The 133,298-nt window shown below is 39.6% G+C and overlaps 1 protein-coding gene across 2 annotated transcripts; it reads left to right on the top strand.

The window, feature by feature from the left end:
* The first annotated feature begins 11,998 nt into the window (after positions 1-11,998).
* ZNF608 (zinc finger protein 608) lies at positions 11,999-113,507 on the top strand. 2 transcript variants are annotated; one of them, XM_074953042.1, is made up of 10 exons: positions 11,999-12,480; positions 13,367-14,427; positions 56,299-56,554; positions 103,262-103,349; positions 103,834-106,285; positions 108,000-108,417; positions 108,957-109,129; positions 110,047-110,200; positions 111,463-111,544; positions 112,621-113,507. In XM_074953042.1, the coding sequence occupies exons 2-10, from the start codon at positions 13,537-13,539 to the stop codon at positions 112,625-112,627; spliced, it is 4,521 nt and encodes a 1,506-aa protein (XP_074809143.1). In that variant the 5' UTR covers positions 11,999-12,480; positions 13,367-13,536; the 3' UTR covers positions 112,628-113,507. The 2 variants fall into 2 exon arrangements, with proteins under 2 accessions (XP_074809143.1, XP_074809144.1); XM_074953043.1 differs by lacking the exon at positions 112,621-113,507 and having other exon boundaries at positions 111,463-111,548.
* The last annotated feature ends 19,791 nt before the right edge of the window (positions 113,508-133,298 follow it).

Genomic DNA, 133,298 nt, shown 5'->3' with positions numbered 1-133,298 from the left:
CCAAACCAAAACAAAAACACAACAATGTTTAGGGGTCACAAAACTTTGCTCCAGGCTAAAACTTGGCATAAGAAGTTTAAGCTAGAGCTGTCACCAGTGATAGGGATCTTTGTTCCCCGCCTGCATCCTTTCAGCTGCTGGGAAAACACAGGTGGCTGTCCCTGAGATCCTGCCCCGTGAAAGAGTTCCACAGGACAGAGGGGTTTCACACAAAAGGTAATTCAGCCTGGGCTTGTGCAGATTTCCCATGGGAATGATTCTCCTGGCTACATCCCTCTCACTTCCTTAATGCAACTTTAGAGGTGGTGCTGTTGAAGCAGCTGAATCTCTCTTCCATGTGGAAGGCAGCAGATCCAGCTGCAGAAGTTGCCTTCCATACCTGAGGGAATGGTCTATTCTTTATATTATTATTTAAAACACAATTTTTATGGCACTTTCCCTGTAGTAGCTGGGTATTCATAACTACATTACACTTGGACTCAACATGCTTTATAAACTGTAACCTCAAACCATCCCTATAAGGTAGGTAATCATTATTACCCCAATTTACAGAAGAGGACAGCACTTGAGATGGTGAGACCCACATTTTTCAAACTATGTCTGTAAAGATGCACACACACACACCCCCAACGCTCCTGATCATGCATGCACAATGGCAGAAATGTGCACGCAAGTCTGGAATATGTGTATGCAAATCAAATTGTAAATAGACCAGGTGTTCTGTTTATGCAAATTGTGCAAACACAATTGATCATATACAATAGTGCATACAGTTTTAAAATGAGGGCCTAAATAACTTACCCAAGGTTAACTCAAGACTATCCTTCTTCCCTCATAAAAATGATAATTAATTATGATGATTGATTATTTATACGGTGGTAGAGTATAAAGGCTCAAACTAAGGATTGGGGCTGTATTGTGCTAGGTGCCATATATATATACATAATGAAAAGACAATCCCTGCCCCAAAGAATTTACAGTCTAAAAACATTAACAGAGATAGAATAAGACAAAGAGAGCCATCACCACTGCTACCTTGATCACTGGGAAGAATTTGCTGGGGTCTTAGACACCACCTTATTCTAATTTTCATAGAATCCATAAAATTGAGGTCTGTAGGGACCTCAAGTAATCATCTAGTCCATTTCCTTGCACTGAGGCAGGACCATGTATACCTAGACCATGCCTGACAGGTGTTTGTCTAACCTGTCCTTTACAACCTCCAGTGACTGATATTCCACAATTACTCCCTTGGTAATCTATTCCAGTACATAACTATTGTTATAGTTAGAACATTTTTCCTAATATCTGACCGAAAACTGCCGTGCTGTACATCAGTGGTTCTCAAACTTTTTCTTTCACGGACCACTTGAAAATTGCTGAGGGTTTCAGCGGACCACTTAATGATCTTTCCGAATGTTGTTTGTACCGTTAGCTAACTATTGTAAAGCACTTTGGATAAAAGTGCATTATAAAAAACCCTTAATAATAATTAAAGTTTTTTGTTCTACAGATAAAAGCACACAACTCATATTTTAATATCAGTAGTCTTACCTTTCTAATGCAATGGATGTGTCCTCTCTCCCCCACCGTAACAGCCCCCAAGCTGGGGCTGGGAAGGAGGGGGGTCTCTCCCCCTCTCCCCCACCGCAGCAGCCCTCTGGGAAGGGGGGGGGTGTCTCTCCATCACCGCAGCAGTCCCCGAGCTGAGGCTGGGAAGGAGCGGGGGGGGGGGGGTGTCTCTCCCTGGCAGCCGCAGCCCTGGAGCTGGGGAAAGTCACCTCTTTCTTCTGCCACTGCAGCCCTGCAAGTCCCAAATTCCCCCCACCCCCTCTTTTCACTCCACTGCCCCCTCCCACCTATTTCCTATTCCCCCCAAGGCTACCACCTCACCCTATATGTGCATCTTCTCCAGGGTTCAGGCACCTAATTAATGGAGCCATGCCTGTGCGGCTCCACTAATTAGGTGGGTGGCCCTTCATTCTCTCGTGTGCAGCCACCCAGGCGTGTACCTTATAGGGAACTATCCGCAGACCACCTGAATGGAGCTCACAGACCACTGGTGGTCCACGGACCACAGTTTGAGAACCTCTGCTGTAGATTAAGCTGATTACCACTTGTCCTACCTTCAGCAGACACGGAGAACAACTGATCACCATCCTCCTTAATCACCATTAACGTCTTTGGAAACTATTATCAGGACCCCTTCAGTCTTTTCTCAAGGTTAAGCATACCGAGTTTTGTTAACCTTTCCTCATAGGTCAGGTTTTCTAAACCTTTTTGTGAAGATCTGAGGGTGCAGGTCTAGAACCTGGGGCCTACGTTTTTCTGACACTCCCTTGTCACCACCCATGGAGATGGGCAAAGCAGCATCTTGCCAGTCCTGTAAGGTCAGGCTTATCAGAGCACCCAAGCCCTGCAGCCACATTATTGGCTTGCAGCCACTACTAACACGGTAGGCCATCTAAGCAACTGTGTAGACTGCGTGCCACTGCATCTGACCCTGGTCTTGCCTGCCTTCTGCAATCCACATCTGACCCTATTCCTGCTCTGCTTCTGCCCTTGCTGCTCCTTGCTCCTAATCCTTGCCTCTTCTCCAGTTCCTGCCCTTTTGCCTCACTCCTCACCATTCGCTACCAGTCCTGGGTCTGACCACTGGCTCTGGCATTTGGTAGCTAACCCCAGCCCCATCATCAGTTTCGATTCCTGTTTCTGACTCTGGCTCAACCCCTGGCTCTGGTATTTGGCAGCTGACTCTGGATCTGACCACCACTTGCAGTCCCTGACCTGGATGCGTGTTCTGCATACTATACTTGACTCCTCTTCTGCCTACTAGGCCAGACTGCGTATGTCCTGCTTCTTGACACTTTATTATTTTTGTTGTTCTCCTCTGGACTCTCTCCAATTTCTCCACATCTTTCTTAAAATTTGGTGCCCAGAACTGGACACAATATTCCAGGCTCGGTTTTCCCCCCAGCTTTATCAATGCATAGCTGCAAAACTCTAAGGCCTGGTCTACACTGGGGAGGAGGCGAGCTAAGTCGGTCTAAGTTACGCAACTTCAGCTATGAAAATAGTGTAGCTGAAGTCAATGTACTTAAAGCTACTTACCGCGGTGTCTTCACTGCGGTAGGTCAACTGCTGATGCTCCCCCGTCGACTCCACCTAAACTTCTCGCTCCGATGGAGTACCGGAGTCGAAAGGGGAGCGCTCAGCGGTTGATTTATCACATCTTCACTAGACGCGATGAATCAACCCCCGCTGGATCGATCGCTCCGGAGGTAAGTGTAGACATGCCCTTAGTGGCATAAGGAGTGTATGGAGTGAACAAGCTTTTTTCAGATTCAGCCTTTCTTCCCCTAACTAAGGCCTGGTATATACTTACAATTTATACCGGCATAGCTATGTCAGTCAGATGTGTGGGGGGAAAAAAAGCACATTCCCTAGAGACATAGCTATGCTGGCAAAACCCCCAGAGAAGACATAGCACTGCTGACAGAAGAGGGCTTCTCAGAGGGTTTCTTGATGTTTCTACACCAGTAGAAAAACTCCTTCTGTTGCCATGTGCTGCATCTACACTTGGGGACTATGCCATCAGAGGCTCTGCAGTGTAGACATAACAAATTAACGCTAATACTCTCAAGTGAGGATCTTAAGGTACTTTTACCTATCTGAGCTATAGGTCAGTATTATTGTCTTGTCCCCATTTTAAAAACAGGGAGGCATGGGGAGATGACAGGATGTTCCCAAAACCATACAGCAAATCAGTTGGAGAAATAGGAAAGTAACTCCCTGGAGTTCTGACTCCCAGTGCTGTGCATTAACCACAAGATCATTCTTCCTCTTTTTGTACCTGTGCTATTTCTTTCCTCCCTTTCCATCTCTAGGTTCCAATCTCTCCTATCTCTTGTTGTGTTTTTCCCCTCTGCATTGTCTGCCATATTATCTTTTCTCCCTCACCTTTTCAGACAGTTCTCTTCTTGCAATGGTCCAGTCTCCCTTCTCTCATTTCTCTCCCACAGTCCTCTGTCACCGTGTCTCTCACTCTCCACTTATGAGGCTTGTCAGGCTGCCAGTTGTTACTTTCCAAACACATTCTGATAACTTCTTTGCTGAAATTCCAGTGTCACAACTCTCCAAATTTTGTTCTGTCTAAAATATAGCAGCTTGTCTTGTCCTGCCTATTCAGTGGTAGGAACCTATTACCCTCATACTCAGAAACTTTCACCAATTCACTCTTCATTTCAAATTTTAGTAGACACTCTCCCTCCTAGTCACCATGATCTTATTCCGAATATGTACTATCTGATTGTGTTTCTTTCCATTGCCTGTCCCATTCCTTCTGTTCACTCAGTGTCAGATTTCTGTTTGCCCTCTTTTCACATTGCACAACACATCCCTCTCTCCCTCATTTTCTAGTATAGACTCCCTATGCCTAATTGACCACCACTCTGCAAATTCCAATTCAAGACTCATCTCCTCTCTCCCTGGCCTATGACTTCTAGCCTTCCCTCTAATAAAACAATCTAATCCTATTCCTTAAGCCTTAGTTTCATTTCCCCATGCTCATTTGTTCTCCCTGAAAATCTAAAGTGTGGCACTCAGCCACTGGCCTTTGTATGCTCCTTCACCTTAGCACTATAATAACTATGAATACTACCTGTATAAAATATTGTACCTTCATACATCACATGTATTACAGACTTTAATTCACTATGAAGCATTGTGATGTTTTGTATGAAAGACGCTATACAACAATTGCGTACATAATATGTTAGATCTATAAGAAAAGTAATGTATATTTTAAAATTTTTATTTATCATGCACAATCTACTTATAAATAGAATGTATTCTTAAAATTAGCTGAATACTTACACAATACACTAAGTACTATAGTTTTGAAATTATTTGAAAAAAGGAGTATCTGTACCGCTGGGTCACTCATGTCTGGGTCAAAAGGTCAGTAGCTCAAATTCTACTGCAGGATTTCATAGAATCACAGAAGTTAGAAATGAGAAAGACTTATTCGATCATTCAGTCCATTTCATTGCCAGCATGGGATTGCTCCCTACAGTATATTTGTCTAGTGTTTTGTCCAACCTAGTTTTAAAGTCCCAAGCAATGGGATTTAACAACTTCCTTTGAGACATTATTCCATAGATTAATACATCTCACTGGCAGAATTCTTTTCCTGATCTTCAGCTGAATTTTTCTCTATTATTTTCAGCCCCTGACTCTTAACTGTACTCTTGTCTAACACAGATGCATAGCCCCTGATAATTTTTGTTGCCCTTCTCTAAACACCATTGAGGTGACTTGTGGTCATATACAATGCACAGCAATACCTACCTGCATCCTGCACAATTAGAGAGACTGACTTTCAGATGAAACATTAAATTGAGGTACCTTGTGATTATTCAGGTGAAATTTAAAGACTGTTCTAAAGGAATAGGGGATAACCTCACTAATATTCTCTTTCAGTAAAATACACTCTGTGTAAGTCTGTTTATGAACTATTTGCTAAGTGTATAATGGCTAACTCTATTTGTCTATACAATCATTGCCCCACAAATATCTAATGTATTGCTTTCAAAAGTACTATGGTGTGCCTTGTATATAAAAGGTGCTATATACAACAACATTTCATTCTACTTTTACTTAATTAACCGAGTAAAATAATTAATAGGAAACTAGATATTGTCTCCTTTTGGATGCCGGGTTAAAAGAAGAAATGCTGGTTTAGTTACTGCTGCTATGGTACTTTTAGCATTGATACTGTCACCTCTCAGCTTCCATATACACCTCTCAGCTCCCTTAGTTAAAAAAAATCCCACACAGTCCTTTTACAAATCAGAAACAAAGAGCAACAGTCAGGGACTCTTATTTTTAAACAATAAAATAAGACAATAAAAACCCAGCTGAAAATTAAGATTTTATTCAAACATTTAAAAAATACTTTTTAAAAATACAATTTTAAAATCAGATATGTCAGAGGGACTAGTGTTAACAAAAACACTAACATCTTCCCAGTGGGAATATATTTGCACACAGCTAATATGTTTCTCCATGGTTAACTGCTTGTTTACAAAGAATGCTTTGTGGAGCAGGGAATGTGAAAAATAAGATGACCTGACTCTCTCCTCCACAAAAGGCATAAACCAGGCCGAGGTCGGTGTGCAGACTCTGCTGTATTGCTGCTAACTGAATATACTGGCCTGTGTATCAGCCAATGAGAAGGCTTAAAAGCATATTTCCATAATGATGATTGGCTGCCGGACTCCAGGCTCACTTCAGCCTTTAAAAGAAAGAAAAAGAGGAGCTTTGCTGAGAAGATAGGAACACAACTTTCTGTTGCTTGTTAAATATTCTCGGTACCAATTCATCTTCTTAAAAAGCTGTTTTGGGGGAAAAAAGGAAACATTTGTTCACAAGAAATAGGTTTCAAACAGCCAAAGGGTTTCATATAATAGCCTATCATTCTTTTTGCTAAAAATAGATTTTTGCTGGTAAATTTGCTTAGCAAATTTGATGCACATGCCTGGCTAGTTAAATAGAGTGAGGTTTTCTTCAAGATTCATAACAGTCTACAATTGCTTTAATTAAACAAGGTTGTGCTATTTCTGACAAACATCACAAGTTTATTGGCCTTGTGCGGGTCTTTTAAAATGTGCACGAATACAAAATTGTAATTCAGTTTGGAGAGCAGGCAGAAATTAATGAAGGTGGAAAAGCCTCTGGATGCTCATTCATACAGAGGGTGTTAGATTCTTTTAGGATGAAGGACATTTTCCCCTTCACAAAGGAGTTCTTTTGAGAAATCTTTCTGCAACCACTCATGGTGACGTTTGAGCGCTGAAGATACAGCAGCCCCTGGCAATGGGCTCGCTGTAATCGTTCCTTTCGAAAAAGCTTCTTAATAATCAGTCAATAAACGACACAAAACATGTAGCTATATGTATTGGGGTCCTTCCCCCCCCCCCCCGAGTTATATGAACTGCGGGGTAAGGTGACGCTATTTCATCTACATAATGCCCGCTTCAGTTGCACAAACATCTGTTCAATAGGCCGTCCTTTCAAAAAATTTAGAAAGGTTGACTAATTCAGATAAAGCAGTGGGCGCATTTTTGCAATCTTTCCCAGTGACCATTCCTTGGCTACCTAACAGACCAGCCATTCAGAAGCAATTTTCTTCAGGATGAAATTATGTGCTGACGGTAGCAGATCACTTCCCATAATAACCCTTCCCCCACCCAATGCTAAATACAATCTGTTTCCTACTCACTGTAATAATAACGTGCAAATGACTGTAATTTTGCAGACAAGAAACAGCCCAAAGTGAAACGTGTCTAAACAGAGGTCGATTTTGAAAAATCAGGGCTATTACCTAAATCTGTAAAACACATATTGTAAAAAACCCAGCAACAATGATCTGCGTTAAGTGGTGGGGGAGGGAGGAGTAGCCTCGATGTTGCTGATTTTAAAAGCTTCACTAGCACAAAGTTAAATCATTAAAATAAAGTTTCATTTCACACTCTTTTTTTCACAACCATGTCACAGTATCCATACCAGTTATTATGTGCATAGCAATTTAAAGAACATAGAAGGTAGGAGTAGCCGTGTATTCTTCAGTGTTTACACTGATTTGCATTGCACTGCTGCTTTGGAAGTAGGCACTTTGCAAGCACTTACTTTGTTGGCATAGTGTTGTGTATTGTGAGATTGCCTGTGTAAGAGTCCACACAGCAAACCCTGCTTACATAACAATCATGCTCAAGAATTCCCCTTCTCACCCACCCCTAAGAAGTATTCTCGATTGATTCTTTCACACTATCGTTAAATGCCTTTTCCTACTTATAGTGTACGCAAACTGGTATTTTTAAAAACAATTTCAAATGTTTAATGTCATCAAGGGCCTTCTTGGCAATTACTTTATCTGAGCGAATTAGACCCTTCTCTAGCAGCACCAAAAGGTGATATGTTTTAAAAGAAAGGGAAGGGGAGCATACATCGTTCCTTCCATGCAACTATCCAAACAACATATGGCGTGATGTGTACTCTTTACTCTCAACAAATTTCAGTATAGCTGGGGAAAGGAGAACAGGAGAAGGGACCCATTATTGTAGTTTACGGTCATTAAAATATAGTTTTCATTACGTTTAAAGACGATCTCAGTTATATGATACATTAGCAATAATTCAGACGTGTTGTGATTCACTATGCGGCCAGAGGGGAAAGAAGTATGCACTCGCCACAGAGAAGAATGGAAAATGTTGTTTATTGCAGCATCAACTCCAGTTTGGTTTTAAAGAACAGACAGAGGCTGTCTAGTGTTTTGGTAAGACAACTAAATCAGAAGTGATTTTTATTCAACCAAATGTTTCTTTAACTGTTACTTCTGAAATGAGAAGGATCTAAAATGTTTACTCATCCGAAAATACTCTACTAAACATCATTTGGATGTTAAGTGTCGACCGTATAAGCACTAATGCACATAATTTGCTCAGTTGGACAAAATCCAAAAGCGTATCTTGTCACATTGTCATCTGTATGCAGTTTTACAAATGTCGTGCTTTAACGTCTTCCCGGAAACTATGATTTGGACAAAATTTTCAATTAGCTATTCAAAGATAAGAAAAGTCCAATATTGATTTTCAGAGTGAGATACTTTACACACACAAATACACACACAGAGGATTTGAAATGAGACATAAATGAAAAATAAAAGCGCACAGTTAGCCAGACTCCAGGGTAGTTAATAGACTTTAATATTAAATTACCCATACAAACTATTATTTTCATGCTAGACCCCATCAACCTCATGATATGTGACCGCAGAGACACATTATCTGGGTTATCAGCCTTTCGTCCTACAGTTAATTCAATTCTCGACAAGACATTCATGTTTGTTGGGTCCCTTCAATGTAGAAATTGTTCTCTGCAGAGTGGGTGGGGGAGGGGCTGTGCCTGGCAAACTGATCAATTTAAGCTGCATAAGGAACGTATTCACGTTTTTTAATCAATTCAAATGCATTTTAAAGAGCATTTGGATCTAAGGCTAAACAAAAGAACTGATTAAGATCCCCCCCCCCTTTTTTGGCGCAAGACAAAGCCTGCTAGAAAAGATTTGTGTTACTGATTCTTGTGAAAGGGTGTTGTTCACGTGGTAGTTATATGGTCGCTTGCATTCACAGTTCAGTGCTTGCAGCAGTAAATGAGGAAACTGGAAACAAAAGGGTTACGTGTTTTTTCAACAACAGAGAAACCGCACTGTCTCCTGTAAGTCTTATTGTAAAAATGAACATGAAATAAACTCTGAGAAAGGGACAAGCGTTAGGCTGAGGAATAAGGACAAACCGAACACGCTGCAGTACCTTGAGTGTCTCTCTAACGCTGGGGTGGGTGAGGGGGAGGAATGGAATCCAGTTCTGTTCTTTGCTGAGCCTCCCCTTCTTAAGACATTGTTTGCTTTTCTCCTTCACTAAACATGAAAATGATCGCACTCATGTAACAGCCTCTCTCTCTCGGTTTCGTGTCAAACTGTTACAATTCTGAATGAGGGGGCATTTAAAAACGAAGAGTGAGATTTTAATTTGCCTCTTTGAAACAGAAAAATCATCCATCATTGCTTTGAAAACTGCCTTGAAATTAAATTAAAAAGAAAATGAGGAAGTCCTCCTCCCACTGTGTGAGGCTTGGCTGGGCTGCTCGCCTCCCTATTTGGTTGTCTTGACATAAAATGTTATATAGGATAATGCTGTAATTGAAATGGGAAACATGATTTGTATCTTGCTGCAGCAGGAGGCTGCCTGCTGTAGCACTAAATGTAGTTTGAGGATTGCAAAATACAAGGCTTCTATGTATGTATGCGTGTGTGTGTGTTTCTCCCTTTCACCCCCTTCAGCAGCCGAGAGGAGCAGCTAGCCAATCGGAGAGCCCGGTTTCATAAAAGCTGGTCTCTGATTGGGCAGATGGGAAAGGGCATTGGGAACAAAGAAAAGTCCCTTTCAGGTACAGAGTCTGTGCTTGCTTCACACTCTCCCTTCTCCAGTTCTGATTTCTGCAGCTCACTATTGCAGTAAAGCCAGTTTGTTGTGTAGTGTGTATGTGTGTATATGTGTGTAGGGGGATTTTTATTTTTTTAATTTTGTTTTAAAAAAGAAGGTTCACGAAATCGGGTGCTCTTTTCTTCCAAACACAATAAATCTGTTGAAGAAATTAGATTTTTTTTCCAAAAATAAAAAGCGGCTGCAACAAAAACACACTCAATGCAGTTAGAAGGAAAAGGTCAACTCGATCCAATACAGATCGTAAGTACGGTTGCGTGGTGTGTCTCTAGCACTTAGAGGGGATTTTTTTTCATGCGAAGGGGAGTATTATGAGTTTTGTGCATTGAAATAAGGAACTAGTTATTTGTGTTTTAAAACAACAAACAAAAAACCACGAGTAGGCTGAGTTATCTAAGGGATATGAAGGTGAGGAGGGTGAAAGCATTGTAGCTTCTCACACAAATCATACTTGACGGTGCACTCGGCGGGGGGGGGGGGCTTTTTACCTTTTTGGGTTTTTTTTTAAACTAACCAAGAGGGGAAAATCAAAGTGACACAACTACAAGCCTGCCAGCATATTTTTTCTCTCTCTCCACCCAATCCCCCCTAAAAATGAGCAAGCAACTTGTTAATAGGACCTTAGGGGTACAAAATAGCGTAGTGGAGCAGGAGGTTTTTTTTCTTCTTCTGTCACATGTTAATACCAATAATGTAATGCTAAATTAGGGGATAGTGACGCCCATACGTTGTGGTGCAGTGAGCGTTTTTCACCCCCCCCCCCAAAGCCAGCCATCCCCCAACGAGAATCTACCCTGGGTTTAGAATGGAGACTAACTTGGAAGCTATCAAATGTTTAGTCATGTTTTATATACGAAGATATTAAAACCTTGAAATAACCTCCCCATCCCGTGTCTCTAAACTACTACAAATTGCAGATAACTCGAGGAAAGATTTTATAAGGTGTTTCTCTAAAACATATGCTTTGCCATGGTGTTCAGTACATTTTACTCATTCCTAACTTCAGAGACCCAGTTCGCAGAGAAAAATGTTTCACATTCATAACTTGTAGCTGTGCCAGCAGCAGAAGGGGGAGGGAGAGAAACAGACCTTAAGTTTTTTTTCCCCCTAAAGACCAGATCAGTATTTTCTTGATACGCTTGTCACCCATTTTTGTTCTCACGACAACCAATTGAGCCCTTGATCGTCACGTGATGAGAAAGGCTTGAACTGTAACAAAATCGCTCCTTTTAGATGGTTGGTTGTTGGTAACTCGCCCATCCCCCCTCCTGCCCTAACATTTCCAGCAAACCAGCTCTCCTTTCCAATCCATCAACAATTCATTACAGCTTTTAGCTTCCAAACGCCAGCTAATTAAAAATACTAAGCCAAGCTCCGAGACTATCTGACTTAAAGGCAAAAAGGGGAGGAAGTCATGAGGGGTAATAAATAAAAAGACGATGCAACGTTTGCTGAAACGATAAGGAAAAAATGTGTCCTGCAAAAACCCAAAGTCTATTTTATCTCTTTGGTCTCTAATTACTGAATTACTTGCAACATGACTGATTAGCCTGAGCTCCCGGATTTCCCCCGCTCCCCCGGGTAGTTTGGATGCTATTTTTTTTTTTTTTACAATATACAAAAGAGAAAAAAAGGGGGGGGGAGGGGGAATCCCCAGATCATACCCTTGGGAAGATTTACTTAATTTAAAAACACACTCTTTCCTCCACTCCCACGAAATGTTCTGATAACTGGTTTATCAGAACACTGATTTCCCCCTCCCTCTTCTCCGCCCCCCCTTTCCCTCCTCATCCTCCCCCCTTCCTTAAGTTAGTTCAAGAAATCAGATCTGTCAGGACCGGCGGAAAAAATGCCACTTCCCGACTAACAGGCGGAATCCAGCCCAGATTTTCAGTCCTTTCTTCTTTTTTTCCTTCCTCCCTTTCACTAATTTATCCTGATGTTAGCACATTCTGTCTTGTAACAACCGGACGCCTGTAGGTTTGTTTCATGGGATCATTACTTACTGATCAGGATGGCTCTGAAGTCTGGAGTTGAAGACGGAATGTGAAGTTGGAAAACGTTTTAAAATTGTTATTATTATATCTCGGTGCCTGTTAAGAAAAAAACAAACAAAAAACCCTGGTCCTTGATGCTCCTGTTCTGAATGTGAAATATTATCTTCCAGCTTGTAAAGTTGAGGAACAACATTTTTAAGAAAGGAGGAAAACCAACACAAATAAAGGACTCCTGATCCGTGTGCCAAAATGGGGGGAGATATCTTTTTGAGCGATTATACTGGCTGAGATGTTATTTTGTTTTCTACTTCTTGATCACTTTGCTCTTTAAGTAAAATGAGGCACAGAGTTGTTGCTGAGTCGAGTGGGGACAGCATTTTGATTTGCTGGCTTAATTAAAAAATGATAAAGGATTAAAGGTAAGCAATATGCCTATATATGTATAAATATTGAGACAGTCAACTGTAAAAGGGATAGATCCCTTTAAAAATCGTTTTAACTAAGCTTTGTCAAACACACACTCATTTGCGGTCATTGAGGCCACCTTGGTGCAGATCACTTAAAGTGTATGTCTTAATCAGTTTCCTGTACAGTCAGTAATACTATATTTAACAGAGTGAGCAATTGTGTAACCTAGGAGTGCATTAAAACTGATTTTAGAATTCTTGGGTATATTTTAAAAAGAAAAGACACTTTTACCCATGAAGATGGATATTTCTCAAGTAAATGCACCATTTAAAGTATAGGTTGTTGATTTTTTTAATGGAAGCTATCTTGTGTTAATGAAAAACAGGCTTCATGCCCCCCCGCCCCCCCAAGGTTAAGTAAAATTGGGGTAAAAAATAGTATAGAAAAGTCACAAAACTTCAAGGGTCTGGTTTAAAGCCACAAAATCCAAGGAATGCAGTGAGGGCTGAAGCTGTGTCCTTCCTTTCTGGCTTTTGTGTCTAAGTGGTGGTCCAGGAGCTTATATTACACATGTGCTCCAACAGCTAGTCACCAGCCCTAACTCCGTATGTCCCTGACTTTGTGGATTTAAATCATGTAGTTAGGCTGTTTTTTGTTTTGTTTTTTTATAGATGACTATTTTAAGAGTGATTATGGATGTTGGGGTACAACTGGATTCAAGCTGTTCACTATAAAATAATCACAAGCAATTGCCTCCTATTTAACAACTTTTAAAACAAAATTAAACGTGGAAACATTGAATGATCTTGCTCCCCCTCTCCTTTGCCCCCTATATTAATCGTATTATATTCTGGTAATATCCAGACAAGAAATATTCGACTTTTCCCCTCCTCACAGGAAAAGGTGGACCTGGACTTCAGGGTATAAACCTAGACATACCAGGGGGAGGAAGATAAGAAGAGTTAAATAATAATTTAAAAAGAAAAGCCCAACGGAGATAAACGAATGTCCCCTCATCTCCAAAGGAAAGTTCATCGGATTTTTATTCTAGAGATCTCATCTTCAGGATGTCAGTGAACACTTCCACTGCAGGCAAAGGTGTGGATCCAAACGCGGTTGATACTTATGACAGTGGCGATGATTGGGAAATCGGTGTTGGAAATTTAATAATCGATTTGGACGCCGATTTGGAGAAGGACAGACAGAAATTTGAGATGAATAATTCCACTAATACCACCACCACCACCAGCAGCAGCACCAGCTCCAAGGATTGTGGGGGTCTGGCTTCCAGTGGGGCTAATGCTACCTCAGCCTTAGCTGATGGCCTAAAATTTGCTTCTGTTCAGCCCCCTGCCCCCCAGGGGAATTCCTCTCACAAAGAGACTAGCAAATCAAAAGTGAAAAGGAGTAAAACTTCTAAGGATGCTAATAAATCTCTGCCTTCTGCTGCCTTGTATGGGATTCCTGAGATCAGCAGTGCTGGCAAGAGGCAGGAAGTCCAAGGGCGCCCTGGAGAGGCAACTGGCATGAATTCAGCACTGGGTCAAAGTGTGAGCAGCAACCCAAACGGCAATAATAACAACACCAGCAACAACAACTCTATTGCCTCTTGCGGGAAAAACAAAGAGGAGAAACCAGGTAAAACCCAGGGCAGCAGAGGCTCCAAGCGGGATAAGGATGCGGGGAAATCCAGGAAGGACAAGCAGCATGACCTGCAGCAGGGCCACCCCAACGGTGGGGGTGGCAGCAGTCAAGCTCCCTCTGGGCACCTGTATGGCTTCGGGGCCAAGGGAGGCGGTGGTGGGAGCAACAGCCCCTTCCACTGCGCCTCCTCCACGGTGGGGGAGGTGAGCAAAAGCGCCCCGGATTCAGGGTTAATGGGGAACTCTATTTTGGTAAAGAAGGAAGAGGAGGAGGAGGAGAACCACAGGCGAATCAAGAAATTGAAAACAGAAAAGGTAGGACAAGCTCTTCTTTCCCTAGCTATCTCCCCCCTGTGTCTATTACAAACTTCCCGCAGCTGTGTTCCTAGCTCCTGTTATTGATGTTATGCGTTTGTGATATACATATAATCTGTGTGTACAAACCCCACTCCCGGACAGAAAATGCTACGTTGGAGTCTTATTTTCGTCCTGTCTTTAATTTCTCTTTCCCCCTCTCCCCATCCCCAGTATCTTCCCAAATGTGGCCAAACGTGTGTTTCGTGTTGTTGTGTCTCCTCCTTTGTTTATTTTAAAGGAGAATTCGAAGTGACCCTCCCTGATGGGGCTGTTATTAGTGTAACATTCCGAAGTGATGTTTGCAACCCCCGAGGACACGTGTTTGCAGACCGGAGGCTGGTGTGTGTGTGTGTGTGGCTCAGACCTAGCTGCCTGGGTTTTGTTTACTATCCTTTTTATTGTGCACGCTAGTATAAAAGCGGATGTTCCTTCTGCCAAGGTGGAAAGGAAATTCACATCCTTTCTTCCCACCCTTCTCTTTGGAGTTTAGATTGTGATAGGGAGGAGAGATGCATCTGCAGATACTTTGGCTCTTTCATCCACCCTAGTCTGGGGTCTTTTTGGTATTGGGGGGCTCTTGTGTTTACAACAGCCAGGAGGCCTCGGAAGCTGGCGTGGGGAAAGGGGAGCACTGAGCCAGAAGACACTCAGTGCCTGTAATAATCGGCCTGGAGGAAGGGAGTTGGGGGAGGGGAGTGCACCTTGTACTCTGATATATGTACAAAATATCTTTCTCTCAAATGTGGGGGAACAGTTTTCTCCTGTCAGGGCAGTCTTTCTTATCTGAGCCCTATAGGTTCTTGGCTGTGAACTTCTTGTTTGTTGAGTGGTTGAAATGTGTGAAAGAAATCAAGTGGTGTGTGTGTGTGTTTTCCTTTCTGTGTTAATGCATAAAGGATGCTCTCTGTAAGAATAAATGGCCTTGTATTGTTAAGGGAGGGCGGGGAGAGAGCTGGTTTTCTTGGCTATTGTTATTGCTCATTCAGGCAGGTTCTAGTGTCAGCAGCAATTGTTCTATCCAGAGGGCAGAAGGTTTCTTCTCTAGGATCTAGGGTGCTATTGTTGGCCCATAATTAAGAGTCAAATGAATTCTACAGGTTGGGTTAAACAAAGACACCTTCCCCCCCCCCCCCCCAAAAAAAAAAAACCTTAAGGGTATTAACCTGTGGCATGATTGTCTGGAATTGTTCTTAAATTACCTGCTTTTACAACTTCCCTGACTAACTTCTAAGTGATGGGAAAACTTTCTGGCTAGTGTTAAGTGTACAGAGTTGTTTACCAGAGTCCAGCTGGATTGAAGTCCTTGGGAAAATTTATGCTATTTACAACATATTATGAGCCTCTTTTTATGTGTCATTGCTGATGTTTAAGATTGTGTAACGTTTCAACAAACTCTTGGGCTATTGATAGGATTAGATTTTGGGGGTTGTGACATTAAATATGTTAGATTCAAAAGTCTTGTATGAGGAGAAAATTTGAATTTCGCATTTGTAGGTATTTTGCCACTTTTAGGATAATATATCTACAGGTCAATTTGAATGATCTGTTTGATTTTTCTAAATACAGATGAGAGAAACTAGGTTGCTTTAATTAATTCACAGGTGTAAATTGCACTCTGATTTACTAAAGGTCTGCTGTCACTCAGAAAGGTGTCTAAAATCCTATGGTCTTTTTACTAATTTAGTACATACAGTAGACATTTACTTTTGTTACCAGTAGTCTTCAAATTGCAGTTCTCTAATCTGCTTTAACTATCTAGATAAATTGCTCTAATCCAGTCTTCACAATGGTTCTGGTTAAAGAGTCAGAGCCATTTGATTGGATTCAGTGGCTGCCTGGAATGTGGGAGGTACTGCCCTTTTGCAACCCCCTTAGCCTTTTAATCTTTCAGCCAAATGTTCACATTCAACAATTTTGTTTAGCTGGCAATCTGAACATTTCAGTATCTCAAAGGCTTGCTGTCATGGCAACAGAGATTAGAGAGTAGTGTGGTTTCTCAGTTTTTGTGTTCTTTTCACTCTAGTCACACAGGAAATTGTATGAAGAATGAATTCATATACATGCAAGTAATCTTCAGTCAGTGTAATGTAAATGGGATAATAGGTAAATTAAGAACAAACATGTTAGGAGTAGTTTTGAGCCAAAGGTACACCTTATTTTCCAGCTCTTGGCTTTATAGAATTCTCAGAGCTTGCAATTCCACTAACACCCACTGCTGTTGGCACACAGTGACTTTAATATAGGCTTCACACGTTAGAGTCCTGCAGTGCTGGCCATTGTCTATCACGCTGGTGTACTGGCTTACTGTTTTAAACAACATCCCTTAGTGTTTCACTCCAGAGAGCAATTTTCTTTAAAGAACGTCTCCTACTTGGCATATGAAAGTAGAACTCACTGCAGACTTTGGTTGCAATTTTAGATCCAGCCTGTAATGCGATCAATGAAACTTCAGTTTTAAAAAAGACTTACAAATCATTCAAGAGAATTATTTTAGGGATTTAAGATTGAATCTTTTTTTTTTTCTGCTTTGGCTATACACACGTGTATCTATAGATGTGACATGACCAAAAAGCACTGTTGTGACCGTAGATGACTATATAATTTTCAAGCCTGGCTGTTAAAATCAATTTCAAGTTGTTTTAATCTTTTATGAATGAGTTGCTTGGTAAATTTGAATAATATCTTGTTAGATACAAATTAGTTAATGCCCACAAATTTTAAACCTGAGTTTCTTTGTATGGTATTGGAGGATATTTTATTGTTTGTTTACTCTTTGTTAAAAGCTTGGAGTAGATTCCCAAGAGTTGCAGTCACTGTTTAATTTTCACAGTATGCTCAAATGTCTATTTTTGGTCTGTTTATTCTGTTTCCTTACTGCAGAAAGTCATGTAAAACATGATAAATTGGATTTCATGAAGTCTAATTAAATCAATGACTGTGTCCTGCTGGCTCTTTTATGCAAAAACCACAAGTACGTTGTAAAAGTCACCACTCCCCTAATATGTGGATAAAGTCAAAGTATGTTATAATTCTAAGATGTTTGAGCTATATTCATGAAGCTCATTTTGTGGTTAAGACACCAGTGCCATGTCTGAATAGGTAGATTTGACAGGTAGGCTAACCATTCCTAAGATTTTTGGTGTTAAAACCAGTCCCCTTTCTCCACCCTTTAGGTTTTTTTTAAGGACAATTACTCAGTAAATATTGGTCAACATATACTCTTCACCCATGTTATACTGTTGTAATTTTAATTGCTCTTACACTGAGAAATGTTCAGATTATAAGTAGTAGTATGTCCTAGATTTTGTTTATTGTGTGTGGGGGCTCACAACAGACACTAAAAATAGGAATACTAAGCATAGGCTATGAAAACTTTGTTTAGGGAGGGGGGAAGAAGTTCAGAAAGTCTATATCAACAGTTTTTTATATACATATATATAAAGTCTAGCTGTCTTCCATCTTTAAAATTAATAAATCTGGTAATATTCCAGAATGGAATTTATTTTTCCTGTATTGGTTTATTGGCTTTCATTAAGACGGCATTTCACATCTGAAAGTTGTCTTCAGTGAATTAACTCACATGTGACTGGCATCATTTATTTTATTCTTCTTGTATAGCTGTTGTTTTTACACTTAATCAGGGAATTCTTGTAAATCACTGAAGAACATGTTCTGATTAATGAGTTTATAGAGATATGCTTTCCATATATTTTGCGCCTTACAAACACTACTTCTTGGGTGTAGTTTATTCACTGTGAAATAAAAGGGCAAAAAGGTCACTTGCTGTAATTAAAGAACAAAGTCCATTGTTGTTTGATAGCAAACTGTTTTGAAAGCTACATAAGGGATTTAGCTGTTAAAATCATTGATAACTATGGGTGTCTAACAATAAGCACAGCTCAAGGTCCTAATGTGCTGTAGTGCTGTCTAGTAGTGTGACAGTGCTTTCTGAGCTGGGTGAAGAGGTGTTGCCCTTTGGCTGAGGAAAGCTTTCTGTGTGAACTTGCTGACCTCTTAGAATATGTATGACCAGCTTTGCTATTGAATTCCTGTGCAAGGCTAAAGTAGCATTAAAACAATTGAAGGTGGTCTAGAATGTTTATATCACAAAGTATTGAAGGTGATGAGGTTATTCTGAACTTCAGGCAAATTATATTTCACTTAGGACATCAGTAATTTTACAATTTTAATAACTTCATAAATACCCATTAAAAAGGAAAGGATTGATTGTCCAGATGTCATGAGGTTAAGCATGTTCTCGACGTTAAATGGTTTCACTGCAAGATTGTTTTAATTAGAGTTATATAAAGACTTGTTTTTCCAAAGTAGCATTTTATAGTCCAATAAATGAAATGTATGTTAAAAGTGCTAACCAAAATTCTCCCATAACCACAAAGGTGTTCAATAACCAGAGTCAAGTAACATGGAAAGTACCATCTGTTCCTCGTTTTCAACATAAAGACAAGAATTGAATAGCTGAGATTTACTCATATTTTGACTCCTGCTTTTTTTTAATTACTTAAAAAAGTTCACCTGGAACTTTTTTTTTTGAAACTTTCTGAATTGCAATAATACAAGCAAGACTGTGAAAACACATGTTTGTATGCATATTTTAACCAGTTCCACTTTTATTTAAAGACATTTCCAGAAGTTCAGTCACTGAAGAATTTATTATACTGAATCAGCTCCTGCAGGCAAACACAATGATGGCCATTTCTTCAAAGATCTTATTGTTTAGCTAGAACCTGAATTATTCTGTCAATTTTCCCCAATGAGGGAAAAATCTTTCGAAGGGTAAATTTAGTAAGCTCCTATCAGTTACCAAATTGCATGTGATAAAACCATTAACTAAAAATATCCATGGAGAGACTTTGCTGTTCAAACAAGTGTCCTAAAATTGTTGATAGCTGGACATTTTTTTTTTTTTAAAAGATACCTTTTAAGTTCTGAATTGTTAGGCAATAAGATTCTTGACTGCAGACTATGAGCCCCGGATAAAACATCATCCGGCTTTTGTTTGAGGTCTTTTATTGAAGCTAATGACTGGTCTTGTGCCGCCCTGAGATAAATGACATTATCTCTGAGTGGGCTGACAGGAAACAGACATGTTAATGGTGAAGCTGCAGGGAGGATCTGCTATAGTTCTGACAAAAGAGTAAAGCATGGACCCCTGGTTGTGATCATTAACACATAATGCATTCCTGCTTTTCCTATGGAGGCCATGATAATTGGAAAGCTATTTTATCAACAAGCACTTAAATCATAATCTGAAACTCCTAGTTTCTTTGCATACTAAAACTTGTGTGTTTTTTGTTAAGAAGTGTGTGCTCTAGTTTTTAAAAGATGCCAGCTCTAGGCTGTATAATATTGACATCTATATGAGAATTTGTGGCCTGCTTTCCATTAATTGAACATGTCTTTTGGATGTTAAGTGTTATGTTCTGCATTTGGACTGTGTTATCCTGGTGATTTGTATTTGTAAAAGTAGATATGAGGCCAAATGCTGCTTGTTTTATTCAAGCAAAAAGTTACATTGACTTCAATGGGAGCAGGATTTATTCTGTGTTTTGTAAAACCTATATATTTATTAGGTTGGTATAAACTGCATTTCTCTATGGAAAAAGGAAAAGTCTTGAAAGGTGTTGTGGGGTGATGGAACTTAATAGTACATATTAGAAAGCTGCGAGCTTGATGTCACTCAAGGATGGATAGGTCTGCTCCTTATCTCTAGGAGCAGGCCTCTTGCTCACCATTTCCAGTGAGAAGGTAAGTGTGTTCCGTGAAGCAAAGGCAAATCTATTCTATTTGAAAGTTTACAGTGCCTGGCTGGTTCTAATGCATCTCCTGTGCACTTCCAACTTGCTTCAGTTTCTGAGACCAAAACGAGGGCATGCTGCAGGTTGGCAGGTCACAGAATGTATACTATACTTCTTTAAATTGTTACACAGAAACCTCAGTCAGCTGGAGATTGAGTTGAGAGATAAAGTATGCACTGTGATCCAGGAGCACTTGGCAAAATCCTATGAGAAGTAGAGGTGGGAAATCAGGAGACAAAAGCCATAATTTTTCTGGTGCCCATGCTTGAGCAAGGATGGAAGTGATCCAAATATAGTGCTCTATCATGAAACCTTTATTTCCCTTGAAGCCACTGAGACTATGACTACAAGTAGGGACTACATGTGTGAGTAAAAGTTGCAGATTTTGACCCAGGAAGGGTTACATCAGAAGATTAGAGTCAATACTATAAAGAAATATGGAGATAAGAGGCTACAGTCAAATATGAAATTAGGCAGAGTGCAGCTAAAAAGATGCGAATTATGTAAGTAATGCCTAAATACACCATGCATGTATGTTCTTTGCAACTCAAGCCCTGTGTATAATTTTTCATCTTGCATACTGTGTTTGGCGTGGTGTTACTGGTGCATATGGCATCTAAGCATGCACTATACTGGTGCTTGTCAGACCTTACTCAAGATTCCTACCAGACTCTTACCCAAGCCACCAAGGCTCACCTGTGGACAAATGATTGGTTTGAGCAAAATAACGTGCAGGAGTTAGACAAAGCGGGGGAGGTAATATCTTTTATTGGACCAAGTTCTGTTGGTGAGGGAGACAAGCTTTCGAGTTTAAACAGAGCTCTTCTTCAGGTCCTGGGACCGAAATGACAATGCTGTATACGTGCAGGAGTTTCCACTATCCCACAGGCAGGCTAGACTTTTTTCACAGCTATAGTATTTAGGCAGCTGCATACCTGCCCTCTAGATACAGTTACTGAATAATCTCTATTACTCTGTTTTACTCCCTTGCATAACTCAAGCAGTAGGCAATGATGCATCTTCTTGACTTGTTCCATGGTACTCAGTTAGTCTCCATGACTATAATCAAGTTTTTGTAGTACTTCAGATTATCTCTTGCCCTCTAGCTGGGATAATTCCTGTTGGACAAAGTCTGTAGAGAGATTTATCAGATGGGGGTGTCAGGTTATTCTGTACTTAATTCATTAAGCACAATACAAGCTTTACCCAATACTTATATAATATCATAACATACAGTTATGCTAGCCAGAATCCTCAACACATCACTGCATTTCTGTGAATGGTTGATGAGCTTGTCCAGGTTCTTATTTGTGCCTTTCCCCCTTAAATTAGAACATCAGGCTAGATCCTTAGATAGATAGTTAGCTCTATTGATTCCCTTACACTACTTGAGGATTTGGCCTATTTATAGTGAAATCTCAGGTCAGCATTGTTATATTGTTAAGGTTTTTAAATAATAAGCATAATTTAGAAATTGTATTTATACACAGATAGGAAAAACAGAGAATATTTCTGTATAGCTGAGGATTGCAAACTCGTGTTTGTTTCCTCTTCATTACTTTTAGAGGATTATCTGAATAAATGGCTGTTTAGAATTGAGAAATGGCCACTCTGGTTTTTATCACAGAAGCCATAGGTTCTTTTTTCAGGGCTTGTCAAACTTCTAAGCCATTTTCACTACATTGAAAAATACATTTAGAACAGAATAGTTGATAAATGTGTCCTATTGGTAGTTTCAGAACATGCCAGTGTAAATCATCTGAAGCTGGGTTTAGAATCAAAAGCATTCAAATTTTAAATCAGATGTATTCTTCAATCTTACCCATGAAAAATCAGCAGCTGAGTGCAAGCAATGAATTGCTACTTGAACTATAAAGACTAGTCTAGAAATGCACTGTGCTGTAGCTGAGGTTGCACTAATCACTGTGTTGCAGTTTCTCTTTAATTCAGAGTAAATGGTCTTGGCAATTGGAACAAAGCGTTTACACTTGAAAGAAAGGTAAAACTATTCAGAATGGTGTGACTGACAATTGAGTTGTTTGTATTTTTTATTTTGTGTTTGTGGAAGAGAAAGTTGAAAGAAAAATCAAGAGGAGAGATTGGCACTTTTTTCCTATGGCTGTTGAATTTTGATTAAAATACATTTGGGAATAGATCAGTTAATTTATGGACGCATGTGGTGAATTCTGATGTCTGTCTTGCTTGGATTTACACTTCAGGCTGCACAGTCTTGGTGTCTGTGTCCCTTATAAGTGCTAAAATCCTGGGTCAACACTGTGATTCAAAATACATTATGCTTTAGTGTGAGAGAAGTTTAATAATATTAGTATTCTTATTTAATCTAGGTAGGCAAATACTACTAAACTTGAAAAGAAAGATGTCACCTTTTCCAGCACTTCGCATACACAATGTCTTCAGAGACTCTACAAAGCTAGTGTCCGTTTAAATTTGAAGTTATTTTTCCCAGTAAATTTAAAAAACAAAAAAAGCAGTTCCTTAGGTGAATTTTGAATCCTTTACATGAAATCCTTTCTGGCTCATGGCTACAGACAGTTGTGTGGAAAAAATAATTATTGTGAACACTGAAATTGTTCTTGATTTTTGATTTAACTTTTTTCTCATTTTTATGTCTGAATATTATTCACAGGGACTATCCCTGCTTGACAACTGCGTTTTCTGCCTCCTGGGAACCTTCACTGTCAACTAGTAACATAAGAAATATGTGTCCACATGGACATTTTAGGCATATTCCAATCACATCATGTGAATGCAGCTTTTACAGTTAAAAGAACAGATGAAAATATATTGATATTTTTTATTTTGCTTAGCAATTTTAAAAAGCTGATGTTCAGGTTGTGGTATTGTCTTATTATGTTAACCAGGAAGCAGATGGCATTGTGCCACAGAAGTATAATTTTACTTAAAGGAACTTTAAAGGTTTTGATGTGTTTTCTTTTCTCTTATTTCCCTGATGGCTTCTTTTTATTGAAGGGTAACTTGAGGAGAGCTGGTAGCAATTTTATAGCCTTCCCATGACAGTTTGAAATAATAGCTTGGTCTTTGGTTGCCAGTCAACTTTCTACTAGTTAGCTTGATTCTGGTTTTTATCATGTGGCAATGGAATATAAAACGTAGATGTTTGTAGTTGGTTCTAAGAAACTGACTCTTTTTTATGCTTCAATTAGCAATAGAAGACTAAGCTCCAATTGGTCACACTTTTGTAAACTCCTAGAAGTCACCTTCTTTCATCCTTTTGATTAAAGAAAGCTCCCAAGTTTAGGCTCAGTTTCCCAGGAAAGCTTGATGCACATCTGGCCTCTGTTCACACTATACAGTTTAATTTTGCACACTGTTAGTCTTTCACATTAGCCATTGACTTAATTCAGAGGTTTTGTTAAAGTTCTTTCCTACCCAAAAGCACAATCCACTCAAAAAAACACCTTCAGTGATATTTCAGCTATGCTACAATAACCTATGCTAGAAAATGTTCTGACTCTGTCAGAGCAGTACTACGATAGGTGTTTGTTAAATAAACTTAGATTTTATAGTTTTTTGCTGTTTCTTCCACCTCAACCATTTGGAAGAGTCAAAAGCAACTTGTAAGCTCCTTTCACGCAGTGTAGAGGGCCAGACCAAATTATTTTTGGATTTCCTGTCAACTCCTTGGCTGATTTTTATGGATGGCTCATGTTAAAAGTAACAATAATGTTTGAATTGGAAGGGTTTGGTCTTTAGGTTTTTATTCTTCATGGAGAACTGTTTATTTGTGTGTGGTTTGCCACAGTACATGGATAATACTATCAAATCTGGGCTTTATTATAAGCTTATAACTGTAGAGCATCAGCAGTAGTTGTATGTTTCTGGGTTTCATGTCGTTGCCTGTTTTTCTTTTGGGGGGAGGGAAATGAAATTAGATCTATATCTTAGCAACAAAGCGTGAAAATTAGACACACAAACAAATCAGAAATTGACCCCTTTTCTCAATGGGAGTCGGTGGTGATGTTGGAAGTTTTACATAAGATTGGCCAAATAGCTAAGAAGTTGTTAGTTTATTTTTTTTCCCTGAAGATATATGAAAGATACACCTGGAGTATATTTGAGTATTAATTCTCCCTTGACCGAATGTTATGTGATGTACGTATGAAGGTTAAATTGTACTGAGATCTGGACTTTGAGAAAAATCATTTTGGTCATAATTTGAGCATATCGTATGTTGTTGCTTCATATCATCAATTACTGCGGAAAAAGAAAAAGATATTCAGATTCCCTACTCTTTTAGCTGGTATGAAGGTATAATTTGATATAACTCGGATAATATTGCTTGTTGCTGTAAAAAATAAAACAAAATATAAAAACAGGCTATTGTTTAAAAAAATACAGCAACTAAGCTTTTCAGAATCCAACTACTTTTGGCCAGTTGTGTACATTTACATTCCTTGTCCAAATCCTTCATCAGCCTTTCCCATGATGCTTCAGCAGATGCCAGACACTGAAGAAGAAGGCAGGCAGCTGTTTCCATTACACCATTGCTATACTCTCCACCATAACTGGTGTATCTTTTTTTTTTTTTCTTCCCCTGTATCCCCCTCTCTTTTAAATACATTTTCCCCACTGACATTTGGGAACTCTGATTTATCTGTCCCCAGGTTATCTTGTCATTGCTAGTATTTTTTGAAAAAAATCTGCTTTTATTTTTTTCCATGAAGAGCCTGATTCTGCAACTCTTGATCATGTTGAGTCTGCAATCCTTACTCGCGTTGAGTAGCAGTTTCCCGCGTTAGTTGTCCCTGGGATTAGTTGCATTAGTAAATACTACTCAACGTGCACATAAATTGCAGAATAGGATCTTAAGTTAATAATTTGATTTATGTCTCTGACAACTGTTGTGTGATTTTTACATTCAGTCTGAATATATACTTTGAACTCTTACACTTTGCTTTTCTACCCGCTCCACTGAAAATAATAGTTTCATAGCTGTAAGCTGCTGTTGCTGAGATATGACCGAGAGAACTGCATGCAGTACAGTGAAGCACATTCATTTTCATCTAGTACCCGTTTATTGCCTTGAGCACTGTAAATCTGTCAGCTCTTCACGATTCTTTCACCTCTTTCTTCATTTGCTCCAGCTTCTAGTTTGACAATGTTCCCCTGAGGCAGAATTCTAATCTGCTTCCAATTAGTTGCAAAATGTGACTGAAATTTCCACATTATGACTGCTGTTTTACTTGCATGCACACATCTAGAAACAAATTAATGCTCTTGAATATTTATTTTTTGAGCCCTTGGATTTACTTTCAGAGGAAAAGTTGCCAACTGTTTTCAAGTGACTTGCAAGGTTTACATTTTCCCTCAAACTCTAATATTTAGCATAGATTTAAAGATGTCCTCTGAATTTAAAAAAAACCCCACCCATAAACCTTCCCAGCTTTCTGAGATTATTGAAAATGTAATACATATAGAGAAGTTAAAACTACAGCAATTTCTTTTTATATTTCCTCATTTATAATTATCTTGGCAATTCAAAATATAAGAACACTGATCCTGTGCATAATCAACAACACAGAAATCTTTTTTTCTGATGATTTAAGATATTGTGCAGGAGAAAGAAAATGCTTATTTTCTATTCTTCTTCCGTCAGCTAAGAGTAATATTATTTGATTGGTCGAGGAAGAGTCTTAGATTCATCTTATTTCCTGGTGTTGGCAAGATTAAAATAGATATGGCTAATTAAAATCTCCCCACCGTATTTTCCACTGAATGCATCCGATGAAGTGAGCTGTAGCTCACGAAAGCTTATGCTCAAATAAATTGGTTAGTTTCTAAGGTGCCGCAAGTACTCCTTTTCTTTTTGTGGATACAGACTAACATGGCTGCTACTCTGAAACCTGTTAAAATGTGAGTGTTTCCCTTTTAAATGTATATTGTAATGGATAGGATGTGATCCTGCAAACTTCTCTGGCAACAGTACTTATACTCACATGAGTAGTTCAATTAGGACTTCTGCCCTTATAATAGGGCCACTTGGATGAGTAGGAAATAGTGCCATAAAGACTTTCAGAACTAGACCTTAATTTGTGTGGCATTTAGGATTGGGGGAAGCACAGGAACCTAAAACTCCAAAGGACCCCAATGTTCAGACCTTGTTTAGGCAAAACTCCCATTGACATTCCCACCATATTGCATTTCCACCTCCCTGTATTATATCTCTAATAGCATATCTGGAGAAATGCTGTGTATTTAACTCAAGTACACCGGTAGCTAAATTTATAGGTGCAAATGTTTAGTAGAGCTTAGCACTCTACAGCTTGGCAGATTGATGTCAGCAGCTGTAATAGACTTTAAATAGGCTTGCAGAATTTCATTGAAAGTAAATTGCTGAAGTTGATATTGCTAAGTACCTGTCATTTCTAAATGAGATTTGCACCTGTAAATTGAGCTATTGGTACACTATCAACAATTCTATTATTTATGGACATGAAAATGTAAAAAATAATTAAATTTCATTAGCTACCCTACGCTTATGTAGTTGCATATCACCATCACACTCTCTTTTCTGTCAGTTCATATAAACATGAATGTAGATACCCACATATACACAATATCTTTGGGCTCATGAAAAATCTTTGGAGAAACTGATTTTCATTCAGCAGGAAATGGTTAAAATAGAGGCAAAGGAAGATGACCTTGATATTACTCAGTTTCTCTTGGATCATAAAGCTCTGATATGAGACTCCTGATATAAAGATTGGAAACCTATTTTTTTTTTTTATTTTGCTTACTCCAGTAACCTCCAATGATGCACATCACCTTTTTATGAGGAAACAATATTGGCACACATTGTGAAATGCTCCAGCAACATTTTTTAAAAATGAAACATCAGAAGTCTCTGAGCTTCAATACTAATTCCAGGATAAATTGCATTTGCTATGATTTGTCAATTGTTAAGAAGAAAGTGCACAGACAATTAAAATTCAAGTGGAATGCATGTATTTGCAATATACAATAACTGACTTAAAGAAATCCAAAGTGCATAACCAGGGTCAGCACATTTAAAAGTATTATTAATTTTGCAGGCAAAAGCCACGGTGCTTCTGAGAAGCATTAAATGCTTTTGTTGATGGCTTATAGTTTTATAAACTCTAAATGAGCTTATTGCCTTTTAACCATCATGAGCACTAAATAACAGAAGAACCTATGAGCCTCCACATTGGACAGCAGCCAAGCAGCCACAGAAAGGGAAAAAGAAATGAATGGTTTAATTGTAGAGCAAATCATTTGTTTACAGATTAAGACCTATTTGGTAGCCAAGTTCTATGGACCAGGAGGTGAAAGAATGAGACCCTGAGGTACAGGAAATGAATGTCTGGCTTTATATTTTGTGACCATGTTCTGCTGTTTTTACCCCCTCCTAAACCAGAGAAGGCAAGGAAAAAATGAATTGTTTAATGGTGAGGACTGCTGAGCAAAGTGCACATATTTAAAAACAACAAAAGGGTGGGGGAAGGGAAGTGTCGGTATGCCTTTGCAGTCTGACAGGAACCTGACAACTCGAGCTACTTCCAGCTAAGGGGCACCAGTTGTTGGCAAGAAGAGCTTGCCTCTTTTGTTCGCCTGAATTTAAAAAGAGAGAGGGAGAGAGGAGAAATACCTCTGCTAATCTGAACAAACATAATACAGTCTCTTGAACCTGTCTCCCTGAAATGCAATTTGGCCTGCTCACAGAACCTTTTTAAAAAAAAAAAAAAGTTGTGTAAATGGGTCTTTGTTTCAATATCGTAATTCATTAGTGGCCAGTGCTAATGGTCAGCAAGGCTGTGGTTACTGCTTTATTGCTATACCTTTTTTTTTTTTTTTTTAAAGACCAGTTGACTGGTGGCTTGTGAATTTCAGGACATCATTTTCATGACTCACTGGGAGTTGCCCTACCAAGCCCCACCCTACCAAATGGGGGTCTTGATAGGGCAACTCCCATCTTTTCATATGCTGTGTATTTATACCTCTCTACTGTATTTTCCACTCCATGCATCTAATGAAGTGGGTTTTAGCCCACAAAAGCTTATACCCAAATAAATTTGTTGGTCTCTAGGGTGCCACAAGGACTCCTCATTGTTTTTGCTGATACAGACTAACACGGCTACCACTCTGAAACCTGTTAGCATGTGGTGAGCTATCCTGAGGTAAAAACACAGTGAAGATAAGACAGTTTTAGTTTTACCATGCAGTAAACTAGGCAAAGTCATCGCTATACACCTTGCCTACCCTCACAGTAAAACTCAAGTGCTTTTTCTTCATTGTGTTTTTACTTCAAAGATAGCTGACATTCTGCAGCCTTCTGACACCCAGGGAAGCTTAAAACACCGAGGACAAAGGGGTGGATTCCTTCACAGTAGTCTGGTGACCTGCTGGCAGGGAGATAGTTAAGCTGAAGTAAATAATACATCTTCTTTAACAGTGAAGATGTTGCCTGAGATAGGCATTGAATTAGGGAGGTAGTAAACTAATTTGCTTCCATGTGTACGTACCCAGAGCGCATAGTTCCTTGGCTACAATTTGGAGGATGGAACAATTGACTTTTCCGATAATTTAAGCCCCAGTCCAGCAATCGGATCTGCATGGGCATGATCCTTGCATCCAGACAGAGCTCTTCATTAAGGCTCTGTTCAGGCCTACCTCCAGGTTTAGGGCCTTAGTTGATTCAAATATTTCAGCAAATTTTGACTGGTACTCTCAGCTGTTATTCTTAATCTGTAGCATGTTGTGTAAATACATTTTACTGTGTACTCTTAGGGTGGATTTTCAAAGCCACCTCAAAGGGAATTGAATTGGGCATTCAGATCTCTCAGACAGCTTTGAAAATTTCAACCATAAAAAAGCTGTTCTGCATCCTTCGCTGCTGTCACTGTTCCATAAAAATCAGTCTGATGGGTCCGGTTTGCCCACCGGACTCTGAGTGGTATTCAGTACTAGAGGATGTTACACATAAGGGCTTGTTTACATGCAAGGTTGAACTGGTTTAACTTAAGGGGCGATTTTAAACCAGTTGACTTTAACTGGCGCAAAAGGTTGTGTGGGAACTCTTACTTCCGTTTAAACCTGATTCCAATTGATCTTAAGTTGATTTTAAATACAGCCTTTTAAACTGAAATAGTGTCCATGTAGGGGTTTGCATGTGTTTAGTTAAACTGTGTTAATTAAACTAGTGCAAGTTTGTGTGTTGACAAGGTCTAAGATACATTTTTTCTGTATCACATTCTGTTGCATTTGAGATATAATTGAAATATTTATTGTAATGTATACTTGCAAGGAGAAAAGGTTGTACATGTGACCTTAATTGTGGCATTTCCTGACTTTTGAGTGCTTAGCTGTGCAACCTTAACTTTCACTTAACATACTCTTCTTAATGGAATACTGTCTACTGTTATAATTTTAAATATTTTCCCTCTCAATTCTGTTACAAATAAACACATAAGGGAAATAGTCAGTGATGTGTGTTATTAAAGAAGTACTTGTACTTAACAGAATTATAGTCTACTTATGAACAAGAGGCTTCCTATTAAGATGGTGTTTTCAATATTAGCTTCCACCTATGTATATAATTAAGAGACGACATACCCTAAAAGACATAAAGTTATACTCCAGATCACAGGCCATTTCTCAAATTGCATTTAGGGATTGATCTTGCTCCCTTTGGAAGCATTCGCAACACAAGCACTGACTCACTGGGAGCAGAACTGAGCCCTAAATATAATCTGAGAAATGGTCTGTTATGCGCGGCATAATTATATGCATATTTGTGTATGGGTATAAATCCTAGGTTTTTTTCCTTGGCAATGAAAGGGATATTTTCTTCTGGAACATTAAAACTACAGTCTGTTACCGGATATGTACTTGGTACAAGGAGCTTTGACTTCATGTGTTAAATGATTGAAAGCAATGTTCTAAGTGACCCTTAAGGAACCTTTCCTTACTTTATGTTCTGGTATTGTGATCTTGTTCACATTGTACTTTGAAATGTGTATGATATTACTGGCAAGTTATCATGATAGCCAGTGATTGAATGGGTTTTTTTTTCAGTTTATTTTTGCAAGCATGTCCTCAAAGTGGTGATATTTTTTGCAGCCAGTTACATATTTTTAATACCATTTGTTGTTACTGATGCTTCCAACAATATGCAAATGGGCTTTCATCATGCTACATGGTAAAATACTATTACTGAAGATATAAGGCATAGTTTCTTAAGCTCAGAGGGCAAAGTTCACAAGGCTTTCATTAACTTCTAATGGCCCAAATTCATCCCAGGCTTATGTTTAATTTCCAACAAAACAATAAAGTATGTACAAAGGTATGTTTGTTTTATTAATAATACCATGTGGCTAAGTGATACATAAAAGTTAGTCTATCTTGTATATTTCTGTCTGGAAGAGACAAAGAGGAAAAATAAAAAATATTCCCTTGGATATAGGGCCCAGTGAAGTCAAAGGAAGTTTTGCTCTTGATTTCAATGGGAGCAGGTTTTTGCCCTTTTAAGTTACTTGACCTAGGGATTTTTGGAAATTCATTATGCTCTCAACTTTGGTTTGCTTTGGGAGCCAAAGGGCTGGTAAAATAGCTGAGAAAAACAGAGGAAGTTGCGGACATAGATCCAACTCATTAAGATAAAAATGGATGATGATGATGATGATTATGGCAGCTTTAAAGCTTTTTTGGGGGAGGTAGGGGGGTCTTGAAACTGTGTTTAACAAATTTTAATCCTTCCAAGAAAACCCTTGTGAATATAGTGATACCTCCAGAAGTTGAAAGGAGTGATTTGAACTACCAAAATAACCCACATGGTAAATATCACACAGGAGATGAAGCTTTGGTGATTTTGAATTGCTGAGTTTAAGGTACGACTACAGCAAAAGTGTATGAGAGAGCTCTGTGTGTGTGAGAGTGAAAGAGAGAGTTGCCCACACACAAGTAATGACACTGAGGTCACTGGTGTTACTCATATGAGTTGGGACTACTTCTGTGAATAAGGTTGCAGCGCCAAATTTATTCATTCTCATATTTTCCCTTTTTGTCCTTGAGAAAGTCCGCTGAAGCGTAAAACTGAGTGCCAACAGTTTCTTGTACAGAAATCCTTTTTTGCATAAATAGGCTATTTTATTTTAGTCATGGCTAAATGCCTAATGGTGTTTCTCTGAGAAGTCAAGTTATGAACAGGAGAGGAGACCTTTGTTGTTTTGAGATTAATTGAATCTCACTCATCTAAATTACAGGTTTACAAATGTTTAATTTAAATATATCCCTAGCCCACATTAACTACTGGGGTTGGATCAGTCTGAGCTTGGGTGGCTAGCCTGAGCCTCCACCAATGCAGCAGTGACCATGCTAATATCTTTAGTATGCTAGCTCAAGCACCGCAAGTGTGAGTCTGTCTTCTCAGGCTGGGAGGCTCACATCCAGGTTCAGTGTAAGTGTACCCTGAGTTAACAATAAGGAGAGGAAGGTTGGTTTGTCCGATAGTTAGGGTGCTAGTCCGGATCTCAGAATGTCCATTTTAATCCCCGCTCTGCCACAAACTTCCTGTGTGATCTCAAGCAAGTCTGAGTGTGACTCCGTTTACTATCTTTAAAATGGAGATAATAGTACTTCCCTACTTCACAGGTGTGTTGTGAGGATAGATCTATTAAAGGTTGTGAGCCACTCACATAGGATGATATTGGGGACCATATAAGTACCAACAGTGGAAAGCAATCCATTATGTGACTGATTAATCTGGCACAGGCTGTGTTCTTCCGAGAGTCAAGGAGAGTACGTTCCCTGACATCATCCATCTATAGCAGACTTTCATGAGATGAGGATTTGGGTGGGACACAACTGTCAAACTAGTTGTGGGGCCATGTGGAAGGAAAAGGGAGATAATATGAAATACTCTCTTTTCTCTTTCCATACAGCTTTCTCTGTCCTTTCCACAATGGGCCGTATGGAGAAAGGGGTACTGTCAGGGGGAGGAATGAGCCACTTAAAGCAGCTTGTTTCCTTTCTTCACAAACTAAAATCTGTATGAAATATGAATGAATACTGCTTAGAGCAGCATTAACTCCTCCTCTGGGCGCCTTCAGAGCAGCCATAGGCTAGGTCTTCACTGTGTGCCTTAAAAAGAAAAAAGAAAAGGAGTACTTGTGGCACCTTAGAGACTAACCAGTTTATTTGAGCATGAGCTTTCGTGAGCTACAGCTCACTTCATCGGATGCATAGCATATCGTGGAAACTGCAGAAGACATTATATACACACAGAGACCATGAAACAAAACTTCCTCCCACCCCACTGTCCTGCTGCTAACAGCTTATCTAAAGTGATCATCAAGGAAGGCCATTTCCAGCACAAATCCAGGTTTTCTCACCTCCCCCCCCCCCCCCCCACACACAGACACACATACAAACTCACTCTCCTGCTGGTAATAGCCCATCCCTCTTTGAAACCTCTCTTTATAATGCGCATGATAATCAAGGTGGGTCATTTCCAGCACTAATCCAGGTTTTCTCACCCCCCCCCCCCACACCCCTCCAAAAACCACACACACAAACTCACTCTCCTGCTGGCAATAGCTCATCTTACAATGTGCACAGCAATAATCCAAGTTTAACCAGAACGTCTTGGGGGGGGGGGGGGGTTGTAGGAAAAAAACAAGGGGAGATAGGCTACCTTGCATAATGACTTAGCCACTCCCAGTCTCTATTCAAGCCCAAATTAATAGTATCCAATTTGCAAATGAATTCCAATTCAGCAGTTTCTCGCTGGAGTCTGGATTTGAAGTTTTTTTGCTTTAAGATAGCGACCCTCATGTCTGTGATTGCGTGACCAGAGAGATTGAAGTGTTCTCCGACTGGTTTATGAATGTTATAATTCTTAACATCTGATTTGTGTCCATTTATTCTTTTACGTAGAGACTGTGCCTTGTCTCCACTAGGATTTTACAGCACTGTAGCTAACACTCTTTAGATATTCCAAAGTAGGAACACACCCTTTGGGAATGAAGACCATTTAAGACATAGATTGCAGACAGTGGCTAATTGCTGGGGGCAGGGCAGGGGACACTGTACAATGGTCCTCCTTGTGACTGTCTAATTCTGTGGCTTTTTCTGGCCGTACCCCAACATGCTGTTGCCACTCCTGCAGATCAGGGATGCAGTATCACAGCTGCCCTTTCAAGCCCAGGGACACTTTGAATTAATTTGTTTCCCTCAGTGTGTTTTCACACTGGAGAGGAACATATGGTATGAACTAATTACAGAAGAGTTCGTTTCTCTTCAGTACTTCAACACTTTCATATAGATGCTTGTGCCTCTAGTAACCTGGACTCCAAGCTGCTTTCATCTCACTGGGGTTTACAAGAAGCATTATCTATGTATATCACCAGTGACTCTCTTTTTAGAACTATGAGCCAAAAGCAAAACACATTCTTTCCCTGGTTATAGTTAACCTCCAGCTGAACTCTGACAGTTTAAACTGGCACCAGCCCATCTCTCTATTCTAGAACTTCCTCTTCCAAATGTATACAGAAAGGTATCCTGAAAGTTACCACAGTGACGACTGATGTCACTTTTTGGACTGTGGAAACCACAGCTAATTTAAGTGATCTGACATGGGATCTTTCCTGTAGTCCTTCACCTGGAGAGTAAATGTTGAAAGAACTGCCAGGCTGTTTTATTGTCTTAACCCAGTTCAAGAACTAAAGAAATGTAATAATAAGGCATAGAAATCTGGTGTGCGGTGACCTATAGTTTCCTCCATTTTACTTGGGCTTGAATGTGTGTACATAATTGAGATTATTTTGCTGTGGTGGGTGTGGCTGTAACTCTCAGCACTGAATATAGCAGTTACTTTTTCAGCTTGCCCACAAAGTCTGTGACTGATTTTAGTGAATGTTAAGATTTTTGCCCATATGTTTGGCTTTGATTGTGGAACGGTTTCAAAGTACAATGAAATAATGTTCCATTTCCAAAATTTTAACCTCTGAAAAAGTCACTGTATATCCGTTAATAAATGGCATCATTTTAGATAGATAAACGTGATTAAATCAAAATCATGACATTAATTAAAATGTGTGTATTATATTTTAATATAACTGTCTGACCTCACACAATTAATACACTACTCTGTGTTTGTGCTATACTTAACTAGAAATTAAAACCTAATAAAGGAGTATATTAGTGAAGCTAACTATAGGGGAGTCCTTTCACTGCCTTTCATTTGGTCCTGCTATCTGTTGTTTTGTAATAACATTTAAATATTTCCTCCCCAATCATTTCTATTAAAATAGACTTGGTATTGACTGGGAACTTTAGTTCACAGTTTAGCAGTTCTTTACTGCCCATATTGTTCTTTAAAGCACAAGGATAGCCTAAAATGGCTGCAGATTATGATGTATGGCTGCTCTTGTGAAACTGCAGCTGTGACTCTAAAAGAGGATGTAACCATGCAGAATCGCTCTTTTAGATGGTCATTAGCACTGCATAAGTACAAGCCTCTTTTTCAGATAGCATTTACTCTTCACGGTTCCTCTGCTGGTATTTGATGGCAATGTCATTTGCCAAGCACTGAATAACAATGAAGGTTTTGCTGAAGTACAGTATTCTGAACTAGTCCTTTTAAAGCTGTTTAAGTGCTTAATTTTTTGTTTGACTGCTTCTTTTCATGGAAATATGGCGTCGAAAAAGCCAATACATTCTGCTCTGTTGTGATGTATGTAACTGAGCTGAGTTCTTGTTCTGGAGGAGAAGGAAACATAGCTTAATTTGCCCCACTTTATGCAGTGACATCCATCTCCAGCTCTGTTTTTATTTTCATTTGAGAACCAAGAGAACAGTGAGAGATTTACCTTTGTTGACAGGGAAGGGAAGAGGCAAGCCAAGAAATGGTCTCTGTGCAAAGTGGGAGGAATTTACTGAAATACAAATGAAGGGCTAAATTCCAGATTCCTTTGTCTGTCCTTATTCGAGCAAAACTTTCATTGAAGTCAACAGGTTTTTGTCTGAATTAGGACTGTAGCGCTCAGCCATAAAAAAAATTATTTTAAAATAACTGTTCACTTGGTTAGTTCATTTCTTCCAATAATCCCAAAGCACTTTATAAACATAAAGGAGTAGATTTGCAGAAGAGCTCAGGGCTGGACTTTTAAGTCTTTAACACACACAATGGCAAGCAGATTTATGGGCAGATTTGCAAAAGACCCTAGCAGTAAATAGGCTTTGCTCTTTTGAAAATCTGGCTACTTGAGTTGGTACTTAAATAGGAACTGAGGAATATTTTGAAATTCTGGCCTCAGTTGTGGTTGTTGAGCTCTTTTGAAAGTCTGTTTTAAACCACACACCACCCATTTTACAGACAGAAAAATTAAGGTAGAGAGTGGTTAAAGGAGGTCCAAAATTCAGACCAACAGATATGATTCCAGGACACAGAAGAAACATTTCCACAGTGCTTGACATCCACAAATCAAACTAATTGTTTTTCAGAAATACTAATGCAGCAAGACTAATTGTTGTAAAAAGTATAGCTAACTGGACTCTCTCAACTTAGTATATTTGAAACAAAATGAAAACTTTGTGTAGTAGAGAGTAGCTGGCTGTTTATCATCTCTGCCGTTCAGTATCCCAGCATGGTTTGTGTATCCAGATCCAAAAGGTCTCTGTAAACCAGAGTTTTCCAGAGCTTTTTTTTGTTATAGGAAAACTAGGTTACTGTATAAGAGCTAAGTATTGTTGTTAGGTTCCTTTTGTTTATGAAAAGCCCCATCACCCCCACCACCATATTCCAGAAGTCCATTTACCCATCTCCCACAATCATTTGGATCTGCCTTACCCATTTTCACAGTCCTCAATAGGCATGGACAGTAAGCATTATGCTTTGTAGAGGTTCCCCTTCCAGTCTTGTCTGCACAGCCATTAATTGTAATGATTCTCGATTAACATTTTTAAGAAGGGCCCAATACAGCTATGGCAGTACACATAAGGTCATGTTAGATAAACCTTGTCTGCACCTAGGATATGTTTCAGTATTTTTCCAATATTAACACTGATTCAGTCCCACTGGTGTTAGCAACACTGACCCCTAACATACTTGCTCCAAGTGGGATTATATGACATGGTGCTTAAAACACTGGCAGCAGCAAGTAGCCCACCTCTGTTAGGGCTCCTAAAATGGATAAGACTGGTGGATATGAACCAACGTTAGCAACAGTGGTGAAAAAAAAATGGGGGAAAAAAGAAGTAGGTAAAGCTTATGTTTTCTGCCAAAAGCACTAGCAGGATTTATTCATGTGGAAATTACATTAAGTAATTGAGTAGAATCGTATAAAATTATATATGAAGTACTAGCTACAGTTAAAGATCACACTCTCTCTCTCTCTCTCTCTCACACACACACACACACACACACACACACACATATATTAAATGGACTAGTCTATTTTTAGAGTCCAAATTGAATAAAATACAAAAAGTAAATAAAAATAAATAATAAAAAGGAAATTCAACTTTAAAAATCAGGGTGGATTTGATTTAAATCACTAGTCAGGAAGACTCGATTTAATCATGGATTTCTACATAAAAGTGCATTCTTGTTGGTTGTTATAACCTTAATACATATTCCTCATAGCTCAGAGATAAATGTAGATTTCATTTTTAGAAGGTACACACTATACATTTTTAAAGTGATTTATTTTGAAAACTTTTCAGATTAGTTTTACAGCTATATCAGAAAATGAACGATTGGTTATTTCATTTACCAAAGGTAATTGAAGCCGATAGTTCCTCCCAATGACTTCATAAATATCTCCAATTCAACAGGTTAATCATTAATATTTGGAGGATTTCTTGTCATGCTGTATTAGGAGGAGAACATCACCAGACAGGCATTTAAATTGTTTTATTTAACTAAAAAATAAAGTTACGTATTCTGGATTTTTTTTTCTTTGACAGAAAACCTAATATTTTAACAAAACAAGCATATGAATTTTTGAATTTAGTTAAACATTCAAGTTTTTTAAAATCAAGTTCATTTTTTAAAAATAGTTTTTAATTAAAACAGTTATGAAATATTCAACAACAACAAAAAATTAAATCGACTATGTCAGCCAGCTCAATATGAGAAACTTAAAATATTGGCTTCTGCAGCTAACTCAGTCGTCTTCACCTTCATTTTCCTGTTTGTTCATAATCCGGAAAAGAAAAACAAGTTTTCCTGCTTTTTCAGGTCCCAAACGATTTCTCCATTTGGAATGAATTAGTCCAAAGGAAGAAAATATTCTTTCTACACCGGCAGAAGAAGCTACTGCTCTTAAAAGTGAGATTATCACTTCAACAGTCTCTGAATCTAAGTGCTTAAATGGCTTCCACCACTTCACTGGTGTGACTTTTTTGAAAACCTCATCAGCAAACATATATTTCTTGAATGGTTCACTCTTAGCTCTGAAGTTTATTATAGTTGGCATTATGGAGGGATGATTGCTGGAAGTCCATGTCATAGCCAGCTCCTCTTCTTCAGCAGTTAAGGTTTGACCCTGGTACTGAATTTTGAGAATATTTGCAAGAAAATGAGCTGGAGATAGTGCTTGTCCCATTCGTTTTTTTAATACTTGTAATTTACCTCTGTCGTTGAATATTTCTCTTTTTAAGATCTCACTCAGTTCCTTCCAAATTTCAACAGCATCAGCAATAGAAGAGCTATTTCCCTGCATTTTGTTCAAGGCTACAGAAATAGGTTTCCGGGTACTCAGCATGTGTTCAACATTTCTCTTAAGCCCAATGCTAAGAACTTTGGCTATGACCGTGCCATCTATTTTTTCATGATTTTGTTCACAAACTGTCATCAGATTAGGCCAGTTCTTGATCTGGTGCTCAAAACAGTCCACTACTGAGTTCCATCGCATGTCTTGTGGGAGCTTGGTTCCTCCCACTTTTTTCAGAGCAGCTGCTGCAAAGTGGTTGTTATGGAAATATTTTGCAATTTCAACATCATTAGCCTTTATTTCTGGAATACTGAAGTCTTTGGCTAGGAGGTGCATCAAATGAGCACTGCAACCGTATGTTGTTAGTTTGGGAGTCTCTTCACTCTCTTCTAAATAATTTCTTCTCATCTTGGATACATTTGCAGCGTTGTGTGTGACCAAGTTGTGTACTAGACATTTGAATTTTTTTCCACAGTTTGTTATACCTTTTACTGCTGCTACTTGTAAGTATTCTGCTGTGTGTGCATTTCCTGATGTATCAATTGTTTCTGTAAGGAAGACATTCCCTTCTTCTGTTGTCACACAAGCACATACAACAGGATCATTGTGGACATTGCTCCACCCATGAAGACTCAGGTGAACAGTTTCACCCTCTAGACCTTTTGCACACTGCTCAATTTCTTTTTCATACACTTTATCCAGCAATTTGCCTGCAACATCTGCTCTATTGGGTGGACTGTATCCTGGTCTTAATGACTGAACCATGTTAATGAAATGTGGGTTCTCAATCATACGGAAAGGAGAGTTTGTTGCATAAACAAACCAGGCAATTTTTTCATCAATTACCTCTTTTTGTAATCTGTTGGTTCTTGGCACAAACTTATTTATGGCTCTTTCTGGATGATGGAGTGTTTTTTTTTCTTTTTGCTACAGGTGATATACTGTGGCTATGTTGACATACATGATGTGACTGAAACACTATCATTGGCAGATGACTCTGAAACTATAGAAAATGATGGTGATCTTGAAGGTGGATAGTCTTCAGAATCCTGTATGTTGAGGATGGATTCTCCTAAACAAAATAAGTCAATGCAGTTAATTAATTATTATTAACATACTGCTCATTTAGTATTTGTCACTGCATTCACTGACACTCAGTTCTACTTTAAAGGTGAAATTGTAAAAGGAAGATCTGCCTATTTCAGCTATTTATTTTTTATCACAAGTGCATCAAAAATAATAGTACCATAGAGTAACAACTATATTTTTTGCTCAAACATGAAAATTCAATAATAGTCCAGAACGAAGACAGGCAGTCCTTAAGAAAGAAGTATGAAATAAAAAAGTTTACCAACCTGAAGATCTTGCATGTTCAGACATGTTCCTTTCATCATCTTCAACGCAGCTTCTTCCTGAGAAGGAACACTTCTCATGATGTTGTTTTATTCGGGCAACCAGACCTTGCATTTCTTTGTTGCACTGTTTGCATTTTGCACACATTCCTGTCTTACCCACAGGTAGAGGAACTTCATTAAAATATTCCCAAACTGGGTCTCTTTTACGGGCTGCTGCCATTATAGGTTTTCCCTTATAGTAAGAGAATGGTATGGTAGATCTCAAATCAATGAAGGCTATACTCACAAAGACCTCAAGACTTCTGGAATATGCTGCTCAACAGTTTCACTTTTGTTTCTACTACCTGTCCCTCCCTTCTCACATTTATCTCCAGATTTCTTCTCCTTGTCCAGATCTATTCCACCCCTAACAATCTTCTTATTCATTGAACTTTTTGAAACTGTGCACTTTTAGAGCGAGGTAAGGGATTGACTCTATGTACACAAATTTGCAGAGGGACAATAGGGTTGAGGTCTGTTATTTCTTACCTCATTTATTTATTTTATTTTATTTAAAAACATTTTTGCTGTTAACAAGCATGTTATCACTGGAGACACAAATCCACCGTTTGAGAACTGCAAAACTAAGCATCTTTGATGGTATCTTCTAGACTGAACACTGTCCCATTGGGTAGGTAGAAAGATTAACCTAAATAAGCCCCATAAGATTGGGTCCCTAATCCATGAACTGTTGGAACTCATTTACAAAACTTTTTTTTAAACATTACAGGAATATATTGTCACATACTATAGAATTAGAATTTATAATCCCTATTCCATGATGAGATATCTTTGAGCTATAAAGTATCTTAATTAAAACTATCTTTAAATAGTTTTTTCCTCAAAAAGCATTTTATCCAAAAAATCCAATTTAAATTAAAAAAAAATTTTTTTATTTAAAAAAAATTTGATTTTTATCCACCCTCTTAAAAATTCTTCCAGTTTAAATAATCTAAGATGCTAATAATAATACAAGCAAGGGTGTTTAATTTTAAGCTTGACAGTATCCAGGTCTTATACCTAATTACTGCCCCTCCCCCAAATAGAATAATAATTGTATCATTCTTTTTATTATCTGAAAACAGCACAGCTGTTTATGAAATAAAATACTTTCTGCCTTACCTCTTCAGAAGTGCTGTCAGACCCAATGTACGTTTGTTTATGCTTTATTGTAGTACAGTATTTGCTTTAACTAATTTAAGAGTTCATGCAATAAGTAGGAAAGTATAAGGCAGCAGAGGTATAATAAACAGCAGTTTAATTCTTACAGCACAGTATTTTGTAGAACTATAAAAAAGTGTGATTGGCAAAGGCATTAACACTGTCTTAAATCAAATAAGTGTTAAATGCCTGGCACACTTGGTGCTGAAAACCTACGTATCAGCTACTTGCTAATAGAGAATTTGAAAAGGAGTAACTGGGATTGTCGGAGACAAGGATTCTGAAACTATGCACATCATGGTCTCTGTATCTTGGAACCATATCATTTCATTAGCTTCTCATTGTGATTTTACATTTGATTTTAAATGCACTTCAGTTTTACAGTACAGGGAATTTTTACATACATTTGATTCTTCATTATACATAAAATGTATTTACCTCTAAAAGAGTTATACATACATACACACACCCTATGAAGAATTGATTGAAATGACTGATTTTAGTCCTTTTCCACCCCTAGTTACTTTGATAAAGACTTCATTTTTATTGGTTGGTATGAGAGCCTAAACTTGTTAAAGAATGGATTTGGTGGAGCATAAAAGGGCTTGATCCAAAGCCTACTGAAGTCAATTATCAGGGGATAGCCATGTTAGTCTGTATCCACAAAAACAACAAGGAGTCTGGTGGCACTTTAAAGACTAACAGATTTATTTAATCATAAGCTTTCGTGGGTAAAACCCCCACTTCTTCAGATGCATGGAGTGAAAATTACAGATGCAGACATAAATATACTGACACTTGAAGAGAAGGGAGTTACCTCACAAGTGGAGAACCAGTGTTGACGGGGCCAGTTCAATCAGGGTGGATGTAGTCCACTCCCAACAATAGATGAGGAAGTATCAATTCCAGGAGAGACAAAGCTGCTTTTGTAATGAGCCAGCCACTCCCGGTCCCCGTTTCAAGCCCAAATTAATGGTGTTAAATTTGCAAATGAATTTTAGTTCTGCTGTTTCTCTTTGAAGTCTGTTTCTGAAGTTTTTTTGTTCAAGTATAGCTACTTTCAAATCTGTTATAGAATGTCCAGGAAGATTGAACTGTTCTCTCACTGGCTTTGGTATGTTCCCATTCCTGATGTCCGATTTGTGTCCATTTATTCTTTTACAGTAGGGACTGTCCGGTTTGGCCAATGTACATGACAGAGGGGCATTGCTGGCATATATAACATTAGTAGACGTGCAGGTGAATGAGCCTCTGATGGTGTGGCTGATGTGGTTGGGTCCTCCGATGGTATCACTAGAGTAGATATGGGGACAGAGTAGGCAACGAGGTGTGCTACAGGGGTCAGTTCCTAGGTTAGTGTGTGGTGTGGTGTGTAGTTGCTGGTGAGTATTTGCTTCAGGTTGGGGGCTGTCTGTAAGCGAAGACTGGCCTGTCTCCCAAGGTCTGGGAGAGTGAGGGATCGTTTTCCAGGATCGGTTGTAGATCGTTGATGATGTGCTGGAGAGGTTTTAGCTGGGGGGTGTACATGATGGCCAGTGGTGTTCTGTTATTTTCCTTGTGGGGCCTGTCCTGTAGTAGGTGATTTCTGGGTACCTGTCTCGCTCTGTCAATCTGTTTCCTCACTTCCCCAGGTGGGTATTGTAGTTTTAAGAATGCTTGATAAAGATCTTGTAGGTGTTTGTCTCTGTCTGAGGGATTGGAGCAAATTCAGTTGTATCTTAGGGCTTGGCTGTAGATAATGGATCATGTGATGTGTCCTGGATGAAAGCTGGAGGCATGTACGTAAGTATAGCGGTCAGTAGTAGGTTTCTGATATAGGGTGTTGGTTATGTGACCATCACTTATTTGCACTGTAGTGTCCAGGAAGTGGATCTCTTGCGTGGACTGGTCCAGGCTGAGGTTGATGGTGGGGTGGAAATTGTTGAAATCCATGTGGAATTCTTCAAGGGCCTCCTTCCTGTGGGTCCATGTGATGAAGATGTCATCAATGTAGCGTAAGTAGAGGAGGGGCGCTAGGGGACGAGAGCTGAGGAAGGGTTGTTCTAAGTCAGCCATGAGAGGCTTTCCATTGACTCCAAAGGACTAGGTCCTAAATTCATTTTTCATGTTCTTAGGGCAAGTTTTTCAGGAGTGGTTAGTGATTTAAGGGACTTCAACTTTTGGTTGCCCATCTTGAGACACGAGACCATGAGTGCTCAACACTTTCTAAATATCAGAAGGCTGGGCACACAAAAATTGAAGAACCGAAAATCATTAGTCACTATTGAAAATCTCCTCCCTAATTTTAACATTATTGTAAAAATGGATAAATATTCTATTTCTGATTTGCTAGACATTGAGAACTCAATCCTGCAAAACTAATTCATATGAATACACCCACTGAGATCAATTTTTAAATATTCAGTATTTTTTTCTTCATTTGGATTAGTTCATTCACACTGGAAAACAGTTATCGTTAGAGAAAGTAAAGAAGTTGGTTTTCTTGTCCCAAGCAACTAAACAAATACCAGATGCCAGATGAATGTATCCTGTTCTTGAAACCACCTTGGACACAATGAGTGACAGAGTTCTGGGTAGTATTAACAGTTTATCAGTTCAATCAGTTTGTTTTAGGGTCATCATTACCCTGTGTTCGGGGTGTTGTGAAGCTGCATTGCCCAGCTTGAGGTCAGGAACTCTCCCTGTTGCTCAGGAGTGGCATGGGCCCTGTGCTACCCCTTAGAAATACATGGCATGTACTTCCCTCTGCAGCCACTCAGCTCTCCTGCTCAGGAGAGGGAGTTATGAGGCAATACCATCTTCCCATCCCTTTTGCATCCAAAGTAATACCAGCCCTGCACCCCAGCTGGTACTGGCTGAGGAGATCGCAGGGATTGTAACTGTGGCTGTACTGGGCTCACCATATGAGGGAGGGAAAGCTTCTTGTACTCTCCCAAATCCATGCAAGGGCCAGCTATTATCTGGCTCTTAACGTGTAACTTGTTTTGGTTGTAGCAGAGTATCTGCTAAACAGAGGTGAATTCACGGAGATTTGGAGAAAACCAGCAGGCATTCTATAGTTTGGCTATTGTATCCTTGACCCAATTTTGCTTGTTAATTGGTAAAATAAGATCTAATACAGTATAATTTAAGTGTCATGGATCCTAATATGATGTAATGATGACAATTACATAGCCACACCAGCTATATAGGATGCTTTATTGGTTCAATATTAAGGGTTTTTTTTTCCCATTTATTAAGAATTATTTTCAGATTTCTGGTGACTTTATCCTTTGAGGCAGATTGTTGTTAAATTACAAGTTTGAAACAAGCATACGTTTTTAAAAAAAATATTTCTGACCACTATGAGAAGGCATTTTTGTAATGAGCAGGTGCATGATGCTTGAACCACTTCTGATTTTTATCAGAGCAGAAGTAACACAAGCGGACATGCCACTCTAAATATAACTGACTTAATGAAAGATATTCTCTTTAAAATAAACAGCTAAATATTAAAATGGGTGGCTTTTATAGAAAACAAAGGAAATAATAAACTTTCTGAAGTAAAAGTGTAGTATTTTTTGGAGGGGTCCTTTACTTTTTGGAGGGGTCTTGATGACTTTTGGAAGGGATTGTAAGAGAACTCTTAGCACTAGAGCCCAATCCAGTGCCCATGGAAATATTCCCACGCATTGTCTAGACCAGGCTAACAGGTATTAAAAAACCAAAAAAGTTGGTTAGCACATTTTAACTAACAGACTATAAAATCTTAGTGTAATCTTAGTGGGCAAATTGTATTTTGAGGTCTTGGCCTCACTGCGAAAAAATAGCGAACGCAAATAAGATTTATTTAACTCAGATTAATTAAATTGGGTTAAACTTCTAGTATAAAGCCAGTTTGTAGTTTTACACATGAGTTAGCAGGTTGAGTTTTAGTTGACCCGCTAACTCGTGTAAATCTAGCTAGCTTGAGTTAAGAATACACCTATTTTCATAGTGAAGACAAAACCTAAAATGGATTAGCTGGTTGAAGAGAACCTTAGGGTTTAGCTAACACATTTTATTTAAAACAACACCGTTTATCCTAACCTAGATAAGGTCCGACTGACTTCAGTGGATCAAGTTGTAAGAGTGTGCCTATTACAGTATTATTGTTGCTATTATTTTATTTAAGTGCCAGTAATGTGCTGTTGAAACTTGTCTCACAGGGAATGTTTACGTTTTTGTGAAAGAATAAATATTGCATTACTTCTCCCTTTTGGAGGTGTATTCTTGTCTCCATGCACCTCCCTTACATGATAATGAGAATAGACGTCTAGTTGGGCTTCCTCAGCCACCCCTGGATAAGAGAAAATTCAGTAAGAAAGGAACAATCATGGGATTTTTCCACAAGTAGGCAAATGTTTTCATTTAGTTTCGTTTGAAGAAAAAAAAAATGAATATGGAGATGACTATTTATTAGCACTTGTAGTTATTTTAATTCACTTGTCAGGTGTATTAGATGGATGTCTTGGAGACTGGCTAATTTGTTTATGATTACAGATTACAGAGTAGCAGCTGTGTTAGTCTGTATTCGCAAAAAGAAGAGGAGTACTTGTGGCTTAGTCTCTAAGGTGCCACAAGTACTCCTTTTCTTTTTATGATTACAAATATCTCTGAGGGAAGGGAAAAGCCAGTGAGTGCTGCTGTGTATGGATGTTAATTTGCAAATATTTGAATGATGATTGCTCCTGTATAACTGATGCCTTAAAGATAGAGACTCAGAAGTTGTAGCCATTATACACCAAACAGAGCTTTTGTGGGCATTTACAACTTCTCATATGTTAATGGCAAAACATTTTCTGAGAAATTGGCAGCTCCATGTTTTATAGCTTATGCCAGCTTCTTTCATGGACCTGTTCAAGGCAGAGCAAAAAAGAAAAAAAAAAAAAAGCCTTGTTTCAGTGGCTGAATTACTCTGACAAGCTTTCACATTGCCCCTCCTCTTATTAATATTCTTTTTGATGTGAGCTTGTAAAACAGAGGATTGGCTGTTAATCTCCAGGATCTCAAGGGCTTTTGGCAGTGGCCCATAATTGATGTGTTCACATGGCTGTTGTCTGACTACTAATGATTAGAAAGCAGTGTTATCTCCTAGCTAAATCAGTGTTGCTTATAAATCACACTTGATAAACTGCAGTTTCATTTCTTCAAAGGGTCTGGAGGTCTACATACTTTGATAGAACTGCCAGAGGCATTTCGTGATTTTATGACAGTTAAGATTATGTTTATTTTTCATTTCACTTGGACAAAGTATTTGAATTTCTTCCAAGTGTAAATAAGTGTGTTTGTTGTTGTTCTTGTAATGGATTAATCACAGAGTGATCTAAATAGAAAAAGGGAGAGAAGGAAATAAAAGGTGCGTGGAATGATGGCGTATTGTACAAGAAATTTACAACATACAGTAATTAGGACTTTTCTTTTGTTTTCTGATGTGGGGAAGATGGGTGTTACAGTTCCATCAGTTTTTATCACATTGTTGTTTGATAAAAATAATCCATGAAGTAATGCAAGAAAGGAGGAAGGAGTGGTTTTGAGTGGTTAAATTACTGGATTGAGCTTCAGGAGATCTGGGTTAAATTCCTGGCTCTACCACGGGCTTGCTGTGTCTCAGTTCTGCATCTGTAAAATGGAGATAATAATGCCCTAACAGGAATGTTGCAAGCATAAACTCCAGAACTATTTGGATGCTTAGATTTTAGAGGGATGGGGTTGTATAAGCACCTTGACAGTATCAGTGAAAAAGCAAAACATTAGAAATGTGGAACATGCTTGAGAAAGAGATTGGGTGGCATGGGTTAATGCAGTGGGTCTCAACCTAATTACCATTGTGGGCCACATACGCAGCTCTCTGTGTGTTATGTGGGCAACGTCCACCCAATATATATACTACCCATATGGCCATGAGGCAGTCACATGATTGGGCCGCAGCTATTTGCTGACTGGGCTGCAGGTTGAGAACCACTGAGTTAATAGGTTCCAATGCCAAGGCCACTGCTTTGAATTCAGCACAGTGAGGAAAAGCTCTGGTGATCAGATATCTGTTCAGTGGCCTATAAACAAATTATCTGATGATCTTAGTTACTAGTGGACAGATGGTCTTCATATAAACTATAATTAATTACACTTGGCATTAATTGACAGCCTTATTAGTATTTACATCAGAGAGAAAAAGAATTAAAAGGTCCTGTTCCCTCCCCGGCCCACATTTAAAGATCTGCTAGCTCAGAGTTGAGGCACACTGATAGGTAAATGTGGGGAAAGCTTTCACTGCTAGCTCCTATGCTGTGTGTATCTATCTTTGTGGGTTAGGGCTATTGGTCTGGCACTTTTCATAGCACAAAATTCAATTTTAAAAGAGGGAGAAAATAAACATCTTGGAGAGGAATGGTTATTAGCAGTTTCTTTCTCACATGGATTATTTTCCAGTTCAAAATCTTCACTGCACTTGGATTATTTTCAAAAGGTTTTTATGCCCCTTAAAAATCTCTTGAAAAGCTAACTTCCTCCCTGCCAATTAAAACAAACACCCTCGGCCAAATTCTGCTTTCTGTTGCATATCAGTGGAGTTACTGTGGATTTACACCAGTGTAACTGAAAGCAGAATTTGTTCATTAGGATAATTTGAGATTCCTTAAATACTGCAAACTATATCAGGGGAAAAATATTTTGTTAGCTATGTGTTTTCAACTATGGTTATTCAAGTTGATAGTTGAATACTAATTATATAAATACCTTTTCAGGATTAGAACTACCAGATTGCGAAAGAAAACAGAGGACATTTTTTGTTGTACTTTATTTGGTCATGTAGTGGTTATGAGTGTGTGTCATAATTTACATAATGACAATAATAATATCTAGCATTTATAAGTAATTAGGACGCTGCCAATGGGCATGGAAAGAAAGTAAGTGATCCATAAATACACCAGACAAAAAGACATTGCATTTTCAGAACATATTGAAAGTCTCATCTGTAAGGATCCAATCAGACAATGCCAAGTTTGTGGCACACATCGGGGGAGCACATGGTGTCATGAAATGTCCAAGGATATAGACCCTCGTTTTGGCAGTCCACATTACAGGAAATAAAAATAACACAATGGACTGACTCAGGACGATGCACCTGAATTGATGACATATCTGAGTTGAGGAGACTGGGAGCTAAATCACAGTGCTTGACTGAATGTAGAAAAAAGTGGGGTGCAGACCACAAGTTGACCTGATGATGCCCAGAAAGAACAGAAAAGTACAGAAGTATTTAGTGAATTCTAAGGAGGCCAGAGCAGATAAAATAGATTCTGTAGCTCTCCCATGAGGCTTCACCCTCACTTACAGATCCTGCAGAGGGATGGTATGATGAGACTGGCTACATGCCATTGTAGGCAATCTGCTACTGCTAGCAGAAAATATCTCCATCAGCTGCTGACGGGATACTAGATGCGAAGGGCTCTGAGTGACTACAGAGAATTCTTTCCCAGGTGTCTGGCAGGTGGGTCTTGCCCACATGCCCAGGGTCTAACTGATTGCCATATTTGGAGTTGGGAAGGAATTTTCCCCTAGATCAGATTGGCAGAGACCCAGGGTAGAGGGGATTGCCTTCCTCTGTGGCATTGGCATGGGTCACTGCAAGTTTAAATAAACTATTGTAAATTGTGGCTTTTCTGTAACTTGAAGTCTTTTTAAATCACGATTTGAGGACTTCAGTAACTCAGCCAGAGGTTAGGGGTCTATTATAGGAGTGTGTGGGTGAGGTTCTGTGGCCTGCAATATTCAGGAGGTCCCTAGATGATCATATTGGTCCCTTATGGCCTTAAAGTCTATGAATCTATGAGAGATTACTGAGTCATACAGAGTCTTCAATGGCTCTAGACTGGCTGAAGAGACCTCTGTCCCAGGATACAGCAATCATGTCAGTGACTAGCTGGATTTGACTTCCAGTAAGAGAACTAGTGTGCCAAGGGCCTATTTGCCTTGAAGATCTCTGGTGATTTGCTCTGAAACCCTGGATATTGAGAGTGAAAACCTGAAGAAGACAAGCTTATCAGGTAAGGTTATTACAATCATGGTGCAAGCAATGAAGTCATTAACTTCACATATGTACCTGAGATTGGAAAACCTTATCTTGGTGGTGTGATAGAGCAAGGATGTATTCACTCCATGTCAGTGCCAGCGATCTGGAGTTTCTACAAGCTAGGCTGGACATGGAGTTAAGTACCAGCTGCTTCAAGGTTCAATCATCAGCTTTCAGTGCTTGGACAGCAGCATTTCCATAGGTAGGGACCCTGATTTATTCCAGCTTTCTGAAGGCTTTTCATAAACTGAATCTAGTAGTGCATTGCCTGTTCCCTGAATGGCATTTGAACTTGATCAGCATCCTGAAGGCTCCTCCTTCAGACATCTGAGGAAAATATCTATGTACATTTATTTTCCTTGTTGTGGAATGCTTATCTGGAAGGGTTACAGAACTCCAGGCACCTTCAGGCAAAGAACCATAACTGATCCTTCACTGGGACAAGCTTGTGCTTAGAACTCTTTATAATTCAGACTCAAGATATCATCAGACTTCCATATGAAACGGGAGTTAATTTTATATACATTCTGCCCAAACCCAAACAGTAAAAAGAAAGGTAGGCTCATTGTCTTGCTGTCCCGAGAGTGCTGTGAATTTACAGAGACCTTGTCTACACAGACGCTTTACAGCGCTGAAACTTTCTTGCTCAGGGGTGTGAACCCTCCACCCCACCCCCGAGCGATATAAGTTTCAGCGCTGTAAAGTGCCCATGTAAACAGTACACCGGTGCTGGGAGCCACTCCCCTCGTGGGGGTGGGTTTTTTTTACAGTGCTGGGAGAGCTCTCTCCCAGCGCTGGTGCCGCAACTACAGACATGTTAAAGTCCTGCCGCGGCAGCGCTTTGACGTTGGTAGTGAAGACCTACCCTTAGATTTAGGGAGTTTCAGAGACTGTTTATTTTGCACTAAAGAAGGCAGCCTGAGGTGACCATTTTGAAGTGGATCAGGAAAGCTTATGTTACTGTGGAGAGAGGTCGTGACAGAGATTTTTAAGGGATACTCGTCCCAATCAATGGGATTTTCTTTGGTTGGGACAGGAGAAGTATCTTTATTAGAAATTGGCAAGGTGGCCATCTGGCCATCATCCCATGCCTCTGCCAAACATTGGAGTTGACAAACAGTCTTCTGCAGATGCAGTCTTTGGCAGCAGAATATTGCAGGCAGCTGTCAAATGCTAATCTGTCCCATTCTAAAAAGGGATGAGCTGCTTTGGGAAGTCCAAGCATCTGGACTTGTATAGAAGATCAAAGGAAAAAGAGGATTTTTTTTACCATTGCCTGTTAATCTTCTTTTTTTAAGATCTTCTCTTCTGGTCTTGAAGTGCTATCTGTGTAGTTTAGCATCTATTATTCAAGTTCATTTCTGCATGAGAATGTATTGAAAGGTTTTAGTTCGTGTTGTGAATTATCATTAACATAGTTGGTTTCCTATGTTTTCAGTCCAGTTTTTTGGAACAACTTTTGAAGTGTTCATCTCAAATCTGAGAGATGGGTAGAGCCTTATATGCATATGAGGATATGTGATCATCAAAATACTTCTGTGTATTGTATGTATTTGCCAGTTGGGAGGAACTATAACCCAGCTGTTGGACTGTTACAGTAAATCTTGAAGATAGGGGAAATTGACCCTTTTTGTACAATATCAAACTTGTACAGCACTGAGGATTTTAAGCAACATATGTAGCTTACAAAAGATTTCTTGATATTTCCCATACATATTTCATGACATTTTTCCCAATTAATGTTGAGAAGAATATTGATTTGTTTTACATTGTCTTTAGAGAGCACTGCAGTTGAGTAGTGACCAAAGCTTTCAAAATGATTGATTGAAAAAGCAGCTGCACTTTACATTTGGTTATTTGGTACCCGAATCTGTTGAGCTACTGTATCAGACTGGTTAGGTTGGGTGGATTGTTGAGAGTTACAAGGCTGATAGTTATTTAAATATGAGATATGTGAACTGAGATTAAATTGAGATTTTTCAGATGAGCCTGAGATTATTCTTCTGTGGTGATGATGAAGGAATTATTTCATATGGTCAGTTTCGTTAAGTGGGAGAATTAGTAGGGAGAGCAGTGGTTTTTAGATCTGTATCTATACATTCTTGGTCAGTTTTTCTCCTCTCACACTTGTTTTCCCATTATTTAATTCCATTAATTTCAACAGAATAGCTCCTGCTATTTATACACACCGTAAATGGGATTAGAATCAGGCCTTCTGGGGCCATTGTTTTTTCAGTGCTCCGTTGAGGAAGGAGAGGCATACTTTAAAGTAAAACCAAGTTAATCTTTGCTTGGCCTCGGAATCTTGGAAAGGCATTTGGAGAAAAGGAGAGCTTGCTTTAAGGACAGATTATTCTAGCTCCCCCAGCCCTACTTGAGAAGCAGTGGCTTCATTAAATGTGAGCTAATACATCTGTATTAAAAAAAAAAAAAAAAAAAAAGGTGAATGCTGCCGCCAGTATTAATAGTTGCCATTTTCTTGTATATTGCAGTCCTCCTTGCAGGCCTTTTTTTTTTTTTTTTTTAAATGGAGGGTGTGTTTTGGTAAGGGTCATGCTTTCATTTTCAGGCATGCCATAAAATGACCCGTAAAATGTCTTGGAACCTTTCCTGCCTGGAAAAAAAAGTCTCTTTCCCCCAGCCATGCTGCTGCAGTTATCACTGGAAGTGTTCAAGCTAGATTTGTCTTGATTTAAAAGAGGAGGTTTGGTGTCAGAGTGTTCTCCGTAAAGGGCCTTCAGCTTGGAACCTCCTTCTCTACCTTGATCTGAAATAGTTCAGTTCTGTTGATCTTCAGAGCGTTCTCTGAGGGACATCTGTTCACTCAGACTTTTTCAAAAGGGGCGGGGAGAATCATGATCTATTGACCCTAATTCAGCAAGACAGTTGTCATGACTTCAGTGAGACTATTTAATTACTTATAGTATGAACCTGCTTATGTGCTTTGCTGAACCAGGACTGATCGTCGAAATTTTGTTGGCTATTGTATAGCTGCTAATAATTTATTGTTTTTTTGCAATTTGTGTCAAGAACATCTAGAGTTTCAGCAAGATACCTTTTAAAAATATTTAATATGTTTAAATAAATAAACTAAATATCCAGGTAACAGCAAAGACATATGTAATAATGTTTAATAATTTAAAGTAATCTATTTACAGTCTCTGAAAAGGTCAGAACATTTTCATTAGAACAAAATTCTAAATCACTTTTCGATCACCACACCCCCAGGATCCATAGGCTTGTGTACAGTCCAGATTATTTTTTCATCAGCATGGGTTTCCACAGGTGTAGTGAGGCCCTTAGAGACATACTTCCTTCCTACAGGACAGAAGGCCTTATCTTTTTTTACAGAAACTCAGTGTTTTTCAATGGAATCCACCCTGTAGGAGAGGCAGAATTTTAAAGCTCCAGAACTGTACTTCTGGAGATTAGTGACTGCATCAGAAAGACTGGCTGTCATGCACAGAGCTTAATTTCAGTATCTAAAATAAAACCAATGAGAAATTGAAGGAAATCTGCATACATTAAGAGCCTCACATGTGTTTCCACTTAAGATGACATTTCTTCTCTCTTAAAACTCTCCCACCCAATACAGTCACCAATGCATTCATAGTACTGCCACCAAAATGTCTTTTTGTCATCTTCAGCTGGAGATGTGCTCACTCGAGCACTTACTATCCCTTCATTGGCAGACATTCTTTATTTGCAGTCAGCTTTCTAGTCCTGAGAACCACCACTGCTTGATACAATCAAATTTTCCGCAATGGAAAGCGGCCACAAACAACACTCCAGTTTTGTAGCCTTCATTATTAATCAGCTCTCAAAAGCCCTTGAAATACAGTGAATGTAGAAAATATTGCTTTACTATTTTTGTACATTTTTTAAGCCCTTTGATTATGTACATTAAGAGCTACGATCTGTGTAAATAACCTTCCTGTGTTTCAACTCCCCCCACCCCTTGGAATCTCTTGTGCGTTAAATAGCAAGGCTACTGCTCCGTATGTACCAGCACCTGGGAATAATCATGCAAAAATAACAGTGAGAAACGGCAGAGCGTCTGTTCTTGACATTAACTTTCTTCAGGTTGACAGACTGCCACCACCAGATGTTAAACTTATGTGCCTTTTTTCCACTGGAGATGGCGGCCTTCCTGCTTCTCTCTTTTTAACTCTAATAGATTACATCAGTACCCTTTTGAGCATTCATAAAAAAACACTTGTGACACCACACTGATCACTGAGAACTATTGCTTTATGATTATCAAGCAACCTTTTAAAATAATTTTAAAATATTGGAAACTGGAGCACTGTTGAAGCTCCACACCACTTTTATTATGAGTGAGGAAATGTTCACCTCAAGCACAAATTCAGAAGGACAGTACAATCTTTCTATTTACCAATGATTTTTTTTTATATTAATTCCACAGAGCGATCTTTCCTTTTATTGTAATATTCACCTTGCAGCTTTTTCCCCCTCCTGGTTCCTTATGGCTATATTGTATTTTTAACAATAAAGTCTAAATATTTATTAGTAAGTGGAGAGAAACTAGAACTGAATAAAACTATTTATATCAATAGCTAAAGGGGTACACTATCAAATATGCACTTTTCCCCCATTCAATTGTTTGTAATACTTTGGAAATGGAAAAACAAAGTCTGCCATATTGTCTTTGTCCATTTATAATATGTCCTTTTTTTCTAGTTCTGCAGAAGCAAAGATTTAGTGTTTCTCCTCTCTTTGTGATGAGTACATCCTATGGAAGAATGATGTCATCTATGACACAGGAATTTTCCCAGCTGCAAACAATCAGCCCGGCAATTCATTTAGCATTTTTCAATTTTATAAAGACACTGGGCTCAAATTCTCCTCTGCAGCTGAGCTGCACTCAGCACAGGAGGGAAATAAGTAGAGGCTTATGTATGTGCAGTTATGACTTCCTGATTCTGTGCCAGTGTGAAGTAGAGCATCTTAGGAGCTCCTCTACTTTATGTCAATGGCATATGATCCCTAAGGCATCTTATACCAGGAGTGGAGATTCACCATGCAGAGCTACGCTCGGATGGCAAGGGTAGCCATGGCAGGAGCCAGTTCCAAGGGCTCTACCTCAGCTAGTAGTTCCCCTCCACCCGGGAATTATCTGCTGGCAAGGTACTGTCAGGATCTACGTAGCGCAGAATCAGTGTCTTTTGAATGCTGCTCATACATAGGTATTCTTTGATTTCATATTTAGTTCAGGGAAATCTTGCAATGATCAGCTATTGGGGAGTCAGCTGGTAGTTGAGCTGCCTGCTTCAGCCCATGGTGCAAAGCTTTCTTGCTTTTATTATTGCCTACCTCTGCAAGTTTGATGGCAGAAAGATAAGCGTAAGGATGCTAGGCTCTGATTCTGTACTGTATCACATCATTTTTATGCCATAATAACACCACTGAAGTCAGCAGACACACCCTGGTGTAAACATGGTGTAATTAAATGGAGAATCAGGCCTTTAGTTTTACAAATTGCTGTAATATTTGCATTCTTTGATTTTTTTTTTCTTCTCCATGTGTAGTGTTATCTTGTATGAAATAAAATTTAGTTACTTGCAGTAACGGTTTAAAAATTAATAGCGTATAATATTTTTTTAAAAAGTGTGTGCAAATTGCCTTTGTGCATGGTAGGTCAGACCTATCCTGCTTGTACATGCAAATGCGTTTTGCATATACATAACTAACACATGTTGAGAAATGCAGTTACAATGCAAAAAAATTTATACATGCAGAATTGTGGGTAAAAATTTAGACTTTTTGGAAGTTTGGTCCACTATTTTTTAGCTCAGAAATGTTATTAGTCCTAATGTGATAAGTATGTTGGACAAGAATTTGATCTCAATTACATCACTTACCCCAGTCTTTAAGGTGCCACTGGACTCCTTGTTGTTCTTGTGGATACAGACTTACACGGCTACCCCTGATACTTGATTTACCCCAGTATAACTGAGATGAGAATCCAGCCAATTATCTTCACATTTCATCTTGTTTGTGCCCTTGCAATCATAATTTTCTTCCTATATGTTTATGAACAATTAAGACAAAGAATAAGTAATTTTTAAGGAAATAGTTTGTCCTTACATATATTCAGAATTGTGTACTGAGCTGGAGAGTGTCAATTTTCAATTGTATGAATGATGCTTAAAAGAGAAATTGGCAGTCTTTGTTGTTAGAGTGGAACAGATTACAATTTTTAAAAGTTTTTCGTCATTTCATATTTGATTAGATTTTCTCATAATGAAAATTCTGGGCTATAAATAATATAGATATTAGCATGTGCTCTCTAATCTCCCTCCTTCTCTGTACATTTGTCAACTTGGCTTTAAAAGAGTAACCATCAATGTGAACTTTGATCTGCTTTAAGCTGCATTTACATGAAACATAAATCAAAACATATAGGGATGTGACTTCTAAATATCTTCTCTCTTGGGCATTATTATCAGGGATGCAGAACAGTAGAGGAACATAGAGTTAAAGAAATTTTATTACAGGTTTGAAAGCAGGAAACTTTTAACATTCAGATGGATGAAGTGTTTCTTGGTTGAGTCTTGGCTCAGATGGACCAAATGAACATTAGTTTATCCTTTTAATGTACGATTGTATAGAGGATTGTTTAACTAACATAAACGCAAAGCTGACAGGATGCCTGGTTCAGCTGTTTAACTGGGAGCTCATTTCCTCATTTTTTATTTCCATTTTTATGTGAAGAAGAGAACATTATGTCCGTAGTAAAGTACTGAGCTTCTGAAGTGCTTAAGGGTGACTATATGACTGAGCATGCAGAGTGGAAAACTAAAACAAATTCCCATCACATGATTAAGGACTTTGCTAGGTTAGACCAAAATGCTCAGTACCTTGCAGGATCAAGCCCCAGTGCAGAAAAATCTCCTGTTGCACAGGTATAATTAACATACTGCAAAAATGTGGTGGTGTTTTTAAATCAGCATATAGAGTAACTGTCTAATTAATTTTATTCTTCTAAAATCTATGTGTTGATAAGCCCTATAAATTAGCTGGATAGTTGTGATTGTTAAAGAAGTCATAATCTCTGACATTACAAGTGCATAGATAGTAGACAGAATTGTGTCGAAGTGTTATCGGTTGGATGAGCCTAATAATATGTTTTTAAAAGCTTCAATGACAAGAGATCATGTTTCATGGCATAGGGGTGTTTGAGTTGTTCCATGTACATCACTTCTGTATGGTCTACAGAAAAACAAGACATTTCTATGTCTTTATGCCTTCATAAATGTTTTTCTTAAGGAAGAAAAATGCTGTTCCCATTTTGCAAAACTAATTTCCTTCCACAAATCAGTCTTCTGCCAGAGGCAAGAAAAACAGTGGTTTTAATTCTTTTTTTATTTCATGCTAGTAATCTAAGGCTGCAGGGAATATTCTTTTAGAACTTTAGTGTTTTGTCTTGTTTAGCAAGACAGATTTTTCTATAATTTTTTCATATGCAGCATGTGGGATCCAAGTAAAAAAATGGAGAGTGCAAGACTGAAATCACGCTATGATATACTAAATACCTATGTACTCTAAAGCTGATACAATTCTAAGCAAGCTGATTTAAAAAAAAAAAAAACATCTTTCAGCACCATTATAGTAAGTTTGTCTGTTGTTTTCAGGTTGACCCCCTGTTTACAGTGCCTGCACCTCCACCTCCAATTTCCAGCAGTATCACGCCTCAGATTCTACCTTCCTACTTTTCCTCATCTTCATCCAATATTGCTGCACCAGTTGAACAGCTTTTGGTACGGACTCGTTCAGTGGGTGTAAATACTTGCGAGGTTGGAGTAGTAACAGAACCGGAATGCCTTGGACCCTGTGAGCCCGGGACCAGTGTGAACTTGGAAGGGATTGTGTGGCATGAAACCGAAGAAGGTAAATTGTTTTGTTTGTTTTTTTTTCCCATTAGGCTTGTATATGAGATAGGTATATTAGGGGACTCACTCTGTATTACCTGTCTGAGGTGGTACAAGACTATTCATCTCCCATCACCTGTGGTGTCTGTCACAGTTTTATAAATAACTTAGTGAGCTTGTTCATTTCCTTAAAAACGTTATTGTTAAAGTGTTGTGCTAACTGACTTTGTATAAGACTGAATGATCATTTAGTGATGTAGTTAATCGTTCCCTATCATGGTATTCAGTAAAACATAATATTAAGAAATCATTAGCAAAATAGAGTTTTATTATGTGTCTTTCTTGAGGGGTATGTATATTGTGAGTGCTCCTATGAGTAGTACAGGTGAAAACTGTAAAACAGCAATTCTGGCCCCAGGCACCTTGATCAATACTGCACGTTTATATAATAAAAGCTATTCTAAAGACCTGTATTAAAATTATTCCTATGTTATGTTATGAATTATTTGCATTTTGCTTGTTTGAAACATGTTTTAAGGAGAAAACATTTTTGTTTTAAAAGGAATGTTCCGCTGGTTGCAGAAGTGCTAGCTAAACCAGTCTGATTTCTCCAATATCCTTAGATGGCACTTGGCCATATAGGAGTGCTGTAGAGCTTTGGGGAATATGAGATGCTGATTGGCTGGTGATTTAGAATAAAATAAATAGAGAGAGGATTATGCTGCGATATATGCAGATTTTTCCATTTTGATTTCTAAAAGCTCATTATTAAAATTTGAGCTTCCTGTTGTTAATTATAGAAATACTGTGTGTGTACTTCAAACCATTGCAAGTTTGATGTAATAATAACTGTAATAATAAGGTATTTCCCAAATTATGTCTAAAAGCTACTAAAAGATACTATTGTTAGTATTGTCTCCTGTTTGTTTTGAGGTGGTTTGTAGTGTTTAACTCTGCAATGAAAACCAGATTATTTATAAAAGTACATAATGAAAGAATACAAAAGTGCATCAGTTGATAATATATCCTGACATCCCGTGGGATATAAGCACAATGGCATTTGGTCCTTTGCAATGATATATAAGGCCTCACCAAAGTGCTTTACAGTGTCCTCTGAAAAATCAATATAGAGAGTCAGATTTACCTGCTTTTATATGCTCTCATCCATCCATCTTTCTCTCTCTGTATATCTACAACAGATTAATAAAGCAGATTGTTTGTAAAGCACAGTATAAATTCTGTTTTAGAATATTGCAGCAGAGATGGCTGTCCTTAGCAGCTCCAATCTTCCCATTACGGGTCTGTATTAACCAGTGTTGAAATGTGTGGGTGTTAACTGTGGTGACATGAAAGAGCCGTAGCTCTTAATAATGTTATTCTTGCTGAATAAACTAAACTTCTGACCCCCACTGACTTTTTAAGAAGCCCTCCTTGTTTAAGGTCTGAGGCCAGAAATATGGTATTTTATAAAGTTCTAGCACACTTGTAAGGATGACATTCCATCTGCATTCTCTCAGTGCTCTACCTGTTTGTTAAAAATTAATGCCCAAATATCATTAACCTCTCTCCATCCTGCATAAAACACTCTTCTAAAACAATTGAGGAAGCAATGAAATTGTAAAATACTTTTTGAATGCCTATGAATCTTAATATGGGTAAACAGATATTATGTGGCAGGGTTGCAGGTGTAAATGACTACATGCAGTGCAGGGAGGTACAGAATCAGGCTCTTACATGTAAACTCTTCAGGGCAGAGGCTGTATCTTCATGTCTATGGATAGTGCCTAAAAGGTTGTGGATACTGCTAGAATAATGATAATACTAGCAACTCGACAATGGTAGTGTAGCTTGAGCCTAAATTGTGTGGAAAGAGTAAGATAATTTGTATGGTTCCCTCCAGGAAAAAAAAACGAAAAAATTCAGACCCTGCTTAATGGAATATATGATTACTATATCTGGATGTTTGGTTATTCTCTTACCCTTTTCAAAAACAGTGTACCGGTAGAACAGATGATTAACTTTCCTTTATAGTTTAGTTTTGACATTTGGAGCACAGGTGCACACATGTATTTAGCTGTTTTCAAATTTGCTCAGACTTCACGTTTTCACAGAAGGTCTATATTATAGCTTGCATGAATCCATGTTTGCTGAAATTTGTCATAATCCTTTTATGAATGCAGGGTACACATGTGCCTTTTATTTAATTTAAACATTGGGTTTATTATCAGGTATCTATTTTCTCTAGTTATGATTTCGACTTTTAATTAGGTCAAAGCCTGACCTTTTGCACTACTGCTTTAAATCTAGAGGAACTCCATTGAAGTCAATGAAGTTATTCTGAATTTTCACCAAGGTAACTGAGGTCAGAATCTGGTCCATTGTTTATAATGCACAGTTGAAATTTGGGTTTCCTTCTTTCCGCTTCGCTTCAAAGCCCATTACAAAAAATTAAAATCTGCACTGTTTTTTTTTTTTTTTCAAGGCACAGTCGAAAGAGTTGTAACAGACTAAAGTATGTAAGAACTTGGACAAAGGTCAGAAATTATGAGAAATTTGAATAATTTTGTATGTAATCTAGCCATTTGGTAAAAACGAGTTGCTTAATGATCAGCATGTGCTTGTAGGATGTCTGCACACCCTACATCCTTCTGCATATGGGAACTATGAACCAAATGTGCTTGCTGAGGAGCTTTCAAACGCTAGCTGTGGGAATGCAAATACAGAGAGGATGTGGCGGTTACAGCTATAATGAGAACAGTTACAGTGGGTAAAGGAGATGAATTGATATTTTATTTGGCATTCTTTACTAAGTCTAATCGTACTTTTCTAGACAAGGGGGAAGTATACTTGAGGATTCATGTTTTGAGGATGGCTAATATTTGAAATAAACTGGTTCCCTTTTAGGATCATTACACAAAATGTCACATTCTGCACGTTCTACTGCATTTGTTCTTTTTTTTTTTTAGGTCATAAGAAGGCTGTGGTTTTATTAGTCCTGTTTTTAGGGTAGCCAGTCCAAAGCAAAAAAAAAACCAAACACATAGGATTTCAAGCAATATTGTGGCTGATACAAAGAGAGTTGTTGTTACCCTATTTTTCATTTATCCCAGGTCAATCAATCCAGTTAGTTTGATCAGAAGATTTCATACATAAGACCATTTTTTCCTCTGAATGTTTCAATTTTAGGATGTGGGAAGCAGACAATTGAAATCTGTCACATTTTATGATGGAGCTTTGTAACTAAATGTGTCTGTGATTTCACCAATATAATTTTTACCAAATGATGGTTATCCTATGGGTATTTCTTAAATGGTCCATGGGTGTTCAGTTTGCACACAAGTGTACTGTAGGCATTTATTGTTTACATCTGCATAATCTCATTGTTTGTTTGGCTGGGACTTGGAATGTTTTTAATTGCTGTGGAGGAAAAAGGAAAGAGGAGAACTGGTGGGGCTACTTTCTAGTAGTGGTATGAGGAATTATTTATAGGCAAGTCAACCTGAAACTTGGCAGATGATGTGGATATTTGATACTATAATACTATAAACTACAATTTTAGGAACATTAAGAATCACTGATAAACAGCAGTATGGTTTGGCTTTGTTTTATTTGTATCTAATATTGGACATTTTCTCTTGGAAACAACTGTTAAGAGTGTGTATTTTTAAATTGAGAAATAAGGTTAACCTTGAATGTTTTAATTAACTTCTGTTAAAATGGTTCTGAAGCGTGCAAAAAGGCAGTGGGCTTCTTGGCTCATACTGCTTGGAGGAAATAAAAATCGCCTAGAAAAAAGGGAAAACCACTTACCAACTTTCTAAACTGCTTAGAGGTTGTTGTTATTATTTTGTTTCTCACAGTCAGTTTCCCTGGGTTATGTCCTGCTTTTGGTCCTGCATCTAGTAGTGGAGTCAGCTGTTAGCTGTGAGAAGTACTTATACTGATGATTACTTGTTTGCCTGAAAATGAATCAGGAAACAGCGATCAGTCACCTTGCTGCCTTTGTGTGCAGAACAAGCTGTCAGCATGTGGTGTTCAGGTTCTCACATTGCTGGATTGACAGTCTTCCTCTTTGTAGAGTTTGGGTACAATTTGTTTTTGTCATTATAGAATAAATAATGGAGAAATGAATTGTATTTTTGGAAAGAGTGCTGTTGTCAGTGTTGGCATGTTCTTTTTATAATTGAGATTTGTTCTCAAATTTAAACCCTAGGAATCTGAGGTTTGTTTTCATTTCATTATGTTGGTTCTTATTTGAGATGAAATGGGGTCTGCGAATAGGGAATTGGGCTAAATATATCTCATTGTTTATTCTGCAGCCAGTTCTGCCATAACTCTGCAGAAGAGCACATAAGGAAACAAAACAAAACACCTTCATTCACATACAGGCATTCCCAAATCTGTTACAAAGGCTTTTCCAACTTTCCCATCCAACTCTTTTGAGTGTAGGTATGGTTTTGACAATATACTGTAGTTACTATACAGAACTGAGACTGAGAATTCCCTTCCCACATGGCTTTGGTTTTGCAAGGGTATTTAAAGGGACACAATCAATTTGAAATCTATTCCGTTGAAATATATATAGATAATGTAAAAGTTGTTTACCTGCCACTGAATCCCCTTAGCAATTTTTGTGGTTTAACAACCCCATTTTCCTACTTCCAAAAAATTGTTTTCTCTTCTTTTTTGTGTGCAAGACTCACATGTGAAAAACTCATAAATACAGAGGAAACTTGACTGTAGTGGAACAGTGAAACTCACTGTGCTGAAAGTACTGTCATATGCCCAAGTAATCAAATGCAAAAAATAAAGAAAAAGAAGTTTTGGTTTCTCTGATCTCTTTGTTAGAGGAATCTTAGGCGTTCCGTGTAAGAACAATAGACCAGAAGGGCAATTAAGTCAACAGTGTCTCTTTAACTGCAGTCATTTCTCAGTGATGCGCACAATGTTAAAAGATGATTCGATAACAGGAATTTCCATCAGGATTTTTTTTTTTTTTAACCTTACTCTGAAGCATTTGGTGCTAGCCACTGTTTGGGATAGGATAGTGGGCTAGGTGGACCACTGTTGTGATCTAATCTGGCCAGTAATTATGTTCCTGTATATTTCATGGATATAACACATCTGTCTAAAACCCAGGTTGTCTTATTGCTATGTCTTAAGCAGAAAGGTAATTACTTCAGACCAAACCAACTAACAGTTAAGTGCACAACTATTGGTTTCCAAATTAAAATGGTGCTTTTATTAAGACTTCTCCAAATTATTTTGATCTGAAATGTATGTTATAACAAATTGGACCAAACTATAACTTTAAAGCATAAACCCTTGGTCTTCATTGGAGCCTTTGGGTCATGCTTTTTTTGCAGTACAACAGTTTTAAAACATGAAGGGCAGGTCTACACTACAGCTGGGATCGACAGTCTGAGATCGATCTACCGGCGGTCAGTTTAGCAGGTCTAGTGAAGACCTGCCAAATCGACAGCAGATCGCTCTCCAGTTGACCCTGGTACTCTACCCCCGAGGAGAAGAGTAAGGTAAGTAGACGGGAGAGTTTATCCCGTAGACCCCATGGTAACTCGAGCTAAGGTATGTCGACTCCAGCTACGTTATTCATAGCTGAAGTTGTGTAGCGTAAGTGGACTTATCGCAGTGGTGTAGACGTGGCCGAAGAATGACACTTAGCTACTCAATTCCTGCACTTGCAGCAGGACTGCAGGGATGTAGGTGGATGAGATAAAGGTGCCTTCAAGCCACCCCATATATTTGGGGGCTGCACGGAAGCCTGCTCAGCTGTCTTTGGAAGTTGAAGCAAAATAATTTATGTTGTTTCCTGGGACCTCCTGTGGGCTTTAGGAAGCAGAGAATAGTGGTGGTGCCATACACTCTAGCCACGCTTTTGATATGTCCCGCAATTTAGCTCCCACGCCAGAGATTTGAAACACGGCTAAGTGTAGAGCCCATTGGCATCTTAGTGTGTGATGATATAACTTTGCATGCCAAAATTGAGAGCCATCCTGGCCATTTATAAAGCCAAAATTAGTTTCTGTGGTGTGACATCTGGTTAATGCAGTCGTTAGCATTGCCCCCACTGCTGGTATTTGTTATTGACTAAAAATTAGTGCAAATCCTGGGTGTAAATTGAATTAACAGCATAGTTTAAGGTGTTTCAGTAACATAGTACAATGTTTTCTAAGCTGAACCACTTGATGAGTTGTTATAAAAAGGCATGGTTTTCCTTAAATTACCTTGTTTGTCTGTCTGTCTTTCTTTCTTTGTTAAAGATGACTTCCATTTTTTAAAAACTGTGTTTGTGCCCTTTTTTCTTTTGCTTCTTTGTTGTTTATAAAGGAAGCCTGAAATGTGTGTGGTGTATTTTTCTTTAAAATACCCTTTCTATATTAGTTTTTTTCTGTTTGAGTTTTATAACTGTAGAAATGGCTGAAATGTCAAGTTGGGTTTTCCCTGAAGTAGCAGGAAGAGCCATTCTGTGTGTACCAGAGCTGTATATTTTGACCTCTCATAATTTCATTATGGGTGTTGAGTCTCTAACAAAGATGTCCTTTTCTAAAATACTCAGTCATTAAAATTAAATTAGTGTTAAAAACAAAGTCAACATATATTTTAAGCAGCCGGTTAAAACTCCTTTCTCCTCTCGGTTGCCCAGGTTTCAGTCTGTTGTCTTGTAATATCATCACAAGGCTATTTGTCTAGTTCCTATAGCATTGTACATGTTTGAAAAGAATCTAAAAAAGGAAAAAAACCTTTCATGCTTTCTTCTTGTGCTATAAAAAACCAATCCCTCCTCGCTCCCACACCTCCCCAAAAACCCAACCCCACACAAGTGCAGTGGCTTTTTTTTTTTTTTTTTTTTGTGAACTTGACTAGTCACCTTTAAGGGAAAAGTATTTAAGAAATGTGCATAGCAACATTATTGCCAAATACATTAAATTTAACTTCAAAATATTGCTTCTCATTAGCATTCACATTCTCTTTCAGCCAATTTATATTAGAGAGAGAAATCCATATGACATTGTTTAATATGCAGGTTGTATATCCATACTGATTCATATTCATATGATTCATATTGACTGACCAGCTGTAACGCTAAGCAGAGCATAGCCACCGTTTTTACTGACGGTATTTGAAATAGCTGACCAAGAATATCTAAGGTGTCTTATTTAGCAAGGGCAGTAAAGGCCAGCTTCTTTAAAGGGAACCAGCAAATGCCACTTTTCACAGCTCAGTGAAAAGATTAAGTGCAGCTAAATGAGTATAACCCAAGGCACAGAATGTGAAAAGCTAGCAAATTGCAGACAATACTTACATAAAAACCTGCTTCTTGCAAGACTGCTGCAGTGCAAGACTCCCTGCTCTGCTTATACATACAAAGAAAATTATTCCTTGTTCAAACAAACATATGGGGGTGGGGAGGGTGCATAGGAAGAGGAAGGAGGATGATTGAGATTAGAAACATTGGCTTGGAGCTATTTGAGCATGAAACTGAGCCTGCTCCATCGATGAGGTATGAAAACAGCAGTTCCTTTAAGACCAAGAAGCCAGTCAGTATTCCAAAGCAAAATCACTCAGCAGCAGTTTTTTTACGACTGACACCATTTCATTATAAAGTACTCACTGCATGTTCTACTCCTGTTTATAGCAGGCCATCAGGGTGGAGTGACTGCAAAGCAAGAATATATTTTTAATGTGCATGGGTATTTTTTAAACTAACGAATACCATCAAAGTGAGGAATGAAAACATATGCATCTAGCTCGTTTTAGAGATTAAATAATTTATTTAAAAATTACCTACTAGCACCACTATTGTACATTATTTTTTGCAAATGTTTCAATTATCTCGGTTCCCTTTAGGAATGCATGTTATGCTGTCGGTATTGGGTTACAGTATGTAATGGGGGAAGGAGAAACAAATTTGGTTCCCCTTATTGCTGGAGGTGTATGTCTACACTAATATTAATATGTAGATCACACAGACAGTGGTTCTCAAACTTTTTTTTTCGTAGGCCATTTGAAAATTGCTGAGGGTCTCGGCGGACCACTTAATGATCTTTCCGAATGTTGTTTGTACCGTTAGCTAACTATTGTAAAGCACATTGGATAACAGCACTATATAAAAAAACCCTTAATAATAATTAGCGTTTTTTGTTCTACAAATAAAAGCACACAGCTTATATTTTAATATCAGTAGTCTTACCTTTCTAATGCGATGGATGTGCCCTCTCCCTTCTGCTGCGGCAGCCCCTGAGCTGGGGCTGGGAAGGAGGGGGGGGTCTCTCCCCCACCACAACATCCACAGATCTGAGGCTGGGAAGGAGGGCCATCTCTCCCCGGCAACCGCAGCCCTGGAGCTGGAGAAAATCACCTCTTTCTCTGGCTACCGCAGCCCTGCACATCTCAAATTCCCCCTACCCCCTCTTCTCACCCCACTGCCCCCTCCCACCTACTCCCTATTCCCCCCAAGGCCACCACATCACCATACATGTGCGTCTTCTCCAGGGTCCAGGAACCTAATTAGTGGAGCCACGCCTGTGCGGCTTCACTAATTAGGTGGGTGGCCTTTCATTCTCTCGTGTGCAGCCGTGGACCACCTGAATGGCGCTCGCGGACCATTGTTGATCCACAGACCACAGTTTGAGAACCTCTACATTAGAGAATAGGAACTTTTCCTTTTGTTGTTCTCTTCTCGACTGCTTTGCATGCGGTGAGGTGAACAGAATTTGACCCCTAATATTTTAGAATTAGCAGCAGCTAGCTACTGAATTTTTTTTTTTAAGGTTTAGTTTAGGGCATATTAATAATGAATCTAGTAGTAACTGCTACTTGGCAGGAATGGCGGCTGCTGCTGCTGCCCAAAAGAAAATCCAAAAACCACGAGGGAAATCTCAGTTCAGAATTCTAAAATTATGATGAATCTTTGGCCTTCAGATTATGTTTTAGTTCTGAAAGAGGGAGTGTGAAAAAGGAGAATGGGGTGGGGGGGGGGAGAGAGAGAGAGAATATCAACTGAAGAAAATTTCAAGGGAAATGGCGTGCTTTGATTTGGACTGAAAAACTGGGTCCAGTTTTATTAGTCAGTGATAAAGTTTAAGGCCAGAAGGGACCATTAGATCATCCAGTCTCACCTCCTGTATATCGCAGGACACCAGTACCACCCTGCACCTGCACACTATACCCAACAACTGAAACGAGACCAAGGTATTACAGCCCACAGGAGACTAGAGCATTAAGTGACACAGACAGAGAAGTGGAAGGGACCTCTAGGTGCATCAGTGCCTGAGGCCCCTGCAATATCAGAGGAATGACTCAATGAGATATACCCAGACAATCCTGGGAAGTGACCTACACCCATACACTGCAGAGGAAGTCCCAAAACTCCCAAGTCACTTCCAATCTGACCTGGGGGGAAATTCCTTCCCAATCCCACCTAATTAGATCCTGAGCATGTGAGCAGAAACCAGACAGCCAACCACCTGAGAGAGAGAGAATATTCGGTGCCACCTCAAAGCCCGACACACCCCGCCCGTGTCTCATCTCCAGCCGTGGCCATCCGTGATGCTTCAGAAGGAGATAAAAATAACTTTCCCAGATTACATGAGGGGTAGGAGGGTGGAATCCCTTCCTGAGACCTGCCAGTGGCTGGCTGAAACCCTGAAGCATGAACTTTAGGAACAAAAGAAATACACTGGAAGTGAGCCCCAGGGCTGTTGAACCCTGCCCCCTACTATCACAAGCAACGCATCCTACAATTTCACTCACAAAATTAATGTTGCAATGGAAACTTCAGTCAAGGTTCATCCAGTCTATTGTGCTAAACTCCTCTAGATTTGTGAAAAAACAACAACATAAAATCTGATTAATCCACAGTTCTTTCCAGTATGACAAAATTCTTTCTAATCCTTTGTTCTAAAAAAGCGTTAACCAGCTTTGAAAGTTTTTTTTATTAACATCAAAACTCAGAGGGTTTGTTTGCATTTTCTTTTAACTTTTACCTTGATGCAGACTTTTGAATCTCATATAGATTTTTTTTAAGTGAATGTAAATACAGAAATGAGGAAGTTGTTCTCGTGTTTCCATTATTTAATACAGGGGAAAAAAGTATTTTTAAAACCTCTTTTCCCATACAGTTTGTAGCTGTCATTCTTTTTAATGTGTGTGACTTATTTGTTAAATAGTCGCTTTTCAGGGAAGGTCAGAGAGATAATGACAGAACGCATTGCATTATGTTTTTCTGTATTTAAGTGGTTTGACTAATTCAAAAGCAGCTGTAGGATGTATTTTGTTTGTTTTCATTTCACCAGAAGTAGGTCAAGCTGTACAAAAAAGGGAGTCAGTAGCATAAAGATCTCCATTCATAAAACTGAGCTGAAGCTAATTTTCAGTAGCTAGTGATTCCATATCTTGTGCTTAACATTAAAACAATGGTTACAAGCAAAGACAATTCAAAAAAAAATCTTCAATTAATCTGGTGCTTAAAAATTCACTTTAAAATTTCTGCCCTTAGATGGGACAATGTTTTATTAGGGTTTACTGCCTGCTTTCCCTTGCTGAGATTGACTTTACCACCAGACTTGTTCATATGCTTTTGTGTAAAGGGAGCTTCCATTTAAGTAGAGCTAGCCTTTTCAGTGCATCTGTGCAACCTCCATTTGGAGGGCCTAGAAATATAAAGGAGAATCTCAGATTTAATTAAATGAGTATGTTTTCCAAACGCTTTTCCTTGGGAGGTTTGAAAGCTTGTCATTATGAAAAAAATCAAAGTTCACAAATTATTTTCTAGGACTGGTCTCTAGAGTCTAGAAGAATCATGGCTCTGGGCCTTGCATTTTTTTGATGAAAACTCCAGATCAGTTCACATCTGCAGGGAGCATTTGTGCCCAAGCTACCACTGGTGGCATTGGGACCTCTACAACCTTCCTCTGCCTGCATATGAGCATAAGAAGGGGCAAGTCAATAGAGAAAGAGGCCCCATGGGCAGTGTGCTAAATGATGCTGAGAACAAAAGACTTATCACATAGGTCAGTATTTCCATACATGGGTCCTTGATGTTAGGCATCTAAATACTGAGATGTTGAGAACCAGAAGCTTTCATTGAGTTCAGTGAGTGGTATATGTGCTCATCACCTTTCAAATGCAGGCCACTTTTATCTAGGTGCTAAAATATAGACCTGCATACTTAACTGTGTACATCCAAGCTTGAAAGTATTCGCTTAAACTTCTCTTTGCCTGTTTCTTTAACGTATAAAGGGTATACACCCAGCCTCCCAGGAGTGTTGTGACAATTAAGAATGTAATGTATGTAAGCACATCAAAATGCCTGTGTAACCTTCCAATCGCTGAACTTTCCAGTCACAGCCTCAGAAATTTAGCTTATTTGGGTAACTGTCCCTTGCTAAACTTGCTTAAAGTTGACAGCTATGCAACTGGGCTTCACTTCTTTTGTACCAAAGAGCTAGTTAAGATGGGAGATAAACATCATGGTTTTTCAATACGTTTTTTAACCAGTTTCTTTGTAACCACGCTGGCTAGCCAAGATTTGTTAGAAACCATATTAACTGGAACAAAGTTTAAACACTGCTCCTTAATCCGTTCCAGTGTGGAAAGAGCTAGAGAGAGCAAAATAGTTCTCCCCACAAACTCCACCACTACAAGTCTGAAAGCATCTCCATACTGTATTTCCCAATCCAGTATGAGCCTGCCATATTGCATGGGGCACTTTCCAACAAACTAGCCCATTTTCAAATTTCCTATGGACCTCTGCAGCAAAACCCTTACATCTCACTTAAAAATAGGGTGTCAGAGGCCTATTATTCCATCTGAGCACTGCATGTTTTAGCAGCATGAGCTGCTCCAGTTGATATCTTTAACTTTTTCTTTCCGCAGCAGAGGAAGGTTCTGAAGGGCCTTCACCCTCTTGTTTTGTTAAACTGAGATATATTTCAAACTGCTGACTAGAGAAGCAGTGAGCTCCAGCATGACGTCTCACCCATGTTTTGAATGACTATGTTATCTTATTGCTAACTCTTCTCTATTAACAACAGAAATGAGTTAGTTTATATCCTGATTTCAGCCTGGAGGTTTTCTCACAAGAATAGGTAGACAGTCTCTTCTTGAGATAGAGATTAAAGTAAAAGGTGACAACTGATTACTCTGAGAGGTTTGGATTTTTCCATTGATGGTGTATTTTTATGAAACGGGGAAACTAAGTTAACCCATTTCTTCATTCTTATCTTAATTCTGCCAGACCAAGTGTCCTTATTAGATTAGTAGAAACAAAGTGGGGGGCTTTTTCAGAGGAGGTAGGAATTCCCAGCCTGGTGTTGCTCCAGGGGTGAAGGTGGTGATTGGGTTACAAACTGTTCTGTTGGTCTAGACAAGAAATGACAGGAAATAAGCTAGAGAAAATGTTTTTGTATCCCTAAAGCGTTATCTGAGAGGAGCACAGTTAGTAATGTCGTTGTGAAAAGCAGCCTCCATTTGGACAGACAGCTTGATGCAGGCAAAACTGCTAATTTGTTTTCGGCTTCAAGGAGATTTAGAGTCTTTGCATCCTTGGCAGTAGCACACAGTGTAATTGTTTTCCTGCTCCTTAATCGTCAGTCTAGTTGCATTGGATTAATGTAGCAAGGAAAGGCTGGAATGTTTACTGAATTTGCTGTACCAGAGTCCTCATTCTGAAGGACACGGAGAAGTTGCACAGGGACTATTCTGACTTGTTGGTATATTATGAAAACACACTTCGCTTGTGTCCAATAACAAAACCTCACACAGTAAGTGGGGAAAAATTCAGTTGCTGGGTATGGAGAGGTGACAGAACTATCACTTTGTGCTGGTGACATTACTTATGCCTTGCATATTTCACATGGGGCATTCTGCAAATAATACCTTTGCTTTAGTCTGCAGTGCATCTTCTGTATCCTTATTTCCACAAACTCATTTTATAACCCTATAATTCAAACATTTTTTTTAGAACCCAACTGTATCCCCGGGAGGTTTGTTCATATTCCATTATTCACAATTTGGCATTGTTTGTAGACAGCAAGTGTTTACATTTTTACAATTTGTGCTATTACATACTATTGGTCATAATCCTAGATATGCTCACCAAAAATAGTCTTTAGAAAAGGGAGCTAGCATATCACTGAGAAATTAATTTGTTTAGTCAGTCCAATGGTAAAGCTTGGGTCAGCCTTGAAGGGTAAATTTCATTGCTGGGATACATTCTTGGCTATGAATGAATGCAATAATAATTCTTGCTTTGAACCTTAAAATGCACAATAGACACAATAACTCTTGAGTTGAACTTTACAGGCAGAAGGGGCTGATTTATGGGCAGCTGTTGAAAATGCTTCTAGGCAAATTATTTTTTAATCTATGAATTAAGAACCTGTAGTAAATTAATTACTGTATATTGGTGCAGTGCTAAATTGCCTACAGCTATGCAAGACTCTATTTTTAATCTATAAATAAAAAACTTGCAGTAAATTAAATAATGTATATTGGTGCAGTAATTTACTATGACTTGATAATAACTTTGTTTGCTAGCAAAGGGATCAAGATAAAACTGTTTCCTGGTCTGTGGTAGCTTCATGGCTCAGTGCCAAGGTGGAGGAAGGGAACAGTTTTTCTTGCTATTCATTTTTGAGACGGTTTTCCTACCTTTTTCAGTGCTAGAAGGTTTATTGATCATCATAAGGCATCCTGTTTTATTAAAGTTATATAATGGAATCTGTTTTCTAAGGAGTCCTTCTGAAAATTAGTTTGGAGAAAAAGCAATTTGCTTGTATTTTACAATAGTTAACAGGCCAAGCAGATGGGAAAGCAGACCTGAAATAGTTTGGTTGGCCGCCTGCCACCATTCTATGACTTTTTTGATTTGTATGGATATGTAACTGTTTTATTTTTCTCTTTTTGGAAGTGTATGTCTATAAGTCTTGGGGAAAATTAATCCTTGGTTTCCTGTGAAATGTGCACTTGTAAAACAAATGTTGTAGCAATGTGCCATGCAGACCTTGCATTGTGTCAATTACCAGGCGTGACATCAGCAAACTCCGTAAGCTCTCAAAGGCTAGAGTAGTTTTCAAAGGCATCAACTGTTCATGGTTTTTTTTCAGAAAAGAAATACAAAAATGACAGCATTCAGAGCCACAGTTCATCAGAGTTTTATTGTTTGATTCTCCTCTTCAAAAGGGTTGGGATCATTGTTTCTGCCATAAACTTGTCATTCTGTTTGACCATCCGTATTTTATGAATATGAAGTAAAACAAAACATTAAATGTGTAAAACTGGCACAAAAAGCAAGAGTGACTCACTCATGAAACTTTGGGGTGAGCAAGAGGATGTTAATCAATCTAACTTTATTCACCCCTACTATTTGCTAATGTCCCTTCCTCTCAAAACCTGTTTAAAAAGCAATAAACATTTGATAACTAGGGTATTGACAATGAAACTGCCTTTAAGTACAAGCCAAGAGCCCTATGTTTCAACACTAAAATATGCTAGGAATTTAGCATATGACAGACAGCTTGGGTCATAGTTCCTTTCTGTAGTTTTTCCCCTGGAAATCTAAAGCATGCAGATTCTCACCGATCAGCGTTTGAATCTTTGAGATCAAAAGGCCCTTCCTTCAAAGAGTTTCATATTGTTATTTAAATGGTAATTGGCTCTTTCCTCAGTTTGACTAAGTTTAGCAGCTTTTGGACTTTCATTATTTCAGTTTTGTGTTTCTAATAGAGAGGGTGATTTGGGAACTGACAAAGACTAATTGCAAATTTGGAGCCAGTTACTTGTGGTAGGAGTTGACAGCTTTTTGGTAAGGCACACAAGTTCCTTGAGAAACATGTGTTTTTAAGTAAATGATTCTGCTTTTGTAATCATCTGTCTCTCCTTTACTCCAGATGTGAAACTTTATAGTAGTTTTCTCTCAGACAACTGAATGCTTTCATATATTGTGGACTGTACGGTAAGCACAAACCACGGAACTTGATCAATTCATTTGCCTTAAAACATTTAGTCTAATGTAATAATCTCTGGAGAGGCAAAACCTGGACCACAGAATTTTGAATCTGGTTCAGATTGACAATGTTTAGATAATAATCATTTGTCAGTGTTTTCTACTGTAATCCCCAATACTGGTGGGGGAAAAGATTATAGTCCCATATTTTCAGAAGACAGATATAGCAGACATTGACTCATCATTTCTCCACCAGTCTTTGTTGAATTGGGCTTCTATCTTACTGTGCTGTCAGGACTATTACCTGCAACTGCCTCCTTTGTGTGATGAAGAAACCAAGAGCTTTTACAGGGAATATATATTTGCCAGAAAAGGTTAAAATATTTTCGTTAGCAAACAGATTTACAAAATAAAAGTAGGCAAAATTGATCTTGAAGGGGAAGTAGAAAATTGATCATGTTTCCTGTGTCTAGCAACTCAGTACTCGTTTTATAAAAAAAAGTGTGATTAATATGGAAACAGATGCCTGCATTTAGGATTAAAATGTCTGTCTTCATACTAAAATGTTAAACAAAACCCTGAAGTTTAGGTCAGCCAGGCAAACAAATTTATGTTGTAAATTCAAGCAGATAAGCTGAATGTGTGAAAAGATGGGGGGTGTTTATGGGTTTAAACCACCTAGAGGAGGTGATTTAGCATCAACGTGTTGGGTGTCTCCACTGTTTCTTGATAATCTTAGTTGCATCTTCCCATTCATGTGTTTACTCATTGGTGGGTTTAGACCACCCAGCAGATCTAACCTGCAGCGTTTTTCTTCATTTCCCCCCTCAAATCTACAGTGCATGTATACTCATGTTTTTGCTTTCCATTCATGGAGGTATCCAGCTGGGAAAATATAGTATGTACAATACTCTCTGCCTTCAACTGACATTTCTCATAAATTGCAACAGAAACACTGCTATCAGCAGCTTAATAGCAGGTAGAATACAGCTCTACATATCAAGTCTCAGCAGGATACAGAAACTATGGTTACCAAATTTCCAAAGAGAAAGCGGGTGTGAGAGGGAAGTTTCTATATAAGAATAACTGAAAAAACATTGAAAACGGATTCATTGAAAGCTGCCTTTTAGAAAAGGGTTTATAGGGGCTGACTTGGTGGCTGCAACACTCTTAATTTTTGCTGAATTGTTATTTTTGAAGACCTCACAAGAGGGTTTTGTGGTTAAGCAGTGCAGTAAAGCCAACAGTCTTTCCCCCTTCAGTCCTTTAAAGGAAAAGCTCTTTGATAAACTCCATGAAAAAGGATAATGGTTAAGTGCAATTCTAATATGGGGTGATTATGGTGAAGACAGAAGTTGTACTCCGGCTCAGCCAGAGATGCATACCTGCAGGAAACATCCTTTGGTGGAGAGGTGACTAATAAATCTCCCTGTCTCTAGTAGGCTTAAATTAATTAATCAATCATCATATTGCCCCATGATCTGTTTAGACCCTTGTCTTCTGTAATCAAACAAGATGAAGGAAAGTACAGTGGTAGAAGAATATCAGGAATTATCACAGGTTTCAGAAAACCTGGATTTGTGCTGGAAATGGCCCAACTTGATTATCATACACATTGTAAGGAGAGGTTTCAGAGTAACAGCTGTGTTAGTCTGTATTTGCAAAAAGAAAAGGAGTACTTGTGGCACTGATGAAGTGAGCTGTAGCTCACGGAAGCTTATGCTCAGATAAATTGGTTAGTCTCTAAGGTACCACAAGTACTCCTTTTCTTATTGTAAGGAGAGTGATCACTTTAGATAAGCTATTACCAGCAGGAGAGTGGGGTGGGGGGAGGTATTTTTTCATGCTTTGTGTGTATAAAAAGATCTTCTACACTTTCCACAGTATGCATCCGATGAAGTGAGCTGTAGCTCACGAAAGCTTATGCTCAAATAAATTGGTTAGTCTCTAAGGTGCCACAAGTACTCCTTTTCTTTTTAGGAATTATCACAATATTTAAAGTGCATGTTAAAATGTGAAGTTGTAAATCTGCTTTTCATAGATTTATTTTGCAAAGCATTCATTACCATGTGATTGCAATAAAAAAAATAAAGTTCATTTAGATTTAGATGAATTTTCTGAACTAAGGCCCTGTGATAAACTGAAGTTGTTTTTTTCCACTTTCCTTTGTCATACAAGGAATTGCTGTGAAGTTAGTATGTAATCCTTAATTTCTTTTGCACCTAAAACTAGTCATATTTAAAACAACATTGGTGGAAGCAGGTTGCATGCATGTAAGAATGACACTGTTGTGAATAAAATAGAATGGAAAAGATATATGGCTAAAAATTCTTAATAGATTAATGGAGACCACAAATTACAACAAAGGATTTCTCATTCTTACAGTAGTCATAATGATAGAAGGTAATAAATGTAGAAATGTGTTCACTAGACTTTGGCCCCACACTATTTGCCATGGTGACTTCTTTCTGAGGGCCAGCTTTTTGTCCAGCTTTAAAAAAAAAAAAAAAAAATCTAAAAGGTGTAATGTTGAGTGTGTGCTTTTCCATCACTTCCCTCTTTTTCTGTAAACCCCAGCATAATCCAAATGGAGTGATCTGTTTTATGTTAAGTATAAGCATGTTGTTCAGCTGAATACTAGTCTGCAGTTGGCCTGACATTCAGTAACCCTCCTAGAAAGTGTGACAAGTGTGGCTTATAATACTTAAAGGCTAGGTGTAAAGACTGCTAAAAGTCAGAGCGTGAAAATTATACTCGATACCTGTTAGTCAGAATAGCTACTCTATTAGCCAGCGGCTGACAGGAAAAATAAGACCCCACTTTCTATGGGCAACACACTGATGAACAGCCCAGCTGTCCTTTCCCTGTGTGCTGGGAAGGGAGAGGGTGCTGCTTTTCTACTAGAATGCTGCACCTGGCCCCTGCTTGGGCCTCCATCTTTCATGCCAGCATCAAGTCAGTACCTGTCTCATAAATTTTGAAGGACACTTCCTCAGTTATCTACCCTTCTCAATAAAATAAATAACCTTTTCGAGTTATGTTATAAATGGCAGAAGAAGGCTGAGCTGTAAACATGGCAGCCCATATTAAAATCCAAGAAATGAACTGCTGATTCTGAGCAAAGCACATAAATAATGCTAATCTAGGCTCAGTGAAGATGGCTGTTAGTTTTCATTTGGCAGGATGAGTGGAATTTATTGTCAGTCTGACGAGCTAACGGAGAACATCTCCAACTGGATATTTTTGGAAAGCACCAGCAGTAAGTGTTTATTGGTGTTTGCCTGTTCTTTTAGTGGTGTTGGCTGCATTTTGAATCTTGACTGGACCAGAGAAAACGTTTCCCTCCAAGGGCTCACAGTTGTAACCTAGTAGGTTTTACTGAGTCTAATAGGTGTTATCTCTCTGCATCATAAGGCAAGTGGCAGTCAATCATATGATGAGGTTTTTATGTCCTCCAGCTCTTTCCACTCCTCTTGTTCTTTCCCAGTTATTTCCTGTCTCATGTCAAGGCAGCTCATGGTGGGATATTCTCAGTCACCATCTTGTTTTCTCTTAGTGTTACTTTCTCCAAGTTCCAGCACCATGGAGAGAGAGAAGAACGAAATATGCCCTGTGCAGCAAAACTCTTCCTTTCATCATGGAATCCTTTGGTTCCTTCCGCAGTCATTTATTACATCCACCATCAGGATCAAAGAAGCAGCAAATATAGCTATACTGAGTAGTCATTTCTGGCAGACCTATCCCAAATGCAAATTATGAGGCAAACATCCTTCCAGGTACCTTAAAAACCAGCATTAGTCTGTCTGTCAATCCATAGTATTTCTGAGGCATGAAGAACTTTGGTATCTAAGCACCAAGAATTAGTGACAAGAAGAATTCCTTTGCTCATAAAGTATGACAGCCCTGGGCCACAGATGTCCATAGTCTGGATTAGTCAGGTTTAAATTGTTCACATGACTTTATGGGTTGGTACACCACATAATCTCCCATCCTGAAACTGATCCACAGCTGGCCAAGGAGTGGGCTCTGTGCATATTTGCTTCCTCTGCCACACCAAGAAACGTAGGGGCAAACTCACTGTAAAGTATTCTATTTCTTTCTCTCTTCAGAATCTCTGTCAACGGAAAGGGAAAATTTGCTCAGAGCCAGTACAGAAACCCCAAATCCCTCTAGAAGTGTTTCCTTTTACAATATGAATAATTGATTAATCTATCCAAAAGCCCTGAAGAAAAGAGATCCTCAAGTAATGACAACCCGACTTTCCCTTGGATTCAACTATGCTTCTAATGTATCAACTAGACAGGAAAGAGTGGGAGGTACAGTTAGAAAAAAATTTGAGTTTGGGGCAGGTCAATTTTCAAAACTGTTATAGCAGCTATTGAATGGATGTCTGAAATCCAAAGGAGTTTAGAAGGTTCTGTCTAAAATGTCTTTACCATCATTAACCTCAGCAACACAGCCCACCGTTGACTGAATCAGGTCCTCTTGGAATCACGGCCTCTAACTCAGGAAACTCTGTTATGACTCTCAAAGCCCCTAGATCTATCAAATGGGATGACTTTGTTAGAGCTGAGAATGATCGTATTCCTTTTCAAAGACTCCAGGTTTTTCAGGAAATTGCTACAAACAAGCTGGCTCTTTCTGTGCAAAGCAAAAGACATGTGGAGGTCTCTGAATTTCCTCCTGCAGGAAAAGTGGCCATTTCTCACATTCTTCTCCTAAAGAATGAGAGGGGTAGCCATGTTAGGCTTTCGAAAGCTTATGCCCAAATAAATCTGTTAGTCTTTTGAGGTGCCACTGGACTCCTCTTTGTTTTTGTGGATACAGACTAACATGGCTATCCCCTCAATCTTTAGGAGAAGAATGTTAGTTTTTAAGGTGCCACCGGACTCCTCGTTTTTCTCCTAAAGAATGGTATCCCAAGAACGAGACTCCTACTGTTTTGTGATTCCCAAAATTATTAGAGTTGGTTAAAGGCTCAATATTGCGCTTGAAATGGTAAAATCAGTGATATAGATAAAATTTGGAATGGAGACATTCTGGACTACCTTGAAGGCTACATGCCTGAGAAAACCACCTATTGGTTTGAAGGCTTCTTGCCTCTACATACCAGTTTCCCACGATCACCAGTCCTTCCTGAGCAACTAAGTTACAGAGAAAACAAGTTACTGTATTTCTTACTGGCTAATTCTTCTTCTTCTGTGATTCTGTAGCTTCAGAAAAGTCACCTAAGCAGTCTTCTTTGCAGAAACACTCACAGAGGCTGCTTTCCGTAAGGCAAGGTAGACATGATAGGCATATTGCTTTAGGTTTTTTTGGAAGCCATAATAGGAGGAGCAAGATGAAGGAGAGCGGTGTAAAACTCTCTTCTTGTGATTAGCTACCATGTGTAAATATATTGACAAGTAGGGAGAAATGTGTTTGCTCATTTTATTGTTAAGAAAAATAGTTTCCTTATGCGCTTGATCTATCACCCTGTGTTCGATGAAAGGAGAGCTACCCATGAGATATGTGGAAGATTCTGTACAGCATAATGATGGTATCATCTCCCTTGCTTCCTTCCTGACAGAAACCATTAGCTGCAGTGGATTAGAGCTGCTGTCTGAGTGGAAGTTGTTCTGACAAAGATGATCATGTAGGGAGTGAGCTGCAATTTTATATTTGGAGAGAGGTCAGAAAATGAATGCATCATGGGATTTGCAGTGAGGGAACAAATCATGGTTTGTCAAAAGCAGCTTTCCTCGTGGTCGGGGAAAACTTAAATAACAATAAAACATGCAGTAAAGACTTATACTTAATCTGTCTGAAGTGTTTACCATTCCTTGTACCTACCCAAACATATAACAATACTTTTTTTTTTCTTATGCTCCTATCCTAGAATCTCAAAAATTGAAAATATATAGGCAGAACTTTCAGGATGTCTAGAAAACGAGATTGTGCTACCAGGATCTTCCTAAACTTACTCAGTTTAAAAAACACGATTTCCGTCTTTTTAAGGTAATTAGACTGAACTACTATTCATTCAGAAATTCATTCAGAACTATGGCCAAGTATAAGAAGAAGTGTAGGCACTACCTCACCATACTTTAAAAATCTTTGAGAATGGGGGAATGGAAATGAGAATTTAGTCTTCGAGGACTGTTGATTTCAGTTTTTTATGTATTCAGCAAAGGTACTTTTTACCTTTTTAAAATTTAGTTAGTATGGAGAAAGAATTTCGGGGAGGAAAACTCTTTGTCAATTTATGTGACAAGGAAGCGAAACAAAACACTCAGCATGTACTACAAAGTTTTGTATTGCTTTGTAAAAATTATGAGATAGAAATGAACCCATTTTCTTTGTGTTTTAAGTGCAGGCAAATCAAGAGGCTTGTGTTCAAGAGTAGATTTTCCCCCCCCCCCCCCCCCCTTGGAAGAAGCAGCAGTTAGCATCAGAGAGATGCTACTATGTTAAAGGAACACATTGTTTTGGATTTCTGAAGTTAATTCCTTCTTCTAGCTTCTGGGTTTAGTAGTAAACTGAAGTATCAAAATATATATATATATATATATATATTTTTTAACATTACAGTTTGTGCTAAGAATGTCACTGTGGAGACTCAGAAGTCACATGTTGAAGACTAGGTATATTTACACATTTCCGATATAGGTCTCATCCTCACTACCATGTTTGGTGAAGCAGTTTTAAATAATATTCTGCTGGTCATTGTGGATGGGGCATAACCATGTTTAAACAGTGTTTTTAAAAATATGTTCTAAAGCTGGTTGAATTTAACTATATTATCCTTTAGCAGAATTAAACTGACTTAAACCCGACTGAACATATACATTTTGTTCCTTAGTATAGACAGGCTTAATTTTAACTGAAAGCTTGATAACCTGTGTGTGCCTGAAAAACTGCAATATGTAAACAGAGTCCTCAAATGTCATCTAGATTTTTCTCTGTTTTACAGTAATGAATGTGTTGGATGGGATTTGCATTTCTGAACAATAAGTTAAATACTTTAAAATCTCCTTGAAATCAATTTATGGTGATCACACATGCAGATTGAAAACCATGGCTTCAAGATTTACATTCTGCAAATAAAATTTATGTTCCCTGAAAGGCAAAGAATGCTGTCATTTCATGCTTCCTAACCTTCATTGTCTATTTCCCTTTGGTACACACAAGCACACGTGTGCGCACACAGAGACATGCACATTATAGAGGAATAGCTTTCTGCTCTGTCGAATTTGTTTTATAAAAGCCCTGTTTTCTTTATTGCCTTTATCTATTACATCTGTAAAATTTATTTAAGCAATGACAAATCTCTCTTTTGGGCCCAGAGTCTAAGAGAATAACTACTGTCAGGCTGTTGGAAAGAGATTTGTTGGATATGACTGTTCATTAAATTGCAAAGAGCTGTGGGTGAGGCTAACTGTCTGAAGCTACTGTGGGTAGGTGGGTTATGGGCTGTACTTCGTGCATATACATCAGCTGAAAGACAAATACACCTCAACAGTCTCCTGTTGTACTGTTAAACTAAAATAGGTGTTTATTTTGGAAAGACCAGTAAAAATGTTCTCATTCCTCTAACTTGTATGTTATTTGCTTTATGGAGCACCCATTAAAACACAGCACTCACATTGAATGCTTTATCCCGCAGCTGAAAATTGAAAAGAGAAGCTTCCTTCTCGATGTATTGGGTTTTTGTTTTTTTTTACACTCTTATTTCTCTTTAAAAACACACACACACACACAACATCAAAGTGAATGTTGTGTCTGATTGACTGTGCTAGAAACTGGAATCCACTATATATCTTCAGAACAAATAGAGTTCAGGCTACACCAGTGCAAGCCTCTTCATTCTGCCTCCAATGTTCTTCAACCCTCTAGTGATGAGAGAGCTGTTTAGTCTCCACTCGACCTAACTGCTGATTTCCAGTGTCTTTTAAAATGTATATAAAAGCCAGAAGATGGACTTTAGTCTTAAAGGACAAGAAACGTGATATGTCATGGGGCATTTAGTTATTATTTTGGGATAGAATAACAGAATAGGTATAAACATAAAAGCTGTTTATATTTACAATAATTACATCAGTAATTTGAAAGGCCTGCCTTATTCCGATTTCTGTTATGCTTCTTTTAAAAAGTCTAGTGCTTCATTGACTGTGATCAGTTTATTCGGATGTTTTCCTAAATAATCATTAAATTCTGTTTTTGGCACTGTCTGAAAACACGTTATTGGATATATTGTACAATATGAATTCTTTTCATTCTTCAGGGTATAAATGTGGCAAGATGAAAGGGGGGAATCCTTAATTTGAAACAAGTACATGATATCCTCTTGTTTTGTATGAGAAGCGCTGTTGGGCTGAATGACAGCTGAAAGGGCAAGCTGCTGTATCAAGAGGAGTTAGCAGAAAGAAACTGCTGTTCTCTCAACCAGCACATCTGCAGAAAGCTCACTGAGTAGTTTACTGGTTCCATTCACATTTTGAAGTCAGTACCCTAACATACGTGGATGAAATGTCAGCTTTGTACTGGTATTCAGGTTTAAGAAAGTAAGTAAATATTCATGTACTGCTATCAAGTTCTATTTTAGAATTTAAAATGACATAATGCTTTCCTAAAGGCTGGAGATTTTACGGCAGAATCATCTAACACTACAGTTAAGATAAAAATGAGCCATTCTGTTTCTTCAGCATCCAGCAGAATTGATTCATAAATTCTGATTTCTGTCCTTATGATCAAGAGTTCCATTCGTACCAGAACGACCCTTTTTTATTATTATTTTTGGAGTTCCAGCTCTAAATTTGATCAGAAGAAAAGAAAGTATATTTCCAATTTTTCATTTACAGATGCATCCTCCCCAGCAGTAGAAATTAGTTTTGTAAAGGAAGACTGAAATCCTTACACAAAAGGAGGTCATGTATAGGCTTTAACTGTGGTGCATCATGACTACAGCCTGTTGGTAATAAGCTTTGTACATACAGCTAGAGCAGAGGTTCTCAAACTGGAGGTCGAGACCCCTCAGGGGGTCGTGAGGTTATTACATGGGGGGTCGCGAGCTGTCAGCCTCCACCCCAAACCCCGCTTTGCCTCCAGCATCTATAATGGTGTTAAAAATATTAAAAAGTGTTTTCAATTTATAAGGCGGGGGGGGGGGGGGTCGCTCTCACAGGCTTGGTATGTGAAAGGGGTCACCAGTACAAAAGTTCGAGAATCCCTGAGCTAGAGTGACAGACTGGTACTCAAAAATAATGAGTATTAGTGCATAATGTACTTAAACTACAAATTCAGTTACTTCCATATAGGAGTTGAAAATGTTTAATCTGAACAAGACATCTAGACCTTCATGAAGAATGTTGGAGGGAAATAATAACACCATCAAATCATTCCTAAACTGTTTTTCCTCACATCATTTTGAGCAAAGGAAAGTATAGAACTTAAAATGCACTAGTCTTAACAGAAAAAAATATCCTTTTGTCTGTTGTTTACCTAGCATAATGTGACATGCATTTGCTTTTTTAGTCCTATTCTATTTTTAGTCTCTATAGGGTTTTTTGTTTGTTTGTTTTGGGTTTTTTTTGGTGTGTTAGGTGTATTCTGTTAAACATTTAGTATTTTTACAGCAAGTCAATATAGCTGATTGAAAGCTTATAGTCTTTATTTGTGTGCATGCTTAGCGCATGCTGTGTAATAAATGGAGACTTATCAGAAGAGATGTCTGACTGTTTATATTATCTTTCCTTCATGAGAGGATGTATCGAAGAGATTATTTTTACTGACTATTATTAGCAATTAAGAATGTGTTACTTTCCGGGAAAGGCTTTTGGGACATTGTTCCACAGATCAGAGTCAATAAACCCTGAGCTGCTCATAATAGCCTTCTTTCTCATTGAAGCCTTGGACTTGCCCTAACTTCATCAGAGTAGAGAAAAAAAGATAATAATGTGAACAATAGGAGCCGTGGAGTTTGACTTAGGCCTAATGTTAGGAGGCTGTAAAAACTGTCAAGGAGCTTGATTGATTGGCTCTCACGCTGCAATCCCCTGTGCAAAGCAATAATGTTCCTGCCTCAACTGAGAGGACTTGATGTGCCACCTGGGGTCATAGCTTATCAGCCTGAGGGGCCAATGTTTCAGACGAGGCCAAAGTTCAGCCAATAATTTATACAGAAATTTGTGCATAGATTCTCAAGTAAGGCAAGTTTTATCTTGACTTTGTTTGTCTGACCAAGGTGAGAATTAAGTCATGGCTGAGAGTTCAGCCTCTTCTTGCTCTTGCTGAAGCCAGGCAAGTTTTCATTAATGCTGAAACGTGCTTCTGTCATCGTGTCAGTGACAGTTTCACAGGAGAGAGAGCGAGAGAAATGTGGGGTCATCTGTGCAAAGCTTCCCAGGTAACATGGTCTGTGGAGTTTTTCAGCTGATTATATTAGGGCTATTAACACACAAACTATAAGACTCTGCTGAAATTGTGGGTATGATTGTCCTGTGCTCAGTGTCTAACACAGTTTTGTTTCTAAATCTATGAAAGTCAAAGGTGGATCAGCTTTACAAGCGGGGTAAAACTGTAGCAGCTGTATGGATCACAGCAGGTCAAGGAAAGCTAGCTTGTCTCTTACTCATAAACAGAGAAATTGGGACACACTGCACAAAGGAGAGTGTTAGGAAAACTGTCCATGCAATCACAGTCAAAAGAAGAGATACCTACCTCAAAGTGTACTGATCACTAAGGGGAAACTGGTTTTCTGGTAGTTTCCCACTGCATTCCATCAATATTGGTTAACCAGTTGGTCATCAGAGAGTCTACCAGTTTCACCCACTTGCGGGGTAATTTAAAGAAAAAAGTTGAACTGGACTATGATACCTACTGAGGTTGGTCAGTCAATAACTAGCTAACTTTTGTTCTGCCCCAGCAAAATGCCTACTTTGCTTCAGTAAATGCTAACAAAGGCCCTTTTTGTCTTTCCTCTGCTCAAGGAGAACACTATTAGTCACACTTCATTAGGCTTGTTTACAGAAAAGAGCTCTTCTCTAAGCATGTTATTGAAATACTTGTAACTGTGTTGGGCTTCTTCTCCCCTACTAAAAGATAAGAATTTTGGAATGTGGACAGCAGGGGAAGGTGGCAAGAAAACCACTATTATTTTCTAGAAAAACTGGTTTGTCAGAGGGAAGATTATTTTGACAGGTTTCAGAGTAGCAGCCGTGTTAGTCTGTATTCACAAAAAGAAAAGGAGTACTTGTGGCACCTTAAAGACTAACAAATTTATTTGAGCATAAGCTTTCGTGAGCTACAGCTCACTTCATCGGATGCTTCAACCGAGCTGGTGGTTGTAAAGAAATTTAAGTGAGGGATGTCCTCAAATTCACGAGCCTCCCACTCTCCTTTTTCTAGATAGTTTAGGAGATGGAACAGGTCAAGCTTAGTAGGTTCTTGGTGAGAGATGTTTGTCTTGTACTAATCTGAATTAATCAATATGAAGAGGGTGTGGGGGAGTGGGGCTGGGGAGTAAAACAGCAAACTGGAAGATGAGTAACCTTAATAATTTCCAGTTACAATGATTCACAGTGTTAAGCGGCTAACACTGTAAATCGTAACACTGGAATCATTGTAACTGGAAATTATTAAGGTTACTCTAGTGTACATTTTATTGTTGACCATTCTTAGCTAGAGTTCATCATTTCCTAGCTTTGGTTATTTTACTGTGACATTTCATTATGTGATGTTATTGCCTGAAGAGCTTGAAAGATTTCACCCGCCACAGACATGTAAGATATGGGCCAAAGCCTCATGACAAATAAAAATGGGGAACTGGTCTTTTATTAACTGTAATAGGAACTCCTTAGAGACTCATGTAAAAGAAATCCCATGCAAACTCTATCCCCATTTGTCTTGAGAGCATCTGGTTCAGGTGTTTCCCTCATTACTTACCCTTTCCCCAGACTGAGGACAATGAAGCCTTTAAACGATATGTGAAACTTAATGCAGACACACACGCTGGTAGAATGCAGTTCAGTGGCTTTCAGTATTTTCAGCTGCTGTTTTAAATTCCAGTGAGTGAAATAATAGAGAAGTGATCATGTCTAGTAACTGCTGTTGGCCTTTGTAAAGAATGGCTTGTTAGGAGGCTTTATGATTTAGTGAAGCCACAGCTGGCTGCAAACAGAGCTATAGGAATGTGTTCTCTCTTGGGCCTGGTATCTAGAGATGAAAAGGCTCCAAAGCTGACACAAAAGCAAATAAACGTTTTGACTTTAAATAAAGCATCATAATTTATATCAGGCTCTGCTTTTTGGTCCCAACGAGATACATGGATCAGCAGCAGCTTTTTGAGGTTGAGCTGAACTGTCTTTCTGTCCCCATTGCATTTTGATATCTGCAGTCCACAGATTCGTTTTTTGTGGGGGTTTTGTTTGTATCCTTACTCCTCTCTTCCCCCAGACTCCACTTCCTTCACTCCTATCCCCTGCTGGCTTATGTTTCATTAATTGTTCTACACTTCTGACAAATAATTGTGCCAGTGTTCACACGTGGCAACATTTTATCACCATAGATAGCAATGGGGGACTAATCACTGAAGACACTTGTTGTTTGGTGCTTTTTTGCATTTACTCTCCCAGTGCGTTTTTCCTACAAAGGTATAACTTAGAGCCAGGAAACAAAGTTCTGTTGATGTGTGTTAATGCTGGCTAGCTATTTGTTTGTTTATTTAGTACTATGAGCCCTTTTAGCAATTTTTGTTTTAAAATAATGAGCTTCCCTATTTCTTCAGCTGTTTCTCAACAGTTTACTGCTCTAAACAGCGCTTACGTGATCTGACATCTGAGAGAGAATAGGAAGGAGGCAGATAATTGTTAAAGGACTCCTGAGTGCCTGACCATGTGGGGAAGAATGGTTTTGATTTTCCTCTTTTGTCTTACACTATTTTGATTTAAACACTATGGCTCTTTTACTCTAATCTTGTTTTACTTTTCTGTTTACTTGGTTTTTAAGGTGAAAGAGTTTGAGGGAGGAGTAACTAGCTGAAGAGATCCTGTAATTAATATAGACTGCAGGAAGTGAGTGTGACAGATGAGTTGAAAGGCCTTGCATTCTGTTGCTTATCTCAAGTGACATGTGGTGCTGGGAGTATAAGCAAAGACAGTGGATTTTTTTTTTCTTTCCTCTGCAGTATAATGCAGAAGACTGGCCATGTGTTCCACAAAGCAATAACATAGTGTGGAAAGCCGTTGACCAAAATAACTCTCCTTGAGAAACGAGTGGTAAATTTGGGAGATTACAAAAGAGCGTTTCCTTTTCTATATCAAAATTGTTACCATATGACTTTAATGTTAGAGAATATGAATCACAAATTGTGATTATTGCAGTTAAAGAACAAAAAGTACTGCTGGAGAAAAAATAATTGATTTTTTTTTTTCTGAAACAGATTTGATCTTGTTCAGAATATGTGGATATTAAAAGATTTTTCAACTAACCTATCTTTCAGTTGGCACCGAAACCTTAGGTCTGCAGCTTTGTTTTCAAACGTTCGAAGAACAGTGAAATGGGTCAGTTGCTGTGACCAAGGGAAAGATAGAGATTAAAAATAATAAAACTCAAGTTGTACTCTGGAGGTCAGATAAGAGTAGTTAGTTTACAGTAATGTTAATTGCACTTTTTCCTGTAAAGGATGCAAAGGGTGGTCTAATGTTTGTAAACAAATGCAAGAGTGTAGCAGCAATTGATCAAAACCTTTCCTAATTCTGGGAAGATCTAACCATTTTCAGGTCAGTTTGACAGAAGAAAGAACTATCTGTGTTGGTGGCTATGGCTTCATAGTTTTGGAAACCACTCTTCCAAGTGACTTATATTTTTGTGTAGTTATTCAATTTGCAGTAAGTCTACCAGTCATTTTGGGCCAAATCTGCAGTGCGGGTAACTCACTCTTCAGTAAGTCTTTTGCTGCCCAGGAAAAGAATGCCGGATTTTGCCCTTCATTAATTAGGAACTTCTGCATTATCAGTTATCTACTCATATGTAGATGGTGGAAATAGAATAATAGAGTTCACTTATACTTTAACGAAGGCATATTTTTAAAATTATTTAACGGAAACCTACAGTGAAAGTATAATACAGAAAAGTCGATAAGATATACTAGGGCTTGGCTTTTACACTGTACTAGCTTCTAAAACTTCACTAACATTAGCATTTAGGTGGTTGCTTTGTGCACACAGACATTACCATTTCATATCACCCTTAGCAACAAGCCTTCCTAACATGCTGTTGTATTTTATTCTAGAGCTGGGAAAGGATAATGTTACTAGGGAGGCAAGAAAAAGAAAAGCAGCAAGAGCTTCTTTTGGCTGACCAGTCAACTGAATATTGACCAACTGTCTTCATGAGAAAGAAATAGATGGTGGTGAATAAGCTAGAGTCTAGTTTTCCAGGAAGCTCAACGATTTTCCCAAATCAATACAGCTCATCAGGCTTCAGAACAAAGGCTGCAGGGGATGTGACAGTGATGGAAGTGGTTGTGTGTTCTTTTGTGAATTAAAGCATGCGGGCCCGTGGGGAAACGGGCTTTCTTCAGTTATGGTTTTCAATGCTTGTTCTGTGTGCTTTGGGAGAAATCTTTAGGTTTTTGTGAGTTTTTTTACATGGGATAAAAAGGTTGTCGTCTTGATGCCCAGAAACAATAGCTACAAGACATATTCTTTGTTACGTAAATGTTGCAACTAGCCAAATGAATAACAAATCATTTCAAGTCAAGGTGCTTGTTGTTTTAAGTAACTTGTGGTGATGACGTCTTAGTTAAGGGAGAAATAAAAAAGGCACAGTGTTTGGATTAAGCACCTGGCAAATGTAAACTGACATTATTCAAAACCTAGTGGAAATCACATGAAAATGAATGGAGTCTGGTACCTTGTTGATGAGGCTATAAATTAATGTGGATAGAGTAAGGCCAACCTATGCTAGCCTTCGACAGAGCAACACTATCTAAACCAGAAATGTTTAGTCCTCCTTCAGACCTTTAATCTTTAAGATCACTGTGCTTTCATAAAGTAGTACATTAACACTAGAGTGGTGTGTTTCAAAGGTTTGTGACTGTAGCAGCAGCACCCTAAGGCATGAAGTGTTTCATTACGGTTCTCTTTGTTAATGCTGCCCTATCTCCTCTGCTCCATTGCTGTCCATTATTTGTTCAGATAAAGCCTAATGTTCAGGATGACTAATCACAGATCTGTGTTCCAGATGGTTTGATTACAGGATGTGGGTAAAGCAACTCTTCAAACATTCGGCCCAGCAGTAGGGCTCTCTGGAGGGGGCGGGGGGACAAACAAACCCATCTTGCATTTTCTGGTCACCTGACAATCATTACAGTTCCAGACTTGTTGATCTTGAGTTCTGCAACATATATACCTGCTGTAGATGGTGAGAGTCTTAGGTGGTGTTACGTGTATTACGTGATAAAACTAGTGAAAAATATAGCGTTTCTGGATCACTATAACACAAATTCACTCTTCAGTGTAGATTTATAAGAATTTCATGTGGGTTTTAGGCTATTGAAAAAATACTTGGAAGTCATGGAACAGGAAGAAATACTGTATAATTTGCATTGAAAGAAAAATATGAAATTTTGTATGGGTTTTTGTTGTATGTGGATGGATGGATAGATGGAGGATTATATGATGGATGGTGCTGTTTTAACACAGGAGTTATACTGGTCCTCCTAAATGAGTGACAATAAAAAGTTCAGACCATATATGAGTCTTAGTCTCCTAAATTGTGGCTTTTCCTTCTCCTCTCCTTCCCATACATTTTGACACTTGAAATACTTTAGTTACTGTGGACATAATGATGTCAAATAGGTATGACCAGAACTTAGTTGACGGTCACAAGTGTAGAATAAAGCTAGCTTAATCCTTGGGCAGCAATTTATTTCATGGCTGACAGTTTTCCATAGTTTGGGCTATCTTAGGTGTCCCAATCTGTGTTATGTATATTCAGCAGAGAGGGGCCAAATACCAATTTGAATTTGATTTGTGTACAAATTTACAAATTTACCGATAGTGAAGATATTCAGAATTGATTTTGTGTGCTTGTGTGTGTGCATCAAGTGACAAATGTGGTGATATGCCGTTTTGAAGTCCTGCGACTGGTCTCTCGATGTTCAAGAGCTGCTAAATCAGAAAAGCTTTGGTATAAAAGTCTCTCCAATTTGACTTTGTTTGGGACACAATGACAAAAAAAGAAGTGCAGTACTTACTGTCTGGGAGTTTTTCTCTGCAGCTTCAAGTGAAGAAAAACTGTCTGAAAGTGGAAAAGTCTCCATGGTACACCAGCATGCCAAGGCAATTAGGCTTGACTGTCATCCATGTTTAGGCATTTGATTGAAAAAAATGGTTCTCACCTTTAGAAGATCATCTGGAAGATATTCAGACAATATTTGTGTAAACCTGCTGACTTCATTTTACTGGCCAAATAAATGGAAGTAAATAGAAACAGCACTATTGGCATCAGTGCTGCACCCATTCACACCAGTAGAGAATTTGGCCCTATAATCCAGCCCTTGAGTTATTTAGGAAGATAGGTTAGAGTTGATCTAAGTAAACTAGCATTTCTCTGGTAGTTGCTGTGATCTACATCTCATGTGAGCATTTAATTGCTCTCCTATTATAATTCATTTAGTGGCTACTTGTGTAGTGCTTTGAAAGTATGACATATTTTATAAAGTCATGATTTTCAAAAATTGGGGTCTAAAGTTAGGCTCCTAAATTGTTAACGCTGAACCTAAATTAGTGATCTCATTTTCAAACTTTTGAGCACTGGCATCAAAAAATCTTGGCTTAAGTTTATTATTATGATTTAGTAACAGAACTAAGAAAGCAAATAATGTATTATCGTAATCTTACATGTATTGTCTAGTTCTTTCAGCTGCAGGGCTGTTGGGGTGACTACAAGGGTTTCTGAAGCTACTCAGAGCATTAGGCTTGAGGTGGCCCCATTCCTAATCTAAAGTCTGGGGGAGAAGAATTACTCCCTCCCTACTGCCACCCTTACCTTGGCGATCCCCAGTGCCCAGCTGAGATCCTTGTGGTGAACAGTGTAGACAGAATTTATGCTTTCTCTCTTTTACTAATGTCACAACCGGTCTCCTAAGTTGTATACAGTGTAGTTAACACTAAGAAAGTATTTAGAGTTATATGTATTGTAATGCTTAGCATATATAGCACTGCTATGATATTTACTTTTACTGATTTTGTTTTTAAATCACTGCTGAAATAATATAGACTTTTCGCCCACCAAAATTGTGTTACATACCTTATTATCTAGATTTATATTCAGTAGCCAATGAATTTCAGGCCTGCTATTTGGTATCCAATGAGTGAAAAGAAGAAAGGAAAAGAAAAGTGGGTTCATGAAAACATCACGAAAACATACAAAATACTTCTTCATTAAACTTGCTGAGGACTGTATTTTAAATTTTCACTTTTCATGTCATTCTTTCATCCAAAACCAAAACTCCAGTACATGCTTACAGTTTCTACCCTTCATATGCACTAAATTGAGTAATACTATCCCAAAATGTTGTTGGGAACACCCTGTTGTGTCCTTGGGGATATTTATGTATATTCTGTTTTCGCAACTGGTTTAGCTTCATTTTTGCCATAATTATCACTTCCTACAATGTGGCTGTGAAACTGAAGAGCAATGAAAGATCCTCAAAATGTGAAGTAAGAATAAATGTCTCTCAGATAGGATCTTCTGCCACTGCTAAGGGCCTGATCCAGAGCCCCCCAAAGTCAATGGAAAGGATCACATAGAATTCATTGGTCTTTGGGACAGCGCCTAACTATTCTTTGGCATCTCTTACACTTACATTAAGGCCTATTTGTAAGACCTTGACTGAGCTATTGACTAACTGGTCAATGGATGTTGGCGCAAAAAAATATTGACCATCTTAGGTAACATGATCCTGTCTCGTTCTATTGGATTGTTTTTGAGAATCCAAAGGTGTAATACATTTACTTTCTTTCTTAGAGAACTGGTTACTTGTGTCCACTTTGCAATAAAAAAGGAAATCTACAGCAGCAGGAGTGTCAACTTCTGAAATATTGAAAAAGATTGTTCCTTACACTTGGCTGTTTTGATTTCTGGGTGCTTGACACAGCTTGGTGTGCAGGATATCACTAGTTACAGAAGTATCCTAATTGTGAATGCCTTTGTTAACTTGAATATAGAATGATATATCCAAATTGTAAAGGGAATATATGCTCCTATTTTTGGGATATGTTGTTTGCTATTATATACATAATTTGTAAACTGCGCTCAAATCCTAATACTTAAACCAACATGGAATTAGTAGTCCACTACACTAGTTTGGAAGAGTTATTTTTATTTAACCTAATCATATTTATTATTATTTTGATACGACTGCATCAAAAATGTGCTAGGCACTTTATAACTACCTACTTTTAAAGGACAAGTTCCCTGAAGAGAGAAACTTATAATCTAAATATTTTGTGATAAAATTGCATTATAAATTCCTTAGTTTTTCTCCCTCCTTGAATAGAACATTAATTTTCCCTTGGTTATTTTGAGCAGTTTTGTCCTGCCTTGTGGAAGGAATACCAATGTGCAGATAGCATCATATCCCTGATTTCCTCAAAATATTTTCCAGTTGTGCCTCCTGTTGAAATAATGCTAAAGAAATGGACTGAAGAGGGGTAGTATAATGAACAGAAAAAATAATCCTCCTCCTTTGAGTGATTGCACGTGTCCATTCCGCTGAAGGTGTGCGCACCTGCCTTTTGCACATTTGTCAGACATTTTCCCCTAAGCAGTACCTGATGGGGCGGTATGAGTGCCCTCTGGCGCTTTGCGCCACTGCACGCAGGTATGAGGGGCCATGCTGCCCTGACCCACCTCAGTTCCTTCCTACTGCCAGTGATGATTGTTGGAGTGCTGATCTTTGTGTCTGTAAATCTTCTTTCTAATAGTGTATATGGTACCTGTAGAGTTAGTTTTTAGTCTAGTGTAGTGTGTTTGTACATATTTAGAGATAAGAATAAGTTTGGAATAGTAATTTTCTAGAGTGGGGTTCCTGGTTGGATACCGGGCTCTATACCAGACTAATGCCTCATTCTCCTGACTTCAAGGCCTGTCAGCCATGTAATAAATTTGTCAGTGAGCGACCCACACCCCAGCTGCTTTGAGTGTCTGTGAGAGGTGCGTGTGAGTGACAAATGTCACATTTGTAGGGGCTTCAAACCCCAATAGAAAAAGGACAGGGTTGCCAGACTCAAGTACTTGTTATTGAAGTCTGCACTTCGCCTGCCGTCAGAACCTTCCTGCTCAGAATGGGTACTGAGCACATCTGACTCAGTTAGGAGTGCTCCCCCTTTTCTGAGTCCAGAGGCAGATCCTTGTTGCCGGTACCTAAGAAAAGACACCAAAGACTCTGTACCGCGGCCTTCAAATTCTACAGTGAAGGGACCGAATGGAGGCAAGGACTCAAAGGTACGCTCAAAGAAGAGTCACCTCCTGACACAGTTCATAAGACAGGAGGGATTGCTGAATCTGGAGGACCATAATTGTCCAAGGAGATCAATCCCTAAAAGACTGGCATATCTTTCGGTACTGCAGACTCAGGAGCCCTTTTCAGTGCCATCTACAATTCTGACTTTTGTCATAGCCAGAGAGTTGCATAACCTGTCAGTGCCAGCTTCCCCTGCTGTTCAGGAATCTCACCCGTTACTGGGATTGGAAGCGTATGCTTCTGGAGTCCCAGCTCCAGCCCCAGAGCACTGTTTGGTACCTGTGGCTTCTACAGTTGTGGCTTCTCTACGTGGGGTTCAATTTAGAGGGAAGCCAGCAATGATCTTATTGGTACCCCCATCTTCAGACTTGGAGCTGGTCTCCCTGGTACTGATGGGGTCAGCTCCACTGTGGTCTGAGAAAGTGGAATCCTTATCAGACTCTGAGGTGGGTGCCTTCCCATTGTGGTACCAGCCACAGCTTCAGCACTGTATGAGCCAATGGCCTGCACATAGCTGGGTCCTGCCTCTGTATCAGTGACTCTTTTGGGCTTCCCTCCACATTCTAGAGCCTCTCCACTTCAATATTGGCTAGACACAGGGACCATCTGCAGCAAGGTAACCATCTTCCTTCCCCCCAGGACTGGTGTCGGACAGTGTGCTTGGGACTCTCCTGTGGAGGAACTGGAGTAGGGACCTCCTCAACAACCCTTAGCTGCTGCTGCTGCTTCTTCATGGCCTGATGAGGTGGTAGTGACTGAGTCTGTTTTTCCCTCTTCTGATGATTTCAGAGCTCATCAAGACTTGTTGAGGAGGTGGCTGCAGCTCTGTATTTCCACCCAGAAGAGGTGCAGCAAAGGTCACACAGGCCCATGGATATTTTAGCCTTTGCAGGACTGTCTAGGGCAGGGGTTCTCAAACTGGGGGTCATGACCTCTCAGGCGGTCACAAGGTTATTAAATGGGGGGTTGCGAGCTGTCAGCCTCCACCCCCGAACCCCGCTTTGCCTCCAGCATTTATAATAGTGTTAAATACAGAAAAAAGTATTTTTAATTTATAAGGGGGGGTCGCATTCATTGGTTTGCTGTGTGAAAGGGGTCACCAATACAAAAGTTTGAGAAACACTGGTCTAGGATAGCTGTCCCTATTAATGAAGCTAAGCTGGAACCTATCAAGGTTTTATGGCAAACCCCATCTTCCCTGCCTCCCACTGCTAAAAGGATGGAAAAGGGATTTGAGCACTTCTATAACCACCCACATCCAGGCTCCCTGGTAGTTGCTGCTGCTAACATAAAGAGAGACAGAGATACCAGGCCTCTACCCTGAAAAGAAAAGAAACAAAAAAAGCTAGACCTTGGTTTCCTCAGGATCTGTGTCTCCATATAAATATCAAGGGAACATTGGACCATCTGTTTAGCTTGGGTGGAGTTCCTTCCGCGTATCAAGGGGCAAAATTTGTCGGTATTCATAGACAACATAGCAGCAATGGTCTGTGTAAACAAACAAGGTGGACCCATTTGATAAAGCAGAAAGTTTTATTCCAGAGGAATTTTATAGTTGAGGATCGTGAACCCAGAGGCTCTGCTAGGTCTCTACAATTTCAGCCTGTGGGATAGTATCGTGAAGTTCAAAGACAAGCTCCCTGATGAGGCAAAGCAGGAGTTCAGTGCTATGGGGGAGTCGGGGAAATTAATTGCCAAAATATCATTGCAAGTGAGCTGGGATGCAACGGACTCTGTGGCTCAAGCAATGGCTTTCGCCATCATTATGTGATGTTCATCTTGGCTGCAGTCATCAGGTCTTCCCCCAGAGGAGCAACAAACCATCCAAGCCCTCCCATTTGAAGGTCCCTTGCTCTTTTCCAATAAGACAAATGAGAGGCTTCATAGTCTTAAGGATTCAAGGGAGACCCTTAAGACTCTGGAGATCTATACACCGACAACAAAAAGAAAGCTGTTCCTCCTACAGCAGTCCCAATGGTTTCAGTCCTTCATGCCGCAGCGCTCTGAGGCCTATTTTAGATCTAAGACAGCTAAACAATGAAAACAAAAGGCTGTAGGATTACTCTAGTGTCTATTATCCCTTCCTTCAATCCTGGGGACTAGTACGTTGCTCTTAGCTTAAAGGGATGCTTCTTTTCACATGGAGATTGACAGAAAGTTTCTCAGATTCATGGTCAACAGATCCCACAACCAATCTGCAGTATTGCCTTTCGGCCTGTCAGCAGCCCCTAGCTTAGTCACAAAATGCATGGCTGTAGTAGTGGCATTCCTGCAAAAGTTGGGTGTTCATGTGTTCCCCTACTTGGATGATTGGCTAAGAGGCTGCACCAGGTCTCAGGTACTCTTCAACCCTAACCACTATTCAGTCCACTTTGACACTCTCTCTGGAGCTCCTAATCAATACAAAGAAATCTATCCTCATGCCTTTCAAAGAACAGAATTTATTAGGGCAGCTCTGGACTCTACAAAGGCCGGGGCTTTGCGGCTAGAACAGAGGTTCCAAACAATGCGCATCACTGCTGTAGATCTAAAAGTGCACCCTCTCACTTTTAGTTTGGAATTGTCTCAAAATTCTAGGACACATGATGGCGGCATGCACTTGTGTTGTGTAGCATGCCAGGCTACAACCCAGAGAACAACATGGTTGGCTGGCCTTGGTGTACTCAGTGGCCCATCATCATATGGACATGGTGGTTCAAGTACCTGCACAAGTTTTATCCTCCCGGGACTGGTGGTTAGAACTTGCACATTTTTGTGAGGGAGATACCTTTTACTCTCAAGAACAGTCACTCACTCTAGTCACAGATGCGTTAGATCTAGGTTGGGGGGGTCCCTTCAGTCCCCTTCAGACTCATGGCCTTTGGTCACCTCAGTATCTGTGCCCATATGAATATCAAGGGAGCTTTGGGCCATCTGTTTAACTTGTGTGGAGTTCCTTCTGCATATAAAGGGGCAAAATTTGTTGGTACTCATAGGCAACATAGCAGCCATGATCAGTGTAAACAAACAAGGGGGACACCTTTGATAAAGTTATGCCAAGAGGTGGTCGTCTTCTGGGATTTATGCATCACCAGTCCCATCAACCTGAGAGCTGTTTACCTTCTGGGAGTTCAAAACACTTCAGTAGACCACCTAATCAGGTCGTTCACAGGTCACCACAAGTGGTCTCTTTATCCAGATGTGTTTACATCCATTTTCCAGTGGTGAGGAACTTCCCAAGTGGACCTGTTTGCAACAATAGCAAACAAAAAATGTTATCTTTTTTGTTCGCAAGGGGATCACAGCCCAGGTTCACTGACAGATGCTTTCCTCCTACCCTGGTCAGAAGATCTGCTGGATGCTTTCCCTCCAGTTCCACTCCTTCCCAAAGTCATATCCAAAGTCAAGAAATAGTCTGCTTACCTTATTCTAATAGTCCCAGCATGGCCCCATCAGCATTCGTTTTCAATTCTACTAGCCCTATTCATCAAACCTCCACAGCTGTCTCCTTCATTCCAATCTTCAGGACCTCCTCTTGACACTGTGGAAGCTTCATGGCTGACAACCTCAGAATGAGTTTTTCTCTAAGGGGATGCAGAAAATTCTTCTAAATAGTAGGAAGCTTTCAACTGGGTCTATTTATCTTGCTAAATGGAAGAGATTATCCATTTGTTCCTTTTTAAGAGACATCCCCTCAGCTCAGGCACCAGTTTGCTATATCTTGGACTATTTTTTGTTTTGGAAACAAGGGTTAGCACTTAGCCACCAAATGGACTCTGATGGAACTAACTCAAGCTTCTATCCTCCCATGTATAACTGATAACTTTTTTCAAACCCCAGTGTCCCTCAGATTTCTAAAATGTTTGCTCAGATAATACCCTCCACAGTGGAGTTTAAATTTAGTTCTAGGAAAGTGGATGGGTTCCCCCTTTGAGCCGCTAGTGACTTGTTCTCTGTTGCACCTGTCTGTGAAGGTGGCTTTCTGGGTAGCTATTACCTCAGTTAGGAGAGTACGGGAGCCTCCCTATACAATTTTCTTTAGGGGCACCGTTTTCGTTCGACCTCACCCAAAATTAAATGGTTTCCGATTTTCACATTAATCAAGCCGTTGGTTTACTGACTTTCTTTCCAAAGCTTCATTTAAATAAAGGAAAAGAAAAGTTCCATACTCCAGATGCTAGAAGAGCCTTGGTTTTTTTACTTGGATCGGACTAGACCTTTTAAGTCTTTGTCTCAGCTCTTCATTGCTGTTTCAGACAGAGTAAAGGGCCATGCAGTATCCACCCAGATGATCTCTTCCCTGATTTCCAGCTATATGCATTTGAGCTACTGATTACCCTGAGGTGCAATATTAGCCAAAGTGGTGGCTCATTCAACCAGGTCACAGGCAACTTCCATAGCCTTTCTGGCTTGTGTACCCATACTGGACATTTGTTGGGTGGCAACCTGGTCATCAGTCCATACATTTCCCTTTAACTATGACATCTCACATTAATCTAGAGAGGATGCCAGATTTGGACACGAGGTGCTGCAATCCCTGTTCAAATAGACTTCTCGCCCATCTCCAATTCGAACTGCTTGTGAGTCACCTACAGTGGAATGGACAAGTGCTGTCACTTGAAGAACTAAAAATAGTTACCTACCTGTACGTAACTGTGGTTCTTAAAGATGTGCTGCATGTGTCCATTCCACAACCTGTCCTCCTTCCCCTCTCTATCGGAGTCTTTCTGGTAGGAAGGAACTGAGTGGGTTCAGGGGCAGCAGAGCCCTTTATATCTGCTTGCAATGGTGCAAGGCACCAGAGAGCACTCATGGTGTCCCGACAGGTACTGCTGGGATATAAATCTCCGAGAACTGTGCATGAGGCATGCACACACCTATAGTGAAATGGACATGTGCAACACATCTCAAAGAACAACAGTTATGGAAATTTTTTTTATGGTTATGGTAATTATTTTTTACAGCTGTTTCCTATACCTTGGTACACACCTAAGGTGAGATATTGTGCCACACCTGGAAGAGTCTGTGAATGCTTTTGCTGTGTATTATCAGAGAAATGGTTTGTCCTGTCTGGGAATTGTGGATGGAAAGCTAGTGAAGACAGAGTGGCATAATTTGTAGTAGTGCTATGACTCATGAGATGTGCACGCAGACATTTTTTTCATCTCTGTCAATTGAGTTTTTTCTGAACAGGAAGAAGCATCTGTCAGGATGTGAAGAACCACACAAGAGTCTGTAACCACTAAAGCACATGTGCTCTCAGCACCTCAGCGTATGGGGGAGTTTTGTGGGTGAGGTCAGGGAAAGGCCAGTGAATCTGCAGGTACACTCCATGTGGATTCAGATGCAGCAAGATTAGAAGCTACTGGCCGTGTAATGCTTCTGAAACCTGGCAAGAAGATCCCTTCCCCCTCAATCCCCAGCGAATTCCCAGTTATGTAGCTTTGTTACTTGAGTTATGTGCCAGGATAAAGATTTGGACTAAAGGAACCAATTATAATAGTACATCTTAACTAGATTCAACAAGTCATTTTTTTCCAGCTATCCAGTAATTTGATCACCTCCATTTTCATCTTCCAGAGCTCTGCTGCAGTGGGCCTTCCAGTTGTGTCTCTTTATGAGGCATTCCTAAAATCCCGTGTTGCTTCTGTTCTCTCAAAGCATGTCTGTTATAATTTTAGTTGATTAAAAGTGATTCCTTCACAGCACGTTCTTAGAGAACTTGCCAGTAGCTAAAGAGATTCTGTATTCTGTACATGAAGGAATGAGAATTCATCCTCTTCCATAACTTTTCTTAGAGTAGAGAGTGAAGGCGTCCTTTCTACAGATGTCTCTGAGGTGACCTAGATCATTCTGTTTCATTCTGGGCATGTTGTTACCAAAAAGATACTGGCAAATTTAGAAGGAAGTTTAGACCCAATTCCAGCAAAAAATTTAAGTACATCATTAACTTAAACATGTGAGCAATCACATTGAAATGGGACTATACACATGCTTAAAGTTAAGGACTGATGCCAAAATGAGTAGGATATTAGTAGAACTGATTTATAAGGAAAGAACTTACTCCTATTTGCTTGACACATTATTTTTTTAAATATACAGTATTGACTTTCTTATACTGGAAGGTCATGTGAATGTCTTCTAAGAATTATTGAATTTCTTATTGATTTCAGTTATTCTGTGCTTGTGCCTACTTCTGATGCCTGTCTCTGTGCTTTTTCTTTTTTTAAAATGTAACATGCATATACTCTATATATACACAATATAAAAACTACATACATTTAACATTATTAAGTGCAGGGAAATATAATGGAATACAAGTATATAAACACCAAAGAGGGAGACGAATCATTGAGGATGATACATGTGGTTTTAACAAGAAGTAACAAAATGTATTTAACTAAGGTTAAATGTAGACAGAATATTAGGAAAATACAGAGAGCATTCTAATGCTTTGGCATAATCTCCCAAGAGAAGACATAGAAGCCCAGTTGCTTTGTACATTTAGAACAAGACTGGACAACATACTGAAAATCTACGTTAGGGAACAATTCTGTAGTAGCAGAGAGAGATGGGCTAGATAGCATAATAGAATTTAAAGATGGGGAAGATCTATGATTTCCACTCTCAGGGTTATGGTCGTTAGAATAAAATGAGATGAAAGTATTAACATTACCGCTGAAATAATTTTAATGGATCTCCATGGTTAAGAAATGTAGAGTTGACATTTAGTTTGGAGCTTCTAGTTTGCAGAAACCAAATTTCCAGTGACCAATCATTAATTGTCATCATATATCTTCACTGGCACTTTCTTCCTTCTTTTAAGTTTTTGCCCATTCACTTGAGTAGTCCAGGGATCGCAAAACATTAAATAAAAAGAAAAGGAGTACTTGTGGCACCTTAGAGACTAACAAATTTATTTGAGCATAAGCTTTTGTGAGCTACAGCTCATTTCATCGGATGCATGCAGTGGAAAATACGGTGGGGAGATTTATATACATAGAGAACATGAAACAATGGGTGTTACCATACACACTATAACCAGAGTGATCACTTAAGGTGAGCTATGACCAGCAGGAGAGTTGCAAGGGGGGGGGGGGGGGGGAGAGACATTAAATGATTTCAGCACTTGAGTAAAATGCTATACTGTTTATTTTCCCAAAGCCAAAACTTGCCATTCTCATTTGGCTCTAGTGGCATATGTGGTCTGAATGTACACTTCCCTATATGAGAGCAATCCACACAGGAATTTATATGCAAGACATATGGACATAATACAGACACACAGTTCTAAATAGATATTTGTATATAGGAATATCTGTCTCCAACTGTAAAGCTCTCATGCAGAGGAACATTGTAGATGGATGAGATTTCTCAAAGAGTATAACTACTCTCTCCCCTCCTCCTTGAAGATGAAACTTCCTTCATTTATTTGTTTTTATCAATCACAGTATAATATTGCTCTGGTTTTATTGACCACTCAGCTAAAGCTTCTATAAATGATAACAGATTGGAATAGAACATAACATAAGAATAGCCATACTGGGTCAGACCAAAGGTCCATCCAGCCCAGTATCCTGTCGACCGACAGTGGCCAATGCCAGGTACCCCAGAGGGAGTGAACTTAACAGGTAATGATCTAGTGATCTCTCTCCTGCCATCTATCTCCACCTCTGACAAACAGAAGCTAGGGACGCCATTCCTTACCCATCCTGGCTGATAGCCATTAATGGACTTAACCTCCATGAATTTATCCAGTTCTCTTTTAAACCCTGTTATAGTCCTAGCCTTCACAACCTCCTCAGGCAAGGAGTTCCACAGGTTGACTGTGTGCTGAGTGAAGAAGAACTTCCTTTTATTTGTTTTAAACCTGCTATCCATTAATTTCATTTGGTGGCCCCTAGTTCTTATATTATGGGAACAAGTAAATAACTTTTCCTTATTCACTTTCTCCACACCACTTATGATTTTATATACTTCTGTCATATCCCCACTTAGTCTCCTCTTTTCCAAGCTGAAAAGTCCTAGCCTCTTTAATGTCCCCTCATATGGGACCCGTCCCAAACCCCTAATCATTTTCGCTGCCCTTTTCTGAACCTTTTCTAATTTCAGTATATCTTTTTTGAGAAGAGGGGACCACATCTGTACGCAGTATTCAAGATGTGGGCGTACCATGGATTTATATAAGGGCAATAAGATATTCTCTGTCTTATTCTCTATCCCTTTTTTAATGAATCCTAACATCCCGTTCGCTTTTTTGACTGCTGCTGCACACTGCGTGGATGTCTTCAGAGAACTATCCACAATGACTCCAAGATCCTTCTCCTGTTTAGTTGTAGCTAAATTAGCCCCCATCATATTATATGTTTGGTTGGCATTATTTTTTTCCGATGTGCATTACTTTACATTTATCCACATTAAATTTCATTTGCCATTTTGTTGCCCAATCATTTAGTTTTGTGAGATCTTTTTGAAGTTCTTCACAGTCTGCTTTGGTCTTAACTATCTTGAGCAGTTTAGTATCATCTGCAAACTTTGCCACCTCACTGTTTAACCCTTTCTCCAGATCATTTATGAATAAGTTGGATAGGATTGGTCCTAGGACTGACCCTTGGGCAACACCACTAGTTACCCCTCTCCATTCTGAAAATTTACCATTTATTCCTACCCTTTGTTCCCTGTCTTTTAACCAGTTCTCAATCCATGAAAGGATCTTCCCTCTTATCCCATGACAACTTAATTTACATAAGAGCCTTTGGTGAGGGACCTTGTCAAAGGCTTTCTGAAAATCTAAGTACACTATGTCCACTGGATCCCCCTTGTCCACATGTTTGTTGACCCCCTCAAAGAACTCTAATAGATTAGTAAGACATGATCTCCCTTTGCAGAAACCATGTTGATTTTTGCGCAACAATTTATGTTCTTCTATGTGTCTGACAATTTTATTCTTTGCTATTGTCTCAACTAATTTGACTGGTACTGATGTTTAGACTTACTGGTTTGTAATTGCCAGGATCACCTCTAGACTAGAGCCCTTCTTAAATATTCGCGTTACATTAGCTATCTTCCAGTCATTGGGTACAGTAGCTGATTTAAAGGACAGGTTACAAACCATAGTTAATAGTTCCGCAATTTCACATTTGAGTTCTTTCAGAACTCTTGGGTGAATGCCATCTGATCCCAGTGACTTGTTACTGTTAAGTTTCTCAATTAATTCCAAAACCTCCTCTAGTGATGATAATTCCTAAGATTTGTCACCTACAAAAAATGGCTCAGGTTTGGGAATCTCCCTAACATCCTCAGCTGTGAAGACTGAAGCAAAGAATTCATTTAGTTTCTCTGCGATGACTTTATCGTCTTTAAGTGCTCCTTTTGTATCTCGATCATCCAGGGGCCCCACTGGTTGTTTAGCAGGCTTCCTGCTTCTGATGTACTTTAAAAACATTTTGTTATTACCTTTTGAGTTTTTGGCTAGCTGTTCTTCAAACTCCTTCTGGGCTTTTCTTATTACATTTTTACATTTAATTTGGTAGTGTTTATGCTCCTTTCTATTTACCTCACTAGGATTTGACTTCCACTTTTTAAAAGATGCCTTTTATCTCTCACTGCGTCTTTTACATGGTTGTTAAGCCATGGTGGCTCTTTTTTTAGTTCTTTTACTGTGTTTTTTAATTTGGGGTATACATTTAAGTTGAGCCTCTAATGGTTTACTATTTTGAGGTATCAGTTTCATTTAGGCCGTTATTTATAAAATCTTACCCTGCCTTAAACAGTGCCACAGATGATTAATAATTAATAACTTATTTTTTAAGTAATCCTTTTCTTAATCCTGTTTTCCTGTGAGCAAATTCAGTTCTTACAGTTTTGAATAGGTTTGAATGCTATCTTAAACAGTTCAATGACATGAGTCTCAGTGTATAAACACAACGCAGTTTAGCAGACAGTAACCTTTCGTCACATTGACAAGCCTAGTTAGTGCAAACAAACCAGTGTTTGATTTACAGAGTCAAGAAGCATTAGGCAAGCCTCTCTCATTGTTCGGATTATTCCTGCCTGATAAAACAGTTTCTGCATATACAGTCTCTCTCACTCAGTCAGTCACCCTCTCACTTACTGCTCTGTTCTGTGGTGTTGCATCATTTTTTCCCTTTGAAGCTTACTTATCCGAGGCACTTGCTTTTTGTGGTCTGTGCTGCAGTGCTCAGCCCAGCCAATCGGATAGTAATGCTCGCAGTAGGAGTTGGCCAATCCAAAGCCTGCTTTTGCTGGAAACGTGAAACCCTTAGGGGAATGCAATAACAAAAGCCTTTCACTGCAGACAAATGTTAAGTGTCTGTGCAGACTTTTCTCGTTTTTAATTTTATTACTCTAAGAATGGACGGTTTGTTGTTTCTTTCATGTTTCCTTTCAAGCAATTTTAATTATACATTTGTGCTACATCAGAGACTTCGAAACACAGTGATTCAGCCTATTGCATCTAAAGCGAAAATGCAGTAACCTTCTGGCAATACAAATATATTCCAGTGTTGTAAATATAGCTGACATGCTGAAGAATTTTAAGAAGCTGGAAAGGTCTCTAACACCACACACGATGCCCTAGAGAGCAAATGATGGGAAAAACCTTCACTCCCTCCCCCCCCCCCCCATAGCTTTGTCAGGTGTTTGTTTTTTATTTTAAAGGGGTCAGAATAAATGTCCCCAGCTATTCCATTTTGTTAATATCAAAGCATAGATGATAAAAAATAAATTTAATATACTGATTGTCTAAATAGGAATTTTAGCCTGATCTTTTATATCCTGGGAGCCTGTTTTTAGCCTTGGTTGAAGAGTGATTTATTTTTTGTCCTTTAGACCATCTTACCACAATATATGGTATTCTACTGTCAACTTATAATAATAGCAACTTAAAACCATATGGGGAACAATTTTCAAATCTGCTATTGAGAATTTTCAAGGAAATCCCTTCTTCCCTAGTACTTTAGCTAACAGCACTTCAAATACTTTCCTGCTGTTAAAAGGTCCCTAAGGAAATAAGCTGGAGGTTACATGTTTACTTTACATTGGTGCTGCAGAGTGGAATAGTTTTAGTGTAAAATTAGAAATCACACTGGTAAAACAAAGCAAGCAGACAGGCTAGAAACGTATTTGGCACAGTGCCATTATTATTTCCATTGTAGGAAAGCTAAAGCTAGCTAGAACAAGGAGAGTGTAGAGAAATACAAACCATGAGATTCGCGTGTGTAGTTTTAGTTAAATATTTAGTTCTTTAGAATGAATTTCTGTGAATCTGCTAACATTTTGCACCATGCCACTTCTTCTGCCTAGGTGAAATTAATCTTTTCAGCATGCATTCTAAAGAGAAATGATAACTGATTCAGAATATTACCTTATGTTTATCTACAGTATCTAATGAATTAAAGGGGTAATTATGTTGACTAGTCCACAAACATGATTATAAATTGTCTCTGTCTGTGAAAAAGTGTTTGAGAGAAAGCTGAATGAGTTTGAATGAAACCCTCCATTTAATTTTTTTTAAAAGAAGCCCCTAACATACATACTTAATAATACATTGATTTTTCAGATAAAACAAAATTTTAAGCCCACATTTATTGTGCAGATTTATTTAAATTTTAACATAAGTATTTTTAAAGAAAAGCTTTAAATGATAAAGCCATTAACATTGAAACAGCACATTGGTTTATTATTATTATTTATTATTATTATTTGTCTTCCTAAATGCCTCAATTTAGGTTGGAGGCCAGGTTAATGGAAGGCTCACAATGACAGAGAGAATGCAAATAATATAGAGGGTTTGTAGATATCCCTATATAACAAAACTTGTGTGTGTGGTGATTTGGATATTTGTAATTTCAAATCAATAATATCACCACTATAGTATTGTTGAAAACAAAGCACATTCTTCTGAGTCACCTACTGATTTAAGCACTGGTAACTGGTGCTCAGTTTATGCTGGCTGCCTGCCAAATGAAAGCAATTATGTGCAGTAATAGCAAAATTAAGAGGTGAATGTTGCCGTTTTACAGCAGGACATGGCAAAAACCATTTCCTTCTGTCAGCTGTATCTTGATCTCACATACGCGCGCGCACACACACACACTCTTTCCTGTGGGTTTTAACTTGAGGTCCCTGAAACCAGAAAAGAGGAAGATGTAGACCACAGCTTTTGAAAGCAAATAAGAATGGGGCTCTGTTCGTTTTTTAAAAAAAGTTGTAACTGTGATAATATTTTGTTTTTCTTCCTCCTACAGGTGTCCTAGTGGTAAATGTTACATGGCGGAACAAGACTTATGTCGGGACCCTGCTGGATTGTACAAAGCATGATTGGGCCCCTCCCAGGTAGGCAGTCATTCTGGGACTGTTTTTTCTCCACTCTTCCCCCCCCGCCCCACTCCCAAATCTTTGGCAAGAAACCAAATAGAGATTAATAAAGAACAACTGTATATAATTGACACCATTCAGAAGAAGAATGAGTAATTCTCTTTCACACTGCAAAATGCAGACGTTGAGCTGGCAATTTGTATTTTCTATTGTTGTGTTACTGAAAAAATATCTTTGAAATTGAGTTTATTTTAAAATATTTTCTTGGATACAAAGAAATACTTTTTTTCTCTTTGTCAGTAATATTCCTGAAGCAAATGTTTTCTCTTTCATGACATTAATATTTGAAAGAGAGCACCCTTCCTCTAACAGCATTGCAGATTCTGTTACATAAAGCTGTGTCGTTCTGATATTTGAAATATCAGTTCATGGTTGAAACAGCTGATGGTGTCTGGTGGTGATGTTTTAGTCTCTGTTCTGACATCTGTTCTTCTTAACTTAGGTTTTGTGAATCGCCAACAAGTGACCTGGAAATGCGAGGAGGTCGGGGGAGAGGAAAGCGAGCAAGGTCTGCTGCAGCTGCACCTGGAAATGATGTTAGCTTTACAGAGTCAAGAGGACTGCAGAACAAGAACAGGGGTGGTGCCAATGGGAAGGGGAGGCGGGGCAGCCTTAATTCAAGTGGACGCAGGACACCCCCAAATTGTGCAGTGGAGGATGTCAAAGCTAGCCCCTCATCCACGAATAAGAGGAAAAATAAGCCTCCGATGGAGCTAGACTTGAACTCCAGTTCAGAGGACAATAAATCTGGAAAGCGCATTCGCACCAATTCTAGAAGCACTCCAACCACCCCACAGGGGAAACTTGAGACTACGTTTTTGGACCAAGGCTGCTCTTCTCCAGTATTGATTGATTGCCCTCACCCCAATTGCAACAAAAAGTACAAGCACATTAATGGACTGCGTTACCACCAGGCTCATGCACATTTAGATCCAGAAAACAAACTGGAGTTTGAGCCTGACAGTGAAGATAAAATTTCAGACTGTGAGGAAGCATTAAGTAATGTGGCACTTGAATGCAGTGAGCCAAGCACAAGTATATCAAGTTTTGATCAGCTAAAAGCACCAACATCTCCTTGCCCTCTTAATACCCCTGGGACACCCAAGGGGAAAAGAGAGTTGACCAATAATGGTCCAACTTCAATCATCAGTTCTAAAACTGGCAAAAATTCTGGTAAAAAGAAGGGCCCAAACAGTGAATTGAACACCCTTCCTGTAATTTCTAATATGGCAGCCACACTGGACAATTGCTCAGTAGCAGATGGCAGTTTGGCCTCTGAAATGCCCAAACTGGAAGCTGAAGGATTAGTAGACAAGAAAAATTTGGGAGAAAAAGACAGGGGCAAAAAAGCCAATACCTGCAAAGTGGATAAAAATCTGTCAAAACTTAAAACAGCTAGGCCCATTGCCCCAGCTCCAGCTCCTACTCCTCCCCAATTAATAGCTATACCCACTACAGCCTTTACAACCACCACTACAGGGACAATACCCGGATTGCCCTCACTCACAACTACTGTTGTTCAGGCTACACCAAAGAGCCCTCCGTTAAAACCTATTCAACCAAAGCCCACAATTATGGGAGAGCCAAGCACTGTAAACCCCGCTCTCACATCACTCAAAGACAAAAAGAAAAAGGAGAAGAGAAAGCTGAAGGACAAAGAAAGCAAAGAGACTGGAAGTCCTAAAATGGATTCTAAGCTGGGAAAGCTAGAGGATTCAAAAGGGTCTGGGAAAGATTTATCTGGACATTTTTTAAAGGACCATCTCAACAAGAATGAAGTGTTAGCTAATGGACTGTCAGAGTCTCAAGAGAGCAGGATGGCAAGTATTAAAGCTGAAGCGGATAAGGTTTACACTTTCACAGACAATGCACCCAGCCCTTCTATAGGGAGTGCCTCCAGAATGGAATGCAGCACTTTGGTGAATGGACAATCTTCTCTGGCGCCACTGCATGTGTTGACACAAAATGGTGCAGATAGTGCAGCTGCTAAAACCAACAGCCCGGCTTACTCTGATATTTCTGATGCTGCGGACGATGGTGGTTCTGACAGCAGGTCAGAGGGCATGAGGTCAAAGGCCAGCTCTCCTTCAGATATTATTTCTAATAAGGAAAGTGTTGTAAAAGGACATTCTTCAATCACAGCACAATCATCACAAGTAAAAGAGTCCCATTCTCCCTATTACCATGGCTACGATCCTTATTATTCTCCAAGTTACATGCACTCTGGACAGGTCAGCACCCCTGCAGCTGGGAACAGCAGTACCTCACAGGGACTGAAGATCAAAAAGGAGGCTGAGGAAGAGGCTGAAAAGAAAGACAAGACAGAACCATCAGATTCCAAGAAAAATGATACCAATTCCACTAATTTACAGCCTCAGCATCAGTCAGTAATAACTCAGAGACATCCTGCACTTGCCCAGTCACTTTATTATGGACAGTATGCCTATGGGCTTTACATGGACCAAAAGTCCTTAATGGCCTCTAACCCTGCCTATAGGCAGCAGTATGAAAGATATTATGAGGACCAGAGACTGGCAGAGCAGAAAATGGCACAAACTGGGAGAGACTGTGAAAGGAAGAGTGAACCTCCACTGAAGGAACTAGGAAAGGATGACAACAAGCAGAAAAATATCCCCTCTGCTACTATCTCAAAGGCTCCTTCAGTTCCAGAGACAAGCAAAAATAACACTAAAATGGGGTCATCAGTCCCCAGCAAAGCTGAAGAGACAAGCAAATCACAGATTCTTTCCAATCACCAGCAGCAGCTTCAGTCTGATAGCTTCAAAGCCAAACAAATGGAAAACCATCAGCTTATAAAGGAGGCTGTGGAAATGAAATCTGTTATGGATTCAATGAAACAAACAGGAGTAGATCCTACCACAAGATTTAAACAGGTGAGACCACTGGAACTTGAACACGGATAATCTTGAATTATTCTTAAGATTTTCCTGGCACGATTTTATTGTATTTTTCTATCTTACCTAAATGGCCAAACTCTGGCACCCTTTCTGACGTTGAGTAGTACCATTTTACTGTTTCTTGAATAGATCTATTGCTTTCAGTGGGGCTTCTCAGAGAGAGGAAACCGAGCATGAGTAGAGGTGACAGAATCCAGGTTTAAGAAATTAGTTAGAAAATTTTTAATCTTAATTAAACAGAATTCATGGTTTCCATATAGAAACAAGTAGAATTAAAACTCTTAAATGTAAATTTAAGTCATTCTGCTTAGTGCAGCAGAGTGAAATTTCAAGAAATAAGCGCTCTTCACTATGAATGAAGTGCAAAGTAGATTTAAAAAAATGGCTTGGGGGTTTTTTTGTTTTTGTTTTGTTTTTTAATGACAGCTGGCATTTACTAAAGAAGGGCAAGCAGGTTCTTTGATGCTCAACTCTTTATCCTAATCCGACGTGACCTTTTCAAAATCGGGGACATCGTTCCCTATCTGTCGTCAGTAAGCTCCTGACCCCTGCAGGCCCACACAATGGGTAAAATCCTGGCCCCACTGAAGCCAAAGATGGTTTTACCACTCTGGCTCCTCCTGGCCTTCCCACATTTTAGACTGCCTTCCAATACACACCACTGCCAAGACATTTTACTGTTTCTTTGCTGTGATCCAGTGCTCCCACACTGAATATCCTCATGCTCTGGCATTTGGCACTAGATTGACTCCTAGATTTCATCTTCATAAGCCATCTTTCAAGGTAAGGTTGAGGGTCATGGAACTAGAAGGAAAGTGGGATGGTTCAAGTTTGGATAGGAGAAGATTTCCATGGACTATGATGAGTATCTGAACCAACGCTAATCCAGTTTACCTATTAGTATTTCTTATGCTGTGAACATTGACCATTAAAGTAAAATAATAGTAATTAGCCCTTGTACATCTCATAAAAAAATGTTCTTTTGTTATTCAGTAAAGATAGTGCTGTTTTATGTAATCCTGTAAAGAAACCACGTACCCACTCTTTAGCCTGTTTATAAACTGTTTTATAATAGTTAGACATATTCTACACACATTTCTCAAACTGTGACCTCAATCTCGTGAACAGTGATTTTATAACTTTGCACATGTCAACAGTCCCACTTAATTGAATGGGACTGTAATGCGTAGAGTTACTCACGTGTACAAATGTTGGCAGGATCAAGGCCAATATAAGCACCTTTCCAGCAAGATCCATTTTTCAGGTTCATCATTCCAGGTTATCTAAGTCCTTTGACGTAGCATTAGCAATGTTGTAGTTCACAGATGGGAAAATCTCTCTATGGCCATTAATCAAAATACATATATAGTATGATCACATAATGTTAACACCTAATATGTATGTAATTCATGATTAAACTAGTCAAAGGCATGGAAAGGATATAAAATGAAATAATTCAATCAGATTATGATAGAAGTGTATTGCTATTACATGGTAATATTGGCTGGAGTTTGAGCTTAAAAGTATAATGAACCTATAAGAAGCATGTCTGTCTTACAGTATACATAATCTGGGTGCGTTCTTAACACTTCTATAAAAAAAAGACGTCTACAGAAGTATGAGAAATATCAATAACTATCTTGTTTCACAGAGTGCATTTAGAACCAAATGTATTTCTCCCTCATATTAGGACGCAGATTCAAGAACATGGCATCATTATGTCTACCAGCCCAAATACCTTGATCAGCAAAAATCAGAAGAACTTGATCGGGAGAAAAAACTAAAAGAAGACAGCCCTAGAAAAACACCTAATAAGGAAGGTTCCATACCCAACCTCCCTGTCTCATTAACAAGCATTAAAGAGGAGCCGAAAGAGGTCAAGCGTTCTGATTCCCAGTCATTGGAGGAGAGCAAGATCAAAAACGATGATCGAAAGACTCCTGTAAATTGGAAGGACTCTCGGGGTGCTAGAGTGGCTGTTTCCTCACCAATGAGTCAGCATCAGTCATATATACAGTACTTGCACGCTTATCCTTACCCACAGATGTATGATCCCAACCATCCTGCATACCGTGCAGTCTCTCCTGTTCTAATGCACAGCTATCCTGGTATGTGTTCTGTAACTGGCATTGTACACTAGTAAAGATTTACACACTAACAGTGGAGTAAAACCTACATTTTAATATTGGCTGTTAGCAGCTTCACGGATGACATTTGTTTTGCTTGTTCTTATGCTAGGGAAAGTTCTGCAGATTAAACTGATTTAATACAAGATGTTCCTTTTATGAACTGTCAGAGTTCCCAGTTACAGTTTCCACAACCCCTGACAGGCTGCTGTTGCTGTTAGACTGACAGATAGTTTATTGCCTATAAAAATATTCTAAGCACTTACTGTCAGAACCATTATAGTTACTATTCCTTTCACTTAAGAGGACCCATAAATGTCTGAAATGTCTGTAAGCTCAACCCTCTTTATAACCTCCATTCATCAGGGTGAATTAGCTGAAAAAATCGAAGAACAAAGATACAATTTTATAGTCACGTGATCCATTTTTGATGTAATCCCCTGTATAGGAATCTCTCCACCCCAATGTATAACCAAATGTAAAAACAGTAACTTGATGTGGCATTTATTGTTTATCTGCAGGGGCCTATCTCTCGCCAGGATTTCATTATCCTGTTTATGGGAAGATGTCAGGGAGAGAAGAGGCGGAGAAAGTCAATACCAGCCCTAGCATCAACGCAAAATCAACCACTGAATCTAAAGCACTGGATTTGCTCCAGCAGCATGCCAACCAGTACCGCAGCAAGTCCCCTGCTGTAAGGCTTCATCTGTTGTTATTGAACAGCAATACATTTGGGGTTGGGTAGGGAAAGGGCAGAGAACATCATCCAAAAACGTGTATAGTCAAGCTATGAATTCAAGATATTTTTAATATCCGCATCTAAATCAAAAGTAATTTAAAATCAGGGTGCTTCCCTGGCATATACTGGAAGTGACAAGTATAATAGCGTTCTTGTTAATATACTTCCTAATATAAGTAGCAGATTTATATGGAAATCCAGATTCATAGATAGCTCTTGGTACATGGTACGCTTTATTAAAGTTTACCAAGAAGATCCTGTTTGAAAACAGATAATGAGATTAAAAAGTTGAACTACGGGATTTGGTAATATCCCTTCAATATATTTGCTGCGGAGTTATCTTCTGAATAGTAAATTACTAAAATCCTGTTTTGGAGATTTCCATGTCAGAGTAAACAGTGTTATTTTGCCTTCAGATAAGTCAGTAAAAGTTGTAATTGATGAAAGATAGTTTTGAAATAGCTCTCCTGATCCTGAGAGTTGGTTCAGTCCCCAGTGCAAATGAAAGAAGTCCAAGGACTGATTTACACCAGCTGCCACCAGCTCAAATAGGCTGTTAGAGCAGCCAGGAATCAGCCGGGCATAAGGGAGCCTATAGGCCACCTCCTCCTGCAGAATTGGTGGGAGAAGCAGCTTTGTGGCTGCTGTGTGATGCCTGAGGATCCCTTTATCCTGAGGGTATGGCTACACCAGCTTTAGGGCAGCTTTGTATTCTGGGGAGCAAAGCAAATCTGCTCCAGTGTACTGGAGAATCAGATCTCACAGTTCGTGTTTAAATGTCCATTGCTAGATATCCAGAGTGAGTGTACTGGTTGTGATATTCTCAATTTAAAAAATATTATATACATTTTCTTTTACCTTTTTATTGTCAGCCTGTGGAAAAATCTACAGCTGAGCGTGAGCGGGAAGCAGAGAGGGAGCGAGATCGTCACTCCCCCTTTAGCCAGCGGCACCTTCATACACACCACCACACACACGTTGGAATGGGCTACCCACTTATACCCGGGCAATATGACCCATTTCAAGGTGAGCTGTGGCTTCTGACTGTAGGATCGATGTGTCTTTTAAAGTAATTTAATTGATGTTGCAAGTATGATGTGAAGCTATTTTAATAGAAACCCGTGTTTTACAGAAACCAGAAAAAATAGTGTACATCTAGGGAGAAAGTTTGAAAACACTCAGCAAGGACTAAGCTGGTAACACCAAATGACACTATAGCTACAGATTCATGCTTGAGTAATACTGTTTTAGAACTCAACCACTGATTGCCAGTAAATTATTAAAATTTTACTTGTCAGCTAGGATATCATTCACATGAGTATTTTCAACCATAATAAAAACTGACACTAACTGATTAGAAAGACCCAAAGGACGTAAAAAAATAAACCTTTTTACACAATTAGTCTTGTGTAAACAATGGAGAGAGTATGGCAAAGAGAAAAGCTTTTAATTTTGAACAAATTTTATGTACAAGAGAGACCCTGCAGTCAACCTTGAGATTTTCACAGCTACAGCTTCTCAGTAGCACATGATCTGTTTTTATTTAGGTGAATTCAGCATGTATTGTTGCAGTCAAGGAAAAAGAAGCACAATAAGAGATGCATGAAAGATCATTCAGTCTCCCTTGATTTACCCCAGTTTTTCTTCCTTTTCTGACACTGTTCTAGCAGAATTAAGATTTCCTCCCCTGCAGTGAAGTACACACTATTACAGTTTGTAGCTAAAATGACTTTAATTCATTGTGTTCTCTCGGTGCCTTAGAGTCATTTTCCTATGCAAAAGTCTTGAATATTTCTAAATTGGATTCAGTGATTCCATACGCCTTATGGGATGCATTATGCTCATTCAGTGGGAGAAATTTAAAATGATAAGTTACTACGGAAGTATTGTATTCCAAGCAGCTAGCATGTCGTTTCTGTAATTCACTGTGACTTTTGATTCTTGTTGTTTCCTGGTACCCATTATTTCAACTGAGCTTCCTATTCAGGAATTCATACAAACCGTTTAGCACCATGCAGTGCAGTGCTTGGAAAGAAATACAATAAGGTAGAATGCCATATTTTCTTGTAAAATGCCTATTAAGGAGAATTCAGTACATTATATTAAGGCAAATTGGTCAGACCAGGCAAATTGTCTTACCTCTCTTACCTGAAATATTTGATGTATGCATCCTGCAAAAAGTGATTGGCTGCTATTTATGGTTTTTGAACTGAGGACTGTACTTATCTCTCTGAACACCATAAAATCCAAAAGTATATCCACAGTCTTCTGTTTCTTCTTTCCTTCAGGGTTGACCTCTGCTGCCCTTGTTGCCACTCAGCAGGTGGCTGCTCAGGCATCTGCATCTGGTATGTTTCCTGCACAAAGAAGGTAAATATCTTGTAACCCTTGAATTATACTTACATAGACATCTTAATAGGGAGGGAGGAAGCAAATTATAGGTTTCTAAGACTGGAGGTCTACATCCCTATAGACAGCAGCTTTTATTGAGAAGGGAGGGGGTTTTTTTGGTTAATTGTAGCTCTGTTCTTCCTAACAAGACACTTGTCGTTGACCCTCATACTATAATCATAATGTAGATAATTAATCAATGAAATAGACTGCTTCTTGTCTGAGATTTTCAGAGAATATCCTTTACCTCTTGGTACTATTAAAGTAAAACAAGTTATTATGAAGTATATAATTAGGATTCAAAATGTTTTCATAAAAGGTAAGCAAGGGATTCATTTTGGAGTAGATCCATCTAAAGTTGAGTAAACTTCTGCTCTTATGTATAAGTACAAGTGTATCTGGCTTCCTGATTTGCAGATACTTTTATTGGAAATAAAATATTTTTAGAAGGTACATTAAAGATTATATTATTTTAAAGTTACCTAGGAATCAAATGTAAACTATTTACTTGCTTTTAAATAGAATTTACTTTTCAACCTCTAAAGGAAATGAAAACCTTATATATAATAAAAATTCTGTCTTAAGTGAAATGCTCAACTCTGCCTTAACAATGGAGTCTCCACCAACACTTCCAGAATAAATCTTACACAGTAAAATTACCAATTTTCATGACTTTATCACAAGTCCCATGATATATGGTGTTTTTCTTAAAGTCCCAGCCCCCCAGAGGCAAGTGATTACATGAGAATCTCACCTTTCATTTGAATAAAAAGCAAGTTTTTAGCACTCAGTGTTGTAGAGAAAAGCCTGAGCACATGACCCAAGTGCACCCTAAAGGTTCAGAAACAAGAAGAGACACAAACTATTCCTTTCCCCCTCTCAATTTTATTATTTTTTAAAAATCTCATGATTTGGAGCAGTGGGCTAGGGTTGGCAATACTAATTACATGTGTTTAGTTTCACAGTTTTTGTGCATTTCAGGAGTTCAGAGTTAAATGATGGAAAAGGATATCCTACTAAAACCTCTTTTTTTTTTCTTTCTTTTTTTTTTTTAGAGAATGAGGAGTTTGGAAATGTACATTGTCATGTGACTGGATCACATGAGGAAGCGCTTTATTACAGACATCAGTTCCATGGTGTTAATTTGAAATGCCTTAATGGCAGGCAAAAACCAGTCATTTCGTTTTTGTAAATTGCAGATTTTATCACAGAGTAACAAATGTTGCTGTAATTAGACTTCTGTTTTTATATATATATATATATATGCGCGTATATATATATATAAATATATATATATTCTTTACTTTTTTTTTGTATCGGTAACCAGGCTCGCACACAGGGTCTGCTGCTAAGTTGCAAACCACACAATAAAGGAAAAATGTATTTGTCATGTTTAGAAAAATGTTAACCACAAAAGGCTGGTTTTTTTTGCTTTTTGCTTTTTAATTGTAAATAAATAATATTATGTATCAGTGTGCCTGAACCTTGCATACCCTTCTGATATTGCCCACAAGCCCTCAGAGAGGCTAACTGTGATGATGACACTTTGGTACAATTTAGATGTCTATTTGGTGGCTCCTGTTAAGATGCATCAGTGTAAAATGTTACTGTACTCACTGTTTCATTGTAATTGTGTATTGTGAAAAATATACATTTGGAAGGCATGGGGTTGCCAGTACCACAAAAACTGTGTTGTACATAATGTATAGATTTTAAATGGGGAAATAATGAGTATCTGTGAATAATGAAATGTCTTTTTTTTGATAATCTTGAATGGCAAATAACCCAATAGCCTGCATACCAGAAGACATCTGTGATTGTTCTATTACTTGAATAGTCCTGCAGTCTTTTTTTTAATGTTTACAATTATCCAGTTTTAGAAGAGAGACTTTAATGCCATTGCCTGGTTACTTGTTTTATGCTGTAATCTAGTTTATTTTATGTAAAATGTATATTGAATGCTTTCATTTTTATACCTGCCTTAAATAATTTGGCAATCAGAATAAAAAAAAAAAAGTTGTTTTTGTACTTTTTGGCGTCTGTCTCACCTTGCTTTCCTCTGCCCAGCTTAGAGAGAGATTGTGTCCTAGTTACTAATGGGTATGTTTGACAGACTCTGGAGGCACTATACAGTTGCTAGTGTCCCCAGAAGGACTTTTGGCTTGGTTCCCGGGCAGCACTCACCAGTTTGGCAGCTAAGCTATCCTTGAATAAGGTGAAGCATGAATCCACACTCTCCATGCCCAGCCTGTTCCATTTTCACCTTGCCCCTTCTTCCTTTTGGGCACATAGGGCCTGAGCCAAAACTGCAGTTAAAGGAGGTCTTTCCATCTACTTCAGTAGGCTTTGGATCAGGTCCCTAGTACCCATGAGTGATCTTTCTGATATTTATGCCACTAATACCTTCAGCTGAGAAATGACTGGCTGTGTGCACTAGAAACGCTAGCCAAACTTTGCCCCGGATTTAACCTGTGCAGCCTCACGGTGTGGAGTTGATTGTGTGTACCTGTGGACAGAACTAGGCCACCTTTATTTTAAATATTCCTACCCATACTACCCAAGAACATGTTGTACATGTTGTTGCATTAACAAGAAACAATGAGCTTAAAGCACTGGGCTTAAATGGCAGCAAGGGAAGTTTAGATTGGACATTAGGGAAAACTTCCTAACTGTCAGAGTGGTTAAGCATGGGAGTAAATTGCCTAGGGAGGTTGTGGAATCTCTATCACTGGAGATTTTTAAGAGCAGGTTAGACAAACACCGGTCAGGAATGGTCTAGGTAATACTTAGTCCTGCCATGAGTGCAGGGGACTGGACTGGGTGACCTCTCGAGATCCCTTCCAGTCCTATGCTTCTATGATTGTTTTGTTCCACTGCAGTAAGTAGAGTACAAGATGATAATAAAATTAATGCATGAAAGAAACAGATGGTTAGCCAGGTTATTTCGGATGTCAACTTTATCCCTGATTGTGTACCACTGATACATTCCTCAGCAAATACAGGAGTGTTTGAACTCTCATTCTCTATTCTGATGGCAACTTGCACTGCCAGAGGTCAGAGCTTGTATATGAAGTGGGTGCCATTTTTCTTGCTTAGTGGATACTAAATGCACAAGGGTGAATTAAAGATTCCCAACAGACAAGCATACTTGAATTTGTTATATTACTTTGATGAATCTGCCATTAATGTTGCTATAATTGTTTTACTTTTATGGACATAAAATCAGCCCCCTTAGTGGCTAGTAATAAGGTTTATTGATTTTACTATACATTATTCATCTCTGGGCTGCTCTTATCATCTGGTCCTGAACACATGTGGGAAGCTTGTAGTGCTGACACAGTTTAAATTAACTTAATCAAGAAATGGGGGGAAAAGGATATATTCCTTGGGGAGGCGGGGTGTCCTTCAAATACAGAATTCTTGACCACTTAGATAAGTGTTGTATTACTTCTACGTTAAAATTTCAATTGGTTTTGTATTGAAATGTGCCATTGATTTGCAGCCTTCACCTTTAACACTTCCACAGCAAAACAGACCTCATATTCACACTATTGGTGATTCTGATTTAGTGTGGCTTAAGAATGAGTGTCCGTAAGTAACCAGAATGAATTACTCTGATTGATATGGGGTAAGCAGCCATTTAAAAGATGATTAATGAAAGGGTTTCATTACAGTCTTTAGGCTGTAAGAGAGGCTAGCAGCCAAAGCCATTCATTTTTTTTGCCTCCACTGACGATTAATCTGTTCTTCCTTCTCTGTGGCTCTCCTTTGGCTTTAACACTTTGAGGGACAAACATCTTTGCAATTGTGAACAGCTAGAACCATGGCTGACATCTTCCAAAGCCAGGAAGTGGCCATGCTGCCAAGCATCAACAGTCAGGCACAATATACACTTCTGCCTCAGCTATGTGAAGGCTGAGACTCCAAAAAATCAATGAAGAGAGGAGACAATGTGGGGGAAACTCTCACCAGCCCAGGACCTGTCTGAATACAAGAAAAGTTGGGCCTCCCTGCTAAGCCATCTCCTCACTGGGGGCTTTATCTCTCAGGCTAGGTCTACACAGCAAAGAAACCCACCCAGCTGGCCCGTGCCAGCCGACTTGGGCTAAGGGGCTATTTAATTGCAGTGTAGACTTCTGGGCTCAGGCTGGAGCCTGGGCTCTAGGACTCTGCAAGGTAGGAGGGTCCCAGAGCCTGAGCTGCAGCCTGGGCCCAGAAGTCTACACAGCAATGAAACAGCCCTGCAGACCGAGCCCTGTGAGCCAGTCTAACATGACTCCCCTGATGCTGCAGAGTGGCATTTCAGGGGTGTGGTGACAGACACAAGGATAGTCCTGCCCTAGTTGCCGCTAGTGAAATGCATCTCGCTCTGCTCACTCCAGCAGCAACAAGCACCTGCTCCATTCCATCTCTTCTCCATCTCTTCTCCAGGGTGACTGATGTACCCAGAAGTAGGTGCTGTCTTTGCTCTTCAGTATGATTTTCATCCCAGTACATTCTTGGGCCTGACAACCCCTTCATGAGACCTGAAACCTGTGGAGGGAGTAAAGCAATAAGCGACGGCTTCCCAGTTTGTTTCTTCGTGCTCCCAGGTGCTCTGTGGGAGAGTCCACAAAGGCACAGAAAGTCCCAGAAGAGGCGCTATTAGTATCACTACAGGTGTACTGACAATTTCAACATCTAACTCTAGTTCTATTCTCCTTTCCATCTATCTGTTGAAGGACCATAGACCTCCCTACCTTCTACACCTCCAGAACACCTCTCATCTGTCTCCTGTTTGAGGTCCTACTGTCATCTCAAAATCAACACTTAAAAAAATGGATATGAGAGACCAGATTCCCTTCTTTCATCTGGTCCCTTTTTTGCTGGTCCCACCAGTACAAAGGGACTGTAAAGCCAGCAGAACCAATTTATTGGGAATTCTGCCTGGTATCGGGGAACCCTTAGAACTAGTATAGCTGGTTCTATGCCAGTCCCTCCAGGTACTTGATATAGTGGTTTGGTTGGAGATAGGCCTGGAGAATCACTACTCTGGAAATTCCTAGGTGGCCCCTGTGGATCAGAGCCAGCCAGTATAGATTAGGGCAACCCTGAATCTGTGTTTAAAATATGTCAGGGATGGGAATGGCATAGTACTAGACCCACGATTGGGGAGCAGCACAGACCTCTTTTATGGCTCCCTACTTCAGGTGCACCCAATGGAAAATGGGAGTAGCAGAGAATCTAACTGCATTGCCTTCATTATTCCTCTCTTTCCTGTCTTTTGTCTATCACTGCTGATGTCTACTGCATTTCATCTCCCTGACTGAAAATCTCAGTGTCCTCTTCACCATTTTTTTTCTCTTCTCCCCTACTCCAATCTCCAGACAATAAGTCCTCCAGCTTCTTCCTCTTTAATATCTACCAAAACCCACCCTTTTCTCACTATCCTCACTGCTAAAACTGTATGTATATGCTTGGTTATTTCTCCCTTTGATTACTTCACCTTTCTCCTTTCTGGCCTCTCCTATCGTTACCTCTGCTTTCCAAACTATCCATAACTTCCTCTTCTGCCACACTGACCACACCTCTCCCATATTTTTTCATTGATTTCCTGTCATCTGCATCAAATTCAAGTTTCCTGTCATCTTCAAGACTCTAGAGTTTTTCAACCAGGCATAGATTTCCCCCAATTCCCCCTTTCTCTCTCTCTCTGCTATGTCTTATCACCTTGCTCTGCCCATCTCTTGTTTTCATTGCAATCTTGGCTCTACAGCTTTTATTCCAATGGCCTATATGCCTGAACCAGTTTCCTGTTAACTGGCCACTAAGTCCCCTCTCTTGCCTTCAAAACTCCTTTCTTCCAGGATTCCATCTTCCTTGGTCTCCTCACTCTCCTTTCCCTGCGCTGTTGTTCTGTATCATACACTGTGTATTTGTCTTTAGGCTCAGATCTTTGGGACAGGGAACACATCTCACTTTATGTTTATGTAGCACTCTGCGCATTTATTGCTCTATATGAATGATTTTTAAAAAACTCATGCTTTTATCTTTTCACTAGATAACACAATATGCTTATGAGTATATTAAATAGAACAATTACTAACTACTTCTTTATGAGGCCTCGATACTTCCAAAAAAAAAAAAAAAGGTTAAAAGGCTTGTTGAATCTGTCTTGTCCCCTTCAAAACTTGGGGAAGAAATCACTTCTGTACTGGAATTTTAAAGGAGTTTCATTTAGTCTTTGTTTTCTTAGCCAGAATTGGAGCCTTATTCATGATTTATTGATTTGTGATCCGTCTTTAGTTTTTACAAAAAGATGGCTGTTCTCAATTTGCCCCAAATTCATCCCTTGGTAAACTCAGAATTCTGTATTAACTAATCTGACGCAATAACTCTTAACTACATTTTCCCTATACCTGATAACTTCTCTTTGGATAGGTCAGCATTTGCTAGATTCCTCAAAATTTCACTCAAACGCACAACCTGAACTCCTACCTTGGATTTCCAGAAGTATTAATAACACACACTATACTTTTCAAGTAAAAGACGTGTGTTGGTAAGGCATAGTAATCTTGCTGAGATAAGAATTATGGTTGTGCAGCTGCACATGATCTGGAAGAATTGTTTGAATGCTGAGGGTTGTTGTATGGTGGAATCGAATGGAAATATATTGTAGATTGGAGGAGAATCTGGGTATACAGGCAGTCCTCGGACTTTCAACACAATTGGTTCCTGAAAATTGCATCTTAAGTTGAAATGTCATAACTTGATTTTCCCATAGAAACAATGTCGGATCGAGCATCATAAAGTCGAAACCGACATTGGAAAGTCAAAACAGGATGTCAGTTTTATAAACGTCATAAGTGCCGTTTGTCATAACTCGAACATCGTAACATTGAGGACTGCCTGTATTTAGATAGCATGATGTCTCGTTGGCAAAGCATATGAACTGAGGTTGGATTGGATGTTAATGCAGCCTTGACTATATTTCTTTGATTTTAGTGTCTCCATTGCTAGGAAATGCACTAGACAGCCATAATTCTAAGTTAACGTAGTTTTTGTTTGTTTGTTTGTTGGAGCCTTTCTATATTTCTGTTACTTGTTAACCAGCAACCTAAGATGACTGCATCAGACAGCAGAGAAATACGGCTCTAGGTAAGTACAATAAACTATCTGTGTTAGTTTAACACAGAGAAGGTCTATGTACAGTATTTCATTGTACTTTGTCTTCATCCTTTTTCGTTTTCTTTCACTACAGGAAATGAAAAATATTGCAGATATGTATTTTCACTAAACTTTAGGAAAATGGGGTACCCTATTGTCTGTTCATGCACTAATTGCTCATTCCAACTTTGGACCATTCCCTTGGTTCACTTTGCAACTCTCATTGGCCCCAGTGAGAACAGGGAATGACCCCTTTTTGTGCATACAATGTTTACAAGTTGAATCTGCTTCATTATGGAAAAACTACAAAGATAGTGAATTTTTCACTTTCTTATCTGACTCTTTAAGTACCATTGATGCACACAGAAAGCCATTAACATGTGCCGTGATGGGATGCTAGACCCCATTAAAATCCTCATGATGGTTGTTAGTAATTTTTATGCAGAATACGCTAAATTATTCTTTCAACATCAGTGGCAACTCTGAAACTTCTTAGATGTTCTGATACATTAGCAAACTTTGGGATTTAGCAAATATAATTATTACTTACAGACTCAGAAAACGTATTTCCACCATAATACCATATAAATGTGCATTGGGGACTTTCAGAAGTAGTTTTTATTAAGGTGAATGAACCTTTAGGCACGGAGTTAATACGTGCAGTTCTATATCAGTGGAGTCATATATGTAGTCCTTTCAACACCATTTCCAAGCATTTTGAATGATATAACATTGTACCTTAATTATATGATTTCCATTATTTGAGTTTGCTGATGCTAGAATAGTGCTTATTTATTGCTTTCAGTGTAGTGTTACAATATTTGTTTATGAAACTGAATGGCATAGCAATTCCAGTTAAACATAACCATGAGGAAAGAAAGACTCTCTGAAAGCCAATTTAAATCCTGGGGCGGGGGGGAGTTTTAAAAATTGTTTTTGTGAAATATACAGTAAGTGATTTCTGCTTTTCTTTTTTGATTTGTGAGCGGGGTTGTATGGATTCTTTTAGCATGGGTCTGTTTTCAGTCTACGTTTCTAATAGAAGGATGTATGTATTGCTAAGCTCTATAAATTCACTGCAGGTTATGTTCTTCAGCAACACACTTATTTTCTTGAGTAGCATTAGCTAAGTGTAAAGGGGGGAAAGTGATTTTGTCTTTATGTACTTTAAATAAAACTCTGCTTGGATAATAAACATGAAGTGCTGTATAAAAACGTCCTGGAATTCTCTGGTTGAAAAATCTGCCAAACTGTTAAGGAGCTGCTGTGTAAATTCTGAGTTTTCTCCTTATTTTCAGCCTCTAATTAGTATGATACTGTATGTAAGTGTCTAGATCAGAGGTTCTCAAACTGTGGTCCGTGAGCTCCGTTCAGGTGGTCCACGGATAGTTCCCTATAAGGTGCGCGCCTGGGCGGCTGCACACAAGAGAATGAAAGGCCACCCACCTAATTAGTGGAGCCGCACAGGAGGGGCTCCACTAATTAGGTGCCTGGACCCTGGAGAAGACACACATATAAGCTGAGGTGGTGGCCTTGAGGCGAATAGGTAGTAGGTGGGAGGGGGAAGTGGGTTGAGAAGAGAGGGGTGGGGGAATTTGGGATGTGCAGGGCTGCAGTGGCCAGAGAAAGAGGTGATTTTTCCCAGCTCCAGGGCTGCAGCTGCTGGGGAGAGACAGCCCTCCTTCCCAGCCTCGGCGTGGGGGCTACCATGGCTGCGGAGAGAGGGCACATCCATGGCATTAGAAAGGTAAGACTACTGATATTAAAATATGAGCTGTGTGCTTTTATTTGAAGAACAAAAACAGTTAATTATGATTTTTTATATATCTATATATAGTGCTTTTATCCAAAGTGCTTTATAATATAGTTAGCTAACGATACAAACATTTGGAAAGATCATTAAGTGGTCCGCCGAGATCCTCAGCAATTTTCAAGTGGTCCAAGAAAATTTTCAAGTGGTCTAGATACTATCGTTTGCTTGGATTTGATGGTTAGCATGCCCAGCTACAAAAAGATCATCTTACTAAGGGTAGAAGTAACTTTTGGGGCCAAATTATTTCCTTTTTGTATGGACGACTGAAAATCAGAGAAGTTTTGTAAGTGACTTTCATGGGAGCTGGATCATGCTCTGTGGGCTCAGTTGTGCCTTTTAGGTACTGGATCACACTAAGTGTATCGTGAAACCTCACTGCTCTAGGGGCAGCTCGCTAAGAGAATACAACATACTGGTTAACCTGCTTCTTGACCAGCTGGTTGTAGGGGCTTGGCCTTACCTCCTCCCTGCTCCCTTTTGCGTGCTTTGTTTCTCAGGGTGCAGTAGGATATAGCAGATCCTGGGCTCGGGGGGGGGTGTGTGTGGGGGGGACGTGGAAGCAGGGATTGTGCTGTACTTATTCGTTGCACAGGGGTGGAGGAGGGAGACCTTTTGTATCCTTGCCTTGCCTGTCTCTGCTGCAGCTGAGCCTAAATGAGTAAATCTTTAAGTAATGCTGGGCCATATCATGCCATTGATTTTTAAACAGAACTCCCCAATGAAAAGATTGCTTAGCAATCAATGCTGTGATAGGCCTCTCCCCTCCATTTATTGTAACATATTAATTTAATGCTTATTCTTGCCTCCAGTTTCTGCTCTGCTAATTCAGAATCATCCCACTTCAATATGAGTTGCCTAGTTCTAGGGTTTTCTTTATCAGAGACAGGTATTTGTTCGCTGGATCCTCAGCTTGTGTAAATGGCTGTAGCTCCATTTATGTCAGCTAAGGACCTAATCCAATGTTTGGAGTAGTGATTCATTGCTCCAAAGGGTAAGGAAGGTTCAGCAGGAGTTAACATAATCAGTTGGAAGTCACTGAAAATAATAAGTCAAACTCTGCTGTTCATTATAGTAATAAAAATTCCTTTAAGAAAGGTGGGATTACACTGGTGTAACTAAGGGCTGGTCTACACTAAAGCTGTAAATCGACCTATATTACGCTACTTCAGTTACTTAGGTTGACTTGTCGCAGTGTCTACACCACACTGTTTCGACATGAGATGCTCTCCTGCCAATTTACCTTATGCTTCTCGGGGAGCTGGAGTACAGAAGTTGACAGGAGATTGCTCTACCATCGACTTAGCGGGTCTTCATCATACCCGCTGAATCGACACTGTTGCATCCATCGCAGCAGTGACAATTTAGCTGTAAGTGTAGACATGCCCTTAGATATGAATTTGGCTCACTGAACTAAGCTAATCAGTGCTATTAATAGACTTTTAGTGTGCACATGTGAACAAAACAAGGGAGATAAAGTTGGACCATTAGCTGAAAATCTGGCTTTTGACTCCTAAATCCCCCAGAGTTCAGGACATTCTGATCCATAATTTTGGATCAGCCCATTATAGACATAGGTAACTTTGTGCCCAGTTTGACACAATTAAATATTTTACAGGTAAAATTGGATAACGTGGATGCAGCTGATACACCCGCAAATTTTGCAGGTGCCATTCAGGCAAGCATATATGCAAATTTAGCCTTACATGTTTGTTCTGGGGCTCCATAATGTAAAGCGCCTTCCAATTAAAATGGCTCACATATTCCCTGGGGTTTCAGTCGTGCATGTTGCAAATGTATTCGCTGTGGGATTTACGTGTCTTTGTTACATATACACACAGATAAAGGGAGAGACTGCATTTAAGAAAATCTACAGCTATATTTTAAAAAAAAAACTTTCGGTTGCCAACAAGCAATGATGAATTTCTCTACTGTTTAATAATAAGCTAGTTAAGATACAAAAGAGAACAAAGAATTATTTTCAAAAGCCATTGATAGTTACAACATAATGGTTTCATTATCTAAAGTTCATTCACAACAAGGACAAAAAAACATCCCCCTTGTGTACACTGAAGTGCTTTTCGTTTTTGAAAAAAAATCAATACCATATTCACACTAATATTTGCTTGCATAAAATATTGACCGAAGTCACACTGGGTTTTACATAAAGACTTGAAAGCAATCTCAATTGTCTGAAAGGTTCTAATTGTTTTTTTTTCCCCATCCTGAAAGAGTAATGAAAGGACAACTTAAAAAAGCAGAATTACATAGTTATTTTATAACTGGCACTAACAAATTTCACCCATTACCATGTCTATTCTGTAAGCAATGAACATGTGGCTCCCAATTAATCTAGTGTACCTCCAGGCAAGGTCTAAATCAGCTGTATACAGCTAAAGCAATTTGCACACAGCTACAAGCAAATTGGAAAATAAGTGTTTCACACTACTGCCTATCTTTTCAAGCCAAATACACAATCAGTATTCTGACAGCAGCGTTTTATCATGTTCTTTGCAGCTATCAATTTTAATTATAACAATTATTGATTAGTTGGGAAAGTGAATAATTTAATGATCAGATGAAGTTGGTGAGGCTGCGGGGATCTTTTTTACTTTTATGCAGAGGTCCATTCAGTGTTAAGAAATATCAGCCGGAGAACATATCTGTATCACATCGCTGAGCTTACATAGCTGTAATTGAGGCTGTGCCAGTGGATTTTACACTGAACTGCTCTTTTTAGGATTTTAAAATTGTGCTGCAAAAATCTAATATAAACTGAATCATGGCATATAAGGGATGAATCCAGAAATTTAGGCCCACATTTTCAAACATATGCACCTAAAGCTATGCACCTACATTCATTTTAAAGCACCTAAATAAGTGACCTGCTACACAAGTGATGCTGAACACTCACAGCTCCCCACTGACATGGGCTATTTTGTTAATTTATCTAATTTTAGGCACAAGCTATTTGTTCTTCTGGTTTGATCCCTCAGTCAAAACAGAGAGGAAAGAAATATCCAACCCTTGCTTGAAAGTGCATGGGCATAACAGAGTTACTTCAATGCAATTTAATAAGCAAGATATAACAAAACCTTCTAACTAGAGCTGGCGCTCAGCCACCAAGTTTGTATCTAAACTTTTCCAAAGTCTGGTTCCAACCCTTTGGTCTACCCCATCTCTGCCATCCTCTTTGCCATGTTGCTGAAGATCTCTTTTTTACACTTTCATTTTGGTTTGAGCTATTCAAAATATTGAGCTGATGTTACTGTAACATAAGGAAGATGTTCAGGGATACTGTAAACTGTCTGCTTCTGCTAGGGCTGGAGATATTAGCATGACCATGAGAACCGCTCCGACATCTCCTCCTTCACAGTCATAACCTTGGATTTAGATTCTAATGCTCAATCCCATGATGTGCCCAGCACCTTCTGCAAGGTAAGGAGTTTCCAGCTCCCGCTGAAGTCAACAGAAACTGAGGAGGCATTTTGCAGGCTCCGAGAGCGCTCAGCATTATCAGATTCTTGGTTATCAAATTAACCATTTTGATTGATGTTGAATGTAAGGCAATGTAATTGGTAGATGTGACAAACAGCATTTCAGGTACAGCTACAAATACGGGGTATACAACTTTGGAGCTGGTGCATTGCATGGCAGCTCAGAAGCTATGGCAGCCTACTACATCAAAGAGGTTAGCCCCATCAGTAAAGAAGAAGAAGAATATATTTTCAAAGAATAGCACAAGGTTTTAGTCATACAACTCCCACTGACTTTGATAAGAGTTTGGCAACTAATAATCTGCTTATAAAGTGTAAAGGAATACATCCTTAAATTAGGCAAAATGCCACCCCTACTTAATCAGGAACAGAAAAATGTGCTTACAGCTTCTGACCTTGCAATGAAAAAAACAAAAGAAAAGAGATCAGACATGAAAAAATCTGAAGATACACACATATACCACGAATGTGCTCAATACATGCACATATACTTTTAAGAGCAAAATTAACATCCAATAACAACAAATATTAATAGAAACCATATCTTGTTTTATATATACAGTAGAACCTCAGAGTTATGAACACCAGCGCTATGAACTGACCAGGAAACCATTTACCTCATTTGGAACTGGATGTACACAATCAGACAGCATCAGAGACAAAAAGAAAAAAGAAAATTGAATACAGTAGTGTTAAACATAAACATAAAAAGGAAAGTGGCATTTTTCTTCTGCTTACTGAAGTTTAAAAGCTGTATTAAGTACATGAACATTTCAGAGTTATGAACAACCTCCATTCCCAAGGTGTTCATAACACTGAGGTTCTACTGTATATATAAGATCACGTAATGATTATATATATAATCAGAATAATAGGACTGGAATAGACCTTGAGAGGTCATCTAGTTCAGTCCCCTGAACTCACGGCAAGACTAAGTATTATCTAGACCAGCCCTAAAAAGTGTTTGTCTAGCCTGCTCTTAACAATCTCCAATGATGGTGATTTCACAACCTCCCTAGGCAATTTATTCCAGTTCTTAACCACTCTGACAGTTAGGAAGTTTTTCCTAATGTCCAACTGAATCCCCCTTTGCTGCAATTTAAGCTCATTGCTTCTTGTCCTATCCTCCGAGGTTAACAAGAACAATTTACCTCCCTTCTCCTTATAACAACTTTTTATATACTTGAAAACTGTTCTCATGTCCCCTCTCAGTCTTCTCTTTTCCAGACTAAACAAATCCAATTTTTTTCAATCTTCCCTCATAGGTCATGTTTTCTAGACCTTTAATCATTTTTGTTGCTCTTCTTTGAACTTCCTCTAATTTGTCCACATCTTTCCTGAAATGTGACGCTCAGAACTGGACACAGTACTCCAGCTGAGGCCTAATCAGTGCAGAGTAGAGTGGAAGAATTCCTTCTTGTGTCTACTATCAGGAATGATCAAGTTGCAAATTTTCTAGACCGGTGATCAGCGCAGGGAGTGGATTAAGTGGATCAAGACTGAGTACAAGAAAACCAGAACCACACCTCAGGCAGCTTCCCAACATCATGTCCATTTTATGAGGAATTTGATCAAGTTCTGGGCACAGTGCTGAGCATGAAGCCAATGGCGGTGCATGATAACCTGGTCAGTGCATGATAACCTGGTGACCTGCTGGCCCCATAATCCAGCAGCAGATGCCAAGTGAGGACAATGAAGTGACAGTTGTTTAAAGGGGTCCCAGAGGACACTTTGGAGCAGGCACAGAAGAAGCACATCCTGGGGCCATACTCTGAGGAGCTGTTTGATGCCTCCCTAAGGAACAACCCACCATGGAGCCTGGTAAGTTTCCGACTCCATTTTAGTGTTTTTTGATATAGTAATGGGTGAGATTCCTCCTCTGTGAACCAATGCAAAAATTATTAAAAGCCCCGACTAGCAGCATTTATCTGCTAATGGCAGATTGTATGCCAGCGACTTGGCTTCCTCCTGCACCATGTGGAGTTCAAAATGCCAGCCAGGAAATGCAAACAGTAAAAATTGACTTGAAAGTGAATTTTGAGTGTAAAGGTGCAGATTTTTGCTAGGGCCATTCTTGTTTCTTAAAAATAATAACCTTATATTGCCATGCCTGTAAATATGCCGCTCTGTAGCCACTCAGTGGTCTATTGGGATGCCTGGAAACAGCAAACTGTGGGGTGGGGGAAGGTGGAAATGTGTGTTGTTTACAAATCTAGTTCATTTCTATTAGAGGTAATCAGTGATGAGCTGCCAAAATCTTAACAACTGGTTCCCTATAAAAAGTTCTGGTTTAAGGGATGTGCCACAATATGTATTTTTTGTACCAGTAGGGTTACCATATGTCCGTATTTTCCCGGGAGGAATTTTTAAAATTTAAAATTTAAAAATTCCTCCCGGACGGCGATTTAAGAACCAAAAAGCCTGACCTATCCGGGAAAATACGGATGTATGTTAACCCTGCCTAAAGTTCTTTTTTAAAAAGATGGGCCTGAACTAGAAATGAGCTCCGTTTCACATGTGTGGGTCCCCGCCACTCCCTGGGGGTGTGCTAGGCTGACCAGATGTCCCAATTTTATAAGGACAGTCCCGATTTTGGGGTCTTTTTCTTATATAGGCTCCTGTTACCCCCCACCCCCATCCTGATTTTTCACACTTGCTGTCTGGTCACCCTAGGGTGTGCACATTTGTGGGTCCCAGCTGCTCCCTGCCCCCCTCATTGAAGCAGGTGTGCAGGGTTACTGCCCTGGGAACTGCAGGGCACCAGTGGACGTGGGGCCAGCTGCAGACAGAGGCGTGGGGCAGGGCTAGCTGGAGGCAGGGGGTGTGGGGCTGGCTGCTGGCAGGGCAGGGGGCGCTGAGCTGGCTGGAGACAGGAGGGTGTGGGGTTGGCTGGAGGCAAGCGGGTGTGGGGCTGGGGGCAGGGCAGGGGCTGACTGGAGTAGGGGCTGGCTGGAGGCAGGGCAGGGGGGTGCAGGGCAGGCTGGAGACAGGGGGTGTGGGGCTGGCTGGCTTCGGGCAGGGCTGCAGGGGGGTGCGGTAGGGTTTGGCTGGAGACAGGGCAGGGAGTGCGGCAGGGGCTGGCTGCAGGCAGGGGGTGCAGGGGTGGCTGGAGGCAGGGGCTGGCTGCGGGCAGGGGGTGCGGGGGTGGCTGGAGGCAGGGGCTGCGGGGGTGGCTGGAGGCAGGGGCTGGCTGCGGGCAGGGGGTGCGGGGGTGGCTGGAGGCAGGGGCTGGCTGCGGGCAGGGGGTGTGGGGGGGGCTGGCTGCGGGCAGGGGGTGCGGGGGTGGCTGGAGACGGGCTGGCTGTGGGCAGGGAGTGCGGGGGTGGCTGGAGACAGGGGCTGGCTGCGGACAGGGGGTGTGGGGCTGGCTGGAGTCAGGGGCTGGCTGCAGGCAGGGGGTGCAGGGGTGGCTGGAGGCAGGGGCTGGTGCGGGCAGGGCAGGAGGTGTGGCAGGGCCTGGCTGGAGACAGGGGCTGGCTGCAGGCAGGGGGTGCGGGGGTGGCTGGAGGCAGGGGCTGGCTGCGGGCAGGGTGGTGGGTGCTCACAGGGAGAGCGGCTCGGAGCAGCCCGAGGAGCAGGACGCAGCCCAGGCCCAGCAGAGCAGCCGGGGACCCACCAGGCAGCAGCGGGAGCCCAAGGGCCAGGGGTCGGGGGAGCAGCTGCAGCAACAGGGCTTGTGCCCAGGGCCAGGTGGCAGCCCACATGGCTCCCACAGCGCAGCGCCCCCGGCGGCCAGAGGAGGAATTACATCACTTCCCAGCCAGAGCCCATCAAAGCCTCAGTGCCCCCTGCAGGGAAGCAGGTTAACAACCGGTTCTAAAATTTAACAACCGGTTCATGCAAACTGGTGCAAAGCGGCTCCAGCTCACCACTGGAGGTAATCCATGCAGTCCAAAGGTGACAACAACGTTCGTCCCAAATACAACTGGGCTTTGAAATTGTGCTGGAGGGGGCAGGGGAGGAGGAAAGCTGTGGAGTTCTGAGTGTTTGCATGCAGCCATAACAGTCTAAGCTACGAGGCGGCTAATGCACCATTCTGTTGATTCGGGGAAGGGCGTATTTTCCAGGGCCACGTCGGTAGCTGACAGGTCCATTCCGCTTATAGATGTGCTGTTCAGTAGCTACACATTTGAATACTTTGGTTGCATACGCTGTTGGTTTCCCACCGTCAGTTTGGAATAACATCTCCCTTTGCCAGTGAGGCATCCTTTGTTATGTTTCAGAGTAACAGCCGTGTTAGTCTGTATTCGTAAAAAGAAAAAAGAAAAGGAGTACTTGTGGCACCTTAGAGACTAACCAGTTTATTTGAGCATGAAACTGCAGAAGACATTATATACACACAGAGACCATGAAACATTGGTCAAACTGGACAGTCTCTACGTAAAAGAATAAATGGACACAAATCAGATGTTAAGAATTATAACATTCATAAACCAGTCGGAGAACACTTCAATCTCTCTGGTCACGCAATCACAGACATGAGGGTCGCTATCTTAAAGCAAAAAAACTTCAAATCCAGACTCCAGCGAGAAACTGCTGAATTGGAATTCATTTGCAAATTGGATACTATTAATTTGGGCTTGAATAGAGACTGGGAGTGGCTAAGTCATTATGCAAGGTAGCCTATCTCCCCTTGTTTTTTTTCCTACAACCCCCCCCCCCCCGAAGACGTTCTGGTTAAACTTGGATTATTGCTGTGCACATTGTAAGATGAGCTATTGCCAGCAGGAGAGTGAGTTTGTGTGTGTGGTTTTTGGAGGGGGGTGTGTGTGTGTGTGGGGGGGGGGGTGGTGAGAAAACCTGGATTAGTGCTGGAAATGACCCACCTTGATTATCATGCGCATTATAAAGAGAGGTTTCAAAGAGGGATGGGCTATTACCAGCAGGAGAGTGAGTTTATATGTGTGTCTGTGTGTGTGTGTGGGGGGGGGGAGAGTGAGAAAACCTTGATTTGTGCTGGAAATGGCCTTCCTTGATGATCACTTGATGATCACTTTAGATAAGCTGTTAGCAGCAGGACAGTGGGGTGGGAGGAAGTTTTGTTTCATGGTCTCTGTGTGTATATAATGTCTTCTGCAGTTTCCACGATATGCTATGCATCCGATGAAGTGAGCTGTAGCTCACGAAAGCTCATGCTCAAATAAACTGGTTATCCTTTGTTATGTCCTCCAAAATGTGGAAGTCCTGAAATGTTAGAAAAAAGTTTTTGTAGCACAGCCACTGATGACACTCTCCCACCCACGTACTTCTGCACTTTTTAGAAATAAAAAAACAGCTTTGAATTTTTAACTTACCATTGTCTCTGCACTGCTTTCGCTTCAGTTAATCAGGGTTTGTCCAGGTAGCTTCTGTGGACTGAAGCATCCCTTTCACATTTACTGAAGTATAATTTTATGCCCTTGAAATTCCACAAGGTTTTTTTCTGTGCTCCTGCAATGAGCTATTTGAGACAATAGCAGTCTGTGGCCCATCCTATTCCAGGCCCCTCAGCCTCTAAGCCTGCAGCACCCCCACAGCTCACCCACCAAAAGCCTGGGCCAACGTACCTTCATGGACTGTTCCAAGAGCAAACTTTTCCCATGATGAACTTATGGTTGAGGTTCTGGATAAGGCCAACAAGCACATCCAGTGTCAAAGACAGAGGGATTTAAGGCTAGAGGAAAGGCATGTCTGCAGGCAAGAGGAAAGGTTCAGGCTGGCTGCATAGCTTGAGGACAGGGGAGAGGCACTTGCTTTGCAGTTCCTGGAACAGGAAAAGCTGCTAAGGGAAGAGGACAGAGTCAGCAGAAAGAACTGTTTGAGTGGCTTATATCACTAATGGCCACCAGAGTACCAGCTCCTGTTGCATCATCCACACCATGGCCTGAGTCCCCTGCACGGTACCCTGTGATGTTGTCAGCAATAGCTTGGAAAACTCCATGGCTGGATGGCCCATGCAAGTAGTGCCCATGAGCGGCTAGGCAGGGCAATTTTGCTCCTTGAAAACCTCCATACTGACCCCCCTCCTCTGTGGATGCCTGCACTGCCCTGCCCCAGCATCAAAAGCTCATCAAATAGGGAAAGAAGAGAATAGAGGGTGGGGGGCAGGGAATCTGCAACAGTTGGGGGCTTCTGTCCTGCACATGGTTTCACTATTTGCACTTGTTCATGCACCTTTTTATTTATGTATTTATTTATTTTTCTGTAAGGTTTTGTTATTACAGGTGTTTTGACAATGGCAGGGAGCCTGCCTGGCAATGGGTGAATGTTGTACTTTTGTAATACATGTTTATAAATAAAGCTTTTTATTTTCATCAAGAAAGTTTATTGCTATCACTGCATTGCATCATACAATGTGTATTTAATATAATAAAGATAAACAGATGGGTCAGAGACAATTAGGAATTAGTAAGCAAACACTATTCCTCTCTACAGTTAGTTACATCAATCCATACTTCAATCATTTTCTTACATCAATACATACCCTAAATCCCTCTAACCCTCTCCCACCCCATTCATAAGTGGTCATGTCATTCATAAGTACATTGCATGGCAATCTATTCACCAACTCTACCCAGACACTGAACCCCCGCACAATCAATGAGCTCCATCACCAACCCCACAAGCACATTCTCCAAAGTATTATTCCCCCTCTTCCATTGGGTCATGCAAGTCCATAATGTGCAAGGCATCCCTGTCTTCTGATGCTAGGTGCATCCAGCTCAGGCCATGGTAGGTGCACTTTCTGGCTGAATGTTCCAGTTCACCAGCCCCTCACTGTCATAGGTCCATTCAGGGGGAAATGGCTCACCTCTGGCTTCACAAAGATTGTGAATAGCATAGCAAGCCACATTAATGCACACAGCTTTGATGACACTGGCATCCAAATAGGTCTGTAGACATCACCAGCTGGATTTCAATCTGCCAAAAACACATTCAACAACCATTCCATACCTGCTGTGAGTGTAATTATACCATTTATTGCCAGGACCACATATATCAGGGTCCATGAATGTAGACTTCCAATGAGTGAAAAAACCTGGCATCATGCAACCCACATTGACATTCATAAATCAGTCTCTGTGGTTCAGGAGGGCCTTCATAACAATGGAGTTAATACCCTTTGCAGTTTAAGTTCTCGTGTGCTCCTTAAGTAGGGCAAACTATGGGCATGAGTTCCATCAATGACCTCCTAATGCAGTTCAAAAACTTCATTCTCTCAAAGCCAGCCTTCAGGAATTTCTTTTGTGCCCATCACCTTGGGGTAAATCACATGCTTGATTGCCTCAGAAACCTCCTCCACCACTTTATCGACAGTCAACTTTCCAACACCAAACTGGTTGGCAATGGACCTGTAGCAGTCAGTGGTAGAGAGCTTCCAAACTGTAAAAGCAACCCATTTTTGGACCAGCAATGGTGCCCTCATGTGTGTATCTTTATGGCTGTAGGGTTGAGGCAAGCTGTGCACAAAGCTCCAGAAATGTAACTTTCTTCATGCAAAAGTTCTGGACCCATTCCAGGACTATATGACAACGTGATCCCACCAGTCTGTGCTTGTGACCCTGCATTGGAAGTGTTGGCCTACATAGTGGTCATCAGAGACTACATCCATTGTCATGAGCCGCATTAGCCAGTTCAAGCTAGCCATGCCTGTGTACTCCTATTCCTCCCTCTGCTACTTCATAAACTCTGTCAGGTGCCTTTGGTGGGTCAGAAAATGCCACGGAAATGGCCATCAGTAGTTCATGGAAGCTCTGCCCATTTCCTGATACAGGAGTGAAAGCACAAGCAAGAATTCTTCAAAAGGCACCTCCTCTAGGTTGCTGGCTCCAGTAGTTGAGAGTGCACAGACCAAAATGACTGCTCAGCAGGATGTGTTAGTGGGCTGTTCAAACTTCCTGTGTTGTGCAGGGTGGACAGTCAAATTTTCCACTGGAGTGGCCACATTTCGGGAGGGCAGTAGGGAGTCTGGGATATGGCTGGTTTGACTCGAGTCTGTTTGCTGTAGTGTAGCCACCAGAGCCCCCGGTTTGAGCCTGGGTTAGAAAATGCTTAAGTTAGGGTTAATAGTGAGTATAAATGCTGAAGCTCTGGGTTCTCTAATCCAGGGTCAGCTGACTCAAGTACCACTAACCCTGCACTTACATTGCAGTGTAGACAAACACTGAATGGACTCTGGCCAACCCCATGTTGACACTTCTTAAAAAAACACAGTCTTCACTTAATTACAGGAGATGTGGAAGAACATTCCTGCCTGTGGCATAAGATTTGGGAGGATGATCCACATCTTTATACAAATAGATTCAGTCGCTTAGCAATATTTTTTCCCCCATGCAAATTTTCCCTACTCTTAGGAGGAATAGATCACGGGAGAGTCTTGTGCATGTGTGCACATAGCTGGTTTCATCCCGGTTCACATTAGTGCTGCATTTGTAGCATGTGTTCCTATGTGGCAAGAAATCATGTCTGTCTAAAGGCACCCACCGGAATTTGGTCCGTTAACTAATAAAAATTCCGAAAGTTACATGTAATATTTTAGCCATGAAGCTGAATATTTACCTTTGGATTTATACATTTCAGAGATCCTAATAAGACTCCTGTATAGTGTCTCATCCCGTTTTTATAGATCTCAGTACTATTAATACAAGACAACTTCAAGCACATCTGGACAATGAGAAAAATAAGACAACCACAGGCTGTCCTTGACAGTGTTATTGCTAAACCTGACCTAGCCTGACTAATGTATTCATTTCACAAGGACGTAAGTCTCTCACACTGTTTTTGTTATATGATACTGCGTCTGTAAAGGCTTCTTTTGAAAACGAGCAGAAAATTAGATCTGAGGCAAGTTTGCTTGAATGAAGTCTCATTAAAAAGCTTAAGGTTAGATTTCATTTCGTGGTTAGGGATATTTCAGTACTTTTAAAAATACTATTTTCAGATTTGTGTGTAAGTCTGCATAGTTTATTCTAAACTGTCATCATGGTTTGGATATTTTCACACAGCTGAATTTCAAGTTACATTTTCAAGAGGCATATGTTGTAGTAATTTACTTTTTCACTCATGTGGAGGCTGATGGGTTTTTGTTTTTGTTTGTTTGTTTTTTGGTGTTGTATAGGTGGGGATTGAAGAATCTCATTACCAGGTACAATTTTTTTAGTTGTGGGAGAAGAACATTCCAATAAATCAATGGGCTAAAGTAAGCCCCAGTACAAACAAACCCAGGTTCCACTGGCTTCAGTTGGAGTTACAATTCTGCCAGGGTAGAATTTGATTCAATGGACTGTTTCCACCACCATTG

The sequence above is a fragment of the Natator depressus genome, chromosome 5 (assembly GCF_965152275.1).
Source record: "Natator depressus isolate rNatDep1 chromosome 5, rNatDep2.hap1, whole genome shotgun sequence".
Taxonomy (NCBI): domain Eukaryota; kingdom Metazoa; phylum Chordata; order Testudines; family Cheloniidae; genus Natator; species Natator depressus.
Note: the sequence above shows the minus strand (reverse complement) of the source record. Positions and strands in the feature narration are given on the sequence as shown.

Excerpts from the sequence above, each read along its gene's own strand:
- ZNF608 (XM_074953042.1), top strand. The coding sequence starts at position 13,537 with ATGTCAGTGAACACTTCCACTGCAGGCAAAGGTGTGGATCCAAACGCG. Across the intron at positions 106,286-107,999 it reads CTACCACAAGATTTAAACAG|GACGCAGATTCAAGAACATG; the intron begins GTGAGACCACTG and ends CCCTCATATTAG. Across the intron at positions 108,418-108,956 it reads TCTAATGCACAGCTATCCTG|GGGCCTATCTCTCGCCAGGA; the intron begins GTATGTGTTCTG and ends GTTTATCTGCAG.